Genomic DNA, 124,327 nt, shown 5'->3' with positions numbered 1-124,327 from the left:
ACTAAAATAGGCAAAAAGCAAGATAGAGTAGATAAGGTAACTTGTAATGGTTCTAAAACGAAGTATAAGATTGGTCTTAAACCTAGTGGCTCTAATTATGGCACTTCACATTTGCGTCATCATATTGAAACTTGTAAATTCATTTTATATCTTAATCCACATCCAATGCTTATGGATCATGAAGGGAATGTAAAGGCTAAAAAATTTGATCATAGGATTTCACATGACATGCTTGCTGAAGCCATAATTAAGTATGACTTGCCATATGCTTTTGTTGAATATGATAAGATTAGAGCTTGGGCTAACTATGTAAATCCAGAAGTAGTGATGCATTATAGATAGATTGCTATATCTGATGTCCAGAGGATTTATTTGAGAGAGAAAGATAAACTTAAACAAGCCATGGCTAAGGTACCTAATAGAATTTATTTAATTTTTGATGTATGGATAGCATCTATTTCTAAGGGCTATATTTGTTTGATTGCTCACTTTGTTAATGAAAATTGGTAGTTATGTAGCAAGTTACTTAACTTTGTTGTATGTGCCCTTCATACATTAGAGTTGAATTAGCTACTACTTTGTTTGATTGTTTGAAAGAATGGGGAATAGATAAAAAAGTTTTCTCTTTTACTCTAAATGATGTTTCTACTAATGATAACATGCAAGCTATCTTGAAAGGCCATCTTTATTTGCAAAGTAGCTTGATTTGTGATGGTGAATTTTTTCATGTGTGTTGTTGTGCTCATATATTAAATCTTATTGTCCAAGAGGGCTTGAAAGTATCCAATGAAGCATTATTTAAAATTAGAGAGAGTGTGAAATATGTAAAGGCATTAAATGAGAGGATGAAAAAGTTTCAAGAATGTGTTCAACACGTTGGTATGGATGTAGGTGTTTGGTTGCGTTTAAATGTGTCAACTAGATGGAATTCAACATATATAATGCTTAAAAGTACAACCAAATATCAAAAAGCTTTTGTTAGCTTATAATTTGTTGATAGAACTTATAAACATAATCCATCTAATGAGGAATGGGGAAAAGCAATGATAATTTGAAAATTCTTAGAGCCATTTTATGAGACCACACACTTGATATCTGGTTCATCTTATCCAACATCCAATTTGTATCTCATGCAAGTTAGGAAAATTGAATCAATTTTAAATGAGAATTTGCATAGTGAAGATGAGGTTATCAAGGATATATCTCAAAAGATGAACATTAATTTGACAAGTATTGGAAGGATTATCATATAATGTTTGCATTTGGAGGTATTCTTGTCCCAAAGATGAAGCTCGATTTCTTAAGATTTTGTTATTCTAAGATTGATGCTTTTGCTTCTCATGGAAACTTAGAAAATGTGAAAACAAAGTTATACAAGCTCTTTCAAGAATATGCAAGCAACACTTGTGCATCAAGTATTTCTTCTCACTCAACGAGTAGTTTGCTTAAGCAAGTAAGAGGGGAAATTAAACCCAAGGGATTAAAGATCTTTAATGTAAGTTTTGTGTCTTTCTTTCATCTTATTACATGAGAATTTATGTTACTTTATTTATGTTTTGATAATTGCTTTTTTTTTGTCTATGTATTTAAAAATTTAAGAGTTCAAAATATTTCAAAATGAAACAATTTTTATTGTTGGAAATTCTGAGTTAGATGTTTATTTAGATAAGGCTAAGCTTGATTATGAAGTGTTTGAAGACTTAGATGTGCTTAATTATTAGAAGGACATTGCTAAGTGCTTTCCTGATCTTTCTATTATGGCACGAGATGTATTAAGCATTCTGATTACTATGGGTGCATTAGAGTTTGCTTTAAGTATTGGTGGTCATGTTCTCACCAAGTTTGGAAATTCCCTCCATTATGAAAATATTCAAATGCTTGTCTGCACGAAAAATTGGTTGCTTGGCTTTTCTCTAGCTGTCGATGGTATTGTTTATTTTATATATTTCAATGTCTTTAATATTTACTTATTAAATTAATAATTTTAGTTAAAATTGAAACTCACCATCACTTTTTCTTTTATAGTAATGAATATTAGATGATAATGATTCAGACCTTGAGACATCATTGCTGTCCAAACAAGATTCAAATGTTTTACTTGAGGATGAGGATTGAGATGGACATAAATGAGTCTTGAAGTTTATAAATATTCGGTTATGTGCTTATGTTGATGGGATTGTAGTTTCTGTTAAAGATTGAAACTTTATTTATGTTTGGTGTAATTTACTTGCTTATTTATGTTTGGTGTAATTTATTTATTTGTAACATGTTTTTATTATTTAATTTATGGATTAAATCATGGTACAATATTATTGATAGGGAGTAAAAATGAATTTTTTTTTTTGGAAAAAAAGAAGTAAGCTAGCCCAGTTTAGCCAATGGGCTAGCAAGGGGTAGGCTGGGCTAGGGTTTTCATGGTCCATGTAAACAATGGACTGACTCGATCCAACCCACATTTTCTTCACCCACAAAGGCTTGGGCCTAAAAATAAGTACGATTTTATTCGGGGTGATTTAACTTGCATGAATAAATACCATTTTTATGATGACTATTCCAAAGGTTTGAATATAAATGATGTCAAACAAGTTTTTGAATATATCTATGTAAGTAAGTATCTCTACTATGTATTAATTTTTAATAAGGGGGACAAGTTCTTTCAATGGTTTCCTTCAAAATGGATTCACATGATTTGTTAGGCGTGAATTCCATGAATGCTAAATATGTTTGGTGAATGTAGATATTCCCACCCATGATTATTATAAATGATTAGGAATATGAAATGCATGCTCATGATTATGATATGCTTGGGTGGATGTAGACATTCCCACCCATAGCAAAATTTATGAAATATGTGCTATGGTCTGAAATGCATGCTTATGAGTTGTATGTGATGTTGTTTCCATGTACGTTATAAGCTAAGTATGAAAATGATTTAATGAACATGATAATGTGATCATGAAACGAGTTATGGATATGAAAGATCCTATATATAAAAATCTAATGTAGTAGGGATTTGACCATTATCCGCTTAAGTTGGAGCGAGCACCATTCAAATGTAGTGAGGTTGAATGCAACTCACAAGAGCTCTAGGAATCCAAGGTAGTGGGGATTTTGACCACTATTCGCTTGAATGAAGTGGACATTACTCACAATTAATAAGTGTTTATGATTACTAGAAAGATTGTAGAGGTTTGATGATGATACGATTATGTATATGTTTTGAATAAATTAGTATGATATGGACAAGAATATAATGAAAGGAAACTTACTTTAAGTGAAACTTAGCCTATAGAATTGTCCCTTGAATAGTAAGACTTAGAGAATTGGAAAGTGCAAGAACTTACCCAGAAAATTGAGTTTTATGCTTGAAGTATAGATACATGACGAACATGTTTTGATACATCTAATACATGATGCCCCAAGAAGCGTTATATGTAAAAAGTATCGGTACATTTTTCATAGAACAATGTTTTCGAGTTGTTTTCACTGGATTTCAAGGTGTTTTAACTCTCATTTCATTCCAAATGATTTATGCAAGTATGGTTTCCAGTAAATCTTTACGAAATGGTTTTGAACAACGTGTTTTAAAAGTTTGAAGGAACAGTTAAGATTATCAATGACATGGTTATGCAATGTATTGTTTATGAAAAACTTTCCCTTTTTGCTTGTCCATTTCTCCGTATTCACTCACGGAGTCTTTGTTACTCACACATCTGTTTTTTTTTTTTTTAGATTAATGATTAGTTTGCAACCCTTGTAGCAAAGATGAGCTCATGATCTTCCTTTTTAGTAAATGTTTAGTATCTTACTTGATGCTTCCAAGGTCGGGTCATGTTTTGTTGATGAGTCGATTTTTACTTTATGTTTTTATGTGAATGAATATGCTAATAATGATGTAGCCAAGAAATAACATTTACTTATATGATATGATATGGATGAATATTACAAAATGGCTTAAGAGCCTACATGAACACATGAAGGTACATATGCATGTTTATATAATACGAAACCTGAAACCGTTGTTACTCTGATGATGATAATGAATAAGAGTGTGTACAAACTTTATGTTGAGAAGTTCCATATTGTGTGATAGCGCCTATGTATGGATGAGTTTATTTGTTTAATGCTTGTGTGTATGGTTATGGTGGATAACAAGTCCACATATAATTGAATGAAAGGCTTATTAGGGCTTAGTGGGCGATGCCCACATAGAACTTAGTATCGGTCACGATCCTTAAAAAATGAGATGTGATAAATAGTCAACCACTTATTCTTTACATGAAGTGAAGCTTGGGAGATTCGGTCATATTGGTGTGATGCATGGGGAGTGTCATGGATGTCACTAGGTAAGACAATTCCATTTTTCGTGGCATGGAATGCTATAATCTTGGATGATGGTAAAGAGAATGACATTCTTTACTATTATTTGCTCAATATGGTTGAGTAGAAATGAGATGATCTTGGATGGCTACCTTTTTGACTCAAGTTCAAGTGACAACAAGGTTTAGTTTTCTTCATTATGGCAATTGTCTATCCCTCCCAAGGTATAATGCTTTCATTGGCTGGCTGTACTCGAGTCTATACCCACAAAATGCTTTCTTCACTTGAAGCCATTAATTTGACTATTGACTAAATACGATGTGTGTGTTGCACATTAGATGAGGAGTCATGCTTTCACATTATCCTGTCATGCTAGTGTAGTTAAAAGGTTAGGTGTCTCATTCTACAATGGTGGGAACTTCTATAGTTTACCCCAAACTTGGAATCTTTCTTTTTACAATATTAGGCAAACAATGCTTTCATAGGGCCATTATGCAAACAGTGGATGATTGTATGCACAACAACCCTATGGTCATTATGTCTAACACGTCATGAGTTTGTCTTTAATAGTAAGATATGAAATGGCCTTAAAATTCTTTTCCTTATTAAGACTTGTTTTTTGTATTGGATCTAAGCTTGTGAGGGTGAAACCTTAATTGACGACATTGGTTGGTTTGATGGAGCCATGGTGCTCTAGCATGAAGAGAATGCCCCTACATAATAGACTTGACATCTCATGGGAACCCTTCCCCCCCCCCCCCCCCCCCCTCCCCAAAAAAAAAAGAAGAGAATTTAAGTTTAACGTTGATGGTTCTACTGAATGTAAACTAGGGCATGCAAGATGTGGTGGAGTCCTTTAAAACTATGATGGATATGTTGTTGGGGTATATTTTGGTTCACTTGGCGTACATGACTCGAACTATATCGAGGTTATGGCAATCTTACATGCATTTCATTTTTTGGTATATCTCTTTTCAAGGAGGCTAACTAAATTGTTGAATCTGACTTTATGATGACTTTCTCATAGGTGAACAATGTTGATCAAAGAGCATGGGACAAATTATTCATCTTTAATTAAATTGATGTGTTAACGCAATTGATGGGTATGTTCACTTTTAGACATGTTTTGAGGAAAGGCAACTTCTTTGTTGATTCTTTCGTTAAGTTTGGTGTGGATAAAACTTCCATGTTTTCTACCTAGTGGTGATTTGCTATTTTTTTGTTGTGCTTGCATTCTTTAGTTGTGATGTCTTATTCCTTTCATTGTGTGTGTGTGTATTGGTCTATAGTGTTATTACTATGTTATGTCTAGCCCCACATGTGATGTTTTAATGGTGTTTCTTGTATCCTTAGGATTGCTACGGGTTTCCAATTCACTAGTTTCAATGGTTATTAATAAAGCTTTTATGATTGGCTAAGCCAAAAAAAAAAGAGACGATATTTGAAGGGAAAACGTGGGACAAGGAAAAAAAATTTAAGTTAGTAAAGCTAAGAATTGCATGGTCGGCCAAATCAAAATGGCCAAATGAAAGTAATTCGGTAATGGACATTTTCAAATTTTAATTACTTGCCGTTGCAAAAGCAAGACCTTCACTACCAAAAAAAGTAGTTTAGTGGAAACCAGCACTTAGGTGCTGGTTGAAATTTAATGTAGATGGTATTGCGATGGATTGTCTAGGTGATTCTAGTATTAGGGGCATTCTATGTGATAAGCATGGTATCATAATGACATTATTTTCATGAGCAATTTAGAGAAGGGATGTCAATATGGCAGAGTAACTAACAATCAAACAAGTTTTCTTGATCTTCACAACATCCTTTTGGGTTAGTGAATACAAGATAGTGAGTGAAAAATATTTGTCAAATGCTATAAAATATGTGCTTAACCTAAACATCTCTTCATGGAGAATGAGGAGCACCATGCTTCATATCAATTTGTTGAAGTCCAAGGTGAATGATTTGTTCAGCTAATTACTATGTTGATTGCTTAGCAAAAGTTTTTTGTTTTTGCTAAAGCAAAGTCAATTTTATTAATATAAATAGCTATAAAAGCCTCGCAGTTCAAGTCCTTGAATTGGATAAAAAAAACATTTGCCTCAAGAGGATTTGTTGACAATATATTCCTAAAGCTATATTGGAATCAAAATGGACTGTTCGTACTTGTGAGACAAAACAAAAATTTACTTCTAGTCTAGGAATTCTAAGCACATGATGAATTATGCCAAGTTATGCTGATGCACATGATGAATTATGCCAAGTTATGCTGATTGTCTCGAACCATTCTGTGATAAGAATTCCTAGTTGTTGTGATGGGCTTGTGTTAGTGTAGCTAAGTGTTTATTTTTAAATTAATGTTTTTTCATAAATAAATGAAAGAACTGATGTTAAGGTAACTTTTTGTCCTTTGTTTTATGCATTAGGCCTCCCTCAACATACATTTAACAAATTTTTAGCAATCTGAAACATGCGAACACACAGAAAAGATCATAATCTTATTTACAATAAAAACCCTACACTTAATTTGACCTTTGCCTCGAGCTGCTCTGAAGGCATTAACCAAATAAAGGCAAAGTAGTCCAGATCCAAAATATAACATAGCAAGCTCCTCCCTAGTTTTAATAACGAAATGTCCCTATGCCAAATTAGCCACAAAACCCATTCCACCACTTGTTGCATTTCAAATTGAGGAATACACCCACAAGCAAACGGCTCTCCCATACCCATTTTCCAATGGAATTTATCGAGCAATAAACCAAACAAAAAACAACTCAACTATTTCCACTTGGTAATGAAATTTATAATATTCTTGAACAACAATTAAGTTCCCAATGAGCTTAACCAGACTTAGTTCCTATTCCTATCCGGGAAGAATATAGCATGTGGTACCTGATTTGTTTTGAGTAGTAAGTTGTCAACATGATGTGCTTACTGAAACACGTTAATAATCTAACTCCCTAGTTGAATTTCAACTTTTGCTAATGAATCTGTTAGTTGATTCAATTCACGACTTATGTGCATGATAGACCATTCCCCTGCATGTTTCTTTAAATTTTCAATTGGGAAAATCTATTTCCTAAGTATTCACGGTGAGCTATCTAGTTCTTTAATCCATTTAACCACATTTTTGGGTTACTTTCCACTTCAAGTTTGCATGTGAATGCCCATGATGAGGCTGTAAAAATAACAAAAACATCCTTTACTACTAATAGCTTTACCATGTTGGAGCCTCCCACTCCTATGTATTTTGAGAATTGGATCTTTATGCTACCATTTTTATCTCGTAAAACCCCTTCTATACTCGTTTCTCCCATACATCCCTTTGCCACCCCATCCACATTAAATTTCTAACTACCCTCTTTAGGAGCTTCCCACTCAACCTCTTTCCTTTTAGATTTTATGTGTTTTGGGATGTTGGCATTAATGGGATTTTGAAAAATATCAATTGTTGATTCTCCCACGTTCGGCCATCGTGCTTTTGCCCATAGAGTTACTCTCAATTTCATAATATCAAAAACCTTATCCTCATCTAATTGCTATCTCTGAAAATTCATTTTATTTCTGTATAACCTGAGGGTCCATATAATAGCAATGAAACCAAAGATCCACACCTTTTCCTCCCTTTCCTTGCATTTGACTGTGCACCATAATGTAACTAAGCGTTAATATGTTCTTTTGTTTAAGATCAATCATTGTAATATTTCATTCACTTTAGGAAAGATCCAACAAACAAATCACAAAACGATCAAGAGCTAAAAAGAAGTTAGCTTCAATCTCCCAATTGGCATCCTAGTTACAAAAATCTACCAATAGCCATTGCCTTGCAAAACTATATAAACAATAAAAAAAGATTTTCATTTATGTTTACAACTTGTACCCAATCAACATTCATCATGCTCAAAATAAACAAAGTGAAAGGCATCAATAAGAGAGGGAAACAAAACCAATAACTCCATTTTCAATTATTTATGACCACAACATCATTACAAACCAATCCATCCATCACTTTGTGGCATTTAGCCTTGATGAAAAAGAGGCATTCTGATTTTCTCATAGTCTTCTGGAGCCTTTTGACAACTTTCACCGATTCAACACAATTGGCATACTGCAAATATAAAGAACCAGGGGGGAATGGTCCCTGTAATCCTCAACCAAAACACAAACCTTAAGGGAAATCATGTAAGAGATCATCAACTCTTTCACCCCGCAACTTAGCAAGATTACCCACATCTTCATTACCTGATCTAAGAGTGTGCCAAATCTGCTAGTTATGAAATTTCCTCACCAAAGCCTTTATTTTTAGCACTAGGTTTCTCAGCTGCCATGATGTAAACATAGAATTAGAAACTCAAGAAACAACATTTTTAGAAGTAGTTTCAAGAATAATGACATAAGAATTCCCCTAATTAAAAGCAACAACCAGTAAAAGAGCTGCATGACTGGCAAGGACTTCCTTGCAAGATTAATGTCCCCCCCAACCTATAGATTTAGAGAATTGGATCTTGACATTACCATTGTTGTCCCGAAGTACCCCTCCAATCCTAAAAGAACTTAGGTATCCTCCAGCCACACCATCGATGTTGAATTTAAGCCACCCATTAGGTAGTTTTTCCCATCCAACTTTGGTGTTAAACTTCTTTCTTTCCCTGATAGTAGTAGGAACTAGTGATGATCACACTAAATCTATGATGGTTAAGTTGACACTAGGCCATTGTGATTTAATCTGCCATGCTAACCTCAATTTGATAATATCCAACACCTTCCTAGCATCCTAAAGTTTTCCATCGAAAGCCATCTCATTCCTATATAGCCAAATGGATCAAACAATGATGAAAAAGGACATCCTCCACACTTTCTTTTCTCCAAACCCACTAGGTATGAATTCCAAGCCATAAAAAAAGAGAAGGCTTCCTCTAGCATATAAGTCAAAAAACCCCATTCCTCGAACCATAAACACCATAATTTCCATATTTTCAGACAAGAAAAGAATAGGTGAATAACTAATTCATACTTAATGTTACATAGCATATACATAGTTGCCTCTTTTTATATTAAATTCCTTTGACAAGCTCCATTTTAACTGCAACTCTTCTTGTCATAAGTTGCCAAACAAAGACTTTCACTTTTGGAGGAGCTAACCTAGCCCATACATTTCTCCAGAAGTTCTTATTGGTTCCATTGGACCCAAGAACCTACCTGTAGAAGAAATTAGTGGTATATTGGCTACTTGGCGTGCATTTCCACACCAACTTGTCATCAAAGTCCACAATGAGTTGAATTTGATTCAAACACGTGATAAATTGGTCCTAAGCCTCTTGCTCCCAATGAAATACCCTCATTCTAAGCTCCACACATATACCACTACCACTTTTAATTCACTTAAAATCTAATATCTTTAACTTTTCTTATTTTGTTTGTAGCTAAGGCATAGATATGAGGGAATGTAGCCATGAGAATGATCCTTTCTATCCACTTGTCTTCCCAAAAGAGAATGTTGGCACCATTATTGATCGCACAACCAATAATTGAACACAAAAAAGAAGAAAATCTCCCCAAAAGGGTAAGTGGGCAAATAATACTTTTCCACATGGAAAAAGGCCATCTACCACTAAAATTCCTTAGAATAAGATCCTTATGGTCCCCCTAATTTTTGGTGTTGATGACAGACTTCCAAAGATTGTTTTTCTCCTCATTATATCTCTAAATTCATTTGTTTAGCAGAGCTCAATATTTCAATTAGAGATTGATAAAACCAAGTCCCCCATTTTCTTTCATTATACATACAGAATCCCAATCGACTTAATGTACCCTGCTTGTTTCTCTTGATCCACTCCAAAGGAACTTTCTTTGAGGTTAATATGTTTATGCAGGGATTAATGCTCATGAATTAGCCAAAAGACCGTGCAAGAATTGGAAACAAGGATCACTTGACCTTGTTATAGTTTTCTTGTGGCAAATATGTATGTGTCATGATGTGGTTGTTTTTGTGTTCCATGTGTGAATATATTGATGTATAAAACCCTGTGTGAATATGCGCTATATATTAAGTCTAATAGGTATATTAACACAGGGTGTAACTTGAGTTTTTGTGATGTATATGGCTATTGGGATTAGAATTAATGAGGCTTTGGTAGATTTCACCTTAATTTGCCAAAGTAATACTATTCTTCTCAGCCAATCAACAAAGTTCATAGTTTGAAACTATATATATATATATATATTTGAAATTAGAACAATTCCTAAAATAACTATATAAAAAATAAGCACCCAAACATTTGGCTCATTGGTTGGTGTGTTATCTCCTTATCTAAAGAGTATGGTTTGAATCCCCCTCCTCCAATTATATAAAAAAAACTATATAAAAAACAAAAAGAAGTGAGAATGTCCTTGTTGCTCCTATGTATAAATATTGTGGTTTCATCTCAACCAAGATGTACATTAAGTATTTTCCAAATTGAGGATGTCTTAATTTGATCAGATGTGACAAGAGCACTCAAGTGGCACTTAGATTCGTCAACGTGAACAACTGGAGATGATGGATCGGCAAGCTAATTAAGACATTATTAGGCCTTTCACAAGTTAATTGTTTCCAATCTCCCTTTAGTGGAAAAATAAAGAGGTTCATACTTTCAAAGGATGCTTATTTAGGCTGCTTTGATCAGGAAAAAATCATAACTGACTACATGAATTTGTACCATTTGGGTCAACTGTATGAGACTAGAGGAAAAGAAACCCCTGGATTATTAATATAAAAAATGAAACTACATATATGAACAGGATCCCATCTCCTTTACCCTTTTCTTTTTTTTTTTCTTTGAAACAAACCAGAAACAGATATTATTCCTGATCAATCTTTAGCAATTCTTCTGCAGCAACGTGGCTAGATTCTACCTTCCAAGTCTGTTGTTTGACTATAATTGACTGAGATTGAACAGCAGTCAGTATATATATATATATATATATATATATGTGTGTGTGTGTGTGTGTGTGTGTGTGTGTGTGTGTGTGTGTGTGTGAGTGTGTGTGTGTGTGTAAAGAGGAAGAGAAGGAGAGGTGAGGGCAAAAGGATTCACAGTTTCACATGCATTCATAGCCCAAGATCAGCCGTGCTTGAAATTCTGATAAAGCCTCCGCGCCACACGCCATGCACTCGCTTCTCTTTCCTCTGTTTGTCTCGGTTTCAACAAATCAAACCTCCACTTGTTTTTCACATGCATGGACTGACATCGCCACTCATTATCCCACATGCACATGCAAACACACATTTCTCTCTCTCTCTCTGATCCGTAACTTGGTAATTGGGCTAATTGCGTTGCTTAGAGTCGCAACTTTCATTAATATATGCATTGGATGGGTTTCAATTTATATATGCATTGGATGGGTGATGTTGAAGATGATGGCATTGATGATGGTATGATGACGAGGTTTTAACCCTTTTAATTCCTTTTTATTATCTCAACAGCTCCACAAAACTATATAGTGGGGTGAGAAATATTAGGGGAACCCCTCCACGCACTTTCTCAAATGGGAACAATGCACATTGGAAAAGCCATGATAAGTCGGTCCCCCCTAAAGTACGATAGTTTAACAAATTCCATGGACTCTAATCCATGAAATGAAACCATCTCTCTCTTTCTTTTTTTCCTTCTCTTTTCAAAGGTTCTTAATTTGAGAGAGAGAATCCCATGCATGATTATTACGTATACACCAATACTTGCTCCCATCGTATTTCCCCCCCTCTTTTCCCCTTCTGAAAGAAAAGAAAGCTAAGATGTTCAGTTGTTTGGCTCTTTATTGTTGGGCTTGTTATTATACTCAGAGGACTCAGTATATCCTTTGGGGCCCCAAATCATAATCATAGAATTTCAGCTCTTTCTTGCTGTTTTTTGAACTCATCTTTTTCTGTTTGTTGTTTGTACTGCCCCGCTTCTCCGTCCTCGCCATTATAAATCAGATATATCTTAGCTAATAGCAAGCGTGTTCCGCAGAGATGTATGGTTATACACACACACACATAGACCGTCTGCCGCTAGAATAATTTCTTGCTAAGTAATTTTACTATATTCTCAATGCCGTAATTTTGAGACAACATGAAGAGTTTAGACGCTTCCTTTCAAAAACGAAAAGGTTGGTGATAGGATTAGTAAAAAGATGGGTTTAGCACGTAATTTTCAAAAAGAAAGAAAGAAAGAAAAAAAGAAATGTATGTTTGCCTATAATTAGCATGATTTCAAACTTAATATTATAGCAACATGATGTCATAATATGTTTGAATGAGCTCAGCTTCATGAAGTGATCCCCATGTGTAAATTGAATAGCAATGATTATCCATACCCTCCGTTTTTAACTAAGAATCTGTGTTTTTGTCATTAATTATAGATAGATTATTGGCAGGCTGATTTTGATATAAGTGTAAAAATGCTTCTTCTATACTTCAATTCACAATCAAGTCCGTACCTTCAAAATTTCAAAAAATATCTGAAAGTAGTAGTGTGATATATAGAATATAAAGTATGTAGTAGGAGTAATTCTATCCTCGTATTCAAATTCTAGGCAAGTTTCAAGCGCATGCACTTGCTGCGGTGTGACTGGGATTTATCCTGGCAAGCCCAACCATACAGCGCAGTGAATGAAGGTTTAAAATTAAATAAAAACGCAACATGTGAGTGTGAAAGGAAAGTTTTTGTAAATTATGCAATCATTCTCAAATCAAATGTTTGCGAATACAAAAGCAATATTTAATACTATATGATTCTGGTACCAGTAATAATAAGGAGTTTGTGATAAATGGGCTCTTGGATCGAGAAAGACAGAGAAAGACGAAATGGGAGGGGTGTTGTCCACTTTCCAGAATCTTGACGGTGAATTTTTGGTAGAAAGATATCCCCATCAATGCTCCTAGCCTTCATGCTTTTATTGCAAGCTTAAGTCATTCCATGCCCATGCACTGTCAACCAGAGGCCACGCCTCCCATCTTTTACTGCCCCCTTTATTTAGAAGCGCATATCAAACTCCTTCATTTCTTTATCTGGTAACCATTTCTTGCTCTTTGCTCATTAAACTCAAAGTGGCAACGTTAAGTAACGTATTGTATTGTATAGCTTAGAAATCGAAATACGACAAAATGTTAATCATCCCTTAATAATAATTGAAGGCTTCTGGTCAAGAGGATGGGGACTAAAAAGAATGTTGTCAGATGATGACATTAGTTTTAGAAGCTTGAAAATCTTAAGTAATTAATTATTCAAAATTAATTGACATTTTAAATGGGGTATATATAATTGACTCATCCCTGATGCTGGCGCCCAAACTCCCTCTAGAATGGCAGGTGATGTGTTTATTTACTTCCATGTAATTTTCAGTTAGAAAAATTGGTTGATTGACTCCTTTTGGAAAAAGCCCCTTTGTTTCTTGTTAGTATGCTAGAAACGAGGAGGGAGAGAGCGGCATGTTTGATGGGCTGGAAAGAAAGAGTAGCAGCTTTTCAGAACAGATGAGGCAGCTAACAGCAGCCATTGTTGTCATGAATCAACTATTAAATCACTTGTTCCAAGTTTTAACTCAAAGACAATAACATAAATAGAGAGAGAAACCAGCATAACAAATGAAAGGGCTCTCTCGTACAGTTAACGCAGGGAGGGTGGGGGGCACATGCTTCGGCAACGAATGTCCTACCAAGCCCACGTCGCTGTGTTTCGATTCTCGGGTTATGGGGAAACACCATCATGCATGCCAAAGTCCCCATTTATTTGTTTATAATTACCTCTTAATAACATACTCTGATGTTCTTAATATCTTATTGTTTGACAGGTAATCTCATTATGCCTTGCCACTCCTCTGCCCTCTCCACTTGTCTCATTTCCAGGGCCTTAGTATGCAAGTTTTTAAACTTGCCCTTTTCCTGTTAAGAATATACTATAATCAGATTACTCTCAACAGACAACTGACATCTCTGTTTTCTAAAAGGAAAAAAGAATTTGAACAGGCTTTGCAGGTGCAGGGGAAATGCGTTTGATATTGTAGGCTGCTCCGAATTGTTTGAGGAAATTAAATAGCCAGAGAGATTTGGAAGAATTAAGGCATTAGTATTAGTATTAATTGTTAATTATGATTATGATCCGCAGCATCCAAAACACGGGACGCGTGTGTGAGCAGATGGGGCCAAGGGGGCGACGTGATGGTTCTCTGTTGTCTGTTTTTACACATTCCAAGTTCTAGTTTAATTTTTGTGGATGGGTAGACATTCCCTAAAGCCTCCCATTAGGACTAAAAGGACCTTTGTGATATTCTAAAAAGAAAGAGCCTTTACAGTCATTTTATCCTTGGAACATGCCCTAAAGTTGTTCGCTGGGGACCCTTGCGTATTTTTCCCCATTAGAAACAGGTGGAACATATATTTCGTCTTAACAAAGTCAAAAACTATTACGGTTCGACCTCCCTAAGAATATATATACAATATATTCATTATTTAATCTAACTGACTGACTGACCACATCTCTCTTTCTCTCCCCCCCCCCCCCCCCCCCCCCTTTTTCTGCAACTATTTCACTCTCCCACAAGCTTCCAAACAAAGGAGAATTAATGGAAAGTGAGATTTACAACGTTTATTCTCCTTGTTGTCCTCTGATATGTTTACAATGAAACAAAAGGCAACAACGATTCGTCTCTGGTTAATGGGTGTCTCTCGCTTTCTTGATTTCTCAACTCCAAGATATGCTTATGGCAGTAGTTATAGATTATTCTCTCCAATTTAAACAACAGATTGAAACGCTTTTTTTCATCCATGGCTTATGCTGAGATCAAGACTAAGCTGGGGAGTCGTCGTCAAAATCATCACCATCATCGTCCTTCTTCTTATTATACTCGGTTTCTGGGTTATCGGATATGACCATGGTTCCTGCTGAAAACCTTTCTAATCAACATCATCTTCCTCGCGGTGGCGGCGGTGGTTTTTATGGTTGTTGTGGTAGCAGTTATACAGAGAGTTTTGGTCTTATGAGCCGTGTTCACGGGTATGACTATCACAGTGAAGCTTGCTTAGGATCTGATCTAGGTGCTAATCCCATGGCTGAAGATGAATCAAGAACTAATAGCCTTAATGAAGAACGCTCCAGCTCCAAGGATAACAATCAAGAAGAGAGAGATGAAGGTTGGCTCCAACTCGGCATAGGGGGCCAGGCAACAAGATATGATAACCGCAAGCACGATCAAGGGGATCCAACAGCGAGAAGAGGAGGGTTGATCGAGCTTGATCTATTACCTGGAGGAAGCTCGCAACAAGCAAGGCCATTAGCCCCTACTTTCAATATGCCTGAGTTTCGCGCTCCACGTCCACCGGTTATGCATAGTTTTAGTACTTCTTTATTCTTTCAACACCAACAAGGAAGCAGCTCCGCGTTCCCTCAAGGAGAGATTAACTGGGCATTTAGGCCTATATCGCAAAATATAGCAGCAGCTCCTTCCTCCTCATCGTCTTCCTCTTCTTTGGTGCCATTGGGCTCCTACTTTGCCAGACCATTTCAGGTGCAACCCGGAATGGATGTTGCCGGGCCGAGCACAGATGTTAGAATCATTGATCCTCCTAGAAGGCCCCATTCTGGCATTTGGTTTATGCTACAAGCATCACAAAATCAGTAAGTACAAAATAAGATAAGGAAAAAAGGGAGGGAGGGAGATAACTTGGAAAATATTAGTGACCACTTTTTGTTTTTGTTTGAAAATTTCTTACCCTTTTGTTTTTTAATTGTCACTCTGGGTTGTTTAAAAATATTAGAGCTCACTTTGGGTTTTTTCATTTCAGAGCTAAAGAACCGTTCTTGCCTCAAATACCAAAGAGCTATCTGAGAATCAAGTAATATATTTTATCCATTTGTTTTATTCCAATTTATCACTTTCTAGTTCCTTTTTGTAATTCCAGGCTTTCATAGGAACGCCCAAACTATAAAAAGTCTTGTGCTTCACAAAACTTACTGTATTTCGGTTTTTTTGGTCTTCAACATATTTGAAATCTTCAGGGACGGGAAGATGACAGTGCGGTTATTAATGAAGTATCTGGTTAACAAGCTGAGACTGGACAGCGAATCAGAGGTACGTTGATAAAAACTATAAATGCAACTCCTTTTCCTTTCAAACGCTACCATGTTGAGCTGCCCATGCCATGCTTCATTTTGCATACTTCACTTGCTTTTGATTAGCAAAACATGACGGCATAAAAGAGACAAAAAGAGAAAATGAGAGTCTTCTTTTTATCCAGTAAATTAATTTCATGAATTAGGACATGGTTGGTGCTAGAGATATGACAGAAACAGCAGAACTAAAGGCGTCTCTCTTACTGTGCTGTTTTTCTTTTTTAGTTTTTCTTGTCTGATAACATCATATTTAGGTGGGAAGTGTATTTCTAGGTAGCCATTTTTTCTTATCTAGTATCATTAGCTGTTTAAGCCATCACCTATCGTTCTTAAGATTGCCTAAATTTTTGTTAATCAAGGTAAGGAGTCATTTAAAATGGTTATAAGTTTCTTGGTTTAGTTAGTTATGGATGTTCTTAGTGACAGGATTAAAGGTGTAGGGTTCAATTTTAGAAGTTTGGAGATAACATATAGAAAACTACCTAACACCTTTGCTCAACCCCAAAAATAAATGAAAGAGGAATGGCCTTTCCTGCTTCTGTACATGGGCTTACTATTTCACGCCATAAACTTGTATATATGAAAGCAACATATCAATGATCTGGCATAATTGCACAGAAAACAGGATGAACCACAAGCAAAGTATTGTCTAAAGTAAAACTATACAAAGATTAATCTCTATGATTAACTGTTTAGAAAAAAAAAAAGAGCATATAATAGAACAATTAGCTTTAAGTAAATGAATTGATTAGGTTAGGGGTAACTTAAAATTCAAAATCCATGGTTACGTAGAATCCGAATGTCATTTATTTTTTACTCTATATATAGCCATTAACCTTAAAAACTTTGGAATGACTTAGAGAAATGTATATAACTTATCTACCAAAAAAGAAATTTAATCTTTTTGTTACATGTGTAAAAGCGCCGGGAATGTAAAATTTAAGACTGTAGTTAAAGCCCCTAACCACCTCAATCAGCTGAACATACAAATATGCTTGCTCTCAAAACTCATGTAGAATCCCGTAAAACAGCGACTACGGCCGGTATAATGGAGCAAAGATACATTAGGGCTGGTGGCATCGTCCTAAGAATTCATATATACGACTGTCGAGCGCAAGTATGTTCAGAATTATGAATTTGGCCATGGCATTAATGATCTGGGTCGGAAGATTAGTGCATTATAACCATGACAGGGAAAGAAAGGGTAGGGGTACGTAGGGTTAGGGAGTTGGATATTGAAATGAGAATCAGCACTAGGGTTTACAGGTTCAAATGTCAACCTGTAAACCCTAGCGCTGATTCTCAAATATCAAAGAAAAAAAAAAGAGAAGTTCATAGCGGAAGTAGATGGAAGTATTTTGTTTTAAAAGCGACATAGAAATAATTAATTTATTAATGGTTTGATTAGCTAGTGTTTTTATCCATACTCCTGATAATTAGACAAAAATTTAATTAGGTACGTATCAAAAAAGTGTCTAGGCTTTTATAAGTATGGACATAATTGTTTACAACTTTATGATTGCACAAAAAGACACGCATGTTACACAAAGTGAAATCGAAGTCCTCCTCCTGCACACATTGAGGAAATCACTTACACATGATGTTTGAATACAAATTAATTAAGTTGTTTTCTTTATTTTGGTGATGTGGGGCATATACTCAATGGTGAAAATATCCGTATCATGAGTTCGAGTTGTTTTATAGGTAGTCATTATCAGGGAAAAATATTGGTCTATACCACAATAATTTGTGCACGAGGTGCACTACTTAAGTGAATAATTTTGTGTATCTCGAGTTGTTAGATTCACATTATATTTCGTCCCATCGCTTTAATAAGAAATGCTTCTTCTGCACACTTCATAATCCAATACCATTATATCTTCCCCAATAATGACATTAAAGTAAAGTTTCTTCCATAAATACTACTTTAGGATTATAATTTATAAACCTAAGAGATACAATTTGTGTGTAGAGTTACCCAATTTCATCTGCCAAAAGTAATTGTCACCAAGAAAATCATAAAATTTCCGCAGGAAGCTCTGAAAGCAGCTTGGTGATCATTCTAATTTCTAGTTAGAAACCTCACCCTAAGGAGTCATACGTTACAATCTGTAAAGGACAAAAAAATCGTGATTACATTTGAACTACAAGTCATGGCAACTTCCCGTTCATGTCCGTGTCATGCAACATTTACACAATGAAAAGGATTTTATAGATTGATTTGTAGAATCATCAATTACCATTTAGCTTCAGCTTATCACAGACAACTATAATATCAAACAAAAACTTTAATTAATTTGAAGATGCATGTGACATGAGTAAGTAGTAAATTAATTATGGGTGTTAGTTTGACATGCGCAATGTAAGTTTACAGCTTCTTATAAGAAGAATAAGTTGTATCTATTGAAGGGAAATAGGTTTCAACCAGAGATGCAAAAAGATGCTTTCATTTTACTGATTTCAGAATTTAGGTCCCTAGCAGTTAGGAGAAGACACTAATAATGATGGGAAATAGCTTCTGATTTTTTTTTTATTAGTAAACGCTTCCTTTTCAAAAAGAGAAATAATAATAATAGTAAAAAAGAAAAAATTGGCAGTTTTTTCTTTTCTAGTGTATAACAAAGTATCATGATTCACATTAAAGCCATAAGGCCATAAGATTTTTTAGTTTATATTGTAATATTCTGTATGCGCTTACTTTACTGCATGCTATGCATATAAATATTATAGGTAATCAAAAAATTATAAATGCATAAATTAAGAGGGAGAATATATATTGCCACTTCTTCTGCGCAACTGTTAGAATCAGAGGACAAGATGAGATACTAGGTTTAACAACGGTCCAAATGAAACATTACTGGAAATAGATGCATACTTGTGTATAATTTTTTCTATATGTTTCGCCCAAGAAAATACTAAACGCGTTTCACAGCTGGACACAAACGTGCATTGATGTTTTTCTAGCGCCACTAGCTTTAGACAGAACTTTGGCATCTTTTCACTCTGAAATTTGTTATCTTCTAGGTATACCAAGTCATCCTTTCTAGAAAGAAGTTAAACTAATTTTACGTAGAATTTGAGGATAGGTTGTTTCCATAAAAGCCAAAATGAAGCTTTTGTTTGCCTTAGCTTGGGAAACATTTTGCTTCTTTTTGTTTCTTTTGACATACATACATACATACATACATATATATATATATATATCTCGTCATTTCCATCTCATGAAAGGAGAAGCTCCTTCTCAGACAGCATATCATGTTAGAATAAAAAGGTTGTTAGTTACATTTATTGGCCTTCATTCTTTGTCCTTTGCAGCACTATTTGTATGACTTGTCCCTGCCACATAAAACATCTAAGCTATATATGTTAGCTTTGGCTAGAATATGTATATATTTATATTTATGATATATCCTGGACATTCATGTTTTGTTATACTAGCATCAATTATATATTGTACTTTCGCGTGTATATATATTATATATAATTGATTAATTAAAGCATTTATAGGTCAACCCTTATGCCATGATACGGATGCATATATACTTTTGTTTCTTTCCTTGCACTTCATGCCATGAAGTAATCCAGTTGAGATTATGACAGTATCTTATTTTATCAATCAAACCCCAAATGTTACAGCTATTGCTTGTTTGTATTCTTCACCTACAAAATTACACCTAATCTTTAGAACATCATAAAATATGTTTAGATAATATAGGATGCCTGTCATGCTGAACATTCCTCTTGCTTTTATATAATAAAAAAAACTTCCCCATGTAACTATTTAGGTCAACTCGGCTGCCATTGATTTGGCAAATTCTTCGCACCGCCCAGGTGTTGTGAATCTCCTTGCCACATATAAAATTTTCATCTAGGATTTTAGTTTATGTCGCCTTGGGATAAGATATTTCTCCTTTCTCACATGGCATGCAACAAAATACCCAATGATTAGTGTTACAAGTGATTTTAGCGCAGACGTAGGACACCTCTCTCTCTCTCTCTTTGATGAGGAAGATATCTCCTTCAATCAATTATCCTCGATCGCTAGCTCTCCCACCATTGATTTTTGTCCACACTGGTATCTGGCCACAGATATTGTTTTACACCATTTTGTTTCATGATTGCCCATTATCTCTAGTTTCTCTCTTTTTACATGGATATGAATAACAGTCTAGGGCAATAATAATCGGTGCAAGGAAAAGCAAAAAGATGTCTTCATGGTGGGAATTGAATAAGGATTGTTTGATCCCTTTTTTCTCAATATTTTAAGAATCCATTGACTTTAAGATATATAGAAAAACATCAAAAACATCTTCATCTTTGGAATATCTCGTCCTTAAGTTGACACCCATTAGCACACCCATAGAAGAAAGAAAGAAAAAAAAAGGAAGAAGAGGGTTTGATATTAAGACATCTAGCAAAGGGAATCATATCGTAGGGCCTTGAAAATCACACGTGGACCCTGTCATTCTCAAACGCCCCATCTGCATGCGCTATCGCTTCCTTTCGTCACGCTTTCGCTTCTTTCATCTCAGCTCTCAGACAGCTAACTGTAGGCCCCGCCCTCTTTTTTGAAGCCTCCTCTCTCCCTTTTTCTCATAGATTGTGCTTCAAAAGGGCCATCGAAAAACCTTGAAGTGGTGCCCTTTGAAGGAATTTAAAAGACCCCATCATCACTCCCACGACCAACCACAAAATACATATATAGATACATATTATAAAAAAAATATAAAAAAACCCCACATATTTTACGTCGGAGGAAAGCAATGCATGAGGGATAATTCCACAACAGAATCATTCCTAGTTGTTGAAAAAGAACAAAAATAAAAGCATAAAGAGACAGATAAGGAGCCCCATGAAAATGAGTTCTTTATTCATGGTGAACGGAATGCATGCAGAATTAAATATTAGGAATAAATCCCTTATCCATCACCTTGATATCAGCATCCACCCATTAAACAACTACTAACCCCTTTTCCCCCACCTTAGCTAGTTTTACCTTATTACATTTTAAGAATTATTTATTAACGAAACAAAAAATCAACTACCAAGAAAGGAATATTGACCTTTTACTTTAGACATTAGGGGTTTTTTTATTTTTTTTTTGGGTTTTTGGGAATATGGAGAGAAAGCAACGTGAAGAAGACGTGCATGAGATGTGATTGGTGAATGTGACAAGTGTTGAGTTACGTTTTGTAGGAATAAAATAAATATAAAAACATTTCAAAACCCAAAAAACGAAAAATGAAAAATGGGTGCCTATTCCTCGCCGTGCTTTTTGGATCCATTGCAAATCCTTTTTAATTATTTTGTGCCTACTATTTTTGAATTATAATACTAGTATTAAAATAAAAGTCTATGAGATCATGATTTTGGCTTAAGAGTAAAGTCTAGGTGGGCCCCGAAATGATTAATTTCGGGCAATTTAAGATCGTGGAATGAACGGGCAGGCTGTAGACGGTCGATTTTCCTGCCTGACCGCTGACCTAAGTTGCAGTAGTAGTGCAGCATTTTTCAATTTCGGAGGAATGAGGAATCTCTTGGAGTAAAGAAGAAAAGTTGGAGAGAGAGGGAGAGAAATGGAGAAATTTTATGGGTAAAGTAGACGTTTCACAGAAAATGGGGCATAGCATGGGTAAGACGTAAGCCAGTGACAAAGCATGACTTCAATACTACTTGTACAAAATAAAATTAGTCTCAGTTTTTAGCATATGGAGTAACTTTTGCTTTTTTGCCTTTTCTTTAAAGGTTTTAATAGTTTCTTCCCCACGCACGTTCACATCTTTCGTTGCTTTCAAGTGATATTTGGTGTCACTTTGTCAACAAAAAAGAACAAATAACGAAGATTAAGTTACTTGAAAGTATAGGTATCCTAAGGGTTTGAAACACCTAAAAAAAAAAAAAGGACAAAAATGCATGAACATTTAGCTTTCGTGAACCTGTGTCCATCATGATACAAGACCCCGCAGTCAGCATTCTAATGTGAAATCTTTTCCTTTTTCTTTTACTTCATGTTCATGTTTGTGTTTCTTTTTTCTTTTTTCTTTTTTAATCTTTCAGTAATATTAAGTCACATCTCTATGATAGTTTGGTGTATACTCCTTTTATTTTTACATATTAATGGATATATTGCTGAATCGCTAACACAAACTGTACGATTGCGATTGATGATAGAGCAGATAGAGATAACATGTAGAGGGCAACAGCTTGTACCTTACTTGACGTTGCAGAATGTAAGAGATCAAATATGGAGTTCAAGAGACGCAGTCACTTTGCTTCCAGAAACCTCAACAGCTGATCATGTCATGGTGCTGCACTATGGTAGGAGTGCTTGAAACTCGAAATGAAACAAACAACGGAAAAGAAAAAAACAAAAACAAAAAATGTTTCTCATAATTTAGTCGCCTCCTTTATGTGATATATTATTCTTAAGTTATGAAACCCTTAATTTCTTTCTTTCTTTCTTTTTTATTTCTTTTTTTTTAATGGGTTTTGTTATTTATTTTTCTTTCTTTTTTTATGGTTTCTTCACTCTCTAATTGATGGAGAAAATAGTTTGGGGATGCCCTGAAATGATGTTTATGATTTTGGGGGCCAATAACGTAACCAAAATTGTATTTCCAAGCTATGCTGGCTTGATATTTAGTTATTATCATTTCTGTCAACTAGTACAAACTTCATTGATTAATTGACTAATCCATTTTTTCCCATCTTTTATATTCAATTTCTGTTATCCATGGCTCATTCCTTAATTAATATCTCCAATCAAGAAGACTTGCCCTAGCTAGCATGTACCTTTGTAATATCTTGGTTAGCTAATCACTACAAATATTAATTTTATATGGTCCTCAACAGACCTTAATTAATTGCTCATGTTGCTACTCTATAATAAGTATAAAAATTCCTGTATCAAGTAGATCTCTGTTAATATGTTGATAAAAACAATCAAATATATCATTAATGTTCCGTTCACCTCATTTTCAACTCGTGATAAGGGCAATGTTGCTGAGACAGCAAGAAAATTTTCAAAGGTGCCAATTGAGTCCTTTGGATAAAATGATCATGTTCTGTTTTATAAGAAATAGTGGCAAAATTGGGGGTGGATTAATCAAAATTGCTCTTTGTTTGGTGTTCATTTGATAAGATTGTTATTGTTTTGATGTTTTTTCTTTTTCTAGACTGATGTCTTTTATTCTTAAGAGTGATTTTTGTGGTTTTTTAATTTTTTTATGAATAACATTTATTATTGGCTTAAATAATAATAATAATAATAATAATAATAGCATATGTTAAGACTCCATTTAATTGATATTTTAGAATTTTTTGTAAAAGACAAAGGGAAAAATAAAAAATAAATAAAAAACTTAAAACAAATGATAAAAAATAAAATATAAATCAATCAAATGGAGTCTAAAAAATCTGGTGATGACTTAATACTACAAGGTTAGCTTGAATCGGTGTGATTAATTGCCACCAATCGTAGAAGCTTGGCCGTTTTTGATGGGCTGCCTTTCAAGCAAAAGGAGGGAACATTTTTATTCATTATTTCTTTTTTTTTTTCTTCGGGGAAAAAAATTCACCTACTAACATGGAATCCATTCCATGACATCATCTTTCATCATGTTCTCGTGGTGTGGCCCAAACAGCCATGGGCACCCACAAAGGATGAAAAAAGCTAATTTTTTTTTTATTTTTTAATAACAAAAACATCAATTAAACAATCTTAATCATCTATCTCAATAATTATTGAAAAACTTTCCATCACCGCCGACCCATTGGATTTGATTTGTCCAAACTAAAAGGGAAGACAAAACACTCGTACTAATTCAAGTGAAATTCACAACTCGTGCAAAAATAAACATTAGAGTGAATGACATTAAGGAACCAGTGAGCACCAACAAATGTTGAATGTGGTGGATTTTTAGCTCAAAATTCTAATATAATATTTTTATTTAAATATAACACAAAAAATTGATAAAACAGTAGTTTTTTTCATACAAAAGAAATGCAAGTCTTAGTGCAAGTTCAACGACTTGTTGGCTATCCATTAGCTGGATTTTGGGCTTTGAAGAAGGGCATTTTCAGGTTTATTCTTAGCAAGGGTTGCAACAAGTAGGATATTAGGTATTTTGGAGATACCTCATCTCGAACTCTATTAACTGATAAGGTATCCGAACTTTGTAAATACTCCATTAAAATTTAAAAATGTCACTTGAACTCATATCTTAATACCTTAAATACTATCTGAACTCATTAAAAGTCAAAATTTTCTCACTAGTTTCCCCCTGTTCTTCATCTTCTTCGGCGCTGTAATAGAGGTATTTTTACTTCTCCTCCTTTCTTGCCAGTTAGTAGCGCAACACGAACTCGATTTTTTTGTGTTTTTTGAAAAGTCATCAAGCAATCATAAAACTTCAAGGTCAAAAGAATTGTAAAAACAATGGAACCATCTGCAGTACAGGGGAAACCTCAGACAGAAACATCCACTTAACACCAAATTACAAGCTAAGGTGTTTCCGCTGTATATATACAGACATTTACAAAACCTTACACCACATTACCACAACAACTGAAAATTGTACAAACTCATCCACCACCAACAAGTGACATAAGCTAAGAAGAATAAAGCAGGGACCAAGGAACGAAAACGAGCAGCCACTACAAAAAATAAAACCCTAATTGATAGAAAATTTCATCAATATTTAGTCGAAAATGTCGTAATTGGGAAAAGTCCTTCCATCAATATATTGCCGACGACATATTTTGTTGACAATTTCGGTCAGTAAATCAACAAAACTGTCGGTGTCTTTATTTTTTTTTCTCAAACAATCATTTTTATTAATAAAAAAAAAACTTTACAGCATCACAATTAAAAACAACCACATAAGATAAATTTGATTAACCCCAATACACATAAAGCCTCAAAAAAACATGAAACATCAAAACATGCCACAAATATTCACCTAACGTCACGAAACATTTTGCATTTTGAGCACAAAACACACAATGCATATTGATCCTAGACATGTATATATTTATGCCCATTCTTGCTGCACGTATCGAATCACTAACCCGCACTGAACATGTTAACTCAATTCACTCCCATTTTACAAGTGTGTCCATAAAATGATTAGCCTCCCCGTAAATCTGCTTGTATCTAACTCCACCAATCATCTTCTGCAACTTACTAATATCAACAAAAATCTTTCACAAAGTGTATGGCCTAGTATCCAAGTTATGAACCCATTAAAGTGCAATACATGAATTTGACTCAACCATCAAAAATTTAATACCTTTCCTTGGAGAATCAACATAAAAATATAAAGTCGTTCAATTGGTTAAATTTTCTACACAATTAGACTCTTGTTCATGCAAAGGGCCCATTACGTTGCCATTACAATCTCTAAGCATTTCCCATACTCCAACAGCCCAAGTTTCTCTCCAGTTGATCAATCAACATTAAATTTCAGTTCCCCCTCATTTAGGGGAATCCAGACAATCTCTTTTCTCAAATTATTGACCACTTGAATTCTATTAATTATTCAAGGAATAGTCCACCATCCAACTTCCTCAACATCATTCTCCTTCTCAAAGCATTAATCTAAAACTTAGCTCTCATTTAAATCATGAAGACCACTTCACTTTTCTCCTATTTTTTATTGTTAAACACCAATTAATTTCTTGCAAGCGACAAAGACTGATATTGTAGAATCAACACTAACATCCATCTCTTTCTTAGTGTGCTATGTGAGAATAGATTTTCAAGATCTCTATTAAAGACTATTATGAAGTTCTTATGAAACATAATAGCTTTTAAAATTAAGCTAAAAGTATTTAGTAAGTTATTTGGTAAAATTATATAAATTTTAATTTTGATTAAAATTTACCTCAACGAGTATTTATGACATCTTCAATTACCTAATAAACTAAAACAGAACAAGTCTGCTTCATGTTTGTATACAATTTCAAATGTTAAAAATAAAAAAAATTCATAAAGAAACGGAAGAACTCTCAAAGTTGTATAGTAATAATAATAATTTTTTTTTTTAGTGAAGAAGAGAGAAAACCTTTGAATAATACCTTAATGCAGTTTTAAATTTTGAGTTTTTTTTAAAAAATATTTGTATAAGAACAAAACAATCTTAGATTTTTCTATTCTATTATTGGGTCTTTTTTTTTTCTAGTAGTCTTTGTAGATAGGGATAAAGAAGAGGAAGATCATGATTTTGCATTGAAAAAGAGTGATTTGTAGAGAGAATGAGAGGAGAGGGAGATTGATTGAAAGAGGGGTATTTTCTAAAAAGCTACTGTGTTTTTAAAACAAGAAAAGGGAAAGCTCATCTCTGGAGCTTTTCTTTAAGCTCATTTTTTATAATTTATTTTTTTAAAAATGATATTTTTTTTAGAGTTTTCTTTAAAATCTTATTTGATCTAACTTCTGCTTTTAAGAAATAGATAAACTGAAAAAAAAAATAAGCCAAACAGACACTATATAAAATAAGAAGCCACCCATTGAAAGTTCCATCAACTAAAAATCAAGCTCCACATCTCCCTTGAAAAATGACATGCAAGAAGAATATGCATACATTTGCTCTATTTGTTTACACCATGGGCATAAGACATCACTTTGTTCATAAGAAATCCCCCTAATCTTAAGAAAACTCTTTGTAAGTGTTGCAACGTGCAGGTTCGGGGATTTGTTTGCCTCGACATGAAATTTATGAGTCGCTACCAATATTTTTTGTTAGATATGATCAGTTACCTAATTGAATTTGTCCTTTTTGATAAGGTCTTAAATTAATTTTAAGGACGTTTAAAGAATAAAGTTTGATCTACGTTTTTTATATTAGGTTTGGAGTACGATTATGTATGGAGAGCACCTCGTTACGTCTGTTCGATGAATTGTACCAAATAATCACTTATTATTCTATTTTAACCCTAATCCTTAATTTTATCCTTATTTGCTTTAATCCTTATTTGTTTCTTTATTTATTTTTGTTTTTAACTTTACTTGATTACAAATGATAATTTTTTTATTTGAAGTCATTTTTCAAGTCTTTCCATCTGTTTGGTAAACTTCAAGAATGTCTTCTCACCTAGAGAATTTCTCAGAAAGCTTATCTTTTACAATTTTTTAGAGAAATCTCATCATTAAGATTATCATTTGAGCTTTATTTCAAAATTTAAATATGCATGAAATGAATATGCAATAAATGTATGATAAAAGTGTTATGAATTTCAATTTATTTAATACGAACTAAGATTGTTTATTAAGGACATTTCTCGGATCCTCCTATCTTTCTTGTAAAATCTAGGAAAACTCTTTTACTTAGAGAATTTTTCAATAAACTTATTTTTACAAGTTTCTTTAGGACATCTCACCATTGGGATAAATTAGTTATACAATTGACAACATTTTATCAAAGACTTTTTTTGGATCCTCCCATCGTTTTGGTAAAATGCGAGATGTCCTTTCATCTAGAGAATTCCTTAAAAAAACTTATCGTTACAAGCTCATCGAGAAAATCCAATTGTTGGAGTTTTTGTTTGTATACAAAATATGTATCTCATGGCATGATGTAAAATCCTAATTATTAAATACGAATCTAAGTCTTTTATTGAAAACGTTTGTCGAATCCTTGCATCTTTTTGGTAAAATTAGAGAACGAATTCTCATTTAGAGAATTTCTCGAAAAAGTCTATCCTTACAAACTTCTCGAGAAGATCTCATCGTTGGAACCTGTACAAAATATAAGGTGGAAAAGAATGAAAAGATAGTTAAGAGATGTAAGAAGGATGCATAATGATCTTGGTCTTTTCTTCGTCTGTTTTTTATCATCTATTGTCTTAAATTCTTTTAAGTCTTCTTTCTATAATTTCAAACTCTTGTTACTTATTATGTAATTTTATTATTTTAAATATAGTTATGTATTTCTCTATTAAATAATATATTGTTTTATATCTTACCACTTACGTTTATTGTAACAATATAGTTATGTGTTATATTTAATTTATTTTAATAATTGTAATCTATAATTATATTTGAGTATTTTGCTCATTGGTTACTACATAATTTCCTATTTAATGAGTGAGATTCGAATCACTCTTATCCAAAATCTAAAAAAAAAAAAATTGTAATCTAGAATTATGTAATTAAATTAAATATTTATTTTTATAAATCTTTATTTGAAATTAATTATTTGAATTGAGTGATATTAGGACATACAATCAAAAACCTTCCCATCCTTCTGGTGGGATTTTATCTGAAATTAAGTATTTATCTTATTTTATATATTTATTTTGTGGTTAATAGTTGCTAGATGTAGGGTTTTTCAGGAATTTTTTCTATTTTTTCGATGATTTCGGCTGGTAGACAGTAGGCCTTAGTTTCTAAGTTTTCTTATTCTAGAGAAGGCTAGGGTTTTATTCATCGGATCCCCCTTTTTCTTGTGATGTAAAGATCCTTTTTACACCGTGCAGATTGTTCCAAGCGTAATGTTTGTTTTAATCCCTGTTTAAGATTTCTGCGGTCAATGGGTCGCGGGGAGAAGATTAGCAGCACCCTGGTGGCTGCTACGGCTTGCTTTTCTCTTTCTAACAGAAATTTTTAATTAAAAAGTCCTAAGTTTTTTAATAACCTGTGGACATTGAAAGTCCAAAAGGCCATTTCACCATGCCCCAAACCTTATTGATTCTAAAGTCCAAAGGTATCTGAACCCAACTTTGAATTGGGCTTAATAACAGCCCATAAAAAAACAGAAATGAAAATAAGAATAAAAATAACAATAAAATATCAATGGAATTAAAAATAAATGATAAGAATAAAAGTAAATACTTTTTCTGAATAATGCAAAAAAGTTGGTGTCTACAGTGGGAATACCATTCAACATCACCAACCAAAGAAAGCACTACACCCTTGGGGAACTATAATTTTCCAGATATATGAAAACTAAACCCTTTAATTTCCCCCCTGAGATTGACCTCCTAAAACACTCATAGCTTCCTTAACAGCAAATTTCCTTTCTTATCAAGCTCCCAAATTCAAACATGCTTTATCTCATCATCAATAAACACTGCTTGCAACAGTTCCAACAGTTACTGTATACTATCTTTCGCTCATTCAGAAAGAGTCCACCAAAAATCTAACTCCCACTCGCTATTCGCCAGCCAAGCCTCTCTAGCCTTTGCAAATTTAGTCTTCACAGTTTCAAAGAGTCTTGGCTACGTCCGTCCCCTATAACCCATCGACAACTCTCCTTTCTTATCACTTTATCAACCCTTCTGTTTTTTTATTCGTTTTCTTGTAATCAGATGATATTTCTCCCGGCGTTAGACTTCTTCCCTGTCTGATTACATGATGGTAAACAACACAAGGCTCCCTCCCCATATTTCTCACAAATAAACTTCCTCCAAAGGGCAGTCTGGTCATTTCCATATATCTACCATCATTTACATTACAAAGCAAACCAATATTCTTCTGCACCAGATATGAAAGCCTTAAGCCACCCATTTTTGTGGATTTGCACACTACCTTTCATCAGCAAACATACAATACTATAACTTGGCTTCCATTTTACTTTAACACAAAAACTGTATAATTACAGATTTAGAGATGCTGCCCAGCCACAGCCACTTCCTCTGTTGATTTCATGTTCCTTCGTATGTTGTCATGTGTTAAGTTGAGGTTTTCATTTAACAAGCAATAATTGATAATAGCTATGCAGCCCATATCATCATAGGAAGGCCATGAAACACATTATTGGTATTCCAAATTAATATGCTTTTCTGCCAATGCATGAGCGGAGTAGTGGGGGAAAGAACTATAACAACAGCCATGATTGATGCATAAGAACACGGCTTCGAAGCCCTCAAACCAAAAATAGTAGCCAATCACAACTTCTCAAGGTTCCTCTTACATGGGAGCAAGAACATAACAACAGCCATGATTGATGCATAAGAAAACGTCTTTGAAACCCTCAAGCCAACAATAGTAGTCACTCACAACTTCTCAAGGTTCCTCTCACGTGAGGAACTCCTTGACAAGACTTGAACCTGTTCATCTAATTAAGTTCACTTGAAGTGCAAATTTAGTGGACCAGGAAAAAGAGGAAAGAGGAATTAATGCACAGCCTTCAAAGAAAAAGATCTCTTTTAAGAAAATAAGTTCAAATCTTATCTGAAATCATCATCTAATAGTATAGAGGAAAATGATTCTCACAGAACATTTTTGGTAAAACAACACAAACTGAAAAGGAAAATCCTTCTCAGCTAATAGTTCTCTAATTATGCCTCCAAGGATGGATGAACCTAAGACAGCAAAAAATAAAAGCATTTATGAGATCAATGAAGGCAAGTGAGAAAAAGTTTCCGTGGAAAGGGGTTTCCCAGTATCAGTTAATGGCCTATTATTTCTCTTTGTCTCACGCTGAACCTTTACAGATGAAAAAGGATTAGTTTGTTGTTGCAGTGATGTTAACAATAATGGCTCATTACTTTTGCCCAATGAACACACAATAATGGCTCATTAATTTTGCCAAATACATTCATGTATTTATAATAAAGGGTCTTTAACTCTAGGCAAATGGCAACTAGGCATGTATGTAATACTTAACTCTACCAGCCGTACCATTGGCCGGGTGCACAGTCTACCTAGCTTCCATCCTAAAACATATTAAGACACACATTGCAACCTATTGTCTGACTACATTTTGCCCGTTTAAAGCTTCAATTTTCAGGCAGATACAAAAGAGGCGACCGCAAGAACCAAGAGGCAAAGCATAATTTCCAAAATTATGACAAAGAATTCATAACAATCAACAATGTTATGAATTAAAGTTCCCAAATCAAGTATAGAATACACTAAAGTTCTGTAAATTAAAGAAATTTTTTTTATAATCAATGAGAGGAGGAATTCGAACTTTACTTTTTAGACAATGAGATAATGCACCAACCAATGAACCAAATACTCGAATGCAATTTTAGTCACATGGTTTTGTTACAATTCAACTCTTGTTTGAAGATGTGTCACACCATCAACAGTTTTGGGAGGAATATGAGCTCTATCAACAAAAATATCTCAAAGATCTAAATCAAAAGATTGTATGAAGCTCTCAAACCTCTTTCTCCAAAATAGGTAGCTTTTCCCTTTGAATAAAAAAGGCCACATCATAGATTGTCCTTCATCAATGAAGCTCGAGGATGCCATTTCTATTACTTTAAGCATTGTGTTCAGGATTTCTCAAAGGTGGTTAAACCTGCAAAGACTTGAGAACCTATTCTGATACCAATTATTAGAATGATAAAGCAGGGAGTGAATTAGTTGTTAAATAAAAATTCCTCATTTTTCGTAAAGCTTGAAGATAAAGCTGAGATATGAAAGAATGAAACAACAAAATAGTGTATAAGTTAAATAAGTAAAGAACAGGAAAATAAAAAGTACTCAATAGGATTTTTACATGATTTTTATAGAGATTCGGCCTTTTAATACTTACGTCCTCTCTCTTTATAGCACAAGGAGTTTGAATCCATTATCTGCTTGCCTTTTCAATAAGGTTAGACATAACCTTTACAATATACTATTTGCAGGATCAGGCATAATCTCTACAACATGCATTTTGCATAATCAGGCATAACCTTTATCAAGACATTACCTTTTTTTAGGATCAAGCACAACCTTTATACATGATGAAGCTTTTTAAAAGATCAACCAAAACCCTTTTACCTTTTGCTTAGAGGTATAACTAACACAATAGTGGATTTTAGTGAATCACCAGCTCAAAACCTTTAAAAACATTGATAAAGAAGTTTAAGGTAAAAAAAGTAAGAGCTTTCACAAAGATATGGATGATGAAAGAAGGTTTAAGCTTAAAAAGATCAGCTGAAGAATAAAAATGTAATGTTCAGGTTCTTTGCTTGCTCAAAGGTGGGAACTTTCTACTCACAGTTTTTTCTCTTGTTTTTTTTTCCTCCTTTATTCTAAAAAATTATTCAAATTTTTTTAAATTCCTTTTCTCTTTTTTTCTTTAACGTTCTCAAGATGGATATTTATAACTTTTGTGATTTTCTACCTATTGGAGTAAAATTTGAATAATTTCTTATATGTTTCAAACAGCTAACAAAATTTGTTGCATCTATAGAATTGAGTTGTTGCTATTCACTTGTTGGTTCTTCGCAAAGTTTGTAGCTCTCTATCTTTGGAGAATCCATTCTTCTATTTTAAGGTGTCAATTCTTTTACAACTAGGTTTGAAGGTGATACCTTTTTAATCTTGGAGAATCGATTATTTTGCCTCAAGGTATTGATTCTTCACTATGATTTGCGACCAAAATTTGAATTTAAGGTTGATTTTTGTTGCTGCACTTTTGTCCAATTGTACTATGTGTTTCTTAGTCACCAAGTTTTTAAATTGTACTTTTGGTGTTTTAAGAACCAATATCTTCTCCATATAGAATCAATTATTTCTTATTTACTTTTTTCCTTTTTCATTTTATCTCTCTAAAATCGATTTTTTATATCTAAGGTGTCGATTCTTCACAAATTTTAACGTTTTTATCTTTCAAGAACTGACTTCTTTTTTTCTCAGAATTGATTCTTCACTGTTGATCTCTATTTAAGAATTGACTTATTCTTCTCTAGAATAAATTCTTTTTGTAATTAAAGAAATAGATTTTACTTTCTTTTCATTTAAGAATCAAGTCATTTTTTTTGAGAACTTGATTCTTAGACCAGCACTTTAAATTTTGAAAACAAGAAATCTTTGAGAAAATTAAGAGATATTTCTTTAAATTCAAGAGCATGGCTATTCATATAAAAAACATGTTTAAAAAAATCAAAGTATCTCAATATATCTTTCTTTTAAGTTTAGCTTTAACATTTTTTTGAGGATTTTCTTCATATTCAAAAATATCTTCAAATCATCTTCAAAGTTCATTGAGTTCAAACAATTTTGTCATGTCAAAACAAAAATAAAGCTAACACTTGAGTTCACTATCTATCAGGATTACGGTTCTACTATTAGTGGATGGATAGATATGAGATTAAGGTTTAAGTAATGCTCAAATTTAAACTTGGTTTTCATATGATTCTAGTTCAGATTATAGTGTCATTATTCGAAGTCAACTACTTCTATGATTTGAGACTTATTATTCCCTTGAAGTGAATTACATTCCTTCCATTGGAAGTAATCTACACAATACAGTTTTAACATAATAAAGTGAACAGTTTTATTATATGACTGTAAACAATTTTAGATTCGATTAAAATATATATCTCCAATGCATGACTCTTCATACAAATGTATTTTAATACTTCAATAAAATCTTGGTACTTTTTTAATTAAATAATAAATGTTTATTTAAAACAAACTCTTTGTCTTATTGTCAAAATATACTTTCATTACAAATAAAAAAGATGAAAATAAATATGAGAATATACTTGCTGTCTAAGGCACCATACTCTCAAATTCCCAATAACAATTTCGTTAGTGAATTTTTTCAATATTTAGAAAATTCTCTCAAAAAATACGGATTCCATTTCATCGATATTTACTTGACGAGTACATTCCTCAAAGGTTACATCTAGCCATCATTGATTGAAAACCATCAATATTTATAGATTCAGTTTGTCGGTATAAACCCTAAATCCTAACATTTTATATAGCTATTGCCAATGAAATTTCTATCGGTATATCTGTCAATATTTTGTATACCGACCGATTAACTCTGTTGATAGTCTTTACATCCATTGCTTTTATTGCACGCCAAATAAATACCACTGAATACCGACGGGACCGTTGTCATCGATGAATTTTGTTGATATTTTGTAGGTGCTTTGTCGAAAAATTACACGGCTACTATCCATCGGCATTTCGTTAGCAATCCATCACAATTGACATAATTTTGTTGATGGAGTCATTTCCATCAGTAATTGTTTGTTTCCTTATAGTTATAAGACTTCATTAGGAAATATAGATTCACCTAAATAGTTAATCCTACCTAAATAAAAAAGTTTGACGATGACACCTCATTTACGTCAAATGATTAAATTTTCAGACTCATACATTATGACAACAAAACTTAGAATTATACGTAATATGAACTTTTATACTATAATGCTTCCTTTAGGAGACTTTCTTCAACTTTCTTGCTCTTGTGTTTAGCCCTTTTTTTACCTAGCTTTGGCGAAGAAACGCTTTTCAACCAATCCAGTAATTATATATCAAAGCTTTAAAAAATAAAACACTTGACTCAATAGTAAACATATGTATATTTTATTCAAAAAATTAGATACACATGCTTTTTTTGTTTTCAAATAAAAAGACCTTTCATTTAGCTTAAAGCAATTTTGATTTTCTTAATATATATATATATATATACACACCTTTGAGAAGATTTTGCATTTCACATGCGAATGGTTGATTGAATGTCGATTATAAGAAAAAGATTTCAACTTTAGCTTACATGAAACTAGTCCATTTGATTACATGAACACATTATAAAAATAAACTGTTAACTATCCATACAAATATATGGATACTAATTTCATAGAAGTACACATTTTAGTAGTTTCGTGAAGAACTTGATTTCAAACCTTATACAAATATGAGTTCTTAATTTTCCTCATTCGGCCATTAGATGGAGTTTGAAAATAATCACATTACGTGGAAAATTAAAACATATAATTAACAAATTGGAAATGCACAACTTTATAACAAATTATGGTCCACTAAATATTTTCATTCAATCTAATATAATCATATATATATATATGTATATTGTATAAATTTATGTTTACGTATCTGTTTTTTTATAGGCCATCTCTTAGCGTTGTTCCCTAATTATACACAAATGTATGGACTCTTAATTTTGCACAACTTCTTCTCTTTTCCCGCCTATATTATATATTACAAATTTTACAACGAATTATTTATTGAGATTGGAAAACAATTCATTAATGACATTAATTAATAAAGTATTAGCGTCTACAAGATAAATATGTTCTATTACTTAATTTAATTACAACAAATTTGGTCCATGCATTTCACATTTTTGCTCCTGAATTTATTTATTTTTTCTTAAAAGCATATCAAACCTATCTTAGCCACAAAATAAACAAAATTTGAAGATTACTAATAAATTTGAAATCAATTAAAAATATCACAGGAAATTGAAAAAGACCCTTCCACAACGATGTGACATATAGCATACCATTCTTTATTCCATTCAAATGTAAGTCAACGGAAACAACATAAGATTACCCATTTGAAGATACATATAGCCGATGCTTGTCAGTATCTATAATTGCCTGTTAAGAAAAAGAGGAGGAAATTAAAAGAGGAATTAGCAGTAATTAATTTGTGTGTTTAGGAATGTAATACACTTGAAAAAGATCTTACAGTGTCTTTGGTTGCAAAGCTTTTCTTCGTTAATTTGCTTCTGAAAAGAAGACAAACTGTCTAATCCAAACTGCTGCTGGTTCTGATATGGCGTTTCCCATAACAAATTGCTTTTATCCTAATTAATTAAGAAAAATAAACTTTAGAAATTTATTTAATTAAAACACTTGGTTCACGCACTCTATATGAAAACCTTCAAATGTATACATAGTATTTTCTTTTGATGTTGAAAAGTTTAGTCAAATTATAAGAAAGTACTCGAGTGGTGATATTCAATCTCTGCTGCGCGTCGGTCTGATGAAGTAACGAGGAAGTTGCTGTGGGTGTTGCTGCACTCAACACTTTAAGCCGGCCCGTGGAGCTGGATTTTATAAAGGACGGAGGCAATGGTTTTTCGAAGCTAGAAAATTCCTGGAAAGTAGATTAGAATGGTCGATCCGTAGATAGAGTTACTACTTTCTTGCTGAAAAAGATCTTAGTAGCATTTCTTTTAAAAGACAAACAGTTAGGAAAGGTAAACCTCAGCTGCAGTGCTAATGAACTACAGATGGAAGGCATTTTACACATGCTACATGGAGAACAGTAATATAAATGATATGATTAACTTGATATAATAATGGCTTTTCTAATGATTACTCATGGGAACTGGGACACCTTTGTTTTTTAATTTATATTACACATGCTACATAATTATAATTATTTAAATGGGTATGCATATAATAAATTTCTTCAATGATGCGTTTCTATTTTTTTTATTATACTTTTCAATTTTAATTTTTATTTTCATCATTTTCACCAAATTCACTTGAGAAACTCTACTTAAATTTAACTTACAAGGAAAACTCTCTATGACAAATTCGGTGGAGGACAGATGATAGGTTTTCTAGAAAGCTTTACCTCTGACGCGAATGTGTTAGTAATTAAGCCTACTCCAAATTCGCCCAACATGGAATCAATAGGAGCAAATTTTGCTGCAAAAAACTGAGGACATATATAATTGTCGACTGTTAAATTATATAGTTAAAAATGAGCAGTAAGAGTAATAGCAGAAGCTGTGACTTGGAGAGTAACCTCTACTTGATACTGTAAGCATTGAACATATCTAATGATTTCATCCAGTATCTGGGTCTTGCCAGTCAGCTATGAGCATTACAAAATTTAAGAAATAATGGTAAGCGCTTAGCAACATTCAAATTAAGAAAATGAAATATGGTATCCAGGAAACGGGAAAAAAACAAATTTCAATTGGTACGCCTTTTCAAGTATTGATTTCAATGAATCCTCTTGAACATATCGATTAACTTTGTACGTTTCAAGAAAAGTATGCAAGGAATTAAGAATGGCACCTTGTCACATCAAGGAACAAGTGATTGCAATAGCTTCATCCTGACGCTGATTTTCTCCCTTCTGACCTGGAAAACCCATTTCATAGCTAAGATATTTATTGAATGCAAATGGATTGGATTTCCCATTTCTGGCATGTTAAATTTTCAGGTTTTTTCCCCTTTTGCAATTAGCCGTGAGGTAGGTTTTCCGGTAGAAGTGCTAATGTGGTTGGATATCATACCCTCTCGGCAAGGCTGTGCTTGTCTTTTGCTTCACCTCTCCCCGCTCTGACATGAACATAATTATCTGTTTCGACCTTCTCAGGAACTTTCTTCTTGTTCTTTATATCAGGCTTCAGCCTGCTTTCCTTTGCTTGCTCCAAGCCACGAATATTTTTTCCTTTTTTCTCTCTTTCTACCTGGTCATCAAAGAAGCGAAGTACATGACAAATACTGGGTAATAATTTTTTTTCCTGTATGCAAGGATTAATTTAATTTCCTTTCAAGAATATTACTCCATATATAATTAAATGAATATATTCAACAGAATAATCGCCTAATATACCTTTGTTTCCACTTTCTTTCTCTTGTTCTCCGACGCCGACCCTTCTCCTGTAAGTTGATGATCATCGCCTCGTTGTTCAAGTTCCAACGGCGTGCGTATGGCGGTAGACTCCAAGTCCTGATTTGCAATAGCAAAAGGGTTAACAGGGAATGTGAAAGGGACATCTAGATTCACTTCATTAAGAGTTATGGCTTCATGGTTTTGAGCATATTGCCCGGGAATAAATTCCTGGAAGCATGCATCCGGAAAGTTTGAAGAAAAGCAGGTTTTGGTGGCGCTGCTTTCTTCCCTGAGGAAGCTAGACATGGAATCCAAGGTGTTTGGCTCGATAAAAGAGTTTAGAACAGAAGGAAGATGCTAGTTTGGAAAAGCCGACATTTGATGAATCCTCGTAATTACAATTTAACTGTGAGAGAATTGCAGCTATGGGGGAGCCTGAATCGATTCCTCCTTGATGCAGAAGTGGCTGTCAGGAGGATCGCAGATGTTGGGACAAGCTAGAAAAGCAATATAAATACCAACTAAACAGTGTGAGTACAGATGGAGATCGGGCGTGGGATGGAGTCAAAATTTCGCATTTAGGAGGCGACATTAGAAGTTGAATGCTTGATAAATATATAAAGTAATTTAAATGAAAAAAACTTTATATAAAAATTATATAAATAAATTCAACTACATATTAAGTATGAAATAAAAATATTTTTTAACAACTATTGCATGTTGAAGTTGGATATTTTAATTGAACTAGACAAGTTTGTCATAAAGTTGAAAGAATCCATGCTGAATCTCCAATGATTTCTTTCTCAATAAGAATTATTAATAAATTTTTTTAAAAATTATTTGACATTTTATTACGAGTTTTATTCTAACAAGTTTCATAATAGACAATGCACATTTTGATGTTGCAGTGAAAATTAGAAGAGTTAAAGACAAATCAAATTAATTTGTCACCAGGAAGTAAATTTTTTATATTTCCAAATTCTTTAATACTTGCCATAGCTGAGAAAGTGTAAATACATTTTTGAAAAGATTATGAAGAATGTCAAATTTAAATAGATTCAATTGATAGATTAGATGCATTTTATCATGTTCAATCTAATCATGAGAGTAATATTTATTTACAAGGTTGTAAATATTTTCAAGATTAAAGGTTTTGAAATCATTCCGACAATCCAAAGATGTGTCAAGAGTGAACAACTTTACCACATTGTCACTAAATCTGAAATTCAATTTTTATAAGAGTGAGACAATAATAGTTAAAAACAAATCAACTTGACAATAGCGTTCAATTGTAACATGTTATAAAATTATTGTAGGGATAAAATTATAAAATTTGAAAAATTAAAAATATGTTACAAAAACTTTTAAAATTTTTATTAAGATAAAATTATAAATTTTTTTTAAAAAAATAAAAATATGTTATAAAAATTATAAAATTTTTTAAAAATAAAAATATATTTTAAAAATGAAAAAATTGTGAGAAATGACTTTTGTCATAAGGTCACTTCAAAAATGACATTCAATATAATTTTAACTGTTTTTAAACAATTTTTGACACGAGTTCACAAGAATACCTTTTAAACCATTTAATCCCAATTAAGTGGTCTGAGTTTCTTTCTCCTCTCCTATCATTCAGATTAAAACTCCAAAATTAAATCTCGATTTAGCTATCAATCTATCCAGATCTCCAACGTCATCGAGGTATATATCTCACCGTCTAGCTTTCCAATGCCATCAAGGTCTATATCGCCATTCAACTTTCTTACGATCCCAAAGTGCAGAGATGACACCAAGGTATTTGTTATGGATTTTTAGGTTTATTTTATTTTTTTATATTCATAGAACGCAAAAGTTGATTGGTAAATTATATCAGTTTGGAAACTTAAATCTGGCTGGAAATAGCAAAATCATTTGATTTATAGGCGATGCGTGAATATTTGGTAGGCATTGCGTCAGCTATTTATTTGGATAATGGGGTATGTGATGAGATATTAGGAATTGTAACTTGTTTATTTGGTATTACGTGACTGAATATTATGTGACTGAATATTTTTTTAGCATTGCGTGACCTGTTTGTAGGTATTGCGTGACTTTATCTCCCTAATGCTAAAGGTGATTATGTACTTATTCAGCCCCTTTACTAACAAATTTTGTAAAGTTAGAAGAGAATTAGGAATACTTAATAACCAATTCAGCCCTTTTAATAACAAATTATGTAAAATTATAAGAGAATTAAGAATACTTAATAAACAATTCAACCCCCTTTATAACAAATTCTGTAAAATTATTAGAGAATTGGAAATGCTTAACAACCAATTCAGCCCCTTTAATTGCACTGAACCAATTCAGCCCCCTTAATTGCACTTAACCAATTCAACCCCCTTAATTGCACTTATATCGACATTCAAAAAAAAAAAGAATTGCACTTATATTGTGTGTAGAAAATGAAAAGTCAGCATTCTTACCTATAAATAAAGGAAACCATTAACCATTTTAATCAAAATAATCTAAAGCAAAATCTGAAAATGGCATCTAAAGGTTCAAGAGACGATAGCGGGAAAGGGGTGGCCACTAGAGGGGCTACCCCCCAAATGCGTGCTTTGATGGACTGACTTAAGCAGATGGAGTTAGAGATGCGCGCCCTGGTGGATAACATGGTGGTCAGGACAGAAGTCCTAAAGACAAAAATCCTAGCCAATAACAAGATTCTGGCCGAAATTTATGAATTAGTAGATAGAATTAGGAAGAAATGAACTACGGTTCATTTCTTTTTTATATCATCTCCTTTAAGTTCAGCCAATGAATAAAACAAAATTTTTCATTAATCTCATATTTTCTTGCTTTATTTTATATTATGCTGAATAACTTGCTTTATTTTCTATTTCAATTTATATAAGAGAAGAAACCGTGAGTGCATGTTAAGCATTGCGTGACCTATTTTTAGGTATTGCAAGATTGGATTATAGGCGCTGCATGAATTGTGCAATGCATATTTTCTGTTGAGACATTGCGTGAGTGGTTTTTATGTATATGGTTACTTGTTGTTATGTATTGCGTGACGTTAGGACAGTACGTGACTGGTTATGTTGGCATAACGTGACTGAATATTAGGCATCGAGTGACTTATTATTAGATATTACGAGACTGGAAGGGCGTGACTTGTGTAATTTATCTCTTGTTTTGAGGCTTTTGTTTAGTAGTTTATGGGCATTACGTGACCTATTGTTATGTATTACGTGACATTGGGCCGTTACGTAACCTGTTATGTTGGCATAATGTGAAGAATTCTTTTTTGAGTTCTTTTTTTAAATGGGCTCCATGCATAAGGCGTTTTTGAGAATAAGCCTCTCCATATTACGCATTGAGAGAGTTATTATTAGGTATTACGAGATTGGAGGTGCGTGACTTGTGCAATTCATCCCTTGTTTTGAGGTTTTTTTTCACTAGTTTGTAGACATTGAGTGACTAATTTTTATGTATTGCGTAACCTGTTGTTATGTTTTGCGTGACATTGGGCCGTTACATGATTGGTTATGTTGGCATAATGTGAGTGGATATTACACATTGAGTGACTTATTATTAGGTATTGCAAGACTAGCAGTGCATGATTTGTGCAATTCATCTCTTGTTTTGAGGTTTTTGTTCACTAGTTTTTAGGCACTGCGTGACTGATTTTTATGTATTGCGTGATCTGTTGTTATTTTTGCATGACATTGGCCGTTATGTGACTGGTTATGTTGGCATAATATGAGTGGATATTACGCATTGGGTGACTCATTATTAGGTATTGCGAGACTGGCGGTGCGTGACTTGCAATTCATCTCTTATTTTGAGGTTTTTGTTCAGTAGTTTTTGAGCACTGCATGAATGTGTATTAGAAGTTATGACACTTATTTTCTGTTAAATTTCAACGGCCTGTGAAATATGACTTAGGCATTGCGTTAGTGGTTTTTATGCATTGAAGGGCAATTTTTGATAAATTGACTAATTGTGACACATATTTTTTATTAAATTTCAGCAGCTTGCCAAATGTGAAGCTTATGATTACATACGGTGGTCATTAGGTCGATGACACTTACAAGGGTGGTGAGACATGAGTGAGGGGTGTTGGAAGTGAGTTGCCATTTTCGGGCCTAGTGAACTTAGTTGAAGAGGTTGTTAGGGTCAACTCACATAATAATGAAATTGAGCTACATATATTGCTCAGTGATGTAGCGGGGATTTTGCACGCAGCTATCAGGGATGATGAAGATGTAGCAAGTATTTTGCGAGATGAGAGGGTAGTTGTTATGTTTGTGACAGTTAAGGCAGGAAATGCAAACAATATTCCACATGAACATGGTATCCAACATAATAATCACCTACAACAGAATGTTAATTATTCTAACATACCACACCATGCATTTCCGAACCAACAACCATGGCAATCACATTTGACACATCCTCATGAGTTTGAGTAGCCAGGCACACACATGAGGTGTCTACAAATGATGTCTGCATAATTTTAATCTGAATGTGCATCGAACGAAATACTTGGTACTTTGCAACAAACGCAACTGTCACCCAAAAATGCATTAGGTCCATTATCATTTGCAGAGGACATTGTGATGGTTGTGAGTGATAAGGATGCATCTGATCAGATTGAAAATGATGTTGAAGAGGATGACATGACGGATTGGAACGATGAGTTGCATGATGACTGTGAAGATGATTACGTTGGCGGACATGACGATGGTTCAGAGGATGACAGGGGTGAGCACATCGACATTCAGGATTGCAAACATGTAGATGGCAGTACAGGACATGCGCACAATTGTTGTGTTAGAAGAGGTTCAGTTCGACGACCATGCCTCAATTATTGAATTAGAAGATGTGGAGGGTGCCAACCCTATTTACGACAACGTCATCGCACTTGAGAACGACATTCGTTCGCTTGATGACAGTGATAAAGAGAAGGTAAATGCATGGGTATCTCGTCAATGGATTATTCTCGGGGTAGATATGATATCCTTCAAAATAGTTACGAGTGAGGAATCTAGATCAATGGGTGACCACTTATATCGTGAAAAAATGTTTCCATCGAAGGCTGAATTGAACTAGCTTTGAATATGTTGGCACTAAAAGAACATTTTGAGGTCAAAGTTAAAAAGTCATGTCACGTTCTTTTTTAGGTTGGTTGTAAGGAGAAGGTATGCAAGTTTGCTTTGTCTGCAACGAAGTTGCTTGAGGGAGAATATTGCCAACTTCAGACGGTGTAGAAAGTACACATGTGTACTATTGATGGTTTGCAATATGGGTACTGAACTACGAGCATGAGGTTAATTGCTGAGTCTATCTCCACCAGGCTGCAAGGAAATTATGTAACCCTATTGAGACTGAAGGAAATAAGGGAAGAGATGAATCGTAAGTGGGGATTGCAATGCCTATATGGTAAGGCGTGGCAAGCGAAGGAATATGTGGAGAGTCTTGTGTTCGGTCCCCCGGTAATGTCATTCTAACTACTTCCCTCATATTTCTATATGTTGGAATGTGAAAATCTTGATACTGTCACGCGTGTCGCTACGAATGGGGAACAACAATTCAAATATTGTTTCTGGACATCCGGGGTTTAGTGCTGTAATGCGGCTTGTAGTTACTATCGATGCCATACATCTGAAAGGTAGATTCAAAGGTGTTCTGTTTGTTGCGGTATGCAAAGATACAAATGAGTAGATATATCTAGTTTCATTAGGCCTTGGCGACGTGGAGGACAAAGAGTCTTGGTTGTAGTTTCTTAACCAATTGCGTTGTGTGATTGGTTGTCCTGAAAATGCAATGTTCATTTCTGATAAGCATCTTGGTATTAAGAATGCAGTTGAGAAAGTGTACAAGGGAGGGCATCACAGTCTATGCAATTACCACTTAAGAAAAGACATTAAAAACATGTTCAAGCGCGAAGATGTTGTCATGATATTCACCTTGGCCGCCAATTGCTATAGGCTTGTTGATTTTAACAAACATATGAATCAATTGAAATAGTTTTGCAAACTTGTTTATGACCACCGTACGAGATAAAGCCCTGAGAAATGGGCACGTGCTCGATCACCAGTAAGGCAATACAAGCTAATGACATCCAACATTGCGAAGTGTATTAACTCCTACCTGAGGCATGCAAGGAAACTGCCAATAACTGTCCTAATCGAGTGCATGAGAGGCATGTTCCAACGTTGGTTCCATGACTGGCATAATGAGGCATTGAATTTGACGATGCCTTTCAGCCCTTGGGCTACCGATCTGTTGAACGAACGGTTCAATGAAGCATGTCACTTTTTCATACAACCAATCGATCGGGTGGAGTTTCAAGTTATATACGGGACTAAGGACATAGTCGTCAACTTATCCACGAAGATGTGTTCATGCAATGAGTTCCAGATAGATCTACTCCTCTACGCACATGCCATGGATGCAATAAGGTATGAATAATCATGTTTCCTTATTTTGTGCATGATGAATTAAATTTTCATATTGTTCGCCAACTACGATTTCATTGCCTTGGTAGTAAATGCAAACGTGCAACCATTGAATTCTGCTCAGACTATTACTTTACTCGGTCTTGGGTGGACAGATATGTGATTTCCATTCGCCCGGTTGGGCATCCTAGTGAGTGGGACATCCCCCATGATGTTAAACAAATTGTCATTTTGCCACCAACTTGGTGAGGTTAAGCGGGAAGACCTAGGAGGAAAAGGATTTCATCAGCTGGAGAAGACAATCGAGGACGTAGATGTTCACAATGCAAGAGCTATGGTCATAATAGACAAAATTGTCGAACTCCGTTTGCAGGTCCATCAACAAACAGGGAAACATCATCTACTTAGCTGACTGCTCGAGGGCTCGATGACGACAACGACCCAAGGCACGTTCAATTTGTAAACAACCTGGGCACATACGAAACCGTTGTCCAATGCGAATTACAAACTTTGGGAACGTTATTGGTGTTGTACCTAAAGATAGTGGCCCTTCAGATGCTAGTTGTTAGGGATTGTTTCGAATTGGCCATTGACTTTTGCATTGAATAATACTATATGAACTTGAGTTTGACAGAGTCTGGAGATGATACTCTCACTTTTGACAACAGCTAGGAATAAGATATATGGCTCTTAAGATGATATTTCTATTTCATCTAATGCGTTGAACTCCTTCATAATTTGTTTGTCTTTGTAAACTCTTAACTTAAAGCAGAAAATATTTAATACTATTTCCTTGATTGATTTTCGTGTCCTGCTTCATATTTTTTACCTAAAAAAATATGTATAATAATAGCATTATTTAGATAGCTATAGTAGAAGGGTTTAGGGCTTTTAGTCAATAAGGGTTTAAGGTTTAGGGAATTGTGTAAACTTTGAACAAAAGATATGAATAAAAAATAAACAAAGTTACTCTGCATTTCGACAATTGTGAAGCCAATGGCTTCATTACTGTTTGGTTAAAGCCAATAGCTTCATTACATTGCATTTTGACAATTCTTGCACAATTTTATTAGGATTATTCTTTATCTTGACAACCTGTTACGTATATTTCCCTTGTTACTGTTTTCGGTAAAGATGTCAAATACGATGAGGTAAATGATTTAATAAACAAAATCAGGAAATGAGCTCGGTTAATTTGTCACTTCGTGGGCAAAAGTTGAGAGGGAATCCCTAGAAAAAGTTTAAAGTCGAACAAATTTTGTAGTTGCCTAATTCAAAATGATCATTCAAAATTTAGTAGTCGCGTCATTCCATATCCAATACTCTCGTGAATCAATATCAGCTGGTGATGCGATTTCATAATAACTAGTACGTGGCTTTATATTTACTACTCACATGATTTTATAATAAACACTCACGCAATTCCATAATAACTAGTAATACCACTCCATATGTAGTCTCATCCTTGAAACGATTAGTGTAAAAGTTATGCTTGAGGCTTAAAAAATATTTTTCATAATGGATTTGAAATTCCTCAATAAGCTAAGGGAAAAAACGTAAGCAAGGAGGCTGAACCTCTATAAAAATAGTATGTTCTTGATTTTCATTCTTTTTTCATTTAGTATTTCAATCTTGTTTTAAAAGAAAACTTATTTTTTACAAAAATTGCAAAGAATTTTCAAAAAAGCCAGTTCACTCCCCTCTTGGATTTTTACATATTAAGCTTATTACACTAACAGACTATATCCTTTTGCCACTTACCTAGCTATATTCCTAGTTATAGCTCTATGCTCATCCATCTTATTTCTAAACACCCATTTAGTACCAATTACAGGGTAGCCTTTTAGCCAAAGTACTAAGTCCCATACTTGACTTTTTTCAAATTGATTCAACTCCTTTTGCATAGATAAGATCCCATAATCATTGTTAATTCCTCATCTATATTCTTAGGCTTAATTTAAGAGATAAAAGCAACTATTTCTCAAGATAATCACATATATTTCTAGTAATGCTTTGAGTTCTTACCTTTTCTGAAAAATCTTTAATTATTCTACCTTGATCCACATACCTCTTTTTTCTTGGATGAGTAGGTTCTTTTTTCTCATTGATGTCACTAGCTTATTGCACATGTTCTTGCTCTTGATCTTCTTCTTCTTTTCCTTCTTCTTTGTCAAGATCAAGCTTTTCCACCTTTTTCTTATAAGCTGCTTACATCATCATTAATATTTTCCTTTTTAGGAGAGGGGTTAGTTTCATCAAATAGAACATGTATGGATTCTTCAACAATTAATTTTTTCTTATAGAATACTCTATATGCCTTTAAAGTTAATGAATAACCAAGGAATACGCCTTCATGACTTTTAGCATCAATTTTTCCTAAGTTATCCGTACCATTATTTAACACATAGCATTTACAACTAAATGGATGAAAGTAAGGAATGTTTGGTTTATTTCCTTTATACAGTTCAGAAAGAGTTTTCTTAAGAATTGGTTTAATCATGGCACTGTTAATTATATAACATGAAGTGTTAATATCTCCAACCCACTAGTATTAGTTAAATTATTCTCACAAAGCATTATCCTAACCATTTCTTCCAGTGTCCTATTTCTTCTCTCAACTATTCTATTTTGTTGAGTTCTAAATGTTGAAAAATTATGGTTACAACCTTTATCATTACAGAGTTTTTCAAAACATATGTTTTCAAATTCCTTACCATGATCACTCTTAACACTAATGATTGTATAACCCTTTTCATTTTCAACTTTTTTACAAAAATTTGAAAAAACTTCCAAAGCTTCATTTTTTAATGCTAAGAAAAATATCCAAGTGACTTGTTGTAGTCATCAACAATTACAAATCCATATGAATTTCCTACTAGACTAGTTGTCTTAAAAGGTCCAAATAAATATTTACGTAGCAATTAAAGTGGCGTAGTGGTTGTAACTTCATGTTTAGGTTTGAATGAGATTCTTCTCTACTTACCTTTTGGACATGCATCACACAATCTATCATTATCATAATAAATCTTAAGCAATCCTTATACTAAATCTAAAGATGACAATTTGGATTTGATATGCATGCTAGCATGTCTTAGCTTTCTATGCCAAAACCAACTATCCTCAATGCTTTTAGCTATGAAATAAACATCATTGGAAGATAAATCACCAAGATAAACAACATACACATTTTTTTATATATTTCCTACAAAAAGAATTTTATTTGTGTTAATATCTACAACATAGCAATATAAAGATTCAAATATAACTCTAAGATCATTATCACACAATTGACTTACACTCAATAAATTATGTTTAAGCTTTTCACACATAGCACACTTTCAATGGGAAAGGAAGAATTTGATCAATAGTGTCTATTCCTTTTATGTGACCTTTCAAATTCTAGTTATGTGCCTTAAGCAACCACTATTTTGAAATGGAAGTGTTTTTTCTTGAGTATTGGGCTTTAAGCAAACATCCTCAACCTACAACAAGATAATTCGAGTGTTTAGTACTTGCTATCTTAGTTCTTTTTGGAACCTTTTCAATCTCAATGACTTTACGAATAGTAGATTTGGTTCTTTTTAGAACCCGTACACTTCTAACTACATAACCTCTATCAATGGTCTTTCTAAGAAGACAGAAGTAAATGGAATACCAACTTTATGACAGTAAATATATGTATGCGATGCATCATTTAACTTTAATTAGATGATCATTTTCAACTCTTAACATATAAATTTTTTTATATTTCATAGATATATTCTCACATTCATAAGCTAATTCTTGATATACATCTTCTAATTCCTGAAAAGTATATGGATGATCACTATCATTGTAAGGACTAAAAGCATAGAAATCATTACATACCTTGGGCTCTTTAAAACCCATAAGTTTGCAATTTGATCCTCTTTTTCACTTTAAGACCCTTTCTCATCACTTCAAATAGCCATAATTACTTTTGTCTTTTGTTTCCGTGGATTGTCTTTCTTCACATTTAGACATTCATATTTTGTGTGGCCTAGCTTTTTACATTCATAACAAATTAAATGGCTTTATTGTTTGATTCACTCTTTATGTATCCTTTCTTAGCTTTCATTTTTATGTTTCTCTTTTAAAAGGTATCCTATCTTTATTGGCTTGTTTACCTTTTAAAAACCTATTGAACTTTTTAGTGAGTAATGCCACTTCGTTATCACTTTCCTCAGCTCCATCTTCATCTTCCATGTTTTCTTTTTCTTCTTCTATTTATGTGGACTTAAGAGCTAACCCCCTTTTCTTAATATCTCCTTTTAGTGTTTTATCCCTTTAACTCTCATGCTTTAGAGTCATCTTATAAGTAAATAAGCAACCAAGCAACTCATCTAACTTGTGATTGTTTAAATTATTTGCCTCCTTTATTGTAGTAACCTTAGGTCTCCATGATTTGTAAAGACTGTAAAGAATCTTTTTGACTAGTCTAGCACTTAGGAACTCTTTTTCTAGAGCCTTCAATCAACCTATGATCTTAATGAACCTTTCATACATTTCCTTGATTGACTTTCCTTATTTCATTTTGAACAATTCATAATCTAGAGTTAAAAAGCCAATCTTGGATTCCTTCACTTGGCTAGTCCCATCATAACAATTCCTTAAAGTTTCCTAAATTTCCTTAGCAGAAGTGTACATGGTTACTATAACACCCATGATTTTTGGTAATAGCTATTCAATGTGAACCAAGCTAATTATTGAACTAAATTGAATTTTTGGTGCATATGTTTAAGAGCTTAAAAATATGTCTATATCCATAGAGCAATGAATATGATTTATGAGCATGTTAAGGCTCAAAAATAATGTTGTGTATATGTGTGACACATGAATGGTATAGTGCTTTGTTCAACACTTTGATAAATATGATACTTAATGTAAATTATGCCAAGCTTTGATTTGTATACTATGTGACATAGAGCATAACAAGGATTTGAATTTGTGTGATAAGTACATGCTTGGATTTTGAGCATTCATGATGAATTGAGGTGAGAATGATAATTGTGGCCATTAAAACACAAAACCTTGAGACTTAGCTAAAATTTTCAAGAATGGATGATAAATTTTGAATTTTGAAGTTTATATTGAGATTTAATTGTGTGTTTGGGTATATGAATAAAGATTATGAGTTAAAATAGTCATTTTGAAGTATGATTTAAACAAAAAATGATTTTAAGGTGTTAAAGTTTAGATTTTTAGAAGTTGGAGTACAGAAAAAGTACAATCTGAAGAAAATGTAGCGATACATTAGCAAATGTATCAATGCATTCTTGATAGAAAGAAAAATATGAGGTATTATGAGGATTTTATATCAATACATACAAAGATGTATCGATAGATTTAAGTAAAGATGAACATCTATCGATACATTGTCCAAATGTATCAATAGATTTGAAGCCAAGAGCAAATTAAATAACATGTATCAATACATGGTCTCTTATATCAACACATTTAAGGGGAATTCCGTAAGAATGTATCAATACATCCCTGTATGAAGGAAAAAATAAAAAAGGGTTCTGCCCTTTTAAAAACAAAATCCATTTTTTCTCTTTCTCTCTCTACCCCCTTTGAAACCTTAAATCCCTTAATGGTATTTATTTGCGCTAGATCCAAGCTTGGGAAATGATATGGGGGTAAGATTATGCTTTTTTATCGATTGATTTTTTATTTAATCAATTAATAACCTCGGATTTAGATATTTTCAAATTTAGTCAAACTCTCTTTTCTTGATTTTTTTGGAGATTTGAAGCCTAGATCTGGGCAACCCAGCTTCTAAGGTAGGGATTCAGTTCATTTGTTGGAAGAATAAACATGTATATTGAATTTAGGTATTTTTGAAAAGCTTAGATATTTTCAAAAGCTAAGAAATAAATTTTTTAAGATGTTTTGATATGTTTTAGGGAAAATTAAAGCCATCTAATGCTTTGACGAGCTATAAGACGGTTGGAGGCTAAAGATTAGAGCTCAATTATGGGAACACCTCCGATTGTCGAGGTGAATGGGATTTAATTAAATGCATGTGATGCATTTTGCATAATGTATGCACTCCAAGGTACTTAAGTGTTATGTGTATGCCTAGATAAGAATGCTTCGGCTAGAGAATTGATATGTATGTGTGTGTGTGCACATGTGTGTATATATATATCTCGCATAATGTATGTGCTACCATAGTACTTCAATGTTGTGTGTATGCCTAGATGAAAATGCCTAGGATAGAGAATTGATATGTGTGTGTGCACGCGTGTGTATATATGTTTGCCTAGAGGTATGTGCCTAGGCTAAAGATCATGATTGTGTGCCTACATGAGGATGCCTAAGCTAATTAGTTATCCAAGATAGGAAATTTGTGTTTGTGTAATTGTGGTGAGCCATAAGGTGGCATTGTGTTGAAACCCATGGTATGTAGAACCCAAAGCAAGAGGCCTACACATAGTGCAACATGAATTATTGATTAAAGACTGTGTCGAATTATGATGAATGGGTTGCGAAATAGGTATATGGCCCAATATGTATTTAGGTTAATGGCACAACGATTGGTGATATTAATTATGTGAGGTTGAAGGCCATGATTGCTTATGGATATAATTTATGCATGAATGGCCACATATTTATGGTTGATTTGAGACTATGCATAAGGCTGTTAAGCCATGATTGATACGACTAAATATAATGAATACTCATGTGGGGTTAAGGGCATAAGAACTTAAAGATTTATTATGTTTTATTTGATGATGCCTTAGAGATTTGAAAGCACTTAGAATTATATTGAGCATAGAGATGACTGAAGCTCATTGAATTTGAAATATGATTTGATATAGACATATGGAATGTCACAAGCACAATGGCTTGATTTATGGATTTGTGTTCAGTCCAAATGATAAATTCTGGACTTTGATTTAACTTCAGGTAGAGTTGAGTCTCACACCCTGTGACTATGTGTGTTCTTATAGGGACAGTGGTAAGTGGGGACGGTGGGTTTAATCCCGCATGTGATTCTTGCCTGTAATGCTTTGATGTCATCCGTTGAGATTACTTCAGGTGATATCGACCATTGAAAGATTACGTCGATAGATGATATGATTCTCCACCAACTGCTTTGACACTGTGCGTGATTTGTTCTCCGTCCGTTGCTTCGGTATGCACTTGATTTGTTCTCTGTCCATTGCTTCTTAGTGCACATAAGAAAGCAATTATAGCCCTATAATTCGATTGAACTAGCCTCATATCCTTACCATCCCATTCTCTCTTAGTTTTGACTACTCTTCTACTTTCTACCAACTTACTTGGAGTATAAGATTCCCCCATAATGATTTCTTATAAATCTAAGTCAATGGATTGGATAAAGTTTTCAAATCTCATTTTTCAAAAAGGATAGCTTTTACCTAAAAATGAAGGACACCTCATCATATACTGTCTTTCAACCACAAAGCTTAAAGATGCCATCTTGTCACTTTAAACTTATCCTCAGATCATTCAAAGGTTGTTAAACCTACACATTTGGGAACTCAACTCTGATACCAATTGTTAGATAAATAGCTTAAAGTAAGATGCAACCAAGAGAAGGGTGAATTAGTTGTTTAAAAATTTTCTTTATAAAAATTCCTTTAAAGGCTTTTAATTAAAACTTCAGCACAGCAGGAATGATGTTCAAGGCAATAGCGATACAACTTGAAAAACTCAGCTTTGGAGATAAGAAAATAAGCTTCAAACTAAAGCAAAACAAACTTAAATATAAACTTAAAAATAGAGTATGAAACTTACGCTAAAACATGTAAAGATGATAAGAAATGAAAAAACGGCACAACCATATTTTTATAAAATTTCAGCTCTTAAAGCCTACATCATTTCCCTTGATTCTCAAAGAGTTTGAATCCACTAAGAAATGCGTTTTAAATCAAGTTAAGGCATAACCTTTAGCAACCAACCTTTTACGAGTTAAGGTTTAACCACAATACTTTTTAATGAAGGTATAACTTACAACTACCTTTTCAATGGAGATATAATCGATAACTACTTTTTCAATAAAGGTGTAACTGACAATAATAGTGAATACACTTAAAGGTTACAAAGATAATGACCTCATAAGGTTGATAAGCTAACTAAGTATAAGAGAATGAAGATATTTTAAAGATGAAGATATTTTAAAGAATAAAAGCTGTAAAAAGAATGCTCTACTAAAAGAATGTGTAGTAGAGAGAAAAAGAATGAATTTTTAGATATCTTAGCTTTTCTTTTACCTTTTGAATGATTTTCAACTCTTCTTCTGGCTAAATGACATCCTTATCAAGGTATTTATAGTTCCTTGTGGTTTTTACCAATTAGAGAAAGTTAGAACGAAAATTTTGACCATTAAGATCATTTGAATCACTTCATTCGTACTTCATGGATTAATCTTTTATAGTTGGGGATCAACATTTGTTTCAATCTAAAAGCTTGTAAGGATTGACTTATACATGTGCAAGGGGTCGATTCTTTTGTCTGATTTGCATCCAAAACCTTTCTATCTCTCAAAAATAAACTTTTGCATCCTTGAAATGTTGAGATTTCTTGTCCCATTTTAAAGTTAAAAGCTTTCTATTTCCTTGAGGATTGACACTTAATCCAACTTCCACATCAAGGCCAAATTTTGTATTTTAAATTTGTTTTGGAAGGCTCCTTTCTTATCTTTAATGACTATTGCTTCTTTCCTTTTAAAGTTTCGATTTTCCTTCCTGCAACATCAAGGATAGACACTTAGTTCTTTGAGGGGTAGATCCCAATCTTCCAAGCTTGATCTTTTTTATTCTTTATTCCTTGGAATCGAGCTTTGCTTCTATAAGGATTGATTTTCTCAAACACAGTATACTTCTGTCTGCTTTATGTGTCTTTAGGATCGACCTTTGCTTCTTCAAGTGTCAATCTTTTTTCTTCCATTTCCTTTCCAAAATGCTTTTGTATTCTCAAGGATTGACCCAACCTTCTCTAGGGGTTGATCCTATCTATTTTAGAAAGGAAATTTTGCTTTCTGTTTTACTTAAAATTGATCTTTCACTTTCAAAAGGTTGAAACTAGCAATTGAAATATTGAGAATTTAAGTGTTTGAAAACTTTTTCTTTGCACAACCAACTTTAAAAGTCTTTTACAACATTTAAGGATTATTCTTCAAGTTCAAAAATATTTTTATTTAGTTTCAAAGCATATTTAGTTTATTTAATTTTGTCATTTCAAAAGAAAGGTCAATTTTAAAGCTAACAAAATCAGAGAGTTCCAATCAGTGGAAAGAAAAGGAAGAGAAAAAGTGTTTAGGGCCATTGGTAGTAGGGGAAATGACTAAAAGAGATATTCTAAGTATTATTCTAAAGAAAGAAAGTGTCACACTACTAGAGAGAAAAAAGCTTTGGTAAAAATGGAATTAGGTTTTATTTTGGGTTTATATAGTGATAATATTAAATAATACTTAAACCAACATAGGAAAGCAAATATTAGCTTATGCCATAGCTTGGCTGGTTGGATTATAATTTGGTAAATGATAGGTTTTGTGTTTGATTAACCCCAATAACATCATTTTTATTGAAAAAAGAAGTTGAACATTGACTGAGGCCCATTTTAGTTCAATCCTATCCCATGGCTTGTTTGCAATATTAAGATTTAAAAAGGGCAGGTCCAATTAATATAAAAAGGTATGAACTTATTTTTGTTCCTCTTTTCTTTTCCTTTTTATTTTATTTTGGCATTTATTTTCTATTCGTTAGTTTTTTTATTTGTTATTTCATTTTTTGGCAATGGTAAAACTAGCAAGAAATATAAAAGTAAGAGAATAATAATAAATAAAATAAATGTTAGAAATATTTAGTAATTTGAAACTATATCATTATATTTACTTGTGTGCTTAGCTTCAAAAAGTAATAATGAATAAATAAATAAATAAGTAAAAATTCTTCAGTGATAGAATTTCAAAAACATTATAAGGGATAATTTTCTTGAAAAATTTTAAGTGAGAAAGTTTTCTTAAATTGTGCTAAGAAGTAGTCTTGGCAATTTTATACATGACACGAGAACAACATAGTTTTAAACGGGTTTGGATTTAATATAATCATGTTTCATGTATTAATAGTGTTGACACAATTAAGATACAGATAAATTGTGTCTTAACCATGTCAAACCCGCCTAACCTATATAAGACCCATTTCAGACATGATTAATTTATTGTATTATTGCATATATGTTTATATGTGAATATAGATTCCTCGAATCTATTGATAGATCGTGCCCTAGCCCCTTTTTATTTTTCCCCATTTGGCCATCTATCGACAGATTTCGTAAATCTATCAATAGATGTTTCTCACTCTGGTTTTGTATAGCTATCTATCAATAGATTTCATGGATCTATAGATAGATTCCATCCATATCACTTCATTTGATTCTCAAGTGGACATCTATTAATAGTTAAGGTGAATCTATCGATAGATGTTAGTCCAAATTGCCTTCCCAAACCTTTTATCTTGTATTTATCGATAGATATAGAACACCTATTGATAAATCATGCCCAGATTTCATATTTTCATTTCCTCCAAGTCTCCAAATTCATCCCCAAGGCCTCCAATTCACTTTCTTTTAGTAAAAACACTTTAAATCATTCATATTACTCAAAATCCTTCATACATATACTCAAATATATTATCAAATTTTAATCAAATCATCAAACTTTAAGATTTACCAAATATATTCATAAAATTTGCCTAAGCATCAATAAGCATGCTCCCACATACTCAACATATTTATCACATCATCAAGGTCCTCAAATCCATTTACTAATTCAAATTCATTCTCCATAATTTATGTTCAAAAATCGGGGGTGTTACAATTATAGCTCATTTATATGGTTCACTTAATATCGATATCTATATGAAAATCCTTGAAGGATTTAAGTTGCTTGAAGTATACAATTCTCAAAAAAATTATTCGATCAAATTAAATAAATAAATATATATATAGATCGAGTAATCTGAACACATGTGGTATAATTACCTTAGTAAACATTTGTTGAAAGAATGCTGTAAAATGATTTTATATGCCCATGTGTTTTTATAAAAAAATTTGAATTTGATTTTTTCATAATTACTGTTTATGGTAATAATTAGAATATGATTGGAACTCCTAAATAGTTATTAAAGCCGTGTGTTATTTAAAGATATTGGAAAAATAAAGTTTTGTTTGAATCTTCAAATTAAGTACTTGACATATGAAACTTTTGTTTATAAATTGAATTATAGAGCAAAAGTACTAAAATGATTCTATATAGACAAAACACACCCATTAAGTTCACCAAAGATTATAAGGTCACTAGATGTAAAAAAGGACCTTTTTTGACCTTATGAGGATGATGGAGAGCTTATTGTTCCTGAAGTATCATATTTTAATACAATTGAAACACTAATGTATCTTGTTAACAATACACAACCTGGTATATCATTTGTTATAAATTTATTAGTAAGATATAGTTATTCTTCAACTCAAAGACATTAGAATAGAATTAAACATATATTTCAATATCTTCGACGTACAATAGACATGTTCATATTACTAAAATATATTAAAATCAAATTTAATAGGCTATGCAAATGCAAAATATTTATTTGATCCACATAAAGCTCAATCGTAGACAAATTACTTATTCACATATTGAGGTACGACTATTTCGTAGTGTTTTGTAAAACAATTATATTTGCTACTTTTTCTAACTTTGCAAAAAATTTTGGCAATTCATGAGATAAGTCACGAATGTATTTGGTTAAATTCTGTAACTCAATATATTTGAGAAACAAGTGACTTGTCAATTAAAAAAGAAATTTTAACAACGTTATATGAAGATAATACCTCTTGTATAAGAAAAATATATTGAAGGCAATAGTACAAAACATATTTCACCAAAATTCTTTTTCAAGTATGATCTCTAAGAAAAAGGTGATATTAGTATTCAAAAAATTCATTCAATGACAATTAGTGAATTTATTTACCAAAGCTCTTTCTATTGCAACATTTGAAAATTTGGTACGAAAAATTAAAATACACCATTTTAAAGATTTTAAATAATGTAGTCATTAAAGGAGCAAAACGCGAACTATTTTTTTTTCCTTCAATAAGATAAGGTTTTTAATGAAATAGTATTTCAAAAGTGTATTCCTAAACAGAATTATATACTCTTTTTACTTCATTTCGATTTTTTTTTCATGAAGTTTTTTTCTAGTTAAATTTTAACGAAACATATTCTTAATGCAAAAGATATTCAAGAAGAATATCATGAATATATGTATGAATATCTATTATATTATAATTTAAAAAGTTTAGAATAAGTCAAACAACACAATAAGCTAAACACAAAAATACAATCTGATTCAAATTCTTAAATTTGATTATATATAGAAATTTAAATATAAATTAAATTAAAATTAAGATTTAAAAATTATTAACTTATGAATAAATCTTTTACTTTATTTATAAATATGCGTTCAAATAAAAACTTTTCATCTTTTAAATATTTTTTTTATAATTATTTTTTTAAATTATATTTCATATCATGCAACACCTAATAAGCTGAAAAGGATCTGGATCTTGAGAAACCGACCCAAAACCCATTTGACTCATCGCCCTCATCCTCTCCACTAACTATTCCTAGTTGCATCACACTACGCTCACCCAGAACAGCTTTTGTTTCTGGATGTCTGACGTGTACGGTCCAGATTCAAAACTCTAGCGTGTCCTAAATTCTCCATCTCCTTATAACTCTCCTTCCCTTGTGTTTTTTAACTTTTCTCTTTTACTCTCTATATTTTCAAGTTGTTCTATTTAATCTTATTTTGAAATTTTATTTTTCTCTTCCCAATTTCCATCTTTCCTCTTATCTCATCTTCGATCTTAAGAAAGCAATATTTGTCGCCACCGTCTTACAATCCTCAAAAATCGAACAGATCTGAGTTCAAATCTTGAAAATAAGAATTTCCAGTATAAATTGGTTACAGATCTTAATTTATCGGGTTAATTATTCACTCTAATCCAATTCGTGATCTAGTGAAGAAAATTTCGTAAATTTTTTTATTTTGCGTTAAGAGCTTAGATTTGGATCGATTGCTTGTTTCTCTAAAAGTATTTTGGAGTGTAAATACATGTATGTTGTTGGATCTAATTGGATCGAGTGGAGTAAATTAAAGAAAAACGAGGAAACCCTAGGGGAGATGGGAAAAGATGAAACTAAAGTGGAGGATGTTGAAGAAGGCGAAATTTCGGATTCAACTTCAATAGAGGAGATCAGTGAGGAAGATTTTAACAAGCAAGATGTTAAGATTTTGAAGGAATCGAAGTCGTCGAAAGGAGGAGAAGCGAATTCGAATTCAAGAGTTTGGACGATGCAGGATCTGTGCAAGTACCCGTCGGTTATTCGAGGGTATGCTTCGGGTTTGTATAATTTTGCTTGGGCACAAGCAGTTCAGAATAAACCTCTGAATGAGATTTTTGTTAAGGATTTTGAACAACAACCACAACAAGACGAGAACAACAACTCCAAGCGATCGTCGCCGTCGTCTTCGGTGGCTTCTGTAAATAGCAAAGAGGAGAAGGGTAGTCGTGGAAATTTAGCTGATAAAGTCGTGATTGATGATGATAGTGAGGATGAAATGGAGGAGGACAAGGTTGTGAATCTAGACAAGGAAGAAGGGGAGTTGGAAGAGGGGGAGATTGATTTAGATTCGGAGCCTAAAGAAAAGGTTTTGGGTAGTGAGGATGGTAATGTTGGTAACTCGGATGAGCTGGAGAAGCGAGTTAACTTGATTCGGGGAGTACTGGAAGGGGTTACTGTGATTGAAGCAGAGAAGTACGAACATTGCATTGAAAAAATTGCCTATATTTGAGCTTAGTGAGTTAGATGGCTTTGTTGAGTTGATCTTTTTTGCCCTTTTTCTTCTGTTTGTAGATCATTCGAGGGAGTTTGTTCCAGACTGCAGAATGCTCTGGAGAGCTTGCGAGGTTTGATATTTGAATGCAGTGTTCCTTTGAAGGACGCCCTTATTCAACTGGCGTTTGGAGCAATTAATTCTGTAAGCCATCCAGGAGTTATTTTTGAATAGTTGTTTACCTGACGGTTATGTGAAATTCTTGGTTAATTCATTGTAACATGCTGGATGTAAATATTAGAGTCTGATTTCGTTTTCATTGTAGGCATTTGTTGCTCTGAACTGTAATTCAAAGGAACAGAATGTGGCCATTTTATCAAGGTTTTATTTGATTTTAATAGCTTTTCTTTGTTAAAATTTTTCATGAAATCAGTTCAATTAGTTATACCTTTGTTTTCCATTTGGGAACAGGTTACTTTCCATTGTAAAGGGTCATGATCCTTCTCTGTTCCCTCCTGACAAGATGAAAGAGGTCTGGTTCTTGACTTGTTTGTTTAGGAACTATTAGCTTAGGACGATTGTTTTGTATTCATCGAAACTTAAATATGGTGTCTGTTTTTACAGATTGATGTCATGCTGATCTCTCTAGATTCCCCTGCTAGTGCAATTGATACAGAGAAAGAGATAAAGGTTGTAGACGGAGTTAACAAGAAGGATCCTGATGCTTTACCTGAAAATATTTGTCATGATTTGACTGTCACGAATAAGTTGCTCTCATCTGCCAAGTTCGTAATTAATAATAAACCAAATGCATTAACAGAAACTTTAAAGCCAGGAGTACCTAATTTTAGGAACAGAGGGATTTCACTGCCCCTGCTAGACCTTCACAAGGATCATGATGCAGACAGCCTTCCTTCACCTACGCGAGAAACAACACCATGTTTGCCTGTAAACAAGCCATTGACTAGTGGAGATGTCATGGTTAAATCAGGGTTTATGACAGGTAAAGGTTCACATGATGCAGAAGGTAATAAATTGCACCCTTATGAAACAGATGCCCTCAAAGCCTTTTCTACCTATCAACAAAAATTTGGTCAAGGTTCTTTCTTTTCAAGTGATAGACTTCCAAGCCCAACCCCTTCTGAAGAATCTGGTGATGAGGGTGGTGATAACGGTGGGGAAGTTTCTAGTTCCTCCACCATTGGTAACTTTAAACCAAATTTGCCCATTTTGGGGCATCCAATTGTTTCTTCAGCACCTCTAGTTGATAGTGCTAATTCCAGCTTGCAGGGACAGATTACAACTAGAAATGCGACACCAATGAGTTCTGTGTCTAATATAGTGTCGAAATCCTTAGCAAAAAGCAGAGACCCTAGGCTTTGGTTTGCCAACACTAATGCAAGTGCTTTGGATCTAAACGAACGGCCCTTGCATAATGCATCTAAAGTGGCACCTGTTGGAGGAATAATGGATTCAAGGAAGAGAAAGAGTGTTGAAGAACCTATTTTGGATGGCCCTGCACTCAAAAGACAAAGGAATGAGTTGGAAAATTTAGGGGTTGCTAGGGATGTGCAAACTGTGTGTGGAATTGGTGGCTGGTTAGAGGATACTGATGTTATTGGGTCTCAGATAACAAACAGAAACCAAACGGCAGAGAATTTGGAATCCAATTCCAGGAAAATGGATAATGGAGTAACTAGTTCAAGTACTCTAAGTGGTAAAACTAATATGACTGTTGGTACAAATGAGCAGGTGCCAGTGACAAGTACGAGTACCCCTTCATTGCCTGCTTTGTTGAAAGATATTGCAGTGAATCCAACCATGCTGATAAGCATACTTAAGATGGGACAACAGCAGAGATTAGGAGCTGAAGCCCAGCAGAAATCCCCTGATCCTGTAAAAAGTACATTACATCAGCCAAGCTCAAATTCATTACTTGGAGTAGTTTCCTCCACAAATGTCATTTCCTCCCCTTCTGTGAACAATGTTCCCTCAATTTCGTCTGGGATTTTGTCAAAACCTGCAGGAAATCTTCAGGTTCCTTCTCCGGTGAGCACTTAATTGTATTATGTTTACCTTGAAAAATGTGGGAATCATACTTGCTTTAAGCATCTGCCTCTTCAGCAAGTTTCTCATCTCCATGCCATTACCCTGTTTCTCCCAAATGAGGATGAATGAAATTGTATAAGTTGCTTTTAGTTTTAACATCTTCAAAAATTAATATTTATTTCATCATCTTTTAGTCTTGGTGTTAAGTAATTGATAACTTTTCAGGATGAGTCTGGAAAAATTCGCATGAAACCTCGTGACCCTCGCCGTGTTCTTCATGGAAATTCACTTCAAAGGAGTGGTAGCATGGGACCTGATCAATTAAAAACAAATGGAGCCCTTACTTCAAGCACCCAGGGAAGCAAGGATAATCTGAATGCCCAAAATCTGGACAGTCAGACAGAATCGAAGCCGATGCAATCTCAGCTTGTTCCACCACCAGATATCACTCAACAATTCACCAAAAATCTTAAAAATATTGCTGATATTATGTCTGTGTCACAAGCATTGACTAGTCTGCCACCAGTGCCCCAGAATTTAGTCCCCCAACCAGTACAAATTAAGTCTGACAGCATGGATATGAAAGCACTAGTTTCTAATTCTGAGGATCAGCAGACCGGGGCTGGTTTAGCACCTGAAGTAGGTGCAACCGGTCCTCATTCACAGAATGCATGGGGAGATGTTGAACATCTTTTCGAAAGATATGATGACCAGCAAAAGGCAGCTATCCAGAGAGAAAGGGCAAGGAGGATAGAAGAACAGAAGAAAATGTTTTCTGCACACAAACTCTGTCTTGTCTTGGATCTAGATCATACACTTCTTAATTCAGCCAAAGTGAGTTCTCATAAATGAAGTGCTAACTTTCTTTGCTTTTCTTTTTTAATTTTATCTGGTAAAGGTGCTTGTTTAAACCATTTACCTTTCATCTTTTCAGTTTATTGAAGTAGATCCGGTGCATGAGGAGATCTTGAGAAAGAAAGAGGAACAGGATCGTGAAAAACCACAGAGACATCTCTTCCGCTTTCATCATATGGGAATGTGGACCAAATTGCGACCTGGAATTTGGAATTTCTTAGAGAAGGCGAGTCATTATGATTTTTTCTTCGCTTCAGTTCTCTCCTTTTAGGAATTGAGTTTTAACTGAAACACTCACTGTATTTTCTGTCATGATTTCAGGCTAGTAAGTTGTATGAGCTGCATCTATACACAATGGGGAACAAGCTATATGCCACGGAGATGGCAAAAGTGCTTGATCCAAAAGGGGTTTTGTTTGCTGGACGTGTCATTTCTAGGGGTGATGATGGAGATCCCTTTGATGGTGATGAGAGGGTTCCTCGGAGTAAGGATCTGGAAGGGGTTCTGGGTATGGAATCGGGTGTGGTTATCATTGATGATTCTGTCAGAGTCTGGCCGCATAATAAGCTTAACTTGATTGTTGTAGAGAGGTATGCATTCCTTGACTGAATACTATAAAATTTTGATTCATGTCACTGTCTTGATCACCATGCTCATCTAATCATATGGTCTACAGGTATACTTATTTCCCTTGTAGTAGACGCCAATTTGGGCTTCTAGGTCCTTCTCTTCTTGAGATTGACCATGATGAGAGACCAGAAGATGGGACGTTGGCATCTTCTTTGGCGGTGAGATGACAGTTTTGCTTGATCTCAACATTTATGAAAAATTAATATTTATGTCTCACCCCTATTTTTGTTCAAATAGGTTATTGAGAGAATACATCAAGATTTCTTTTCACATCAGAATTTAGATGATGTAGATGTAAGAAATATCCTAGCTGCAGAGCAACGGAAGATTTTGGCTGGTTGTCGCATAGTGTTTAGTAGGGTATTTCCTGTTGGTGAAGCCAATCCTCACCTACATCCACTGTGGCAAACAGCTGAGCAATTTGGAGCTGTGTGCACAAATCAGATAGATGAGCATGTCACACATGTGGTGGCCAACTCTCTTGGAACTGATAAGGTACTGATTCTTGAAATTTCTTGCTTTCCAAACAAATTCTGTTCTTGGAGTTATTTGATTGTTTAAATATAGTAGTTTCTGGCAAAGTTTAAGACTACATTTTTTATCGATCTTCTCTGAATTGCTTAGTAGTGATACTTAATCTCTGCTTAACATTTATATGCCGATAGTTCTTACTATCTAATTAAGAAACATGTATCTTTTTGTGGATTTAATGATGATAGAATGGTGAGTAGCTTCCTGATCTTGTATCCTAAATCAAGTCTCTTGTGGTTTAATTCATGGTATTGTTTTGAACAGGTGAATTGGGCTCTATCTACTGGAAAATTTGTTGTCCACCCCGGCTGGTGAGATTGTCTATACTTGTCAATTAATTGTATACTGGCAATTTTTAGCTGGTTAGACTTAACATGCCTTCTCTTTCTTCTTTTCTGCCCCTTCTAAAAAATTACAGGGTGGAAGCATCAGCATTGCTTTATCGGAGGGCCAATGAGGTTGACTTTGCCATTAAACCATAAATAATCACCTCCCTAATCATTCCTGGTAAAACTAAGACCTGTTAAAATCAAGACTCAACCTGAAAGTGGGAGACGGAACCATGTGGTCAATTTTGGGGTAGGTTGACGTTAGGGTGGAGTGCTCTGCATGATTCGGACTCAACACAGTATCCAGTCTTTTTGGTTGGCAATTGCAGCGTTCCCTTCAATTGCAGCGTTCCCTTCAATTGCCAACCTGCTGGAAAGGAGTTCCATTGACCGGTTTGATGAGTGCATAGAAAGATGGTTAGTGCCCCCCCGGAGCTTCAGAATTTTCCTAGTACTGTTGGGTTTTTACCATTGAAAAGAAGAGTTAGTGAAAGAGCTGGTTGACCATGGTGAATCGGGCGGGTTTCATTAAAGCTCACCTCTTGCAGCAAAAATAAAATTGCCAAATGCTGATTTGTGGAAAATGAAATACAATTAAAACAAGAAAAGAAAGTGCCGGGAAACGGACTCAACAAACTGCATTGAATTTATAGGTAGTCATCAATAGAAAGTGAGTGTGCTAAAAAAGCCCTGAAAGCGAAGATGATCCGAATGGAAATTAAGGGTTGGTTTGTAATTGCCGCTAATCCGCCCGAGAGAGGATGCTAGCAAAGAGGTTGGGATTTAGCAATCCGAGTGGCTCTGAGATTGGTGCCTCATCGAGCATCTATTTCTCAAGCTGCCTTACCTGAAGTGAATGGGGTGGGAATTGGGTCCACTCGGTCTTAATTCACAACATTAGAATTGTGGGTTGCTTTGGATTGTTTTGTAATATTGTCAGCTGTGATGCTGATTTTGGCCGTCCATAATCTGTCAGTGTCAGAATCCAAAAACTGAGGGCTGTATTTATACTTTTGAACATGTTGGCGTAGATAATGATTCTGAGGAGCTGGAAGAAAGGTTTCCAAATTGAAATAGAATGAAAAAGGAATGAGGAGAAGGATGGATCAAAGGCACTTAGGCATGGAAATCAAATATGTTTGGGTACGACGGGATCTCACTCTTGGCAATGCTTGAGAATTAAGATTTCCCTTGGCTGAAGCCCTGCCACGTATGGCAGCAATGGGAGAAATTTGAGACAAAAATAATGAGAGGACCACCGAATCTGGTAAACTACGCAATGCATTGCCCAGAAGGGAATGTTGGGTTTTATGTTGTTTTTGCTTAGGCATGGTTTTGCCTTACGCATTGTGACTTTCCAACGGAAGCCAACAGATAGAGAAAATAACGAAGGGAAATAAATACATAAAAATGTTTTTGTTAATTAGGATGAAATGACTAGCAATTTTTTTCCAGCTTCCCAACTGACTTTTAGTTAAAAGAACCCATTATCCTTGCTAAGATGCCCATAGATATTATACAGATGGCAGATGGATCTTTTTATTTAATAATTTAATGCTATATGAGGATCAAATTTAATCTTGAAAACTTGTGTATAGAGTTTTTTTTTTTTTTTTGTACAAGGTACTTGATTCATGTAGCAAGAGCCAAGAGATGTAAGCAGTTATATCTTCCTAAAATTACATATTTGTGTGACATGAATTTCACGATACACCAAAAAGGAATGCCAGTATAATTTCTATTTTTTTTTAGAATATTGAGCATTAGTTAAGATGAAGAATAACAAATGTTGAACTAATAGATTAGCACCAGTGCATGCCTGTGAAATGGTTTTGACCAACACAACTTGTTCTACCAAACTTTTCTATATTTTGCTATCTTTACGTGTCAATGGGACCCATCAATTTACCACTTTCAGTTTTTTTTTTTAAATAATTTTTTTATGTATTCAAAACAAGTACTAGATTTAAAAGGCAGTGAGTAAATAACAAAAATTAACCCCGAAAGTCAAAGGATTGGACTCCTTTTAATTGACTCATATTTCTAAATACAACCATCGTTATACATAGTAGAGTGATTTGAGAGTCGTTGGCCTACTCAATCCGATAAGCTCATCTCAGCCAAATAAATATCGGATCAGTTAAGAGCTTATCGACAGTCCAGCTGAACCGAGTTAGATCGAACCGAAAGGGTATTGAACCAATTTAACTATTTATTTTATTATCATATCATTGAGTCAAATACATATTATTATTAAATATTGATTTTATTTAACATATCAAAATTATATTTTTAATAATAATTTCATCTTATTGATTGAATCGATTCAAATTTGGGTTACAATAGGTACACATTGGCAACTCAGCTTCAATAAAATACATTTCGTGAAAAAAGTAAATGGGAACTAATTAATTTTTCCCGTTAGGCAACGTTTTATCAGTTGGTCTTATAGTATTTGAAAAAAATTTGGTAATAAATTAGTAACAGACTAGATAATGGAGACTCTGAGTCGAAATAGAGTTCGTCCTTAAGTAGTACTCCAACAAAAACTATTAAAAGGGTTCTCATCCCTACTATTCCTATTCCTATTCCTTTGATTTCGCAAGCCTATTCCGGCGGATCATTTAATTTGCTGTGTATGGATAAAGAACAGAGAGAAGACCAGGCTGGTGCCCTCTCTTCTTGGGTGGACAGCCAAGTTCTCCGTCCGCAATCTCAATGGCTTCAAACTTGTCTTTCAGGTACTCTCGAGTCGCCATCCAGAGCACTCCAATATTCATCTGGCTTCCTGACCCTTTTCCCCTTCCTTTTGTTTGTTTCTTTCTTTCCGAAATTAGGGTGTTGATCTTGTGTTATGCATCTGAATCAATCCTTTGATGTAGTTAGATGTCTTTGGATTGATATACTAAACTGGAGTTTCTTTGTTAAGCGGGAACTTCATTCACAAAATTAATAGGAAACAGTTCGTCTCGGGCCCATTGCTGTTAACGAGTCTGACGGTCATAGATATTGCATTTGCTTCAAGGAGACACAAGCTCAATAATATTCCTTCAAGGCAAAATAAAATATAAATTTGCTTTTGTGATACGCATTGGGAATCAATTTCTCTTCAATTTTGTGGGGTTCTTTACCACTTTTTTCCATAGTTTTTTCTTGCTTTTATTTGTGCCTCGGGTGTACACAGTTGTGAGTGGCGCTTCAATGGAATCCATTAATGTCACTGCATCAAAGGGTAATACCTGAAATTTCACCGTGTGGTCACACTTTCTGTTTTCAAGTCTTGTATACTTTTATATTAACCTAGAATAATTTCATTCATGGCATGGCATTGCATTGTTCTTAACGCTTAACCTTATTAGTTACGTATTGTAATGTTTGTGAATTTTATGCAGATTTGGATAGGAAGATAAATGCAATTCTTAGCATTATCGTGCAAGATGATGGAGACTCATTAGCTAAGAGGGCTGAAATGTACTACGAAAAGAGACCTGAGCTCATCCATATGGTTGAAGACTTGCACAAATCCTACCGCTCGTTAGCTGACAAGTATGACCAGCTGAGATCAGAAGTCAAACGAGATTCTCATCCAAGATCACTATTGTCTTTGACAAGCTCCGTTAACCAAGTCCATGGGCTACAAAACTATGTTGAACGTCTTGAAGGTAAGGAATTGAGTGGACAGTCTAATTTCCATTCCAAATCCAGTGCTGCTGAAGATCCTGATCACGAGACCGAATCCGATGATGAGTATATACCAGCTGACTCATGCAAAAACACAAAGATGAAACCAGATGATGGAAGCCAAGAGAAAAAGAATATCGATGGCAGTGGATTCCAGCGTAATACAAGCGATGATTCTCGAGCGGCCATGTTAGAGAATGAGAAACTATGGAATGAGCTAAGGCTCAAGGTGTCGGAACTTGTAGAGGATAATTTAAGTCACCAGGCTGAGTTAATAAAGAGAAATGATGAGAAGAGAGAAACCATTAGAGATCTTAGTTCCAAGATGAATATGGTGCAGGAGCATGCAGTCAGGGGCGTGAAGAGCAAGAGCTCCCTGGTAACCCATAAACTTCCCAAGAAAAATCAATCTCAATTTTCAAGACTGAAGAGACTATTCCTTGGAAGGTTTATGAAATGAAATAAGGCTGGTTTCTGCTGGATTTAAAAACCATATACGTAACGTACCCAGTCGTTAATTTCTTCTGCATTTCTGTTCTCTGGTTGTTAATGTCTGACTTCTGTTAAGAGGCAGAATTTTGCTTGTTTTTTTTTATGTTTGATTTTTGTGTGCTACGATAGGAAGAGGGTGAAAGTTTGTAAGGCGCAGTGCAATATTATTATGTTTCTTTTCCGCATTAACCATGTGCCCCTCTCACAATAACAAAAACATGCAAAAACTCAACCACATCCTACAAGACCATATGCTCCATTATTTTCTTATGTTTGCCCCACAAAATGATGGAATACCCAAACGTCAATTATAGTTGGATATTTTTAACAATCCAATGAAATCATGACATGTGTTGAAAACAAAAATAAAAATATATATATATTTCACATGCATATTAAAATTGTGAATACATGAGATTGGCTTTAAAAAAAAAAATTAACAAACTTTTATGAAAATAACTTCAATTCCAAAAATAATTCCCCGTTCCGTTCCACGGTCCTCACAGTTCACAATCTCACGACCGAACAGAGATATTAAAAAGAAAAAAACAAAACAAAAAATTCGCCGACTAGCTCTCAGAACATATTTATCTTGTGTCTTACTCTCCTTCACGAAGATCTAGGCTTCCGCATTTCGCTTTCTATCTTGTAACTAAAAAGAATTAAATTAACTCAAGATTTAGTTACTTCAGTTTCATGGACCGGAGGCGAACCGAGAGCCCGGTCTACACGCGCCGATGGAGTAGCGACTCGGGAACGGGGAGCACCGGCGCTGCTATTGACTCACCCACATTGTCGCCGGCACGTCACCAACCCCAACACGCACGTTCTTCCTCCGCCACAGGCATTTCCAGTATCAAGCGGACGCAGAACTTCGCCGCGAAAGCCGCGGCTCAGCGGCTGGCTCAGGTCATGGCTTCGCAGACCACCGACGACGACGACGACGAAAATGACGGCGACGATCTAGGGTTCCGTTATAGTGCTCCTCCTCCTCTTGCTTTGTCTAGGAACGTTAACGCCACAGCAACCACTGGTGGTGCTGGTAATAAAGCTGCTATGAACTCTACGAGGATCGGCAGATCTCCTTCACCTGCGGTAAATTTACTCTATTGCTGAACTTTACTTTCTTTTTTTTGTTATGGTGACTTTAGTGGTTTGCTTTTTGTTTGTGATGAGATCGGATTTGACCTTCGTGTCTTAAATTCTGTTGTTACGTAATTTCTTCTAAGTTTGGATTTGGTTTTTGATTGAAAAATTAGGCGGTTAAGAAATTATATTAAATGTTAATAAACGCGGGATAATAGCGCGGATTATTGCTCATTTTAGGAATGCTTTATGTGTACGATTTATGTGTAATTTGGTACTGTATAAGGAAGTCTAACTGGAATATCTGATACTTTGAAACTAGTTAGCGTGTAACTTCTTAGAGGAAGCACCGACGGTTCGATCAACATCAGCTGGAAGGTCACCAATTTCTCTTCGTGCGGCACCACCTGTACCGCCACCCAGTAAAACATCACTGAGAACTGCTGTATCTCTACCTTCGGAGCCTCCAAAAAACCAGCAACCCGAGAAAAGGTACAAAATACCGTAATTAAATGAGTTTTCTTCTCCTACGATAGCATTTTCTGGATGATCAATCAAAATCTAAAATACCAACTTGTACGTTGTGTAATTTTATAATTTTTACTTGTGTCATTTTCATGGTCTTTTTGCTTGCATATATAGAATTTCAAAATCTGAAAATGTGAATCTTGAACTATTTTATCTTTGATTCCTGGTTAAGCTTTAATATTAAATTCCTGCTTTGAAAGCAACACCTTTTTTTTTCCTACCCATTAAGACAGCTAGGACATTTTCTTACGTGTGTAAGTTTGTATATAAATTACTAGTTCTTGAGGCAGGTTCTTTTGGGTTATTGATGTAGCAAATGAACAGTGTAAACATCCATGAATGCAGATTCGCATCCGACATTGGGTTTAACTCAAAAGATACTGGAGATCAGCGTGAGGCTTCTGCACTCCGTGATGAAGTATGCTAATCATGCCTAATTTGCATACACATTAGTGTTCTGTTATTCAAAAGAAGTAAATGAATTTTTAACGTGCAATCTCCACAACTGATAATTGTTCATTATGCAGCTTGATATGCTGCAAGAAGAAAACGAGAATGTCCTTGACAAGGTGTGCAATTCTTGTTCTTTCTCTGTCAATTTTATAGGTAGCTATCATGGGACCTTCTATCATCTGATTGCAGTTTAATGATTGTTAAATGTACCGTGCAGCTCAGACTTGAGGAAGAACAATGCAAAGATGTGGAGGCTAGAGTTAGAGAGCTTGAGAAACAGGTAATTGATTGTTTTTTCTGATACTAAAATGCAATTGGTGTGAGGAATCTCTCTTTGTGGTTCTTCAGGAACCAATAGGATTTTTCAGGCTCTTTTTGGGGTTTTTTCGTACTTTCCTTTTTGTGTGTGTGTGTTTACTTCAAAGGTTCTTTGTAACATTTTCCATTGCTTGCATAAGTAACTTCTTGACTCTCCTAGTGGTTTATTATTTATTGATAATATTGGATTGGGTTATACGTTTTAAAGCTTTGCATTTATTGTTGACTTATTATATATTTGTATTTATTTTTTATGCTTTTTAGTAACCATCATTATATTAAATGTGATTTGACTTTGCTGTCATTTCTGAGTTTTTAGGTTGCTGCTCTTGGAGAAGGTGTATCTTTGGAAGCCAAACTGTTAAGCAGGTGGGTTGTAGTTCTAAGAATCTTAAGGCATACCTTTTTCCATCCCCATTTTAGATTTATTGATTTACTTTTTTGTGACATCTTGTGTTACCATCTGCAGAAAAGAGGCTGCATTGCGTCAAAGAGAGGTAATTGGAAATTGGGAAATCTACTCTGTTTGCAATATAGTAAATAATTAATTCTAGGCTTAACAGCTCTATTTAATTTTTTTTTGCCTCTTGTTTAAAGTTGATTTGAGCTAGGCAAACTCAGCCTTGTTATTAGACTGCAAAATGAGTTTAATTTTGAGGCTCAACTATTGTGATAAACTTGACAGTTTTCATCTGATAATAGGAGATTCCATAATTTTTTCTTCAATTTTAGCTTCAAGAAAAGCAAAACAAAGGAATCATTTCATTTCCTTTTCTTTTCTCTTAACAGGCTGCCCTTAAGGATGCAAAGCAAACTAAAGATGTTGTAGACATGGAGATTTTGTCTCTTAGATCTGAAGTTGAGGTATGTATATCAATAAGTAGCCCTTGGGTGTACAGTATAATCCTATATCATAATCTTTTATCTGTCTAAATTAATGAAATAATCTTTTCTGTTACTATGCAGTATTCCGTTATGCTTTATGTATATATTTATTTTGCTTGAATTAGAATGCTAAAGATGAGGTTACAGCCGTTGTAAGGCAGCTTCATGGAGCTGAATCTGAAGTAAAAGCCCTTCGTTCAATGACTCAAAGAATGATACTGACTCAAAAAGAGATGGTATGTGATTATATTGTTGCAAGATGCAAGCACTCTATCATTTGTCATGAGAAGATCAATCCCTTAATGTAACTGAATTTCAGGAAGAAGTTGTCCTTAAGAGGTGTTGGCTTGCTCGCTACTGGGGCTTAGCTGCAAGATATGGTAACTACTGGATATCTTATGTTTAACATTTATAATGTTGAGTGAAATGCACCATTCGCTTTCCAATTTTTGTTCTTTTGACTTATCTTGTTGAAAAGTGGGGCTGTTATTTTGAAGGGCATGGATGAACTACTATGAATCTTTTTTATTTACACCATCCTTCCCCATGTCAAACTTTTGAAAGGTTGAGAGTGTGGTAATATATTCTAAAGGTAGATACTATAAAGTTTTTGCATCGCTGAGGCTATAGTATTTCACATATTATCTCTTGTGCTTTATAGGTATCTGTGCAGATATTGCATTGTCAAAGTACGAATATTGGTCATCATTAGCACCTCTTCCTTTTGAGGTGGTTGTTTCTGCTGGACAAAAAGCTAAAGAGGAGTTTTCACTAAAAGGCTAGTATGCTTTGTGGTTAATAGCCAATATTCATCTTGGCTAGAAAGATGTACTTCTTGTTAACTAGATTTACATAGCAGCATCTTTTGCATATCCATATCATACAGATTTATCATGTTTTGGGACTATACACAATGTCGAGCAGGTGATGATGAGAATGAAAAGAGAAGCAAACTTGTTGAGGACTTAAATGACCTGACTGGAGAAGGAAATATTGAGAGTATGCTTTCAGTTGAAATGGGTTTGAAGGAGCTTGCATCCTTGAAGGTGCCTCCTCTTCAAGAAAAAAAAATGTTGGTGCTATGTTCATTCCACTGCTTTAATAAATTTTTGGTTGTGTTTTGAAGGTTGAAGAGGCTATTGTGCATGCATTGGCACAACAGAGAAGAGCAAATTCTGTTAGACTCTCATTGTCAGGTATGCTCTATGTTACAAGTATGTTACACTTGTAACATGTTTGCTTAATCTTCTGATGGCTTGTCTTATTGTTAGATTTCTTTGATCTTATGGTTTCTGTTTTTCCAACACAAGCTGATTTTATTGATTTTTGGTAATACAATGCATGTTTTAGCCACTGATGACCATCTCTAAAGCTGTCTCAACTGATCTGATTGAACTTTTACCATCCCGTTTTTCAGATATCAAATCACCACGTGATCCAAAGTTTATGGAGGCATTTGGTAAGTCATATTTATTTATTTATTTATTTGCTGTTCTGTTCTGTTTTTTTTTTTCTCTCTTTGTTTGTATGCCAAAATGATGGAAAATAACTATGGCACTGAATAAAAGATGTTGTTAAGAACCTGTGCTGCCCAGAAAATGAAAACAATTGAAGATGATTCCAAATAATAGATATAGTCTTGTTCGGTTGATTTGCTTCAAATAGTAGGTGAGCTCTTGTAGGTCCTACCTGCTCATGCAAACGTTGTCTTTCTCTCCCATGGTGAAGTTATATCCTTGGTCAATCTAATGCTATATTCCTTTGTGCTGCAAATATCCTGGCCAATATTGAGTATTTATTTATCCATTTTTTCCCATGGGAAGTGGATTGAACAGCTTTTTATGGTTTTGTCTGTCTTGGGAGACAAATTCTGATTACCAGCATTTGAAAGAGTTATGATTTAACAAAGCTTAAACCCATGCAGTTTAGGGTGCCCTTAACGGGAGGGAGAGAGAGAGCTGTACTTAGAACCATTGATAGAAAGGAGGAATGTGAACATCTCTCTCGGTTTTATCATTGTTTCATATCATCTTGATGTAACCAGCTTTCTATGTCTTGGACTTTGATATTTAATAGAATTATGAATTACTCGTAGTCACGGGAATGTATGCTTTCTTGCAGAATTAAGTCCAGAGGAGTCTGAGGATGTTCTCTTCAAAGAGGTCAGCCTGTTCTCTCTTTGTTATCTGTATTTTTATCTCAAGTGCTTGCTAGCATTTCATTCTGTAATTAATCCTGTTAAAGATTATGTTGGGCTGCTGAGTGGCACTAACTTATTCTAACCCAACTGGTTATTAACTTCTGTCTCTGATTATAAATATCAAGAAATAACATGTCCTGTTAGTGTGCTGAAATCAGACTTCATACTTGGTGGCAAAATGAATTGAATCTGCTATGTAATTTTGCAATTTCCATATTCTTGTCTCTATTGTTTTCCTTACCAACCTACAAAGACAGGCCTTGGCCTTCTTTTAGCTAGACCTGTTGGCATACTGCCAAGCTTAATATTGGATTCTAAATTGTTCTCTGAATGAATTAGTCTCCCAGTTAAATAATTCTTGGTTATGCGGTAACTGCAGTATATTGTACAGTAATATTTGTCCTTTAGTTTTTTGTATGTCTTGCTTGATGCAGAGAAATAGGTATATAACAGTATTATGTTCCTGACCATGTATACAACATATTGTGTAGGCATGGCTTACATATTTTTGGAGAAGAGCCAAAGCCCATGGCATAGAGGAGGATACAGCCAAAGAGCGACTTAAATTTTGGAACAGCCGTAGTGGGCATTCACCAAGTTCACATGATGCTGTTGATGGTAATTTTAAGTTTACAGTAAGAATTAATTTCTTCACATGGAAGTGTTGTTGCAGTATTTCTCACCCTCTAAACCTTTTGTTTCCTTGTTGGTTTAACAAAAATATGAATTTAAAGCATGTTGCTTGTTTACTTGCATATGTTATGAGTGAGCCCAAGCTTCATGCAAGTAAACACTTAATTTCATGTTTCTACTTGTTTAGTTGAGGAAGGACTGATGGAGCTTCGGAAATTGGGAATTGAACATCGACTGTGGGAAGCATCTCGCAAAGAAATTGATCAGGACAATTCCACTTCAAAGAAATTTGCTAAATAGTAGTTGAAAGAGTTCTTGAGGGAGGCAGTGGTAAACTAGCTGTGTATTTTATTCTTTATAATTGTATTTGTTTTTATGCTGAGTTTTCCTCCTAATGAGCACAGCCATGCTTGATATGAGAATTCTGGAATTGCTTCACCATATAAAATTAGTGAAAAGCTAGAATTCCACTGTAGCATGTGTGTTTGATCGCCCTTGAAAACGGGAGATTCAATTTTGTCATCCAAGAGTGTCTTTTGTGGTAGTTGGACGTGGCTGCCAATGTGCGACAGTTGCCATTACTAGCGGAGTTGGTGTACCCAAAAGTATTTGACATTCTGCTGCAAAAAATAAGAAGAAAATCATTTGATGTAGGTGCATGGACCAGAATATAAGTGGTTGCCATTGCGTTGGCAGTGGCAAGGTCTTTTAACTCTCTGGGTTTGGTGGATTTATCAAACATGGTTTGATGCTTGTCGCACCGATACTTTCGAGTTTATATTTAGTATGTTGTCAATGTAATATTATATTTTCTTCTTCTTATTATTATTTAATCAAGAGTATTATTCCATAAATGTGTGAAGATAAACAATTTTGAAAAATAAAAATATAATTAAAATTGCGAGTATTTATTCTTCCAAATTGCAATCTTTTACATTTATTTATTAATGAAATGACAATATTTGATTTAATAGCATGTAAATAGTAGTAAATAGTAAAAGAAAGGCAGCTAAACATGCTCCGTTGCCTCTGCCGTAATTATTCTGGAAGGAGTCTGTCATGTAAACGAGATACCGACTTTGGTACAATCACAAGTCCATAACCATACCAGAAGGGAATAAAATTTTGTCATCTCTCTAATGTACCGTTGCAAAATAAGAAACCATATGGCTAGCCTGGGCCTAGGCCTAGCCTTTCCTTATTTCAAGGCCCTCTCCTCTCTCTCTCTCAAAATCCACCAACCACAAAGTCTCTTCCACGCTGAGCACGTATGGCACTCAGCGCGCACTGTACCCTATGTATGCTTTCAGCCCCTACCAATTCCCAACTAAAATGTAACTCTGCACCCCAACCAGAAAGCACCAAAAAAAAAAAGAAAACACAGAAGGCATAGTCTAGGGAATGGGTGCCCCACAGACCACAGGCGCTGCCTGATTCAGTGATTCTCATGTGCACTCCAATTTAATAGTGCGCGCAAAGAAGGGATAAAAAAAGAAGAAGCATTCCACTTAAGTGAAATGGTGCGCATGGGGAAAGAAGAGAAAGATGCTTAGAATTCTAAAGGCGAATTTTTGACCTAATCCAATCCCTTCCCTTCCCTTCCCTACCCTTGTATCTAACAGTTTCACACTTTCTGTTTATGAAAATGGGGCCCGCCCTTTGTCCGGCCTTTACAATATTAAACCCAAGACCAAGAGGGTAGAGGCCAATACACATTTTCTAACTTGTTTCCATGTTTTTTATTATCTTTTTGTCCATTTCTTTATCGTAAGGGATGTGGATAGAATCATCTAGAAAATTATCCCTTTTCCTTTTTGTTTCCTTTCATAATTATGGCAATGGAATGATTATCATTTATAGGTGGGATTATGTTTTGAGTGCAACTGATCTTCTAAATACAGTTTAGAATATCTTGGTTTTTCCAGTTGTAAAAGTTTGTATGGAATTGGTTAGTTGAGGTGGGGCCATTACTGAGACAAAAGGGCGGGAGGGTGTTGAGAGTTGAGAGAGAAGGTTAAGTGATGCTCTGTCTTCTTTTGTCTCTCTATAGATTTCATTGGATGAGCCAGGTGAATGAAAATGTAGTCACATTGGCATGCCATGCTTTTGGCATGATGAGGACGCTTTTTCTCCAACATGCTCGAGTGGAAATCATTCACCTCTCGACCCCATCATCACCCCAGACAATAGTTACCTAAATTTATTCCTAACTCATCTAATGGGATTGATTCCAAAGTCTTATAGTTCACATTGTCTAGCATTGCGTTTCAAACTTTTAGCTGGTTGAATTGGATTCCATTCCTTACCACCTGCATTGACTGTCTGCCATTGTTTCAAGTGGACAATTTGTTTTTATAATGTTTGTAAAGGAAATATAACCGAGAAGCTTCTTTGACCTTTTTTTTTCACTAAAATTTTTTGGTCAATTCAAAAATTGTTTAGAATATGCAGGCGTTGGATAACTGAAGCAGGAATTTGATATACAGTCCAAATGCTTGGGGCCCTAGCAAATTTTCATTTTATATATATATATATATATATAAATAATTCAAAACCCATTTTGTGTAACTTTGGAACAAGTTAAAAGCTATGTTTGGGATTGTGTTGACATATTTGCATGATCTCCTGCATGCAAAGAGTTTGTAGCAAAAAACCACAACAATTAGAGTTTGGATCACTAGCTAAGCTTGAGTGTTTGGAAATGGCCTTAATTTTGAATGGCAGAACAAGTCCGTGCACTACCATAGTTTAGAAAGTTAACTAGCTTTTCCTCTCCATACACGTCAGTATGTATAGTGCAAGGGGCAAAAACAGGTGAAGAAAACACTAGCAAAAGTGACGAAAAACTTTGCTTCCAGTTCAAGACTCCACGAAGCTTGAGCTAGCTAGCTTCATGCTCCACTCTCATCAATTTGCCTGCACATTTTCCGAGCAAACTGTCCATGTGGGCCGACCACCAGCGCTTTTTGCGTCTTTCTCTTTGCTTAAAAAGCTATTCATCTCCTTTTCCATCTGCTGCAAGGAAGAACCTTTACTATACAAGAGCTGGTATAGCCTATAGGCTTTCATATACTACACAAAAAGAACTGGTATTTTTGAAACGTGAGCAACAAAGTACGTGGAGACACGAACAAGCTCACGTACTAGTTCAGTGAAAGAGATCCTTTTTTTTTTTCTGCAATCTACTGATAGTTTCAATGATACCCAATATTAATTTTTAATTTAATAACTAAAATTATTATTATTAGTATTATTAATGATAAAAACCGAGAACCTTTCACGAAAATTTTATAAAATAAAAAAAAATTATTGCACAAACAATTCAAATGTCTAGTTTCTAAAAATATTAACGCTTCTTCTATTTCTAGTATTTTGAATTTTGTTACTAAATAATTCCAATAACTGTTTAAGTAACAATCTTTACCTATTTATACCAAATATGTAGAAAATCTTAAAAGAAGAGTATGCATGGATCTTTATAGATCTATTTACAACTATGAGTTCAAGTTCATGTCATCAAACACTTCAAGAAAATTGATTTCTTTTTATAAAAAAAATTTTGTTAAAATTTTTTATTGAAAATTTTCAACAAAATTCTGACGAAAATTTAATTTGATTTTTTTCGACAGATTTTTAATGAAAATTTTTCAACGAAATATTTCAAGTTCATAACTCATATTTCATTTAAACCTTTTTCTAATTTAATTTAATTTTTTAAATTTATTAAAAAAACCTTATTTACTCACTAATTGTAATTATATCTATCAACACATTCAACTTACTTTTGTAGAAAAAAAATTATTTATAGATTTCCTCTCGTTGCGATCTTTACTAATCAATTCCTTCATCATACCATATTCCTCATAAGATTTATAAATAAATAATTTTTGTACTCATATCAATCCATCCCATGTAATATCCATTCATGATTTTCATTCTCATTAAAATTTTAAAAATATTTTCATTCAACAATATTTATTATATAATATTAGTTAAATAATATAATCTAAAAGAATTTTAGAAAGCACAGTAGCCAAATTTCTTAAGTTATGAAAATCATTTAAATATTTTTTTGAATAGAGAATGGTGAACCTTTGTTAAGCTTTCAGTCTATTAATTTAGTACATACATAATCCAACATACTAGGGTATACATAATCCAACATCACATAGATACTAAATAAAATATATTAACTGCTCAAGCTTAAAAACAATTAGTGAATTGTATAGAGCTAAGCTACTGTTTAGTTATTAAAAGTAATAAATTTATATGGTACTCTTTACTTGGATTCTGTTAATATATGTGTTTCACACACATCTACTTGTTTGCTTTAAAACCACAATTTCAATGATGGGATTAAAACATTTTATTTTTCTTTTATAGAGATATAACAGTGTAAACTTTAAACATTTTGTTACATTTATAGTCTAAAACAAATTTGGTAAATAAGGAATAATTTATTGCTTAGTAGTTCATCAATTATTAACATAACTCTTCTACAATATCACCAAATAATACATTTATGATTATATCTTGTATGAGATAAAGTAAATAAAGATCTATTAAAATATAATATATGTAAAATAATAATTAATATAGGAACTTATTTATTTAATAAAAAATAATAAAATTAGTATTCAAGGGCATACTTGTAACCTCCACGCCTTGTGCTTTCCTACTGTGAAACACCTAAAAAAAATTTTAAATATTTCCTACGAAATGATGTTTACTTTTGCCTGGCTACAAATGGTGGAAGCATTGCCTGAATAAGAAGGTCTCAAGTTTGATTTTTTCTTGTCAATTAGCGAAAGACTTCCGCCTGCAAGTAAATTAATTAAAGCATAGTTAGGATTTGTGTAGTAAGCAATTTCATAAAAGAAACTAAGAGGAAAAAGGCCCAAATGTCGCTTTCCCCTACCAAAAAAGAATATCTCGTGTGTTTTACTTTAATTGAGAGATATTCAGAAGAAGGTAGAATTTTGGACATCAAGGATACTCCATCAAACAAGTATTGAATATATGAATCATAGTCTATACGCCATTCATTTTCTTCAAGATTTTCAACTTATGCGTGCCCTCACCACGCTTTCAGATGCCATTAACCTGGTCACAATCAGTGTTCAAAGTCCCTCGACAGAATGAATCTTTGAGCATTGGCCATGGAGAATTGTACACTTGCAGGTTTAGGGTTCAAATTGCTCTACCTTCTTTAATTCTCCCTAGTACAACATGGTCGATGACACATCCCCAAAACAGGAAAAAAACAAGGAAATACTTACTAACCATTTGCAAAAGCATATTTCTGAGAAATCAGAGCGAACATGCTTTTTATAAATGCCTTCTGCCATCACTCCACTTTTGCTCAATGCCCAGTTTTCTTTGCCCACATATAGGAATAGGCCCCATGTAAAAATCACAAGAGATTGAGAGTGGCGAAGTTGCTGGCTTGTGTGCCAAGAAAAGACTCTTTACACCAAGAAAGGTCAGACAAATCGAAAAGACTTCTAGGACAGGTCAATGAAAGCAAAGCACATTAACAATAGATCAGATTCTGGCCTCGGCCTCAACGGCAAATTGGAAATGCTTTCAAAGCGAAAGCGCCACTGGTGCCATTTTACTTGAGGCACTCAAGCAAAAGTGTAACCCCAGTTCGAGGACAAATGCAGTAAATTTTGGGCTTGATACCTTGAAACATGGGGGCCAAGAGGGCTACTGAGCACAGTTTTCTCTCTCAAAAGTTTGAACTAAGATGGTTAGGGTAAACCACTTGAAAGATTTCATCACCTCCATATTCATGCAGTTATTGTTGGAGATTTAAATTATATTAAGATAATTCATATGCAATGAAATATTATTAAAATTTTAATCTCTTGAGTCATGGATCACTTTAATTGAAACTAATTTAAAAAAACTATAAAAGAAATTTTGACATACCCGAAAATTTACTTTCTTTGGTGAAGTCCTCATTGGTTTTTCATTTCAACTTTTGTATACCAACTAAGACTTCTCAAATTATAGTAGCATAGTTGTCCTACCTCTAATGGTGATTTACACAGTAATTTGTTGAAATCTCTTCACTTAGAGTGTGTAAATCTCTAAGTCAAAATTTATGCTAGCAAACTCTCAACTTTTTGAACTTCTTTTGTGTTTATCTCTTTTTAGCCGTGAACACATGAGAAAGTAAAATGGAACTATTCTATATATTCAAGAGGCGGTTAAGGGATTTTTTTTAGAGTGAATTGACTTCTTTTATATTCAACAAGGGTTATAAAATGTCTTAGGTTAATTGAGCCTTTATTTAATACTCCATCAAATCATATTTGATTTAGCCCAGTACTTAATTAGATTAAGCCTCTATAAAATCAATTAGATCACATTCAATTGAACTTAAATTAATTTCGATAATGCACCTTATGTGTGTGACCTATTAAGTTCCCAACATGTTGGCAATAAATATAAATTGATTCAATTAAGAATTTATATTTATATTTATATTTATAGATCATGGTGGCATCTAGCAATATATTATGACCACTCAAATGTTAGGAGAGTCAATATAATTTGACTAACTTTTTAGTGTATGTAATCTGATCCTTTCATCATATACCCCAGATAGATAGAAAGCTTGGCTCTGTGTTTACTTTTTAATTTATTCATATTATTGCTTTGATCAAGGACTTTTAATCAATATAAGCAAATACCAAATGAGATATGTCTCCTTCGAATCACTTGGGGTGATGAATTTTTTCTAACCTACTTATTTATCTTCGTATGCTTCATGCCATGCCAAAAGCATCTTATTTAAGTATTTGATCATTTTTAAACCCGTAAAGGTAAAATCAAAACATAACAATTCACATACAAGATAACCTGATATCACAAGTCTAAGGATTACTTACACTACTGACATATGAGAGTATTTTTATAAACACTTAAGTGAAATATCAAACGAAACTCTCATAGCGGGTTATGTTTAGTGAACTTGTTCTATAACAAGTACTCACATACTATCTCCAAATATATCATATACTTCAATCTATGAAATCAATTGCTTACTTCTAAAATAAAGAAGTTTAGCATGTACTAATCTTTAAGTATTGTTAATGTCCTCATTCTTGACAATACAATGATCATGAACATATTTAAGAACAACGTTATGATACATAAGAATTTCTTAATTATAATTTTTATAATTTTTTTACAAGATCATTATATTTCAAGAACTTTATCTATATAAGTCTCTCACAACTCTTTATAAATAAAAAAATATTTTATATATTATAAAAAATATTTATAATATATTTAATATTAAATATAATTAATTAATGTAATATTTTATAAATATAAAATCGATTGCTTGCGAGGCTTATATTAACCGATGTGATATGAGATGAACTCATGGAATATCAAAATCTTTTACACTTCACAACGTCATAATAAAAGATCACACACCGGAAGAAATTTTTAGGGAGATGCGGTCTGTGCTTGTACATATAATCCGGGCTGAAGCACTCAAGTAAATTCTCCTAGGAAAACAAAAAAGATTAAAAAAAAATTGGTTTCTCTACCAATCATGATTCTTCACATCTGCCCTTGATTTTTCTCTGAAAATAGAATCGTTTTCTAGTAAAATTTTTCTCCGGGAAAATAATTACACACCTGCTGTGACATTCACTTTTCTTTTAAAGAGGAAAAGATGCAAATGGGAAAAAATACTCAAAAAGTAGACAGTGGCAAAGCATTGCTGTAAAGCTCCTTTTGCCCGGAACGCAAACACAGGCTTACGCTGTATCCTGTAACCAAGCCAAAGCTCATTAGTACAAAGTATTTTTTGGCTTATTTGCTAGAATGAATGATAGTCTCTACCACTAAAGAACAAAACAAAAATGATAGTGCTGTGTAAGCCTGGTAACTTCCGTGAGCAAATGTCATCACCCGTCAAAGAGGGCTTTTAAAAAGCACATTCTGTCTTTTCATTTGTTCAGTAACAGTTACCTTGCCATTTGCTGACTTAGTCCTGGTCAGCATATCCAAAGCTCTAACTCAAACCATCTCAAAGATAAAAGAAAGACGGAAAACTGAATGACCCAACACGCATCTGTTTCAGCTCCTTGAGTCTTTCAAGATTTTATTAAAGAATTACACTATATCTGTATTATATATTATTATATTAATAGATGTAATAGAATAGTAGCAAAAGAACATGACCCTCTTTATAAAATGCACCCCCACTGCGCACCATCGAGCTACAACTGTCTTTTCTTCTCTCTCTCTGGGTTTCTTTGCTCTCTTATCTGGAAAAAAAAGAAGAAAACACCATGCTTTTATTACCATGGAGAACAGTGGCATTGGGTTTCATTGTACTTGAGGTTTGGTTTTGTGTTCAAGTGGAATGTTCTCTAGCTCTGTTTGATCGGATTACTCAGTTGCCGGGTCAACCCAATGTCGGGTTCCAACAGTACTCGGGTTATGTGACCGTTGATGAGAAAAAACAGAGAGCTTTGTTTTACTACTTTGCTGAAGCTGAAGTAGATCCAGCTTCCAAGCCTCTTGTCCTATGGCTCAACGGAGGTCTCTCACTAGTTTTTCTTATACAATGTTCTTACATACGTATGTAATTGATTTCTGTGTTTCTGACTTTTGTGCTGTGAAGTATAGGACCTGGCTGCTCTTCATTGGGGGTTGGAGCATTTTCTGAGAACGGGCCATTTAGGCCTAGCGGGGAAGTGCTGGTCAAGAACGAATATAGCTGGAACAGAGGTATATGTTCATGGGATAATACCCAAACAAGGTCTCGAATTTTACTGAAAAATGGAAATAAGACCTCCAGCTTTTATTCCGGAAATTGAAGTTTGAAACTTTTATTTTATTGAGACCATAGCCCGTACGGAATAGTCCGCTGAAAATCCTTTTGATTGGTTGATGTAATATATAGAAATGCACTCAACAACTTGATTTTTAGCATTCTCATTCTTTTGCAGAAGCCAATATGTTGTATTTGGAGGCCCCGATTGGAGTTGGGTTCTCTTATTCCACAGACACCTCCTCTTATGAGGGTGTGGATGACAGGATCACTGGTAAGTCTCCCTAATCTGTTAAATTCTAATGTTTAATCAATTTCATAAAAAGAAAAAAGAGTATAAACTCTACATTCAATGTTGGCAAGCGAGAAATTTTGGGTTGCAAGAGAAACAGATTTTCTATACCGAATATTCAGAGCCAACTTCTTTTTTTTTAAAAAAAATGAGTCTCTCTTTCCTCTCCCCAGTTCTCCCTTTAATTCTTTTTGTTTAATCTTTCTTTTTTCCCTCTCTTTTTTGAGTTCTTTCCACGCAAAGGTTCCGAGAATATTTCATAATGTTCTGATGCCGTGTGTTTTTGTCTTTCACTTTACAGTAATGCCATGTTTAATGCTTACTGTTCTTGTTTTGTTTTTTTTCCTTCTGATCTGACAAAAGTTAACCTTTCCAGGCTACTTTTCATCTTTCAAACTTTGTCTCTCTTTCTTATTGCAGCCAGGGACAATCTGGTTTTTATGCAAAATTGGTTCCTCAAATTCCCTCAGTACAGGAATAGAAGCCTGTTCATTACAGGGGAAAGCTATGCTGGTATCTTTTGCTACTCAAAACAGATTAATTCTTTTTCTATCCAGGATTTAACATGAATCAGCACTTATTATGTCTCAAACTAGGTCATTATATCCCCCAGCTGGCCGAACTTATGCTTCAGTTTAATAGGAAGGATAAGCTGTTCAATTTGAAAGGAATTGCTGTAAGTAGTTATACAAGCATACTCCAATCTTTTTCTCTTTGTTTGTTTGTACAGAGGAGGATCTATAAAACCTGTGCCTATTTGCTCCAATTTATTGCAGCTGGGGAATCCTGTTTTAGAATTTGCTATTGATTTCAATTCGAGGGCTGAATTCTTCTGGTCTCACGGATTGATATCTGATTCTACGTACAAAATGTTCACCACTTCCTGTAATTACTCGCGATATGTTAGTGAGTATTACAGAGAAGCCGTTTCTCCTATTTGTTCAAGAGTGATGAGCCAAGTTAGTACCGAAACTAGCAGGTTTGTTGACAAGTATGATGTTACCCTCGATGTCTGTATATCATCAATGCTCTCACAATCCAAAGTCCTTACTCCCCAAGTGAGTGTAAATTCTATAAGTTTCGTAAAGTAGAATGTGTTCTTCATTTTGTATTTTCCAGTCTTTGCTATGTTCTAACTTGGACTTGTTTTCTCTGGTTTTCTTTGTCCCACAGCAAGTTGGTGAAACTATAGATGTTTGTGTAGAAGACGAAACAGCTAATTACCTAAACAGGCAAGATGTGCAAAAGGCTCTTCATGCACGTCTGGTAGGAGTCCGTAAATGGGCTGTTTGCAGCAAGTAATTCTCTTCTGCAAAATTTATATCCAATAATTATTGTTTTTATTTTTTTTGGTCAGAATTTTTTTAATATTCAGATACTTAAAAATTTATACATCTTTTAACTCATTGAACAAAAATAATATGAAATTCAGATTTTCTGCGTACCTTATTCAGATTTGGGGCCTTGAGCAAATGGTGAGTTGTTTGATATAGTAGCCTAACTATTTTCCCTTGTATTCTGTCAATCAGTGTCCTAGATTATGAATTTCTTGATCTGGAAATACCCACAATCACTATTGTTGGCAGACTCGTGAAGGCCGGAATTCCAGTCATGGTATACAGGTAAATGATCCTTACCTTAATAGTTCCTTCACGATTTCTGAAAATACGGAGCATGTGATATTTATTTGGCTGATTGTAGTACTCATAACATACGTTTTGAAATATAGTGGGGATCAAGATTCTGTCATCCCATTGACCGGAAGTCGAACATTAGTTAATCGACTGGCAAAGGAATTCGGTCTGAAAACCACTGTGACTTACCGAGTTTGGTTTGAGGGGCAGCAGGTAAATCTCGATGGAGGTTACTAGTAATATTATGGTTTTATTACAATCTGCGAATGATAATTTCTGTTTTTGCCTTGCAGGTCGGTGGCTGGACTCAAGTTTATGGTAATATCCTATCCTTTGCCACCATTAGAGGAGCATCTCATGAAGCCCCATTCTCACAGCCGGAGAGATCACTTGTCCTGTTCAAGGCATTTTTGGAAGGCCGGCCACTACCAGAAGCGTTTTGATCTGCTGACAGTTCTTGGATTTGAGAATACGGATTGAGCTTGTAAGTAGAGTTTGATTGCTGAAGACCATTTTTAACCGTCTGAATATGAAAATTGCATTTGTTTGTTTGTTCCTTGGTTTCTTACTGGATGTAGAAAATATTTGTAAAGATCTCAAGTAAAGGAAAAAACGAAGTGTTCTGGAACTTTAATATCTCTTGTGGGGTATTTAAGTGATTTCACTTAGCAGCATGGGGGAATCATTTCCTGAATGCAAAAACCAAAAAAAAAAAAAAAAAGGGAAAAATTCACGTATAGAATCAGAAAACACGGAGGCAGCCTGGAGGAAAGAATTTTATTTTGTGTCGAAATGACCAACAAAAGAGCCAGATGCTCAAGCAGCTCGTAAAGAGCTTGTAGAGTCGTTGGAGACTATGATGGGGGCTTCGACCTGCATGTCCAAGCAATTGAACTCCAAAGCTAGTATAGGCTTTGATAACAAAACGGATATGCTGAGGTTTCTTCCATTGTCTACAGGTTCATCAGGTGTAAAATCTGTAGTTTCCAAATCACAGTCTCTGTCCTTTAGAGGTGATGGCCCTGATACTTTCGCTGGCCGCACTGCTCGTACTCTATCACGGAAAATATTCAGAAGATGCTTTCAGAAAGTATATTCTTGCATTTGGAGAATAAGAAACACCTCTAAGTCTATAATTTTCTCATTTTCCAGTCAGCAAGAGGTATGTAGCAAGAACATCAATTACACAAGGGATATACATGAGATGTGACAGCAAACTTTTGAGCTCTAAATGTTCATGACATAATCATCAAGGCAGAAGAAAAGTGTGAAAACCATAGAAAGAAATGCGCTGGAGATTTTTGCTTCAGGAATGGCTACAAGGTGATTTAGTACAATGGTCATCTGTTTAGGTTACTCCAGTTGGTGACTTAGTGTCAACCCCAATGTTTTAGTGTCTTTCATAATATATCACTTAACCTTGTTGCTCTTCCTATACGTTAGATCTTTTATTTCGCCATGTAATACATGTTAGAGAATGTAGCATGCTGAAAGAAAAAACCAAGGGAGGGGAGGGGTTCTGGGCAGTATTGAAAAGTAATAGTCGGGGTAAGAAAATGTCTGAAAATACCTGCAGGTAATACGGCAAGAATACTTCAAAAGGTTGGGATTATATTCTGTCTGACCACTGCAATTTCACGACATAAAATTACCATCTACGTCAAAGTGGAAAGTCATAAGATATAAATCATGTAGGAATTTACCTAAAGCTTGGAAGTGACATTGTGATCGATGGGCCCATCCATTTGTTGAATCTCGGTGTTGGCACTGCAATCACCAAGATTATCAACAGAAAATACAATAAAATTTACCACACAAGTATTAATTCTAGATGCAAGAGAAGAGAGGAGAAATTCATTCTCTTGCAGTGATTTTAAGTCATTCACAAGATAATGCATTGCTTCACTTGGGGCGAAGCCCAAGAACTGGGAGGGCCGTTGTAGAAAGTAGGAGCATAGCTATCAAGAAAGAAGTTGTTCTAGCAAAAATCATAAGTAACTACAAGAAAATGTTGCAATATCCCGGGAAATCAGTTCTGAAGACACGCCTGACAAACCTAAAGCTTGTTCCAGAGACAAGTGATGCAAATGCACATTAAGATTGCAGAGCATGCCTTGATATGGTAAAGTCGCCTCCCTGCTCTATGGTCCTGTGTGGATTATGTTACAAGTTAAACTCTTGTTTAGGTTACCTTATGTTTGAACTTAGGTGGTTGGCATGAATGTATTAAAATCTATAGCAAGATGAAATATACAAGTAATTACATATCACTATTTCGTTATCGCCCTGGATATTGTATTAGGAGATAGAACACCAAATAGTATGAACGTTAATCACATCAAAGGGACAGAATCACTCTGAACTCTGAACTAATTAAAACAATCAGTACGATGAATTCACCATCAGTTATAAGTTTGATACTGCAGATATCTGCTGAAGCTTGACCCACAACTTCGGCTACCTGAACGTCCATGCAATCTTTTGAGTGATGGATAGTAGTGCCCATACCAATCCGGTTTAGGAAGCCACCAAAATTACCCTTTCTTTGTCTTGGAACTGGTGTAATTCTCTGTTCAAACAGACACACATACAACATGAAAGTGTCTGAATGATAAACCCGATAAAAAACAAAAGGACATGAAAATGTCTGTTTTTATTGTAATCTACCATATTCCCTGTGACCTTGCAATATCTCAAAGGCTCCATTGCAAAGTGAAATGAAGTTTCATAAATCATCTGCTGCTAATATCATGGTGCAATTGTATCTTTGAGTCTATCTTGTAGAGGTAGGATGATTATCTAATCAATATGGTAAAAGGAACCTCAATTAAAGAAGATTTGACCTTCATCTCCCAGCATTTGGCTCAATAGTTGATCCATGATCTTCTCACTCAAAAAACCCCCTTCTCCCAAGTTAAAAAATAAAAAAGAAACTGTCAGAATGAGAGTAGTACCTTTGAAAATCTGGCTACCTGACTTGGAAGCCCTACATCCTGCAAGAAAAAATGCACTCATGTTCACACATCCATTACTAGAACGAAAGGAATTGGCATTAATTGCTTTAAAAATGCCTCTAATTCATGGGTAGACGGAGTACTGCATCCCTGTGCAACATACATATGTTGAACCATTGAAGCTGCAGGAGTCGAGGGTAGAGAAATGCTCTGACTTGTATGTTGGTCTGGAAATAGAGTTACAGGGTGTAATAAAGTAAATTTGGCGAGATTTCTGGTTTTGGTTCTGAAAAGACCATACTCGAAAGTTATCCTATTCTAAGTTTTGCCCCAATATATTTTGCAAATTCAGTCAAGATCTTCTCCAAAATAAGTAAAAGCTGAAAGTTTCGTGGCTTACCTTTCGTCCATGATGGCAAGCTTCTTCACTGTTCACAAGAACCCTAGCTGCCCATCTGTTGAAGTTTACATTAGAAATAAGAACAAGAGGAGGAGATAACTAGTTGAAAGAAAATTGAATAAAAAAAAAAAAGGAGAAAAAGGAAGAAGGGAGAGCATAAAAAAAGAATGGTAATTTGACAGTCCATCCAATGCGTCTAATACAACTGTATTGACTTCTCCTTTAGATCATCACTGTAATTGTGGCAGGAAACAAGTAGCTTAACTATGTGAGCAGACCTATTAGGTTCACTGAGTGGAAATTAGGTGATTCAAGCTGTGTAAAGTGCTTCTCTTCTCGATGCATGAATCAGACGCCTATTTCAGAAAATGGCAACTTGGCCATTTGCTTAGGCCACTTAGGGAAGGTACTTGACACTATTGCAAATGTGACTAATAACCCTGTACGATTTCTTTGGCAGCATAAACTAATGAACAGAAATATGAATGATTGCATAATTTAATAAATAGTTATAAGACATTCAAGTTATAAAGTTGACTGACCAACATATTAGCTCATAAAGTTAAACACAATTGTGTGGTGGGTACCATCTAATTTCTGTAGCCCACCCCTTTAACTAGCTCAAGCCAAACCCTCATGGAACAGATACATGATTACTCGGAACCGAACTTCCCTTAAGAAGTGCCCTGACTTGTAAAGGGTTAAGGCCACGCAATTTTACTCAAATGGTAATGCATTTCCTCGAATATATATGATAATTAACTAGTATTAATCAATATAAACAAGAGAGATGACGGCAAACATACGCGCAAGATGTTGGGGGATTCCACACAATTCCTGCGACCACCACAAGCTGGCAAAGAAACAGTAACTCAGCAGGTGATCAATTTATTTAAGCTTGTCTGTTATTCCATGTTCAATAAACTAGAACATTGCAAACAATCAACTTCCAAGCAGAGGCTAATGAGCTAATGCGATTAGCAGAAAATGATTCAACAACTTAATGCATCATTAACATTAATTCAAAGGAGAGTACGAAACCTCATCAAAGACCCCGGCAGGGCTGTCATCATAATTGGCAAGGAAAAAACCACCAAGTGTGTATCTGCATTTTGCATACTCAGATTAGTTTACTGAAAAACAGATATTCTGAAACCCCACAATCAACCCTATACCCTTGTAGGTAAATGCGACTACCCAAAAGCTTCAACCAGTCGAAACTCCTTTGGTATGAATGTTCTAGCCGTTTCAGCTTTCACAAGATGGAGCTGATACAAGGCACTGAAAATGAAATTCAGACAATTCAATAATCTGGCAAGAAGGATAAACAGATTAATCCAATAAAAGGAATGGAAAACTTTACAAGGTTTGACACTTACCTGCCTTTGAATATCCATGGAGGCTTGCCATAGCTTGATGAACTCTTTGTTTCTCCAAACCCCATGAACTTGAGGTAGGCTTAAAAGAAACTAGTTTCTTGAACGGCAAGGAGATGCCAAAAAGGCTTTGAACTTGTTTTACCGTGTACCTAATAAAGAAGAACAAACAAATTGCATTTCGTTTCATTTGATGGGAAAAATAAATTCTAATAAAACACCAACAGATCTACATCAGAGAGAAGAAATTTTGGTGTCAGGGAACGTTTCTAAAGGAGACAAATGTTCAAGTTATATGGCAGAGACTTTATGCGCAACTTGGCTTGATTGTGAATAAAAATTGACATGTACTACATGTTTCTCTGTATCTATGTTCTGCCACTAGTTTAGGTACTAAACTCACTTAAAACCGCTGAGACAAATGAAATGCCAGAAGAGAGAACAAACTAAAGGGTCCATGAAAACTTTGGAATCCTCCAAAGAATATTCATTTTTGGGGGGTTTAAAGTATGAAGAAATGAATAACCTTGGGGGAATTAAACCTCCCTGCACCGTATTGAAACAGCCAAATTATCATATATTTTCATATTATTATTATTTTTTTAAAAAAAGACAATGTTTCCACTCTGTATTTTTAAATTTTAGAAACAGGATTCAGCATAGCAACAGAAAATAGCCAAACCCAAATGATCCCCAGCATCCGACGCGTAAAAATAGACTCGAAACCAAGTTATAGCCGAAGCATAAATTAACAAAAGAACTCCCCTGTTCCAATGAACAAGAAACACACTGTTAACTGGACCAACAAGTAACAAGCAGGAAGGAAAACGAAGCAAGAGAAAAGAAGACATAAAGCTTACAGGGAAAATGAAGATATTAGACGGTAGCTGAGAGAGAGTTTCTGAAAGCGAAGTGAAAGTGAAAAAGAGGACATTAAACAAGGAAAGAGTAACCGACAGAAGAAAGAGAGAGAAGAGAAGGCTGGGGAGCCAAGGCATAAGCTTAGCAAGTGTAAGAAGTGGATAGACTTTATTTGCCCATCCATTCATTTCATTGATTTCAATCCTATGAGCCTTTTATTTGGCGCCAACTGAAAATAGCGATGCCATCCACCACCCAACTTCTGCAAGACCACTAGTTTTCTTTTCTTTTTTCCTTTTTATTTTTCCTTCTTTCTTCCCCCTCCTCTGCCTTCCTTTACTAGATACCTGTTACTATTTCTTTATCCTTTTCTTTCTTTGTTCCCTACACCATCCAATAAGTTTGCCCTCGTTTCCTTACGCATATGGTGACCAAAACACGTGTTAATCTTTTTCATTATTTCTTGCTAATTTCCGACAAAGCAACTTGTTCTTCGATCATCAACTTATGATAATAATATTCCAAAATCCAGCTTGTTTTCCAAAGCAGCACACTGGTTTTAGCAAATCTAACCAATCTGGAAGTATAAATAGAAAGATTTTGTATATTATAATTGATAATTTAATATGATGAACCCAAACAAACACAAACATCAAGAAAAGCTGTAAGATACATTTACCAGGCCTTACCATGGTGTTTTTGTATTATATCAGTTAATGGCCCACGCTATCAACATCTAAGCTTCATAATTGACTTTAAAAGTCGTTAAATGTAATTTTCGGTCCCCGAGTTCGGATAGTGATTTATTCACTCTAATCTCACCAATTCTCTACATCACATTACCACTTGCTTTACAACTAACTATTATTTTAAACCCACCAGTAATAAATGTTCTCTTAAAGATAAGGACTAGGGCGGTTAGACCTTTATAGGAATGGATAGACAGATATTACACACACAATTTAGGTGAGTCTGTATATGGCCCCGGTGGCTATCTTAAACTCGGGTCCATGGACCATCGATGTAGAGTCGGTTAAAATTCTGGACCATAGATTGGTTCTTGGATTTATAGTGCGGATACAAAGACTAAAATCAAATAGGGGTAAGCATGATTCGAGTTGATGATTTTGAAATCAGAATTGTGGATCGCTCTTGTAGAGTGAGTCCAAAAAAAGTTTATACTGTGAATTGTATCAATTTTAGGATGAAAAAGAAAAGATCATACCAAAAAATAAGAACACAAGAACAAAGGATTTGGCAATCTCTTCTACTAATCTTATTGAATGCAGTATTCAATTAACAGAAACTGAATTTTAGTAATTTGTATACAAACTATTAATCTCCTAATTATAGAAACTACTTAGTATACTAATCAACTAGTTAAGTTTTAACCAACTCACAGCACGTGCTCCTCATGCGCCTTATAGGTTATTTGAACTACCTGCATATACTTTTCACTTGCCTTTTCCAACTGCCCGCATGTGCAATTCTCACATGCTTCCTATCACGTGTCAATCATGTAGTCTGTTGATACTCCTCCTCAAAAAGAACATGGATATTGTGCATGTTCATCTTGCCAATCAACGATTGAAACCGACTAGGCAACAAGGCTTTTGTACATAAATCAGCTATTTGTGAGTTTGTATGAATGTACTTTGGTAAAATGACACCAGATAAAACTTTGTTTTCTTATAAGGTGACAATGCACTTCAATGTGTTTAATTCTTTCATGAAAGATTAGATTGTGCCACAAGTGAATAGCAAATTGATTGTCACAATATGACTCACATGCCTCCATATGAATAATACCAAAGTCTTTCAATAGGAATAACAAACGTTGAACCTCACATCATGTTGCAATTCTACACTCAGCTTCAGTACAACTCCTTGCAACTACTCATTGCTTTTTAGATTTTCAACTAGTCAAAGAATTCCCAAAAAAAATGTTGTAACTAATGGTCGATTTCCTTGAATCTTGACACCTTGACCAATCACTATCACTATAGACTCTTAATTGTAAAGTGGAACCTATTGACAATAACAAGCCTCACCTTTATGCCTTTTCCTAGTATTCTAAAACTCTATAGATTGCTTGCAAATGCAATTAACTAGGCTTATCCGTAAATTGTGATAATACTTACATTGCATAGCATATATCTGACCTTGTACAGGTCAAATAAGTCAACTTTCCCACTAGTTGCTTATAATTTGCTTGCACTTGTCAACTATTCTTTATTACTAGTTTTAGACAATTTATAGTTATAACCTATAATGGTGTTGGTCGACTTAGAACCTAGCATGCCATATTCTTTTAACAATTGCAAAGTGTAATTTTTATGACATATGAAAATCTTTTGTTATGTTCTAGCTACTGATAACTCTATCATATAGAGTTATTTAACACATTTTATGGACTTAACAAGCTAATCTTTGATATTTTAGGTTTGAATTTTAATATTTTTAGTGTTTTTTTAATTTAAGTTAGATTACATGTTGAGTAGTTAATTTAAGTTATTTTAGTTCAATTTTACTTTATTCTTTTTTAATTTTCTTCAAGAAGAGTTATTGTTGATTTCTCTCACGGTTTTGTGCAAGATATTTGATGAGAAAAGTGCATTTGGGTCAAAATAACACAAGGATGGTGAAGGCTTTATTTGTATAAGTTGTAATAAGTCAAAGATAACTTGAGCTGTAAAAATCCAACTAATGAGATTCTTAATCCATTAGAAAGCTAAAAGAATAGGCTACAATTTTCACGTCCACTTTTTCTAGTTTGAACTAAATCTAGGTGAAAATCACATTAGAATATGATAGACGGATGTAGTTCTACACAAAGTAGTATAGCGACTAGAGCCGCAACCTTGAGTTACTCATGGCCGCAATGCTGAGTGCCACGAACTACACTCCTTCGCTTAAGTATACGGTAGTCCATGTAGTGCTTAAATGGAAGCTTCCACATCCACATAAGCCAGCCAATAACTCATTTATATTTGATCAAACATCAACAATAGCAACAAATTAGACTAAGGCAATGCACATTAAAATCATAGGGCATACTGAAGGCCATATACACAATCACTGGAGCCATATAAAGAAAAATATTTTATTAATATGAAAATAAGTACAAAAGGACCTAGACATAACCATCATCGAGCCTTAGGAGTAGTCCTTGATGATTCACGACAAACATACCTTTACTAGTGAAGTAGCCCAACAATTCTCTAACTGCTCAACCTTTATAAAGAGTTTAAGAGATTTTACAAGTATTCCACTAATAGACATTGAAGTGCTTGAGATGAGGACATCCCTTTCCTAAAAGGTCTTCCCCGTAAAAACTTAACAAGAATTTTTACAAGTGTCACTAAGTGCCATTACAATATTTGAAAAGAGGACATCTCCTTTGGAAGTATAAAGGACTTTAACTTCTAGGGAATTATACCTTGTCATGGCCCTATATAAGGTTAGCTCATGACATCTTCCCTTATTCGATTTGTCAACTTCCCCGTAGACTGGTTGGCTTGAAATTCTTCAATCTTTTGCTTGAAGATGCAGAGATTGACTTCCTCCACCTAGGTGATTTCATCTGGCCTAAACCTTCCCATCTCACTCGATACTCCGTGCTGGTATTCAATTGATTATCATCATCCTCCTTGCTAGAATCTCCTTTACTTTACGTTGTAATGGTGGCTTAGTGTTGATGGTAGCTCTGGTGGCTTGATTCTTGCTTGAATCTTTTGGATTTGTATGGAACGACTTTAGGTTACTGACGTGAAACAAGGGGTGTGCCTTCATCCACTTGGGCGAATCAATCTTGTAGGAAGTTTTTCCTACCTTGGCTATAATTGCTATTGGACCTTCATACTTCTGCACTAGTATTCAATCTCTTTTCTTTAGGAATCAGAGTTGTTCAGGAACCAACTTCATTAGCTCAGGTCTCCCACCTTAAAGTGTTGCTCCCTTTTCCCTTTATTGACCCATTTTTTCATGAGACTGGAGGCTTTATTTAAATAGGCTTTAGCGATTTCAGTATTTTGTCTCTAATCTTTAGCAAAGTTGAATGCTTGAGGACTTTTCTCGCTATATGATTCCACTAAGGCATGAGAAAGTGCAGGTTGCTATTTAGTGACAACTTTGAAAGTGATTTTATTAGTGGTTGATCTTTTCTACGAGTTGAAACATAGTTGAGCCACATCTAGTAGGTTGAGCCAATTCTTCTGGTTCACTAGTACAAAATGTCGTAGATATTTTTCTAGCAACCCATTGAAGTATTCTGTTTGTAGGTGATAACTAGAAAAGATGTTGAGTTTTGACCCTAATAGCTTGAAAAACTCCTTCTAGAAGAAACTAGTAAACCTTGGATCCTTGTAACTAATAATGCTCTTTGGAACACCCTAATATTTTACCACATGTTTAAAAACCGTACAAGCTGTTTCTTCTGCAGAACCAAACTTCTGCACTAGGATGAATTTCGTGTACTTTGAGAAATGGTCCACCACTACTAGGATCGCTATCATATCTCATATTTTTGGAAGTCTTACTATGAAGTCTAGAGACATACTTTCCCACAGTTTGGTCGATACTAGTCAAGGTTTGAGAATTCCTGTTGATCTTTGTTTATCCACTTTATCTTGTTGGCAAATAAGGCACGTTTTTGTGTATAATCTATTACATCCTGCGCATAGGAGGCTAATAGAAACCTTGTTTCAGTAGAGTAACGATTTGCAGTCAACCTAGATGTCATGCCCAAGGGGTCTCGTGACATTCCCACATCAACTTCTGCCTCAACTTTCCCACTCTTAGAACAAATATGTGTGGTTCTTTGTCATTAGGAGTCTATTTTCCACCCAAAAAGTATTTTGACTTTCCACTTTCCATAAATTTCATAATGGTGATTACTTGGGGATTTCAATGCAAGTTTTCTTCAATAAGATTACGAATATCTATGTTCACTTTGCTGGCTATCATTAGGATGATCACCTTGAGAGTTATGAACTTAGCCTTCCTACTAAGGGCATCTGCCTCATGGTTCACCTTTCTAGCTTTGTGCTTGAAGGAGAAATCAAAATCAGCCAAGAACTCCTACCATCTCACCTGCTTGGTAGCAATTTTGGCTGGGAGAGGAAGTGACTTACGATAGTGTTGTCAGTCTTAACTATGAATTGTGACCCTAGCAATTAGTGTTTACAGGGTCGTAAACAATGAATCATTGCAAGTAGTTCTTTCTCTTGCACCGTGTACCTTATCTCAACTTCATTCAACTTACAACTTTCCAATGCAACCGAGTGTCCTTCTTGTAATAACACTCTTCCAAAGGTAAAGTCTGATGCATCTGTCTAGATCTTAAAGGGCTCTTCAATATCAAAGAGTGCTAAAATAAGGTCCGTTATCATTGCGTCTTTCAACCCTTTCAAAAGCTCCTTGGCACTGTGGCATCCAACTCCACTTTTGTCTCTTTTTCAACAATTCTATAAGTACTATTGTCCTTTTTGAATATCCTTCTACAAATCTTTGATAATAATTGGCTAGCCCTAAGAAGAAACGAAACTCAGTTGTATTCTTAGAGGTGGTCCATTCTTTGATAGCCTTCATCTTTTACATATTTATCCGAATTTGGCCTTATTCAATTATGTGGCCAAGAACTGAATTCAAGTTTGTGCAAATGCACATTTCTCTCTTTTCATATACAGTTGGTTGTCACGTAACCTTTGAAAGATCTATTGTAAGTGCCTCTGATGTTCTTTCAAGGTTGAATTGTACATTATGATATCATCCAAGTAGATTACCATGAACTTGTCCAAATAATCATGGAAAACTAGATTCATCAATGTACAAAAGTTGGCAAGATCATTGGTTTGTCCAAAATGCATAACAAGAAATTCGAATGTACTATACCATGTCACATAGGTAGTTTTTGGCTTATCTCCCTCAATAACTCTTACTTGATTGTAGCTCGATCTCAAATCTAATTTGGAGAAGTACTTTGCACGACTTAGTTAGTCAAAGAGATCTGCTATAAGGGGAATTAGATATTTATTCTTAACTGTGACTTTGTTCAATGCCTGATAATCTACACATAACCGTAAACTCCCATTTTGCTTCTTTTGAAAGAATACACAGGCCTCAAATGGTACCTTAGATGGTCGGATGAATCTGGTTTGAATCAGATTACATGTTGAAATCTACCACAATCTTAAAAAAAATAGTTTAGCTCATAATATCTAATAAAATTTCATCTAAAATAAATTAGTCATTATTCCAAGTCAAAGAAAATAGGAAAAAAACAGAAGTAGAGAGAGAAAACTAATAGTTGAACCTTTGTGATCTTGATTCTTCCTCAAATTCTCTTATTTTCTTGCTTTGTTTTTTACTCTTTTTCTCTAGAAAAATTTCTTGTTGCCTTACTCTTGTTGAATGCTTTCAAAAAGTCCCTTAAATAGGTGCAAGATGCCTTATTTTCCCATTTCCTGTCAAAGTTGTTATTTTTGCAAACCATGGTGGCACTACAGCATACGAAACCACTAATGATAGCCATGGTGCCACGACCATGACTCCTTGTCACTGCAGCACCGCTGCAGTAATTGGTGGTGTCACGTTATGCTTCTTTTACATCGTGGCACTCGGGCTTTGGGCCAAAATATGATGCACCTCATCAGCTTAGCACTGCGACCATAATCTTCCCAGCATTACAATAGTAGCTCCCTCAACGCCATGGCCATGAGTAACTCTAGGCCACTGCTCTAGTCACCACATTGCCTTGTGTAGATCTGTATCTGTCCATCATCTTTTGATGTGATTTTCACCTTGATATGGTTTGAACTGGGCAAAGTGATAAACATGAAAGTTATAGCCTATTTTCCATCTTTCCAATGGATCAAGAATCACTTCAATTAGACTTATGCAGCTCAAGTTATCTTTAAGTTACTATAGCATGTATGAATGAAGCCTTCACCATGCTTGCTCTTTGTGTTGTTAACGATCGCAATACCATGCAATGATGTGTTTTTTATTCTTATTGTCCTTTTGTGATTTTAATCCAAGTCCATGTAGAGACAAATGATGTTCTCCAACTCTTCGAACACACTTACAAGCAACAGAAGGGTATTAGAGAATTTGTGGACAATAGGTCCAAAGCTGTCAATGTAAGTCATAATATGTGTGTTTATATTCGATACATATGTTGCTTACCAATTAAATACCATACTAATTTTAATTACTTTTCTATTCATAGGAATCACACACTAAAACTTTATCATAGAAGTACGCAGATGCAATATCGTCCTAATTGAAGCGTGATCCTACAGCATAGAAAGAGGCGATTAGAGGGTCGAAAACTACTCAAACCCACGTCTAAGGATTTAGTACACGAGTCCAGCAACATTTAAGTCCACTTGTGGTCTTGAGACTGCACAACCTCTTACGTCTCTTGTGCCTGACGTCGAGGGCTATGGCAATTAGTTAGTAACGTTGGTCACTTAATGATGTTGGTGGGCAATATTATAACTTGTTAGAGGTGATTGCGTCAAGGTTACCACCTTCAAACTGCTCTAGGCCTTCCTCATCACAACAATTTTGTCCTCCACCTTAACTATAGTAGCAACAGGATGAGCAGCCACTCCTTCGGTGATCGAGTTTTATATACTTCTTTGTATTTTCGTACTTTTCATGAATGTTTGCATTGGATTTTTTTTATTTGTATTGCTTATAGTTTGTATTACATTTTCATATTTTTAAAAACATATATGTTTACCTTTCAATAACAGCATTAGATAATGATTATATTACCAATAGGAAAAAATTAAAATTTTAAAAAAAAATCAATTTTGCAGTTATTACTAATGGAATTACCAATGAAATTCATCCATTATTAATGAAGTTCATTAGTTACCAATAGAATTATTGATGGAATTCATCCATTACCAAGAAAGTTTATTCAGCTACCAACGAAATTACTGACAAAATTCATCCATTACTGATGGAGTTCATAACAAATATACTGATGAATTGCTAATGGATTCTATAGGCATTGCCGATAGATATAGGTTTTGAGCCTCAAAATTGATTTCTCTAATTTTCTATCGACAATTCGTCGGTAATGTAGTTAGTAAAATATCGACAAAATTTGTTGATGGGTTTATGCTATCATTGAATTCCAATGGAAAATACTAATGTAATGACATTTGTTAGCAATACCCTATTTTTTTGTAACGAACCTGAGTGGGCAAGCAGAAACTTGACCCTCAACCCTTAGCTTGTGACAAACTGTTGGATGCAATAGCAGCATTAAGAGTGGTGGTTCTAACTGAAGGAGTTGGACTCGACATCAGTACCATTAGCTCTACATTAATATCTACCACTTAAGTGGGAGTCTACGATATAGTGGAAAGATGTGTCATAGCAAGTTGACAATTGATAACTCTATTTTATAGAGTTATTTTGTCACATTTTGATCTTAGAAGTAGGCTAAATCCTTGAGTTTAGAGTCAGAACTGTTACACTTTATTTGGTTCTTTTAAGTTTTATTTTAATTGTTTTAAGTAATTGATTTTAAGTATATGTTATGTTCACTTTCTTAAGAATAGTAACTTGCTTTTGGTTGTTCTTTAAAGTGCTTGATCAAATGATGTCAAAACGAAAAGAAAATCAAAAACTATACACAAGTCAGCAAGGCTAGTGTCACAACCATGAAAGAGTTGGCACTGCAGCGCCAAAGAGAAAAAAGGCATCATAAACAAACTTGCAAGTGTGGCATCGTGATGTGAAAGAAGTGAGACCACAGTGCCAAGGAAAAGAGCTGCATCATACTTTAGCCTGAGAAATTGAGGCCATGGCACCATGTTAATTTCTCGAACATTATGTTTTCCTAACTTTATATGAAATAGGATTTTTAGAGGCTATTTAAAGCCACCTTTGCAGCAATTAAAAGACATGTTTTAACTAAAGGTTCTTTGAAGAAAAAGAGACCATCAAGTACTCAAGAAAGCGAAAAAACTTTGGAACATTGAAGATCGAAGACTTGACAAGCCTTAGTATTCTTTTCTTCATTGTTTCTTTTTTATTTTCCTATATTGTTATTGATGGTTAAATTTCTTTGGATTGTGTTTTTATTATTCAATATGAGCTAAATTTCTTTATCTAGGATTGTAATGGAACTAACATATAGTTTGGATTTTTAATATTCTTTTTGGCTTATGATTGATGTTATTTATGTTGTTTATTTTAATCCTATGATTACCGTGTTTGATTAATAGGCCACCAATTAGATTGATAAGGTAACCAAAATGCAACTTGGAAAAGAGAGTTTATAGTAAGCCATGGATGAAATATTATATGTTCAAATTCAATTAGTTGATTGATTTATTTGTTTCACATGTAAGATATGAATATACTTACATGTCATACACAACAAAAATTAGAGTCTAAGCTTAATGAGTTTTTATTTAATTCAATTTCCATAAGAATATAGTGACTTAGTTGAGGGAGATATCTTTATAAGCAATTTAAAAGATATTTATAAATAAATTAGAACTCTAGGTTAGCAACTCAATCCATTTAAGTAAGTTTAAAAAAAATAGAACATATTCAAATATAATGTTGAAGGGAAATTATAATCTTAAGATTTTTTTGATTAATTTATCTAGTTTAAATTGGCATTCTTGTTATTAGTTTAATTTCCTTTGTTATCCAATAGTTTTAATTTGTTTGTTTGAATGAGATTAAATTGTTATAATTTTAATAGTTAACAAAATTTTGGTAGCAATTCGTCATGGAAACGATTCTTTACTTTGGATTATATTACATGTTAACAATACGTACACTTACATGGTAAATTCAACAATAGAAACCAAAGGACCAACACCACTAGACTGTGCTCGAGGGCTTGCCTCTGTCTTCAGCTTAACCATGTTTATGCAATAAGAAAAAAAGTACAATTGTTAGTAACTATTAATAAATAATATGCATATAAACATTAATTTAACTGTTAATAAATAAATATACCAAATGATATATATAAATGAATGACCTTCATAAATTTTTAATGTTAAAGTGTTCACATTTATTAATACAATTAAAAAAAAGCATTTATCAATCATCATCCAAACATGCAAACTCGTTTTCCTTATTCTTATATTCATCATCATCGATATTATTTTCATCTTCTTCGTCTCATTCTTCCTTTGTTTTGTCTAATTGACCCAATTCATTTTTATTGAGATTGTAGGTTTGAAGTAAATTGAACAAAACGATGATATTTTATCGATGATACATGCTTCACAAATGGATATTTCTGCAGATGCTTGATTTTTCACCCTTTTTTTTTCAAATGATATAAGAACATAAAGATAAATGTTTCACCTCAAATTCTTTATGCAAAATTAAATAAAATTATAATTATATGTGTGGCTCATAATACCTCTTGAAAGGATACATCCATCGATAATGAATTGCTTCTCTAACCTTAGCTTTGTATGGCAAGTGGATCGGCAAATGCTCCATTAAGTCAAAAAAAAAAAAAACTTGAGGGAAATTTTTTTTTTTCTAATTTGTATATAGTTTCCATGATTTTTCCTTCCCATACATTGATCTTATTAACATGTAGCTTTGTTGAACATAAATCGTGAAAGACCTAATGGCGTGAAAACCCTTATCACAGAAGGCAATTGGGAGTAAACATTGCATGAAAACGTGACAATCATGACTTTTCATCCTATAGATTTTGCATTCTTGTTTATTCACACACCTTGCTATGTCAGTGGTGAAACATCTGGTAATCGTAATTATTTCACCTAAGCACACACAGCTTTCCTTTACTCCTTAATCAAAGAGTATGAGGCTTTCGATTTAAAAAGTTTACTATTATTTGCAATTAAGTACAATTCTTACCACCTACAACACAGTTCTAAATCATGACGAGCCTTGATATTGCCTTTCGTCTTTTTGGGAACATCCATCATCGTATTGAATATATTGTTAAGTACGTTATGCTCAATATGCATCACATCTAAGTTGTGGTGAATGAGATTCGTATGTCAATACATTAACTCCCAAAATATGATTTTCTTAGCCCAATTACAGGTTTGACCAAAACTTGGTAGCTTCTGGTTGCCAACCTTTGTCTTGCACATGATATTTGAAAATGACTTCAATCATTCCAAGATCTTGGCATCAAATAATGGAGGAATTTGAGGGTCATGTTCAACACATTTCTTAAATTTATCTCTTTGATGACGAAAAGAATAATCCATTGGCAAGAAATGCCAATGACAATAAAAAAAAACAAGGCGTCTTCTTGTATTACTATATGAAACTCTTTCCATGTTCCATGCAATATGGACATGATAAATGTTTATAAGTGCTCTATGCAAACAACATATCATATACATGGAAGTCACTACTGGTCCATAAGAGTGCTACTCGTAGAATAAAATTTTGATAGGTAAAGGCATTATACGTGACTACATTTCATGCCATAGAACTTTTAACTCATCTATCAGAGGACAGAGGAACACATCAATGTTTTGTCTAAGACTTGTCTTCCTCAGAATGTCTATACTAAGAAATATGTATGGTTGCTTGATGCACATCCATGAAGGTAAGGTATAAACAGAATATGATTTCACTGATAGCCTGAACAGACTGAAGCCATATGAACATATATTGAGTTTGACGCTGTGAGGCTCAATGGCAAAAGACTGTTAGGTGCGATTAAAGTGTTGCTAAGCCTTACCATCAACAGGATGCTTAAGCACTCCATCATTAGATTGGTGTGTGGCATGCCATGTCACACATTCTGTAGTTTTGCTTGACATATATAGCCTTTGCAATCTAGGTATGAATGGAAAATATTACAAAATCTTATAAGGAATTTTGTTCTCCCTTCCTCCCTTTGATTTATTTGGTTTATATTAAGGATGACCATAGCATGGATAATAAAATAACAGACAATTATTCTTGCATGCATGAATTTTTTTGATAACCGAGCCCAAGTTCCTTCAATTGTGTTTTCATTCTATAGAAGTTTCCCAATAATGATTCATTCGATGACAACATTTCCTTCACTGGATGCATTACATGATTAAAGCATGCCTCACTCATATTAAACTTTGACTTCACATTCACTAATTGGGATATAGTTTATGATTTTGTGTGTTTATCGCATCTGAACCACAAATTTCATCAGCACCATTTAACTACGAAAAGAATGATGCAGCGTTCGAATTTGGATCTTCAAGAAAAGTCGATTCATTTTGGGTCTCATTATTGAACTAAAATTCCAATTGTAAAATATCCATAACAATTTTAATATATGGATTTTCTACGTTAACTGCATTAACTACTTCATTATGCTCATGAACAAAATGTCCCGATGATTGTCTGGTATGGAGTGATTCACCATGTACTTCTCATATTGTGTACGCACCAGTAAAAACTTTATAAAATAGGTGTTCCAGAATCTTATCAGTAATCAAGAACTTGTTATTCATACACTGAGAGCAAAGATATCTAATCTTATTCTCAGTCACATATCTTGGTTAATTGAATGCAAATGAAATCAATTCATTTACTCCATTCACAAATTGTCTTCAAAAATCCTCTCGAATCTACTCGAGAATACATCCAACACCTATCTCGTTCCATTGTAAAAAAAATATTGTAACGGACATATGATGTCTTTCATTAAAAGATGTTAACCTAATAATCAATCAGAAAAAAGAAACCAACTTAAATACTAAAATTATAAAAATTTGTTTGTTATCAAGATATTAATTTGTTAAAATCTTACTTAATGCCAATGAATTTAAAAGTATATAATATTTTTTAATTAATTTAATAAAATCTTAATTAATTTAAATAATTTTAAATTTTATTAAATTTACTAATTTAATTAATTGATTAATTACTAATACATTATTCTTTTTAATTATTTATATTATGTAATTAAGTCCCTCAAACCTCAATTAATTGAAATAAATAAAATATGTAATATTAATGATTTAATTAATTACTTAATCACTTATAACACATTACATTACTTAATTAACCAAATTATTTGATTAACTCATTAAACCTTAATTAATTTAAATATTATATAATGAAATAATATTTCTAGTTTAATTAATTGCTTAATTACTTAAACATTTTTCAGTTGATTAGTTAAATTATTGAATTAATTTAATAGAACCTTAATTAATTTAAATAATTTTAAATTTTACAAAATTTACTAATTTAATTAATTGATTAATTATTAGTACATGATTCTTTTTAATTAGTTAAATTATGTAATTAATTGCCTCCAACCTTAACTTATTTAAATAAATAAAATATTACATAATATTAATGATTTAATTAATTGCTTAATTACTTATAACACATTACATTACCTAATTAACTAAATTATTTAATTAACTCATCAAACCTTAATTAATTTGAATATTTTATAAATTAAATAATATTACTGATTTAATTAATTGCTTAATTAGTAAAATATTTTTTCATTGGATTAGTTAAATTATTTAATTAATTTAATAAATCTTTGATTAATTTAAATAATTTTAAATTTTACTAAATTTAATAGTTTAATTACTTTCTTAATTACTAATACATGATTCTTTTTAATTAGTTAAATTATATAATTAGTTCCCTCACACCTTAATTAATTTAAATATTTTTAAATTAAATAATATTACTAATTTAATTAATTGCTTAAGAACTAAAATATTATTATTTGAGAAAAAGACCGAAATCATGTTTTGAGGGCAATTACTTGTATTTATTGTTAAATCAAATATTGAGACATCTATGTACTATAAATAATGCCTACTATCACTGCTAAATTACATGAATAAATTTATTTAAAAAATTCAAACTATAAAATCCATGCCTTTTCATCGTTCAACAACTCTGTTTATACGTATTACCAAGCTACGTTTCTTTAGAAAGAATTACATTTTTCTTGTGTGCTTTCCTTCTTTCCGTCAATTACAATATTTTTTCCAACAGCCACAAGATACCCACAACACAACCACAAAGACAGCCACAAGCACTGGGCAACCGGGGAGTCCAAACAATTACAGGAATGGGAACAATTACTGCCACGAGAATCCAAAGGTACAACATTCTTGGCAACCCTAAATGTTCACAAATAAAATTCAAAAGGGAAAAAGACTCATGGCAACCGAGAAGCTTAGTTGGGGGAGATTTAAGGAGATCCCGAATGGAAGAGAGAGCGTCGAGTGAAAGAGATGCTACCGACAAGGAGGGTCGGAGGTAACTGGCTTTGGGGTGGTCAATCAATGAGAATTGAGCACTAGGCAAAGGGGGCTAGGAGTAGATAAGGGAAATCTCGAAAGGGAGAGAGAGAGCCGAGTAAAAAGGAAGAAATGAGGGAAAATGGGACTGGGGGGTGAACCCCGATTGGGGTTATTATTTCGAATTACAGATGAAATTACCGATGGTACCACTATCGGTAGATTTTCGTCGACAAAGTGGTCACTAACGCTTCTAATGAGTTCAGTGGCATTATCGATGGCTTTTCTGTTGGTAATTCCATCGGCTCTTTAATATCTTTTCTGACTAGATGTTCCATTAACAACTTTCATCGGTAGCCCTTTTACTAGCAGAATATTTTGATCGGTAATCTTGGTGTGCCCTTCATTAATTTCGTATCATTGTATTGTCAACTGAATAACAACAAATTGAGTTCCGTTGATATATTCTGTTGGTAATACTTATAAGACAACTTTGTCAATATTTTGTCCGTAATCTGTTCGTATTTGTCCATGGATTTTGTCAAAGAAAAATTTCCCGTTGGTAAAGCCTTGTTTTTTTTTCTTTTTTGTTTTGTTTAGTGATTACTTTTAATTTATTCATTTATTGTTTGTATTGACTATAAATTTTTAAATAAGTAATTCTTACTTCAATCCTCAAAATTTTTTAGAAAAGCACCTAATTTTAATGAGTTCAAAACTTATGATTTGCAAATATTTAGCTTATTTCATATATAGGTTTTGAATGTTGATCCAAATTTTGATTTTTAATCCAAGGTAGGTGGGTAAGTATTTTAGAACCATAAATCACTCTAAAATGTTGGTCATAATAAGATTTGGATCATAAATCACTCTATAAATATTAGAGCTAATAAAATTTGAGAGGATCCTTGAGTGACTTTTGGGCTCACCCCAATACATTTATTGTAAGTGGGGATGTAAATTGGTTGTTGCTACACAGGCATTTACGAGTATCTAACTCAATAACATAGGGTTTGGGTATCTATATTTGATTATGGGGCAAATTCGAGTAAGGTTTTTAATACCCCACTCGAGTTTAAGTAAATTTTGAGTATCACCTTGAGGACATCTTAAATCGGAACCCGATTATATTAATTCTCACGTATTAATATACTCGACACCCTTAGAACCCAATTAAACATAATATTATAATATTATATGTAATGTTACAAAAATTTTTAATTAGTGAGATTCAAACATTTGTCCTCTTTACTTTCAATACAATTTTAGCCATCTCAATCAATTTTTCTTTTTGTGGTTTAAATTTTAATTTTCAATTAATTGCATATGAAATAATGTAAAATATTTTTATATCTGGATTCAAGTTTGGGTTATTAAATGGGTACCCATATATAAAAAATTTGCTTTGTGTAATTAAGTATTTAATGATTTCAAATAATTAACAGTTAATGCCATACTAATAGGGTTTGGTTTTGAATAATATTTTATAATGCTATCTAAAATCAAGGTTAAAATATCTTGATATTTAAATAATTTTAAAATCAAATATTTAAAAATTAACAAATATCCTACCCATGGTAATATGTTGTTTGAAGCAACCTATCTCTTACACCCGTGGTACTTTCCTAGTGGCAAAAAGGATTTCCACAATATGACCCCAACAAGTTCATTCAAATGGAGAGAGTACAGTATTCCATTTCCATAGAACTTCCCTCCTTCTTGTTATGTGACATGGTCCTCTATTTGATTCGTTTTCATCTTACCTAATCTAAAGAAAAAATAATAGAAACATATCTGCATCTCAAATAAAAGATGCTTGGCTTATTGGACAACCTGCCAGATACATGAAATGCGAGTAGGAAGGCTGAGATGACATGTCAAGTGCATGTAAGACCCAACTGGGTCATTCAGAAAGAAAAACAAAAGGACAAAAAATGAAAAGACAAGATATCTAAAGTGATTAGAAATAATAATTACGTAATATGGTTATCCGCTTAATTAAATAGACCAGGCAGTGAGCACTAACGCGAAGAAAAGGAAAGGAAGGTTCCCATCCATGGTGACAGATGACACACTGGGATGTTCCGGATACTCTTTCGCCGGCAAACAATCATCTGGAGATTCTTAAACTTGACTATTCAAGTAGTTTAATACAACAGAGACGTGTCAGCTGGTGAAGGGTTGCCTTCTTCATGATGCTACTTATGTACCTTCCAGTCCCACCGCAACAAAAATGGCTGCCATCGCTCGTTGCAAAGTGCACCAAATACCAATCAACCTTAGATTCTTGGACTGCGTCACTGTGGGGCCACCCACTGGCTCACCCATGCGCTTGCAGGTTTTCCTTTTTCCACATTTTGCAGATCAACAAATATTGTGTGCTTACCATATCCTGTTACGCAGTCACGCGTGTATCCGCAACCAACCCCACCACATTGCCTAAAGAGTTTCTTATGGTTGGGTCTGCTTCTTTTGTTTGTTTTTACCCTTTGTCAAATTTCAGCCACAACATTGTATCCGCAGCATTGCCATTCTTAACAATATATATATATTCAGATTGTGATTGAGATGAAAAGAGCAATAGTGAAATCCAGGAAGAAGACAGCTTAAATTAATTTTCTTTCCCATAAGCCAGAAGCTGAGACTATCTGATGATGATCCAAATGAGAGATGACAACCTATAAAATAGTCAAGCATGAAATTTTGGTGGACATAGATCATGAAGAGAATTAATTCATGCTGAACTTTCAGCCACAGAATTATCAATACCTTCAAGTTTCACAAATACTTCTCGTGAAGAATGATGTTCTGGGGAGACGTGCTATTATGCACAATCCCAGCTAAATATGATGAGGTGAAAAACTTTTATCAGTTGAAATTCTTTTCCTAATACGCAAATAAAATACAACAACTAATAGGGCAATTGAGTTAAAATTGCTGTGTATGAACTGTAAGAGATCTGGGGGTGTTGGGGTGAAATATTAGGGAACTTTTGGTTGTATTTGCTATCTGGAAATGTAACAGCGTGATGAATTCTGGGTGCGGTTTTAAAAGGAAATTCATCTGCTCACTTTGACGAGAGAATTTCTTAATGTATATATTTTATATCAATGAAATGATATGGCTTATAACAAAAATACAACTAAACTTGAATACATATTGCAAGCATCACCAATAATCATTGCAAGAGCATTGCCCTAAATGGAAGTGATGGAATCTGCAGGAATCCCTAACGGTGATTTTGCGTCCTGTGACCATGGATACATGTTTTGCAAAATCATGGCAGTATTTGCATGCCCGGAGATTCTTGAAAACAATAATAGGTGCATTGCTTGGTACAGATATGAGCCCAAATGCTATGGCAAGTCTCTCACTGTGGTCCATAAGTTGCTGTTTCCGCTCAGGCAAACCAAATTGTACATCCTCTTCTGTTAGAACCCCACCTTCATCCTTCATAATAGAATGGTTGAATTCTTTTAACTTTTCATAAATCTCCTGTGTCTGAGGATGGTGTTTATCGCCTACCACAAACCGATGCACCTTACCCTTGACAGTAATCCAGCTGCAACTAAGTTCCTTTTTCAACTTTCTTTCACCCATCATACGTCTTACATGAGCTGCTTCTTCCCATTTCCCAGATGAAGCATATAGGTTAAACATCAAAATATAACCTGAAGTATCATCTGGATCAAGCTGAAGTAGATTTTCTGCTGCAACTTTTCCCAGCTCAAGATTCCTATGGATCCAACACCCACCCAATAAGCATTTCCAACTCATTGAATCAGGATCAAAGGGCATAATCTTTATCAGTTCATATGCCTCTTGCAGCAGACCAGCACGAGAATATATATCAATCATACAATCATAATGATCAATAGTTGGTCTCACACCATATTCAGGACTCATTGACTCCAAATACAGTTTAGCTTCTGTAACCAAGCCAGAATGACTACAAGCAGTTAAAACCGCCACAAATGTAACTTCAGTTGGCCTCACACCAGAGTCCTGCATCCTCCTGAAAAGCCTTAGGGCTTCAGAAGCATTGCCATGATAAGCATGACCACATATTATTGTAGTCCAAGCCACAGTATCAGGTTCATCAATAGACTCAAAGGCTCGATTCGCATAGTCCAATCTACCACATTTTGAATACATAGTAATCATTGCACTCTCTCCATAAAGATACGAAATTAAACCTCTTTTTATTGAATCTGCATGAACTTGGGCACCCACATTAAGATCAGCAAGAACAGAACATGCTTGGAAAATGCTAGTATATACAAAAGAATTCAAAAACACATCTTTAATCCTTAATGATTTAAAAATCTTAAGCGATTTCTCAAATTTACCAACTTGGCAGTAGCCAGTGACTATAGCACTCCATGACACATCATTCGGTTCAGATATCCTCTCAAATGCTCGGCAAGCAGATTCAAAACATGCACATTTGACATATAAATCCACAACAGGAGTTCCCACGAAAACATCAGATTCGAACCCAAGTTTAACAACATAACCATGAATTTGCCTCCCTAAGTTCAAATCCTCCAATCCAGCACATGCTTTCAGAACAACCGAAAACACAAACCCATCCAATTTAACAGCTTCCTTTACCATTTTACCAAACAATTCCAAAGCATCTTTCTGTTTGTCAGCTTGAGTACACCCCATCATCAATCCCGTCCAAGCTACAGCATTCTTTTCAACCATCTGACCCACAACGAGCTTAGCCCCTTCTAACCACCCGCATTTAGCGTACATGTTGGAGATCGCTGTAATAACAGAAACATTGGTGCTTAACCCAGTTCTTATAAGGAGAGAATGCATCTGTTTCCCAATCTCCAAAACAGAAGGATCAAATAAACTCTTCAAGAGTCTGGTAAAAATAGTCGAATTCGGTCTAATTCCTAACTCAACCATTTGTGAATATAACGAAAAAGTTTTCTTTAGATGACCTTTTTGTGAATAAGCAGAAAGAAGTACAATCCAAGATGCTAGATTTTTCTCAATCATATTATCAAACAGTTTCTCCGCATCCAAAAAGCTCCCGCAGTCCAAATACATTTGCAAAAGAGAATTCTCGAGAAACCCAGATGGGTTCTTCATCGTTCTTCGCAAATGGTTGTGAATTAATTTACCGTCCGATAAAGATCTCATTTTGCTACAGGTTTCGAGAAGGGATTTATACGAGTGGGGATTGACGGGAACGCCGGCTTCCTCCATTTGTTTGAGGAAGTCACGAGCTTCTTTGAGTTTCCCCTGTTTAGATAAAGAAACTAAGTGTACGTTCTCAACTTGGCCTTGTTGGCTTAGGGGGATTTTCAGTGACGAAGAAGTGCTTTTGAGAGAGACCCATGAAGGGAATTGGGCAAAACTCGCAGGTTTTATTGATGGAGTTTCGTTCTTAGTTGCTGATATTTGTGAAGGACGAGAAGACGGCAAGGAAATATTGGCCATATTTCTACCTGGAAAATTTCAGTTCAAAGAATGCAACAAGTTTATATAAACAACGGTTTTAATCCAAGACACGGAGAGAGTTGGCGGGTTTTTCTTCCCAGTGTTTTCTATTTTACCTGACGCTTTCCTATTCCATTTTTGCCTTTTTAACAGCCTGAAAGTAGGTTAGATTGACAAATTTACCATTCAACTGTATCCTTGGGAATGAAATGTTGTCGTTTGATTTATCCAAGACGAAGAGCGGAGTCAAAGCCGAAGCCCTATTACCGTTCTTCGTAAAATCTGTTACATTCCACCTGCCATCGGTTCAGTCCCACTCTACTAAATTCCACTTCCATGTTCCTCTTTTCCTTCGAATTCCAAACAAATTGAGAAGATTTGAAATGAAATGAATTCCCAGAATCTTTTATACGCTTGAATCTCGTTTCGGATACACTCTCCAATTCCAACGGCAAAATGGCAGCTTCTTTGCAACTCTGTGGCGCTAAAACTCCAACCCACTCGCGATTCCTCGACACGCGCTCGCCCTCGCTATGTTCCACTCGCATCCAGTTCGTAGCGTCTACGGATATGTTGTCGGCGATCGGAGGGGGTGCGTGCAGGAGGAGGAGAGCGTTGAGAGTCGGTTACCAGAGAGGAATCAGAGCGGCTCTGGAAGAGAAAAGGACGGAGGAGGAAGAGGATGAGAAGGAAAGCTTCGGCGAAAATGTGAAGCAATTCACTTGCGTTATGAAGTTCGGGGGATCGTCGGTGGCATCGGCGGAGAGAATTAAAGAAATCGCCCATTTGATTCAGAGTTTCGAGGAAGAAAGGCCTGTCATTGTTCTCTCTGCCATGGGAAAAACCACCAACAAACTTTTGCTAGTAATGCTCGACGGCCACCGGCATTCCATTTCTTTCTTTTTCTTAATTCGTTCATTTGTGAATTACATTATGCTATTACCCATTTTAATATAGGCTGGAGAGAAAGCTGTGAGCTGCGGAGTTTCGAATGCGGCTGAAATTGAGGAGTTGCGTCTTATAAAGGATTTGCATATCAGGTTTGTGTTTTTGCCATCTTCTTTTAGGAATTATAATGCCTTTTCAGTCTTAATTTGCACCCTTTTTTTGGTTCAGGACGGTTGATGAACTTGAAGTTGATCGATCTGTCATTTCCAGTGAGTATTTCTTTTACTACATTCTTTTTCTTTGTTAGGTACATCAATCTTGGCATATTTATGGGATTTAGTTGTGCACAGTTAGGAAGGTTATTTTCTGATAAACTAATGTACTGTAAATTGAAGCAAACTTGTCGGTGGTTTCCAAGAATTATTAGGTGCTTATTTTATTTGAACTAATATTCTTGTTGATACTTTTTGCAGCACATTTAGAAGAATTCGAGCAACTTTTGAAGTGTATATCAGTGATGAAGGAGTTAACTCCTCGCACAACGGATTATTTGGTCTCATTTGGAGAGTGCATGTCCACAAGAATTTTCGCAGCTTATCTAAATAAAATTGGCATTAAAGCACGCCAAGTATGTCTACTACAATCTTTAGTCACTTGCCACATTCTGATTTTACTCTTATTATCTGTTGCCAGTTTATATTACTTCCTATCAGCTAACTGTGTCACTAAATACTCTTTTGCAGTGTGATGCATTTGAAATCGGTTTCATAACCACTGATGACTTCACAAATGCAGACATCTTGGAAGCTACTTACCCAGCTGTTGCAAAGAGATTATACAGTGACTGGGTTAATGACCCTGCAATTCCCATTGTAACTGGCTTCCTTGGAAAGGTGGTTTTACTGCTTAATGTTGGATATGTGTTCTGGATCAAAACATCTCAACTGCTCAATTAGAGTTTATTGGCATGTTATCACCAACATAATTTATGTTCTTTTTTCAGGGCTGGAAATCTGGCGCAATTACTACCTTTGGTAGGGGTGGAAGCGATTTAACAGCTACAACCATTGGTAGAGCTTTAGGCTTGCAAGAGATTCAGGTCAGATTTTGCCCTGAAACTAAATGCATCTGCATCAAGAATTCATATGATCTCATACATGCTGTCATGCAAGTGCATCACCCTGCAAGATATTGTATCTGATGCTCTATAGTTGACTAATGCTGCTAGTACTCTTTTTAGATACTCTAAAAATAGTCAATTCTGTTTATATATTCGACCAAAATATCTAGCAGCTCATTCCCAAAATTTGAACAGGTGTGGAAGGATGTTGATGGTGTCTTAACCTGTGATCCAACTATTTATCCAGGGGCAGAACCTGTACCATATTTAACATTTGATGAGGCAGCTGAGCTTGCTTACTTTGGTGCTCAGGTTAGACTTTTGTTGCCTCTTGCTGGTATATCTTTAGTAGTGATGTAGAGATGAACTAAACTATCATGCACCGAAAGAATTTTCATTTTATCATACGTTCTTCTTCTTATTTCTTTGTTTTTTTCCCCTGATTAAATGTGATAATAATATCGCACTTTTGGAATGCTTTGCTTACTTATATGTTCAACCCATTGTTGTTGCCATTGCAAATCCAGAGAATTTGTTTATTGCTTGAGCTAAAATAGGTGACAATTAAAATTCTATAATGACCAACTTCTCATGGAGTCTGCAAAGAGAACTGAAAAGCTAAAGTTAACCTGTATGTTTTTCTTCAGGTCTTACATCCACAATCAATGAGACCAGCAAGAGAGGGTGATATTCCTGTTAGAGTCAAGAATTCTTATAATCCTAAAGCTCCTGGAACTCTCATAACTAAAACAAGAGATATGAGCAAGGTCTTTTAGCAGCTGAGTTTTAGCAGATTAAATCATAATTTGAAAGCTTACATTTTTAACCCAAAATCCAATTACAGGCTGTGCTGACCAGCATAGTTTTGAAGCGGAATGTAACCATGTTGGATATAGTTAGTACCCGCATGCTTGGTCAATTTGGTTTCCTTGCTAAGGTGAGAAATGATGTTGTCGTGGTTCTGCTTTAGCCCTTGTTTACTGTAAGCTGTAAATGGAATTTGATATTATTTTCCCTCCAATCAGGTGTTTTCCATTTTTGAAGATTTGGGTATATCTGTGGATGTTGTTGCTACAAGTGAAGTTAGTTTGTCTTTGACATTGGACCCATCAAAACTTTGGAGTAGGGAATTGATTCAACAGGCAAGGGAAAAATTTATGTTGTTTGAATCTTAATTGCTTCTGTGCTTTCCAGCATGAATGGATTCCAGCACAGCTATGAGCTGATATGTCATTGGAGAATTATTTCTTGTGCTTATTATTCCTTACATTGGAGCCAAATCTGTCATTGAGCGGTCAAAATTGCACTTGGCATGCTGGAATTCTGCCTGGATTTTTTATGTTCAATGTTTCTATTGGTGGAATCTTGAATTTTAGCCATAATTAAAAATCTCTTTTCTTGTTGAACTCTTGTTTTTCTCAGTCTTAAAATCCATTTGAAGAAGATTCTTGTCTGAGCAGGAACTCGACCATGTTGTGGAAGAACTTGAGAAAATTGCCGTTGTTGATCTCTTGCGGCGCAGATCAATCATCTCTCTCATTGGAAATGTTCAACGTTCTTCATTGATACTGGAAAAGGTTAGGATTTTTCTCTGTTCAAATCGTGGAAATTATATGAATTATCTGTTACACCATCAACATGATGATTACCAGAGCTGTTTTATTCTTGAGAGTTTCAAGAATTGGATATCATACAGAACAAAGGTTCCCTTTTCCTATTCATCACATTAATATTAACTGGGGGGTCAAATTTTGACAGGTATTTCATGTTCTTCGAACCATTGGAGTAAATGTCCAGATGATCTCCCAAGGGGCATCCAAGGTCTCCTCATAATACCTCTTGGGTATAAAACTGCAGTATTGGTCATTCTTTCATTTTTCTGATAGATGTAATTTTGGGAACTGAACAGGTGAACATCTCACTGATAGTAAATGATGGTGAAGCTGAAAAATGTGTTAAGGCCCTTCACCAATCCTTTTTCGAGAGTGGTGATCTGTCCGAGTTTGTAGCCGATGGTAGTTTTGGGAATGGTTCTGCATCATTACTGCAAATAGAAACTCAGTGAGACTGGCCACCATCTCATAATACTTTATATTCAAATCTTATATGTAAATGACCCTATTACACAATCGCATATTCTATATCGTATAGCGTTAGCCAGTTCACGTACGGCGTGAGCGCCACATCTCATGTACATATGCTGAAGGGGATTAAACACACTTATCTGCTCCGAAAAGCAATGTAAATATTCCTTTTTCTTACAAAATAGCTATACCCATAAATCATTGTGCATTAAACCAATTTAATTTAGTTTCTTTTCACCCTTACTACTTATTTGTAGATTTGAGTCATAAATTCTTTTATAAGAACATAATAATGAGATTTCCAAATATTACAAAAACAATTAATTAAGAAAGAAGTATATAAAAAACTGTAAATCCTAAAAACCCTTGTTTATCTAGATTTAAAAAGTACAATAAAATTAAGTATAGTTAATTTTATTTCATATTATTTCAATGGAAAATTTGATGGTCATATAATATTTTGTTACTTTTTTATAAAAATTAATTATTATCTAAAATTTGATAGTAATGATTTAACTTAATATAAGTTTCATTAAGCATCTTAACATTTGGTTCATCGGTTAATGATGCATGATATTCCTATCTAGTTCGAATTCTTTTTCTTCTAATTAATATAAGTTTCATTAAAAACTTAAAAGAATAAGATAAGATCTAAATAACTCAATAGTTTAAATCCATTACAAGTTGTAAAAACTCCAATAACAAAAAATTAAAAAAAAAAGTTTTATGTCGAGATTTATGTACTTTGTGTGTGTGTGTCTATATATATATATAATCTCTTATAAACAAGACCTTGCATGGCAAACCCCACTTAAAAAGCCTAAACTGTCGACTTGAGTCCAAGGCCTTAAGGGTTGTTTTAATTGACGGCCAGATACCATCCAAAAACCAACAATCGCATTCCACAAGTGATCTCCTATTATTATGTCCCAAGACCTGGCATGGCAAAAACCCTGGCTTTGACGGTTCTACCAGCAAAAAAGCACCAAGGAAGGACGTGGCTCGTCCGACCCCTGGTCACTAGTAGCGAGGTAAAACTATTATGATGACCCCTTTTTGGCCTAGCAGTGCGGCAACTCACAGGGTGATGAGTACCCTCCCTAGCCTAGCAGTAAGGTAATCTCTAGACATTTACTATCTTGCACCACTCTTATCTTTGCTATTTTGGACACTATGATCGTCATTGGGACAGTTTCCTCAGATGGTAAACAATTTGTGGTCCTTGTCGCAACAGCTAGGTCTCGCCCACGGCCCACCTTAGCTCATTGCTCGGCGCATCACTGAAGAGAAGGCTCGCCACCTTTTCACTCTTATTCACCAATTTCTCCATTATCAATAACAATGTCTTAACCACTAGCAATCCTATCGCTACTTTACAAATACAAAAGGCCTATAGAATTCAACATGGCGAGTCCATCCACCCTTACCTCTCTTGCTCAAATATCATCATCCAAAGTGGGAGTTGCAAACGATCAATAAAAGTTGTTGCTAGCAAAGTTTTTCACTAAAGTGAAGTCTAGCAACTACTTGTCATAACTTCTATCTTACCTCAAACATCGTTGCCAAGATTGCTATTTTCATTCGTGACCATTGCCAAGGTCATTGAAACGCATTTGTCTAAACAACAAATTTTTGTGATTGTTAGTGACAATGACAGCAGCACCTGACCCACTGCCAGCATCATTGAGGAGGACAACAATGAGCCATGATGTCTAAAGTCATCACCAATCTATTACCAAGACGCTAGCATCTACTTCAGCATGAACCAGCACCACCAAGCCAAGCCCAATGCACTTGCAAGCCATTATATGAAGCTCTCTATCTATTAATCTATTTAATAAAGGTCTTCTTTCTCTATGAAACTATACATTTTATGTTGTTTATTTATAAAGATAAAGTTCTTAGTATGAATATGCTTTACAAAAGAATTATAAAGAGATATAAATAAAATCCTTATTGCATCAAAGTATCATTCTTAAATTATTTCTAGTTAATGCTTTATCAAACAAGATATTGATAAAAGTTGAGAGATTAACATGTTTTTTACTTATGAAATAAACAATCGATTTCTTATATTGCAGTAGGCCATACTTGAAACTAACATATAGATGCTTATTAAAAAAAAAAGTTCATTGTAAATGACCTACCCTAATAATTTCATTTGGTAATTCATTCAAATATCTATTGAATATATTCTTATGTGTCAGTTATGCAAGTGATCTTTCAACTAGATATCATCATGCTATCTTATGTGTCAATTGCTATACTTTTGATACTATTTTAAGTAGTCCTTACTAAGGATGAATGAGCACCATATTGTGTTTGATCAACTCTAAGTCTATACTTTACAAGTAGACAGTTTTTCATGTTCCAAGATCAACGAATCATCTTGCCAAAGATGGGGCTGAGCATTTGGAGGATCTTGTTGAGATCTTAGGCTATTTCCATTTCGTTTGCCCTTGTTGTTGTTGTGTCAATTGTTCTGTTTTGATCTGCTTCTTTTCTGTTCTTCTTTGTTGCCTTTTCTTCTCTTCTTGTGTTTCACAATTTGTGTTTCTTTGTACGAACCTTCTATATTTTAGCAACCTCCTCTCTTAATAATGTTTTGACATTCAAAAAAAAAAAGATGTATAACGAGGTGGATATCTAGTATAGCATGAAGCATGTGAAGAAAAATAAATGATCAATAAAGAATACATCACCCTAAGTTATTTTAAGGGAGAAATAATATTGTTTCTTGGTATGTTTTAACTCAAGAAAATCCTTGACTAAGGTAGAACGAAAAAAGAGTTTTTCTAAATTTCATTAAGGAGTTAACAATAAGTTTTAGGAACAAAAAGACACTAAACCACGTTTTATGTCTTACTAGGATATTAGACAATGAAGAATTAAACTGTATTATAAGACTGAGCATTAAAGGGTTTAGTCAAACCTTATTGATTCTATAACATTTAGGTGATCATAATATATTACAAGATGTTAATCATGATCTATAAATGTAAAATTGATAATGCATGCAAAAGTATTTGATCGTTTAATCCTAATGTTAAGAATCTAATGGGCTATACATATAAAAGAAGACAAAACAAGAATCTTAAATGGGGAAATAATTTGAACTTAAACAAGTCTTGGACTTTAAAGGATTTAATTGAAAAAGTTCAATTAAATTAGGAAAATTTTATAATTAGTATAAAGTTGTGCTAAACCTAATAGAGTTAAAATTATGTATAAATTATATGTTTATGCTGCCAATTAAAGACATGTGAAACCAAAGAGCCAAGCAAGAAAAGTAAGGAGAGAAATCAAGATCAAGTGTCAAACCTTGGAAATCAGTTTACTCCCTTCATTCTTGGCTAGTTTTGGGTACTCCTTAAAGAAGTGAGAAAAATTGTGAGCCTTTCCCTACCTAGCACTAGTCTTTGGTAGCATAAGCAAACACCAATCTCCCTTAAAGTTGTTCTACTTGGCATTTATGTGGATCACCATTAAAGACAAGACATTTGGACAATTTGACGTTTTTAACAAATTACCAAGATTGGTGGCAAGAGGATTGTTGGAAAATAGGATTGGAATATCGAAAATGATAAGGAATAGCTTCAATGCGTATATTAATGTCACTTTTCTTAAGATTTTATTCACCTCCACCGATACTATCCAAAAGAGTTACTAGCATATAAATCTCAAAGATACTACAAAGTCTAGTGATTAATTGTGTTTTGCACTAATGAAAATAATCCATTGAGTACTCACCGGTGTATGATAAAATTATCAAACTCTTATAGAGTTTTTCTGCAACAAAACAGTATAGAAACAATTTAAGAAGAATTTGAAGATGATGGAAAGAATGATTGTAAATTGTTTCTGTTTTCTATTTTTCATATATTTAGAAAACTAGAGAGTCATATTTATAAACAAAGATATTTCTTCACAACAAACACAATTCTCTGTTGCCAACAAACACAATTGTCTATTTCCCAATATAATTATTTGTACAAACTTAATTTTTGAACAAATATAACTCTTGAACAATAATAATTGTTCATAAGGGTAGAGTTTTTTATTTTTTTATTTTTTTGTGTATAAAATTTAAAATATATAGCTTTATCACCCTTAAATAAATCAAATGAATTGATTTGGAGTAGTGGTAAGAAATCTAAGTTAAATTTTAATGGTCCAGTTTCAATTTTGAAATTATTTTTCTTTTATTCTCTTTTTTTTTCACTTTATTCTCTCTTTTCATAAATCAATCAAATAAATTTTTACTTTCCAAACCAAATAAGTGCACTAAACCTTTTTAACATATACAAACTTGAAATCATTTTCTCCTATCCTAACCAAATAATTATACTAAACCCTTTAACTCACACAAATTTTGAAATCTTTAATATTTAAGATGAATCTATCATAATTCATAGGTAATGTTTCTTGAATTTACAAAGAATATTGTAGTTCAATTATTATTATGTATTTTTAATTGATACAAATTTAGTAATCAAGGAATTTGAAAGTATGAAAGCACGTTGAGCATAGCATATGTTACCTAACGTGAAAATTTAATGTTAATTTCTCTTTTTGTTTTATGTCTATTTATATTAGTGAATCTAAAATCTTATATTTAAATTGTTAATGAAATTTTATGTTATAATTTATTTTTATTTCAAAAATGATTAATTTTTTTGCTCCAAATCGAATCATTGATCCGACCTTATATGATTATTCTTTAGCCACACTTCATACAAAATCCTAGATCTGCCACTGATTGTTCAAAAGACTTTCTTCCTTTCATTCTTCTACTATTATTGTTGAAAATGTCCGACAAGGATATCAATACATAGGGCTAGTGGCAATAAGATCTTGACATCTAAAGCATAAATGTATAACAATCTTCCTCTTTCTAGATAAGATTTTCTATATTAAACAATTAAAAAGTTTGTTGATTCCATGTATTTTTTTATAACAACAAAACATTCTTCATTCATTAGTATCTAATCATATTATTTAAAAAAATTAAAAAAAATCATATTATTTAAGTCTGCCAAAGAAAGCTTAAATTTATTAATATATTAGGTATTTGAAAATAAGTTAAGATGTCTGTTTAGTTGCAAGACGGGTTAATTGGTTAAACAAGCAAAGAAGAAAGAGATCCAATGAAAACAAATTAGTTTTAATTAATTATCAAAGATCTTTAGTCAGTTAAACCAATTTTGTGCACTACACTAAGGACAGGCAGAAAGGTTAACTAGTTAATACAAGGTTTAATCAATTTAAAAAGTATTGGATCCAAAACAAAAGGTTATTAATTGGTTAACTAAAGGGGTTAATTGATTAAAGATCAAACTTGAACTACCTAAAAAGCGCCAATATTCAAACTCAAAATAAAGTTGAGCATTAAAGGGAACAAAATGAAAAAAATTCAAATTTGAAGATATTTTAATCAATTAAAGCTTATCTTAATCAATTTAAGTTGAAGGAAGAGAAGACTCAATCAGTTAAAAAGTCTAACCAATTAAAGAAAAATTATAAAAAAGCTACTTAGAGAAGTCTAAAAATAAAAAGTTTTTAACTAATTAAATTCACCTTTAACCGGTTAACATGGTGAAGCAAGATTGCAAAATAGAAAAGCTTTAATTGATTAAAGTTCATTTTTAACTAGTTAATGAGGCATTACCAACAATTTGAAAAGAGCCACCAGAAGACAATATAATGGCTATTTTTGCTCTAGAACTATTTTTAATGACTAAAAAATTTCCTCCAAGTATTTAAAGAGGTTCAAATGGTCATAAATGATGAGAGAAGCTATGTAAAGTGATTTTGAGCTTAGAAGATAAAAAAACTTTTTCTTTATACTTGTATTTCTACTTGGTGTTCATTGACCTTAACAAGATTTTAAACTTTTCATCTCATTTCTTCTAAAAAAATTTCCTTCAAAAATATTCTTAGTGTTATTCACCCCATTTAACATTTTTTTGGGAACCAATAAGTGGTATAAAAGTCTAACTCTTAAATTTAAGGTTTAACATCTTAGGAAAAGGTCTAAATGGCTACACAAAATACTAATGTGGCTTAAGGGCAATCCACAAATAAGCTTTCTCTATTTGATGGATTAAATTATCAATACTGGAGCACTAGGATATATATTTACATCAGAGCTGTTGATTATGAGATATGTGATGTAATCACCAATAATCCTTTCATCCCCACTACCACTGATTTAATTACAAATGGGAAAATTCTCGAATCTAAATAAAAATGGACCGAAGCATGAATGAGAAAAGTCCAAATAAACTTCAAAGATATTAAGATTCTTCATTGTGCTTTGGCCCTTGTTGAATTCAATAATATTTCTAACTGTACCACAACCAAAAAAAAATTGAAAAAAGTTTAGAATTATCCATGAGGAGACTTCTGAAGTTAAAAAGTCCAAGATCAACTTTCTCACTCATAATTATGAAATGCTCAAAATGGAAGCTGGTGAAAACATAATCACCATATATGACCGATTCACCAACATAACCAACAAGCTCAATTAGCTTTGGAAAATGATATCTGAACATGAGTTAGTGAAAAAGTCACTTAGAAGCTTACCAAAAAACTAAAAACTAAAAGTGGCTATCATCCAAGAAGCTAAGGACCTCAACAAAATCAATCTTGATGAAATATGTAGTTCACTTCTCACATCAAGTTAGAAATGAAGGAAGAAGAATAAGAAGAAAAGAGTGAGGCTAAGGAGAAAAAGAAAAATCTTGCATTAAAAGTGAGCTCACTTGAAGAAAATTTGAAGAGTTTCGCAAGTCATGATGATAAAAAGTTAACCATGATAGCTAGAAGATTCAAGAAGCTCATGGGACAAAGGGATAGAAGATTTAGAAGAAGAAATCAAAGAAAAGGTCAAAGTTCTTCATGGAAGAACAAATGCAAGAATAACTAAAACAAAAAAGATAAAGCGATGTGCTTTGAATGTAAAAAACTTGACCAATTTAAATTCAAATGTCGTTTGCTCAAGTAGAAAGCGATGTGCTTTGAATGTAAAAAACTTGACCAATTTAAATTCAAATGTCGTTTGCTCAAGTAGAAATCCTCAAAGAAAATAAAAAACCCAAAGAAGGGAATGGTTGTTGCAGCATGGTCGGATAGTGATTTGTTTAGTTCAAAGGATAAGAAAGAAAAGTTGAAAGAAAGAACAAACTTTTACTTGATGGTGAAGGATGAAGAACCAAAGTTAACACATAACTTATGTTATATTTCATATGATGATGTTCAAGATGAGTATGATTGCTTATATGCTGAATTTGAAAAGATGGCTTTGAAATACAAAGTTTTGAAAAGAAAGCCATGTCATTAGATAGTGAATTATTAGAGAAAATCAAGCATGTTTTCAATTCTGTTTTGATCAAAGAAACATTTTTCAAATTGAACTTGAGCATTCTAAAACAAATTTTGAAACTTTGAAGTTGGAACTAGAAGGAAAAAATGAAGCTTTGGAAAAAAATGTTGCTCTTAAATCTTTAATGGAAGAGAACTCAAAATTGAAATTGATCAAAAATAAAAGACCAAAAAGAATTGCAAAGAAAAATTATGCACTTTCATGTCACTAATAAGTATGTGGCAAGAGAAGTCATCTCTTTTATGATTGTTATCATAAGAGAAATAACCTCCCCAAAACCAAATTGGTTTAAGTGCCCAAAAGTTCACATGTGCCCACTAACCTCTAAAGTCCCATCAAAGTATGGGTACCTTTAAAGAAAAACTAAAAATTTGTTTTCTAGGTTGAGCAAGAGTACAAAGAACAATGTTTGAAAGCTCAACCAAAGGAGAAACAACCTTGGTATTTAGATAGTGGCTACGCAAAGCACATAACCAAGAATGAAAAACTATTTGCTAAGATTGACAGGAAGAAGAGAAATAATGATTCTTTTGGTGACAACTCCAAAAATATTATTCAAGGAATTGGAACCATTGATAGCACTTCTCAAATTTAAATCAAGCATGTTTTATTTGTTAAAGGGTTAAAGCACAACTTGTTAAGCATTAGTCAACTTTGAATCAAAGAATTTAGAGTTTGCTTTGATTTTCATGGGTGTCAAGTAATTGATTTTGATACTAACAAAGTAATATTTATTGGCAAAAGAATTAAGAATACGTATGTGATCTTTCTTGATGAAGTTGTGCTTCAAGATAAATTTTTTCTTATGGCCAATGATGTTTGTGATAGTTGTGACATAAATGATTATGACATGTTAGTGTGCACACTATTTCAAAACTTTTAAGAAATGACTTAGCTAGTGGATTTTCAAAGATCTATTTTAAAATTGACAAAATCTGTGATGCATGTCAATTTAGAAAACAAGTAAAGAGCTCTTTTAAGTAAAAGAAAGTGATTCCAACTTCTAGACCACTGGAATTATTGTACATGGACTTGTTTGGACCAATAGATGTTGTTAGTATGGGAAGCAAGCAATATGGCTTCGTTATTGTTGATGATTATTCTAGATATACTTTGGTATACTTTCTTGCTCACAAAGATGATACATTGCCTACTATCATTAATCATTATAAAAAGGTTCAAAATAGAGAAAAGGCTTTCCATTATTAGCATTAGAAGTGACCATTGTGAAGAGTTTGAAGGTGCTGATTTTGAAACTTTTTGTAATGAAAATGGTTTTGATCACAATTTTTCAACCCTAAGAACTCCATAACAAAATAGAGTTATTGAAAGAAAGAATAGGACTTTAAAAAAGAGAGTAAGTAAAATGTTTTGTGGAAACAACTTACCAAAATATTTTTGTGCTAAAGCTATTAATGAAGCAATCTATATTCTGAACAAAGTTTCCATTAGGCCTATGATATCAAAGACTCCTTATGACCTTTATAAAGGAAGAAAACCAAACATTTCATACTTAAGGAGTTTTGGATGCAAATGTTTTATTTTAAATAATGGTAAACACACCTTAAAAAATTTTGATGCTAAGAGTGATGAAGTTATTTTCTTTGGCTATGCATCGAACTCTAAAGCTTATAGAGTATTTAATAAAAGAACTTTAGTTTTAGAAAAGTCTATTCATATTGCTTTTGATGAGACTAAAGTTGTACCATAAAAGGTTGTGCTTGATGATAATGATGCAGATAATATTGAGAAAAAATGAAAAAGATGAGCTTGGAAAATAAAAAAGATAATGAAGATAGCTCCAAGGAAAGAGATGAAAAAGAACCATCATTAAAGGACTTGCAAAGAACTTAAAATCAACATAATGATTTTCTTATAAGCTAGAGAGTTGTAAGAAATCATCCTCAAGAACAAATCATTGGAGATCCCTCTAAAGGTGCCAAAACTAAAAGAGGACTAAAGGAAGCTTGTAAATATGTGGCATTAATTTCACAAGAAGAACCTAAGAACTTTAAGGAAGCTGAAAAGGAAAAGAGTTGAATGATTGCAATGTAAAAAGAACTTGGCCAATTTGAAAGAAACAAGGTTTGGACCTCAGTTCTAAGGCCAACCCACCATCCAATGATAGGTACTAAGTGGGTATTTAGGAACAAAATGGATGAGTTGGGTAATATGGTAAGGAACAAGGCAAGGTTAGTTGCTCAAAGCTATAATAAAAAAAAAGTATTGATTATAACGAAACCTTTGCTCCAGTAGCTAGATGAGAAGCAATTAGACTCTTGCTTGTATTTGCATGTTATATAAATTTCAAATTGTTCCAAATGGATGTTAAAAGTGCATTCTAAATGGTTTTATTCAAGAAGAAGTTTACGTTAAACAACTCCTTGGTTTTAAAGAGTTTGAAAGATTGATCATATTTATAAATTGCATAAAGCTTTATATGGATTAAAGCAAGCTCCAAGAGCTTGGTATGAAAAACTTTCAAAATTTTTTTGTAGACAAAGGATTTTCTAAAGGGAATGTGACATTACTCTTTTCATTAAGAAAAGCAAAAATGATATGTTTGTTGTTCAAATTTATGTAGATGATGTAGTGTTTGGTGCTACTAATGAAAACTTTTGTGATAATTTCACTAAGAAAATGCAAGATGAATTTGAGATGAGTATGAAGAAAGAATTAAAATTCTTTCTTGGTTTACAAATCAAGCAATATGAAGATAAAATCTTCATCAACGAAAAAAAATATACCAAAGAAATGCTAAAGAAGTTTGGTGTGATGAATTTGAAGTCAATTGGAACACTAACAAGTCCTTCTAGAAAGCTTAATAGAGATGAAAAAGGAAATGATGTAGACTAAAAGCTCTATAGAGGTATGATTGGTTCATTTTTTTTTTATTTAACAGCTAGTAGACTTAATATATTATTTATTGTGTTCTTATGTGCAAGATTTCAATTGTGCCCTAAAGAATCACACTTGACTATTGTAAAAAGGATCTTTAAATGCCTCTTGGATGCTCAAGGCTTAGGCTTATGGTATCCAAAAGGGTCATCTTTTGAACTTTTTGACTATTTCGATTCTGATTTTACAAGTAGCAAAGCTGATCGAAAAAGTGCAAGTAGTACTTGCCAATTCCTTGGGAACGTGCTTATGTCTTGATCTAGTTAAAAATAGAACTCAATTGCTTTATCCACTGCTGAAGCTGAATGCATTTCAATAGGTAGTTGTTGTGCACAAATTTTATGGATTAGATAATAATTGAATGATTTTGGGATGCTCATGCATAATATTCCTATCTTTTGTGACAACACTAGTTCCATTAACATATCTAAAAATCTTATTCAACATTCTAGAAGTAAGAACATTAAAATTAGACATCACTTTATAAGGGATCATGTACTTAAAAGAGATGTTCAAGTTGAATTTGTGGAAACCCTACATCCACTAGTTGATATTTTCACAAAGCTTTTAAATGAAGAACAATTTTGTAGAATTAGAAAAGAATCAAGAATGCTTGATGTAAATGGACTATGATTAATTTGATATGAATTTGTTTTTGATGATATATTATGTGAAATCTATCTTAATTTCATGCTTTAATTGGTTAAGATTACATTTTGATGAGCTATAGGAATTTTAGAAATAAGATAAGCTACCTTTGATCAGTTAATACCCTTTTAACTAGTTAAGATGACTCTATGTACTAATGCAAATGCAGACCGGTAGGGTTTTAATAAGTTAAAATTCTTTTAACCAATTAAAATAGTTCTATCCACCAAAGTTAAAATAAAGCTCTTAATTTAGTAGATCTTTAATCGTTTAAAGCTTGTTTTAACTGATTAAAGCATTAGAGTTAGGAGAAAAATTGACTTGTGCACCTTGATTTAGTTTTGAAAATAAACACACATAAAAAAAAAAAGGAAAGGGACCCGTCAGTTCCCCACTAAAACATAAGATAACTGATTCCCCATAAGTTAGCCACATTTGAAGACTTTTTAGGTCTCAAAAATTGATTTCTTCTTTAAGTCTTAAGTTCAAAACTTAGATATCCTCTCCACATCTTACCCCATTCTTTTTCTTAAAACCTAAGAAACCCTA

General features: G+C 34.0%; 10 protein-coding genes and 1 long non-coding RNA gene across 14 annotated transcripts; 7 read left to right on the top strand and 4 right to left on the bottom strand.

Annotated features, from left to right (window-relative positions):
- The first annotated feature begins 14,876 nt into the window (after positions 1–14,876).
- On the top strand, positions 14,877–23,097 carry LOC110421127 (RING finger protein). Its single transcript, XM_021434614.2, has 4 exons — positions 14,877–15,950; positions 16,118–16,168; positions 16,332–16,404; positions 22,622–23,097. Exons 1-4 carry the CDS (start codon positions 15,202–15,204, stop codon positions 22,775–22,777), a joined length of 1,029 nt encoding a protein of 342 aa, XP_021290289.1. The 5' UTR covers positions 14,877–15,201; the 3' UTR covers positions 22,778–23,097.
- A 12,564-nt stretch (positions 23,098–35,661) lies between these two features.
- LOC110424548 (uncharacterized) lies at positions 35,662–36,399 on the bottom strand. The gene is made up of 3 exons (XR_002445909.1): positions 36,094–36,399; positions 35,836–35,953; positions 35,662–35,744 (listed from the first exon to the last, which is right to left on the bottom strand). It is a non-coding gene; the product is annotated as an uncharacterized LOC110424548 (long non-coding RNA).
- Positions 36,400–36,822: 423 nt separating this feature from the next.
- Positions 36,823–38,192, bottom strand: LOC110424538 (transcription factor bHLH62-like). Its single transcript, XM_021439135.1, has 4 exons — positions 37,726–38,192; positions 37,403–37,579; positions 37,182–37,247; positions 36,823–36,975 (listed from the first exon to the last, which is right to left on the bottom strand). The coding sequence occupies exons 1-3, from the start codon at positions 38,029–38,031 to the stop codon at positions 37,191–37,193; spliced, it is 540 nt and encodes a 179-aa protein (XP_021294810.1). The 5' UTR covers positions 38,032–38,192; the 3' UTR covers positions 36,823–36,975; positions 37,182–37,190.
- Positions 38,193–43,290: 5,098 nt separating this feature from the next.
- LOC149527783 (uncharacterized) lies at positions 43,291–44,423 on the top strand. Its single transcript, XM_089782592.1, has 3 exons — positions 43,291–43,413; positions 43,852–44,177; positions 44,330–44,423. The coding sequence occupies exons 1-3, from the start codon at positions 43,291–43,293 to the stop codon at positions 44,421–44,423; spliced, it is 543 nt and encodes a 180-aa protein (XP_089638718.1).
- Positions 44,424–56,840: 12,417 nt separating this feature from the next.
- LOC110409994 (C-terminal domain phosphatase-like 3) lies at positions 56,841–64,211 on the top strand. Its single transcript, XM_021419554.2, has 12 exons — positions 56,841–58,044; positions 58,144–58,267; positions 58,389–58,444; positions 58,535–58,595; positions 58,688–60,112; positions 60,338–60,946; positions 61,047–61,193; positions 61,289–61,557; positions 61,644–61,755; positions 61,835–62,092; positions 62,393–62,439; positions 62,547–64,211. The coding sequence occupies exons 1-12, from the start codon at positions 57,341–57,343 to the stop codon at positions 62,608–62,610; spliced, it is 3,876 nt and encodes a 1,291-aa protein (XP_021275229.1). The 5' UTR covers positions 56,841–57,340; the 3' UTR covers positions 62,611–64,211.
- Positions 64,212–64,995: 784 nt separating this feature from the next.
- On the top strand, positions 64,996–66,819 carry LOC110421289 (protein NETWORKED 3C-like). Of its 2 annotated transcripts, none has more exons than XM_021434855.2 (2): positions 64,996–65,198; positions 65,850–66,819. In XM_021434855.2, exons 1-2 carry the CDS (start codon positions 65,096–65,098, stop codon positions 66,596–66,598), a joined length of 852 nt encoding a protein of 283 aa, XP_021290530.1. In that variant the 5' UTR covers positions 64,996–65,095; the 3' UTR covers positions 66,599–66,819. The 2 variants fall into 2 exon arrangements, with proteins under 2 accessions (XP_021290530.1, XP_021290538.1); XM_021434863.1 differs by lacking the exon at positions 64,996–65,198 and adding an exon at positions 65,560–65,689.
- Positions 66,820–67,078: 259 nt separating this feature from the next.
- LOC110420786 (myosin) lies at positions 67,079–73,587 on the top strand. 2 transcript variants are annotated; one of them, XM_021434156.2, is made up of 17 exons: positions 67,079–67,725; positions 68,039–68,208; positions 68,590–68,662; positions 68,772–68,813; positions 68,915–68,977; positions 69,335–69,384; positions 69,485–69,512; positions 69,805–69,879; positions 70,026–70,136; positions 70,220–70,280; positions 70,562–70,678; positions 70,825–70,946; positions 71,027–71,096; positions 71,318–71,359; positions 72,022–72,062; positions 72,592–72,718; positions 72,921–73,587. In XM_021434156.2, the coding sequence occupies exons 1-17, from the start codon at positions 67,327–67,329 to the stop codon at positions 73,031–73,033; spliced, it is 1,704 nt and encodes a 567-aa protein (XP_021289831.1). In that variant the 5' UTR covers positions 67,079–67,326; the 3' UTR covers positions 73,034–73,587. The 2 variants fall into 2 exon arrangements, with proteins under 2 accessions (XP_021289831.1, XP_089640191.1); XM_089784065.1 differs by lacking the exon at positions 67,079–67,725 and having other exon boundaries at positions 68,071–68,208; positions 68,558–68,662.
- A 7,373-nt stretch (positions 73,588–80,960) lies between these two features.
- SCPL45 (serine carboxypeptidase-like 45) lies at positions 80,961–85,003 on the top strand. Of its 2 annotated transcripts, none has more exons than XM_021421991.2 (11): positions 80,961–81,304; positions 81,392–81,493; positions 81,715–81,810; positions 82,249–82,341; positions 82,425–82,504; positions 82,605–82,886; positions 83,002–83,126; positions 83,358–83,450; positions 83,558–83,675; positions 83,756–83,946; positions 84,615–85,003. In XM_021421991.2, exons 1-10 carry the CDS (start codon positions 81,052–81,054, stop codon positions 83,903–83,905), a joined length of 1,392 nt encoding a protein of 463 aa, XP_021277666.1. In that variant the 5' UTR covers positions 80,961–81,051; the 3' UTR covers positions 83,906–83,946; positions 84,615–85,003. The 2 variants fall into 2 exon arrangements, with proteins under 2 accessions (XP_021277666.1, XP_021277657.1); XM_021421982.2 differs by having other exon boundaries at positions 80,962–81,304; positions 84,422–85,003.
- LOC110411717 (protein NEOXANTHIN-DEFICIENT 1) lies at positions 84,279–89,260 on the bottom strand. The gene is made up of 11 exons (XM_021422004.2): positions 89,053–89,260; positions 88,196–88,344; positions 88,014–88,097; positions 87,858–87,921; positions 87,623–87,669; positions 86,817–86,871; positions 86,417–86,455; positions 85,863–86,031; positions 85,166–85,229; positions 85,033–85,089; positions 84,279–84,516 (listed from the first exon to the last, which is right to left on the bottom strand). The coding sequence occupies exons 2-11, from the start codon at positions 88,258–88,260 to the stop codon at positions 84,279–84,281; spliced, it is 882 nt and encodes a 293-aa protein (XP_021277679.1). The 5' UTR covers positions 88,261–88,344; positions 89,053–89,260.
- Positions 89,261–106,370: 17,110 nt separating this feature from the next.
- RARE1 (Pentatricopeptide repeat (PPR) superfamily protein) lies at positions 106,371–108,794 on the bottom strand. The gene has a single exon (XM_021435941.1). It carries the CDS (start codon positions 108,754–108,756, stop codon positions 106,468–106,470), a length of 2,289 nt encoding a protein of 762 aa, XP_021291616.1. The 5' UTR covers positions 108,757–108,794; the 3' UTR covers positions 106,371–106,467.
- Positions 108,795–109,006: 212 nt separating this feature from the next.
- Positions 109,007–113,030, top strand: AK-LYS1 (aspartate kinase 1). Its single transcript, XM_021435951.2, has 13 exons — positions 109,007–109,620; positions 109,714–109,796; positions 109,873–109,913; positions 110,118–110,272; positions 110,388–110,537; positions 110,648–110,743; positions 110,960–111,076; positions 111,412–111,531; positions 111,609–111,701; positions 111,790–111,906; positions 112,225–112,341; positions 112,523–112,585; positions 112,674–113,030. Exons 1-13 carry the CDS (start codon positions 109,213–109,215, stop codon positions 112,827–112,829), a joined length of 1,716 nt encoding a protein of 571 aa, XP_021291626.1. The 5' UTR covers positions 109,007–109,212; the 3' UTR covers positions 112,830–113,030.
- Positions 113,031–124,327: the final 11,297 nt, after the last annotated feature.

The sequence above is a fragment of the Theobroma umbraticum genome, unplaced genomic scaffold (genome assembly GCF_002168275.2).
Source record: "Theobroma umbraticum cultivar Fairchild unplaced genomic scaffold, ASM216827v3 scaffold_30.0, whole genome shotgun sequence".
Lineage (NCBI taxonomy): Eukaryota > Viridiplantae > Streptophyta > Magnoliopsida > Malvales > Malvaceae > Theobroma > Theobroma umbraticum.
The sequence above is the reverse complement of the archived record's forward strand: the minus strand, read 5'-3'. Positions and strand labels throughout refer to the sequence as shown.

Bases quoted from the DNA above. Each gene is read 5' to 3' on its own strand.
- LOC110421127 (XM_021434614.2), top strand. From the start codon at position 15,202: ATGACCATGGTTCCTGCTGAAAACCTTTCTAATCAACATCATCTTCCT. The intron at 15,951-16,117 runs GTAAGTACAAAA...TTTTCATTTCAG, and splicing joins CTACAAGCATCACAAAATCA to AGCTAAAGAACCGTTCTTGC. The intron at 16,169-16,331 runs GTAATATATTTT...TGAAATCTTCAG, and splicing joins AAGAGCTATCTGAGAATCAA to GGACGGGAAGATGACAGTGC.
- LOC110424538 (XM_021439135.1), bottom strand. From the start codon at position 38,031: ATGTCTAGCTTCCTCAGGGAAGAAAGCAGCGCCACCAAAACCTGCTTT. The intron at 37,580-37,725 runs GTATATTAGGCG...TTTGATGACCAG, and splicing joins GAAAGAAAGTGGAAACAAAG to GTAGAAAGAGAGAAAAAAGG. The intron at 37,248-37,402 runs GTATGATATCCA...TGGGTTTTCCAG, and splicing joins AGCACAGCCTTGCCGAGAGG to GTCAGAAGGGAGAAAATCAG.
- LOC149527783 (XM_089782592.1), top strand. From the start codon at position 43,291: ATGGGGAACAACAATTCAAATATTGTTTCTGGACATCCGGGGTTTAGT. The intron at 43,414-43,851 runs GTATGCAAAGAT...AACATTGCGAAG, and splicing joins AAGGTGTTCTGTTTGTTGCG to TGTATTAACTCCTACCTGAG. The intron at 44,178-44,329 runs GTATGAATAATC...TTGGGTGGACAG, and splicing joins CATGCCATGGATGCAATAAG to ATATGTGATTTCCATTCGCC.
- LOC110409994 (XM_021419554.2), top strand. From the start codon at position 57,341: ATGTATGTTGTTGGATCTAATTGGATCGAGTGGAGTAAATTAAAGAAA. The intron at 58,268-58,388 runs GTAAGCCATCCA...TTTTCATTGTAG, and splicing joins CGTTTGGAGCAATTAATTCT to GCATTTGTTGCTCTGAACTG. The intron at 61,194-61,288 runs GCGAGTCATTAT...TCATGATTTCAG, and splicing joins TTTGGAATTTCTTAGAGAAG to GCTAGTAAGTTGTATGAGCT.
- LOC110421289 (XM_021434855.2), top strand. From the start codon at position 65,096: ATGGATAAAGAACAGAGAGAAGACCAGGCTGGTGCCCTCTCTTCTTGG. The intron at 65,199-65,849 runs GTACTCTCGAGT...AATTTTATGCAG, and splicing joins GCTTCAAACTTGTCTTTCAG to ATTTGGATAGGAAGATAAAT.
- LOC110420786 (XM_021434156.2), top strand. From the start codon at position 67,327: ATGGACCGGAGGCGAACCGAGAGCCCGGTCTACACGCGCCGATGGAGT. The intron at 68,209-68,589 runs GTACAAAATACC...CCATGAATGCAG, and splicing joins AACCAGCAACCCGAGAAAAG to ATTCGCATCCGACATTGGGT. The intron at 70,947-71,026 runs GTGCCTCCTCTT...TGTGTTTTGAAG, and splicing joins AGGAGCTTGCATCCTTGAAG to GTTGAAGAGGCTATTGTGCA.
- SCPL45 (XM_021421991.2), top strand. From the start codon at position 81,052: ATGCTTTTATTACCATGGAGAACAGTGGCATTGGGTTTCATTGTACTT. The intron at 81,811-82,248 runs GTAAGTCTCCCT...TTCTTATTGCAG, and splicing joins TGTGGATGACAGGATCACTG to CCAGGGACAATCTGGTTTTT. The intron at 83,676-83,755 runs GTAAATCTCGAT...TTTGCCTTGCAG, and splicing joins TTTGGTTTGAGGGGCAGCAG to GTCGGTGGCTGGACTCAAGT.
- LOC110411717 (XM_021422004.2), bottom strand. From the start codon at position 88,260: ATGGGGTTTGGAGAAACAAAGAGTTCATCAAGCTATGGCAAGCCTCCA. The intron at 88,098-88,195 runs GTAAGTGTCAAA...TTTCATTTTCAG, and splicing joins CCATGGATATTCAAAGGCAG to TGCCTTGTATCAGCTCCATC. The intron at 85,230-85,862 runs GTGAATTCATCG...TGGTGATTGCAG, and splicing joins TATCAAACTTATAACTGATG to TGCCAACACCGAGATTCAAC.
- RARE1 (XM_021435941.1), bottom strand. From the start codon at position 108,756: ATGGCCAATATTTCCTTGCCGTCTTCTCGTCCTTCACAAATATCAGCA.
- AK-LYS1 (XM_021435951.2), top strand. From the start codon at position 109,213: ATGGCAGCTTCTTTGCAACTCTGTGGCGCTAAAACTCCAACCCACTCG. The intron at 110,273-110,387 runs GTATGTCTACTA...ACTCTTTTGCAG, and splicing joins TTGGCATTAAAGCACGCCAA to TGTGATGCATTTGAAATCGG. The intron at 111,907-112,224 runs GCAAGGGAAAAA...TTGTCTGAGCAG, and splicing joins GTAGGGAATTGATTCAACAG to GAACTCGACCATGTTGTGGA.